Source organism: Zingiber officinale, chromosome 2A, assembly GCF_018446385.1.
Source record: "Zingiber officinale cultivar Zhangliang chromosome 2A, Zo_v1.1, whole genome shotgun sequence".
Classification (NCBI taxonomy): Eukaryota; Viridiplantae; Streptophyta; class Magnoliopsida; order Zingiberales; family Zingiberaceae; genus Zingiber; species Zingiber officinale.
Genome location: NC_055988.1, coordinates 12055236 through 12199414, shown reverse-complemented (window position 1 = coordinate 12199414; position 144179 = coordinate 12055236). Strand labels below are relative to the sequence as shown.

The window sequence follows — 144179 nt, the reverse complement described above, 5'->3', positions numbered from 1 at the left end:
TGAGATAGTTAACTAAATTATGCAATTTATCTATTTGAGAAGTTCTTACAGTGGGGTTAGGCCATTTGGAAACAAATATGGATCTGTAGCTTCTCTCAGATTCTATTTTCGACTCATTCTCGGTTTCAGATTCGTCGACTTATTCCCGGGCCATAAGCACGAGGAAGCTCGTCTGTTCAAGCTTTTCGTTAGAGTCTTCTGAAAAAGACTCATCCTATGTCGCCTATAGTGCTTTCTTCTTCCTTTGCTTCTTCGTTTCCTTTTGGTTGGGATAGTTGGCTTTGATGTGTCCCTTTTTGTTGCAATCATAGCAGGTTACTTCGGGCTTCACTTTTGGACTTAATTGCACCGTCTTGGACTGAATCACTTTCTTTATATCTTTCTTGGTGAATCCTTTCTTCTTTTTGTAGAGTTTTCGTACAAGGTTGACGAGTTCGGCTGTAATCTCGTCGTCGTCGTCTTCTAAGTCTGGTTCATCTTCGGACTTGGGTTCAATTCTACATTTTGCTTTTGTTTCCCTCATTCTGCTTGTTCCTGCAATCAACGCAATACTTTTCTCGACCCGAGTAGTATTAGTTTGTTTGTGAAGCTCGAATTCAGAAAATAATTCATCTAATTTTATTAAGGAAAGGTCCTTGGATACTTTGTAAGCATCTACCATGGATTGCCACAAAGTGTTCCTCGAAAATGCATTGAGTGCATACCTGATGACGTCGCGATTCTCTACCTTCTGTCCAATTGCATAAAGGTCGTTCAGAAGGTCCTGAATCCATGCGTGAAGTTGACTTGCCCATTCACCTTCTTGCATTTTTATGTTATATAGTTTATTTAATATTAAGTCACGTTTGCTTACCTTCGAGTCGGAAGTCCCTTCGTGCAGCTTGATTAGCTTTTCCCACAGATATTTAGCACTTGAGAACGGGATGATTCGGTTCATCTCTTCTATTATCAGGCCGCATTGTAGAGTCTGGGTAGCCTTCGCACTAGCCTCGATCCTTTTTCTTGTTAGAGCATCCCATTTGTCACATGGGACGAGGACTCCATCTTCAGTGGGATATGTGAATCCCGTCCGGATGATTATCCACATCTCGACTTGCGTTTTGAGGTGGTATTCCATTCGGCTCTTCCAGTAGCCGAAGTTTTCGCCGGTGAAGAGGGGAGGGTGTGCAGTGTTATATCCCTCTTGGTAGGTCATTAAAGAAATCTAGCACAAAAGAAAATGACAAAACTTGTTCCAAGACTTGGTTTTGGATTAGTAGTGTGGGATAAAGAAAATAGATGAACTCGAGTGGCGTTGCACTAGCTTCAAGGAAAAAGAGTTCTCAATTGCAATAAAACGATCGGAATAAGGCAACTGTACCAATTCCGATTGAATCCGAAAAGGAAAAAATTAATGCCACGACAAAATTGCTTGAATGGTGGTTTCACCGATTCGAAGCGACCCCACTCTGATACCAATTGTAGGATAGTAAAGCGTTAGAGGGGGGTGAATAGTGCTCATGGCTAATTCGTTCATTTTCAGTAAATACACAACGGAAAATAAAGATAAACAACACAAACACCAAAAATTTATTTGGTTCGGAGCCTGTGGCGACTCCTACTCCAAAACTCGCATGTGAGAGTGCTTTTGATTGGCAATCACTAATCAGTACGAAAGAGTGCAAATATAGTTTTATAAATAATTTGAAAATTAAAGAATACCGACAACTTTGTATAAGAAAATCTTCAGTAGAATCGTCGTCGGAGCTTTCGGGCGTCGTAAAAGCATTTTCTGAGTAGCTCGAAGGAGAGAAACTTGTTCGGAATGTTGTTATGAAGCTCCTAGTTGAAACATGCTTTTATAAGCTATTCCGAGCGCCTGGAACCCCTCCGGGAGCTTGGAACACATGGTTCAGCCAATTGACGCGCGCCATATCAGTTTGGAGATAACTTTTGAGTTCCAAGCGCCCGGACCGACTCCGAGCTCTCAGACCAGTTCCGGGTGCCTAGACCAGCTTTTTCCAGCCCCTTATTTTCTGTAAAATAAAGTTAGTCCAGGCATAAAATAATATATATACATATATGAGATTTGACAGTCTCTAACTGTCCAGTTCTGACTTTGAGTTTCGTCGAAACTCTTGGTCGAACCGTCGCCTACTGTTCCCTCTTCGGGGAACACGTCTTCACCTACTCCTCTCAAGAAAAGTTACCTATTACCAGACCGGTCCTCCAGACCGACTAGACTTTTGCTCAACGCCTGAGGCTTCTGGCCTTCATGTTGGATGTCCGCTCCACGACCCGTCCAGACTTCCACCCGGTTCACTACCACTAGGATTTCAACCTAGAGTCTCCGACTCTAGGATTTTGCCCGAAGCGCTCGACCCGCCAAGACTTTCCACCTAGGGTTACCTCCCCCTAGGACCTAGGGTTACCACCCCCTAGGGTTTTTCACCTGCCTAACCGTAGTTAGGACTTTTTATCACCTAGGGTTACCACCCTCTAAGACCTAGGGTTACCACCCCCTAAGACCTAGGGTTACCTTCCCCTAGGATTTTCCACCTGCCTAGAATCCACTAGGACTTTTGCCTAAGACAATTTAGGACTTTCCTACAAGCTCAATTAATCTTGTTAGATCACAAGACAACTTAACTTTGAACCCTTTAACATAATCAAAACTCAGGTTCGATCATCTGGTACTTCCCGCACCAACATCTAGTACCTTAGATAAGTTTCGATGTTGAGTTTCATTGAGTCATGTTTCCACTTGCTTCACATCATGATAGTTTAGTAGGATATATGTATGATATCAATTTGCATGTTTATGTTTAAGTTTATGATTATGCCATGTTTAAGTTGTTATGTATGCTCATGCTATGTTAATGCACAAGACTATGCCTAAGCTTATGATATAAATTTGCAAACTTATGTTTAGGTTTACAATTATCAAGTCTATGCTTAAGTTTATAATATGAATTTGCATGCTTATGTTTAGGTTTACGATTATGCCATGTTTAAGTTGCTATACTATGTTAATGCACAAGTCTATACTTAAGTTTATAGTATAAATATACATGCTTATGTTTAGGTTTACGATTATCAAGTCTATGCTTAAGTTTATGATATAAATTTGCATGCTTATGTTTATGTTTAGGATTACACCATGTTTAAGTTGCTATGCATGCTCATGCTATGTTAATGCACAAGTCTATACTTAAGCTTATGATATAAATTTACATGCTTATGTTTAGATTTATGATTATGCCATGTTTAAGTTGCTATACATAGTCATGGTATGTTGATGCACAAGTATATGCTTAAACTTATGTTATGATTTGGCATGTTTATGTTAAAATTTACGATTATGTCCATGTTTAAGCAGTGATCAAGTTTATGTTAAGTGCATGATTACGCTTATGTCCATGTTTATGTAATTATGTGGTCGAGTGTGACCGGTGTCCTTAGTTCGGGAGCTCACCAAATCTACGTGGTCGAGTGTGACCGATGATCTTAGCCCTGGAGCTCACCAAATCTACATGATCGAGTGTGATCGGTGTCCTTAGTTCAGGAGCTCACCAAATCTACGTGGTTGAGTGTGACCGATGACCTTAGCCCGAGAGCTCACCAAAGATATATGTTCGAGTGTGACCGGTGTCCTTAGTCCGGGAGTTCACCAAATCTACATGATAAAGTGTGACCGGTGTCCTTAACTCGGGAGCTCACCAAATCTACGCGGTCGAGTGTGACCAATGTCCTCAGTCCGGGAGCTCACCTAATCTACGTGGTCAAGTGTGACCGATGTCCTTACCTCGGGACCTCACCAAAACTATATGATTGAGTGTGATCGATGACCATAGCCCGGGAGTTCACCAAACCCTAGGTAGTTGAGTGTAATTGGTGACCTTAGCCCGAGAGCTCACTAACCCTATGTAGTCATGTTTATTTTCATACTTAGCTTAATTACACGACGCTGATACTCATGATTAAATCTATCCTTATGTGTATGTATATGTCATGCAAGTATGTTTATGCACATGCTTAAGTACATGCTCATGATTATGTCTGTTTCATGCTTAGTTTATTTATATGCCCATGTTTATGTTTATACTCATATGCTATGTCAACACCTTTGATTATGCTCACGATATGTTAGTAGGTAAATTCTAAGTTATCTAGCCCGGATATCCCTTAGCACACTAAATCATGGGCGCTAACTATTTGATAACACAGTTTTGAATATGCTAAGTCTCTAGACTCATAGATTACAACCTTTTTCTTTTTCAGGAAATAAAGCGAATGAGGTAGGAGACAATAACTAGTGAGCCAGCTCAGGGCATTGGTGGCACAACCTGAAGACCCTCTTTAGTTTACTTTTCTATATAGTCTAGTAGTTTATTATTTGCAAATAAATTCAAGAACTCATGTTAAAAATTCAGTATTTTATTAATGTTGATGATGTTAGTTTAAGATTATATATATATAAAACTAAGGATGTTTCAGTTATGTCGGAAGAACTTTGAGCTGTTTGAAATATTATTTGTTGTTGCTCGTATATCTAGAGTATTCTTTATTTATCCATATTCTCCACATCTTCCTTCAATTCATTTATTTAGAATTCACAAAGCATAGATCGATTTGGATTTTCAGCTATCAAATCTTCTCAAATATTTTCGTGATTGAAAGAAATAGAGAGTTGAGAAAATGATAAAAAAAAAGAAATATTGAAGTATATTTATAGAAAATTTTTTAAATAAAAAAATTAATTGTTGAATACACATTGTTCAACGATTCAATTTCAATGTTCACTAGACCTTTACTTTTTAAAATTTTTTACTTTTTTTAAGAAAAACTTTTAAAAAAATTTAACGTTCAATTGAAAGTTGAACCTTTACTGTCAACGTATTGTGTGTATTTTTTATAATAAATATTGAAAAAAAAATTAATTAAAAAAATTTATTAATGACGGAGTGGCTCTGCAAATGTGAAGTCGCTCCATCATTTGAGGGACGAACTTGCCTCCCATAGTGGGAGGGAGGTCCGTCCCTCACGCCACGTCACCAATGGGAGATGCTTTTAGATATCAAAGGAATCTCACCCGAATGAAACTCTTTAACACGTGTTATTCTCCACATGAATTACCATGTCACAAGAAAAAAAGGCAAAAAGAAGGCGTCATGTGGCAAAACAGAAGGTGTCATGCGCCCTCATCAACCCATCCCTACACTAATACAGAGAAAGTAAATCACAGGTAGCTGCTAGTTATTAGTGTAAATTATTATAGCAATCACTTATAATTAGACATGGTTATTATACTATTTATAATAACTAGCAGTCGTCATTAGCCCGGGAGCTAACCAAATGTACGTGGTCGAGTGTGATCGGTGTCCTTAGCCCGGGAGCTCACCAAATCTACATTGTCGAGTGTGACCGGTGTCCTTAGCTCGGGAGCTCGCTAAGCCCTATGTAGTTGAGTGTGACCGATAATCTTAGCCCGAGAGCTCACTAACCCTATGTAGTTATGTTTATTTTCATGCTTAGCTTAATTACACACTGATACTCATGTTTAAATTTATCCTTTTGTGTATGTATATACCATGCAAGTATGCTTTTGTCTATGCTTAAGTATATGCTTATGATTATGTCTGTTTCATACTTAGTTCATGTTTATGCTCATATGCTATGTTGATGCCTTTGATCATGCCCACGATATGTCAGTAAGTAAGTTCTAAGTTATCTAGCATGGATATCTCTTAGCACACTAAATCATGGGTGCTAACTATTTCATAACACAGTTTTGAATATGCTAAGTCTCTAGACTCACAGATTATGACCTGTTTCTTTTTCATGAAATGAAGCGAATGAGGGAGGAGGCAATGAGTCAGCTTAGGGCATTGGTGGCACAACCAGAAGACCCTCTTTAGTTTACTTTTCTACATAGTCTAGTAGTTTATTATTTGCAAATAAATTCAGGAACTTATGTTAAAGAATTTAGTATTTTCCTTCATATCGATGGTGTTGGTTTAAGATTATATATATATATAACTATGGATGTTTCAGTTCTGTCAAAGAACTTGAGCTCTTTGAAATACTATTTGTTGTTGCTCATATAGCCAGAGTATTATTTATTCATCTATATCTTTAGTATCTTCCTTCAATTTATTTATTCAGAATTCATGAATGATTTGAATTTTTAGCCATCAAATCTTTTCATATATTTTTGTGGTTAAAAGAAATAGAGAGTTGAGAAAATTATTAAAAAAAAAGAAATATTAAGAGTATATTTATATAAAAATTTTTAAATTAAAAAAATAACCATTGAATAGTATTTATTTGACGGTCTAATTTTAACGTTCACTAATCCTTTGTTGTTCAACGTTCACTAGCCCTTTGCTTTTGAATATTTTAATATTTTTACTTTTTTTAAGAAAAACTTTTAAAAAAAATTAACGTTCAATTGAATGTTGAACCTTTACTATCAACGTATTATGTGTGTATTTTTTTTGTTAATAAATATTGAAAAAAATTAATTAAAAAAATTTATTGATGACGGAGTGACTTCGTAAATGTGAAGCCGCTCCATCATTTGAGGGACGGAACTATCTCCCATAGTAAGAGAGAGGTCCATCCCTTACGCCACGTCACCGATGGAAGATGCTCTTCAACATCGAAGGAATCTCATCGGAATAAAATTCTTTAACACATGTTATTCTCCACATGAATTATCACGTCACAAGAAAAAAAAAACAAAAAGAAGACGTCATGTGGCAAAAAACACCCCTCATCAATTCGTCCCTAGATCAATAGAGAAAAAATAAATCACATGTAGCTATTACTTATTAGTATAAATTATTATAACAATCACTTAGGGGATGTTTGGTTGATGAGTTTAGACATAATTATTATAATATTTATAATAACTAGCAGCCGTTATTAAAGTAATTGTTATAATTATTATACTAGTCATTTTAAATAATTTTTAATATTTTTACGGTCATTTTAATATTTTTTTAAAAAATTTAATCGAAATTAAATAATATTAATCAAATTGATAAAAGAAAATTTGTTTTACGTATAGTATTTATGAATTTAATTAGATGTCTACGGTCTACCGCACTACATCCACCTCTGACAAACAATAAACTCAATCCATTTCGCCCCAAGTGCATCCACCTAAGGCGACTCTAACGAGCTTCAATCAATTCAATATTATAGTGAAAAATAATTACGTTAGCCATCATGGACTATTACTAAATTATAATAAATTATGGGATGAACTTATACTCATTAAATTAATTTTAATTTTTTTAATATAGATATCTAATTTTTCGAACTGACTAATCCTAAAGATGATCAATCTAATTTCATAAAAAATTTTCATCAGTCATCAATATAAATCAAGAAACGCTCTTGAAGACCTATTTTAATAGTCAATATTCTTAGACCCACTTGTCTCTAGAGGAAAAAAATCCCCAGCAATGCGATGCAACTACGACTCGAACTTTAAAGTATAACAATTGCACCATTACTCAGAGTTTCAATCAAATTAATATTGTTGGTACTTGTGACTGCAATAAATAATCCTCCCACTTTAAAGTATAACAATTGCACCATTACTCAGAGTTTCAATCAAATTAATATTGTTGGTACTTGTGACTGCAATAAATAATCCTCCCACTTGATCAACATTCAGTATGATTTACCTCCCTTCGTCTAACTATGGTACTGACGATAAATAGTGCTTGGCGCGAGCATCATCACTGTTTTTACATAGCCATTGCTTGAACTTGCAGATCTGTATGGTCAACTTAGAGAGAGTGGATAGATGTTATAACATGCCAGGACAAATTTATGGGATGATCATAACTGATCACAATCCAAACTTGTTCATAGCCGCCTTCAATGTTTTTCTTCTAGAGTGCATTTGGTGTCTGATGGCATATTTGCCACGGAAGTAAACATCCAAGAGAAAAGAAAGATACTTGCACCCATCGAAGATCAATCATTGTTTACACCATGAGCAATAAAATACACTCCGAAAAAAACCAAAAGATCTATCCGTCCCATGATAGAACTACATACAATGGCAAATCCTTTGTCTCTGCCTGGATGAAAACCTAAGATTAGCCTTATTCGCAAGCAAATTTTGTTCCGAAGCTAGTAAGACAGATAGCGAAGGCTTGGAAGGCTGACAGTGGCTGACGGAAATCCATGGTGAAGGTATCGTCCCCTACCTTCCCAAATTGTAGCAGCACGGTCTCTTGGTCTCCGATCCCAGAAGGCTGGCTAGCATCTTCGGTTGCCGCCAGCTGAAAGTTCTTCACGGAGGCGACTGTGACGCGGCCATGGAAATTCAAGCACCAGCATTGCAGGTGCTCGTGCCACCGAGGAGCTTTGTTCTTGAGAATGGTTGTCCCTGGGTTGTGTGCCTTGGACTTTGGAGAATCTCCCTCCCCTGTTGTGTCCTTTGCCGAAGGACATTGCAAAGTGCAGTGCATCCTCCTAGGCCCTCTTTTCAGAAGGTTAAATTTGTAAGAGACCTGCCCAATAACAAAGTTGCCGGCAGGGACCTGTGGACTGATTTGCTTGCTGGTAAACCGTCTACTTGTTCGGCTACTTGACACCTTTGCACCATTGTAAGGAGGCTGGCTGTCATAGATTTTAAACTTTGTACCCAAAATATTAGACCTGCAAGGAAAATTTGTGTTTGCAGCAAATATTTATCATGTGTGGTCTGCCAGCACATAACTGAGATGGTGAACATGAAACATGTATAATTTCTTCAATCGACCAATATGACCACAGAATATGCAAGGAATACTGGCAATGAGCTAATGTAATACTTCAAGGATCTCCAGATTGTGATCATTTCGCTGCCAAGATGGATGAGCTAATTAATGTATCCTCGCTCCTCACCCAGCACCAAAGAAGCTGGATTCTTCCTGTCCTACCTAAAGTTATTTCTTACTCCAGTCCCAACCTCACAGTCGTACAACCCACGTATTACTCACTGATCTTAATTTACTTTACAAATATTTTCACATTTGTGCCTAAGGCCCCAAGCTTCCTCTTGCTAACACACAAGCTACATGAACTAGAAATCTCTGTTATTACCTGTCCTCGATCAAAAGTGGAGAGAATAACCTAGCCCAATCAATAAGAACATAATGGATACCAAAAAAGCACAAGGACAAACCTAGTTATAACCTTGTAGTAACCAAGTAATTATCCTTCTACAAATCTTTCCCTTTTTAATTGGCTGCATTTTATTAACAACAACTGGAATATGTATATTATGTTAGCCCTAACCATATTGCCCCTTGTACTATAACACCTTATCGTGAATATACAACTCAGAACATTATATATTGGCAGTGTGCTCTAGAGGCGAGACAACTATCTATACTTGTATATAAGAATGAATCATCTTTACCAATGCCAACATTCCTAATCAATAAGATTCTTTTGAATTAAAGTAATACAATCATAAGTAGCCCTGAGTGTAGGCAAAATTGAAAGAAGAAAGGGAACCATTTTAGAAAATGAACTTGCTTTTTGACTATGTAAAGAGACTTTAAAGAATAAAGGAAACAAACCTCAATTTTCCCATGTATGCATTACTTCCTTGAGACAAATCATCAGCATCGAGAGAGATAATATACTCTGTGTGAGCCCCATGCTTAAATTGTCGTGCCGCCAAAAGGAACTTTCCCTTATCTGTAAAAGCTGTAATTTGACATAAATGTTAGTGTATCTTGGAGTAGAGTACTTAACATTTAGTAAATAGGAAATATTCTTCCCCTCACTCATCAAAGCATAATGCAGAAAATTATTATAAAGTTGACATAGTGAATCAATCCTTCTACTAGAAAATCATTCGAGACATGTAGAGAGATAACATCACTAGAAGGCTCCAGCACACGGCACAACTCCCTCTATTGCTTAACCCTATAGTTGTGTAAAATAGTGGACCCAACAACGCAAAACTAGATAATGTTCTTTTAGTTTTTTTATTAAAAAAAATAAAAGAGCGAACTAGAAATTAGGGGTAGGCATTAGCTTCTCCTTGGGTCTGCCAGTGGCTTGAGTTGTTCCGATAATCACGAAATGGGATGGTTTGGTCAAATCATATCTTGAGAGGGTTGTTTCAAAGGATGTAGCTCCCTTAGCACAAACATAATTCTCCCACATGATATTTGATGGTGGTCAAGTTTGAGCAATCCCTTTGCCTAGGAACACTTGCTGCACTGGCATTAGTCATTCAAGATTGAAATCTGGTGACGACTCCCGTGGCGAGAAATCTATCCAATGGGGCATAGTCATTCAAAGTTGATTGCATGCACATCAAATCTATTGTGGCAAAAGGTAATAACCCTCACCCAGGAGCCGACGGTCCCATGTGATCTAGAAGGGAGGTAAATCACAGGACAGTGGCCCTTTACATGGGGTCAGGTGACCCACGATACATTTCACACATGTTGGGAATCGACCTCATGACCTATTGCAGTAACACCACATGCAAGTACCAACTGTGCCATCCTATGACCTATTGCTCATTAAATCTAGATGATTGAAATAGTTGTCTAATCCTATTCGAGACCTCAATCATGTAACAGTTTATGTTGATGTGACGACACTATGACACATCCATCCTCATTTATAGCATCCATTCACATTAATCCTTTATCTCATCTCATATGTGATTGTGTAACCCATGGTTGCTCTTCCTCCGAGATATATATGAACAGTTTGGGAGAGCTCAGATAAGTTATTGCTACTCCACTTACATTGACTTCAATTTGGTTTGCCTTCTTGAGTTACCGAGGCATTAGTGCATGGCTTCTTCGAAACCATATTGGGTGCACTATTTCCCTGTTATAGTTTCAGACTCAAGCATTGTTTTTAAACTTGAATACATATTCAGAGACCCACTAATCCTCAATCTCTCAATAAATGAAAAATTACTTATAAATGCTATTGATGATGTGACAACTAAATGTAAAGCCACATTATTCAAATGCGATGCAAATCATTTCACCTTTTATAAATGTCTCGTACACTAATTACCAAGTATGTGCTTTTGCTACCTCCAGAAACTAGCCAAGATCAAAGATAAACCTACATCTCTGCCCATTATTACTAATCAGGTACCTAATACCTTAGGTAAACACTTACTTTGACAAATCAGTAAGCCTCCAACCAATCCTAAATCTATGTACTTAACAAGGTAACTAGAGTGCTAGCAATTATCAGAACAACCAGACTTTAGTCCAACCCCACAGGAAGTTAATAGAAAGTTGCAAAGCCTTTGATTCTCAGCCTTTTTGTTTAAATTAAAAAACATTTTTAAGTTCTTAGTCCTACATCCAACACAAGAATGTATTCATGTCCATCATCAAGTCACATCCAATTACAGAATATAGAAAACTGAAATGACTTTTTTTTTCATGCTGCGCTATGTTAAGTATCAACTACTGAAATTATGTGAAAAGGCCCACCAAATGCATTCAAAGTTTGACCTTGACATCTAAAAGAATGCCATCCAGAAGGAGCATAAAACAAAATGACAAAGAGGTAGTTAAAAAGCAGAACTATGCAAATGGATCGAACTAGAAGCTCTACCATTATGTCAATTTTCCCAAAGTGATATAATCTAGAGAAGGAAAAGCTTGATAAGTTTACGGAAACGTCAGCTTACATTCTGTAAGGCCGAGATAGAGACAGTATGTGGAGTTGCTCTTGTTCCTTCTGATCAAGCATTGTACTGGAGAGTCCCTCGGTCCAGGCTAGATTGCACCGCAAATAGATAACGAAACATGATTCAGATTGCAGATCAATACACAAAGAAAACGAATATATATAAGATTGTTTCGAAGTAATTAGAACAAAAATAAAATAAAATCACGAATGAAAAACACCAAATTTCATGAAAACCAGCTCCGTCTCAAATTCCTAAAAGGAACAAAAGAGGAGCAGGCAAAGGAAACTGGAGGAAAGTCATAGAAGAAAACGAAAGGCACCTCTTTGAGCGAAGATGGGAAGGTGATGTCGCCGTTCTCACGCAGCTGACGAACGATACCCCGCGCCGTGTCTCTCCACCTACGACAGACGCCGGCGTAGGCTACGATGTCCTTCCTCTGCGGCCACTGCTCCCCGCCGGCGTCCACCCGCCTCACGATCTCTCCCAGAAGCTCCGGCAGCATCCTTCCCCATCTCCCCTCCTCCTCCTCCGCCTGCCGTTTTCCTCCGCTCTCCTCTCTCTCTACCTCCTCCGGCGACTCAGATCGAGCCGCGGCCCACCGAACCATCTCCCTCTCTCTCTCTCTCCTTCTCTCCCTCTCGAATTGGACGAAGAGGAGACTAAATTAACAGTCGATGCTCGCCATTGATGCGAAGCTCCGGATTGAAGAGCTGGCAACCTCGATAAATAGAAAATTATTTTATTTTATTTTTATTTTATTAGAAACGTTTTCCTTCGGTTCTTCTCTATAGCCAGCTCAACAACAAAAAAATCCCTCTTTTTCTTGAAATTACAAATAATATAAAAATAACAGGGAAAAAATACTAGCAGCTTACGTTTGCGTCTACTTTTTAAAAATATCAAATGACAAGTACATTTTTGTTACTTTTACCGGCGCAACAATATTCACTTTAGCCCATATATTTACCAATTTTGCAGTAATTTGTCAAAAAGTAATTGTGGGTATAATTCAAGAGGGGACTGGCTTTGGGTTGGAATTTTGCTGCGGGCGTTGGGATTTTTCAAATCTATGCGCCTATTATTTCTTTTCTTTTTTGACTAAGGTCTTATTTTATATATTAAGCTTTTTAATCTTTGCTTAAGTTAATATAATAAGATTCGGTCAAGATTTGGTGGGAAAAACTAATAATGCGAATGCTTATTAGACGAGGGTTTTAACCACCCTATCGAATTAGGTTTAGGGTTTCTTAACCTAAAAGTTACTTATAATTATTTCTAGTTTCTCTTTAGATTTCAACTTGAAAAGGATTTAGGTGACCCTTAGGCATAGCACAAATAGTGGACATATAATATCTCTGGTGTAATGATCAGGGGTCGATTTTTAAGAGCTGATAATTTAGAGTTTATCCCACTATACGTATAACGTATGTATACCTACATTTTGTTAAATATGTGAATGGATAAGAGGTGGAAGAAGAGAGAAACTCCATTATGAATGAGACTTTAGTCCCACATTGGGAACTTCAAGGTTTGTTGGTTGATTTACATTGATTCACATGCATTGAGGATGTGAACAAATGCATGTGGAAAGATTCTTTCTCACACGTGGGTGCACAGGGGGTGTAAATTCAGGGTTCAGATTGCATTGAACCATGTTAACTTGTATGCGGGCACGATCTGTGTGCGTCGAATGTCGGACCGGTCGGGACAAAATTCACCCACATAGAACAATCAACATTTTGCCACATAAACTTTTTGTTGTTGTGTAACAGATGCATTAAATTTGAGATTAATGCAACGGTAGACGTTTCACTAAGGCTACGATCACAGGACACAAGCAGCGAAGCAAGCAGAAGCTCTCCACCTCATTCCCCTTCTCTGTCGTGCAATTCCTGCTCGGTAGAGTGCCCATGATAGCGATCGGGTGCCACTCAGTTCGTCGTGCCCACCAGTGCTTGGTGGGACTCACGGTCAAATCGTTATATCTTGGGAAACAGACGACCCGAGTAAGCCTTGAAGCACAACCGGAGGTGGGGGTGAATATGTTTCAAGGAAACTGCAACTCTCGCAGGCCTCGGTCAGCTCGTCTGGTCAATCTCTCTGCCCTCCGCTCGGTCGATCTATGTGCGCCGAATGCCGGATCGGCCGGGACAAAATTCACCCAAGTAGAACAATCAATGTTTTGCCACGTAAATATTTTGCTGTTGTGTAACGGATGCATTAAATTTGAGATTAATGTAACGGTAGATGTTTCACTAAGGCTGCGATCACTGGCAGAGGACACAAGCAGCGAAGCAAGAAGAAGCTCTCCACCTCATTCCCTTCCTCTGTCATGCAACTCCTGCTCAGTAGAGTGTCCGTGATAGCGATCGAGTGTCACTCAGTTCGTCGTGACCACTAGTGCTTGGTGGAACTCACAGTCAAACAGTTGTATCTTGGGAAACAGACGACCCGAGTAAGCCTCGAAGTACAGCCGGAGGTGGGGGTGAATCTGTTTCAAGGAAATTGCGACTCTCGCAGACCTCGGTCAGCTCGTCCGATCAATCTCTTTGCCCTCCACTCGGTCGATCCGCCCTCCGCTCGGCCGATCCACCCTTCGCTTGGCCGATCTACCCTCTGCTTGTCCGACCTGCTCGCTCGGCCGATCCGCCCTCCGCTCAGTCGATCCGCTCTCTGCTCGGCCGATCCGCCCTCTGCTCGACTGATCCACCCTCTACTTGGCTGATCTACCCTCCGCTCGGTCGATCCGCCCTCCTCTTGGTCGATCTGCCCTCTGCTTGGCCGATCTGTCCTCTCGGCCGATCCGCCCTATGCTTGGCCGACCTGCCCTCTTGGTCGATCCACCCGCTCGGTCGCACAGACTAGCGGCTCATCCGATCTTCTTGCTCGGTAATTCTTCGACTCGTAATAGAAACCAGCTCCTACTGGCAGTTTGAGATTATCTGCTCAGGTCATCTCGACTGTAAGTTGAATTTAATTCAGAGCAGTTTAAATTTAACTAATACCTTGCATATCTCCGATAATAGATTGTTTGTCTCCAACACATTTATCTTCCTCCATATCTATAGAGCCGATACTAAGGGTCGTTAAAATAACAGATCTATCTTTTTTTGAAAAAGATTTAGATGATCTTAATTGTACAATTCACATTAGAGCTAAATTTTGATCCTAGCCAACAGAAACAAAGATAATAAAACAAATAGAGATGCACGCGAAGGTTGATTCACTATAGTAATTCAAGATTAGGGGTGCAAATGAATCAAACTGACTTGTGAGCTTTTTGAATTAATTGGAATGATGTTTGATTTCTATTTGAAATTATTAATTTGAATGATGTTTGATTTGTATTTGAAATTATTGAATTCGAGCTGAATTCAAATATGTTCGATAATTTTCCGAGTGAAAATTAAATTTATAATATTTTGTTAGAGTGTTCCCAAGCCACTCGCTAACTTTTGTTTAATTTCATTATATATTTTTTATTTTTAAAATGCAGCATCACTATGGTGTTGATTTGGATAATTAAGTTTCAAATAATTCGAATCGAGTTCGAATTTAACCATTTCGAACTAAAGTTTAATTCTATTTGAATCAAAGTTCAAATAATTTGAATCGAATTTGAACTCAGATTTCATTTCAAATCTAGCTCAAACTAAAATAATTTATATTTTTAACCATTCATATTGAGAAAAGTCAAAGAGTGCATAAATGCTTTCTAAAACTCTCTCTGGATATTAGCTGAGAAAACTTATTGAAGACACTCAGAGAGGAAAAGGAGAAGATGAACCAACTAAACATAGTCAAGATAGCACAATCATGTGTTCCATCATAAAGAACACATAAGAAGTCCAAGTGGGAACCTTTTTCCCCTTAGCATGATTCTGGTGTCAAGCCTACCCCTTAAGAGAAATCGAAATGGACAACTTTACTTTGGGAAGGGAGAAAGTGTGTCCCTCTATGATAAGTAGTTGAAGCAACTTTATTTGAAACTTTTTAGACAAAATTAGAAGCATTAATTCGATAGTATACACCTTAACCTTTATTTTCCAAAGAATCATAATCATACAATCAGCCACACCACTTTGTTAAGGAGTCATCGCGATCTTGCGGTGTTATACAAATCATTCATTCTCCCACAAGCACAACTAAAACACCTTTTGGTCCTTTTCTTTATAGTCATGTTCGTACATTCAATATCGTCAAGAATGCATAAAGAAATGACTAGTCGAGTTCTTAGTTTTAGGTGCAAACTTATTTTGCTTCTACTCTACCGCTAACAATTAAACTTTCAACCTAACTCTCATCTTTTCTTATTATGGCTTTTACAATCAAGTCTTTAGAGAACAAAGTTTACTTTTGATCATGTATATAGGACAAAGTTCGCATCCATGTTATTTGATTGCAAGTATATTTCTAAAAACACCCCATACAACCGACTCTATAGTTATCTATAGAGAAGTAAATCAAAAAATCGAGCAAACCATCACTGTTGGTGCAATTGACTTTTTTTTATCAAAGTTGACCAACCTTGAATTGATTCGTGTTAGAGTTTTGATGTTTAATCAATATGCAGTGCAAGTCCTAATGAAAATAAACAGTAAAAGTCTTAAAGGAACTAGGTAAAGAGAAGTCCTTGTTAGAAATTAGACAATGAAAGTCCTAATAGGGCTAGACAGTGAAAGACCTAGTTGGAAACTAGGCAATGGAAGTCATAACGAGGCTAGGTAGTGAGAGATCTAGTTAAGAACTAAACAATGAAAGTCCTAGTAAAGAACTAAGTAATGGAAGACCTAGCGAGGTTAAATAGTGAAAGACCTAGTTCAGAACTAAGCAGTGAAATTCCTAACTATTGGTGTTTCTATGCGCGTTTAAAAAATTATTTTCATAAAACAAGCAGCAAAAATATAATAATTTCTTAAATTATTACAACACACATGACACACACAATCACAAGGATACACTTACATAGACATAATCATAAAATAAAATTGCATAAAGAAAGTATACCTTTGAGTTTGTAATCGAACGTTAAAGAGAGCATTTAGCTAGCTTACAATGCTAGCCTCTATTAATATCCACGCCAATATACCTTCAAGATGACTTCAAAAAGTCACAAGCTTCGTCTCTAATTCAGTACTAGCCAAAAGCAGGAGACGACATGATCCAAGAGAGGAACCCCGACTCGATTTTGTGTCCAGTAACAAAATTGTTGTCCAGTGGCTAGAAGGTTGATGTCGATGGCTAGGAAGTGTCGATGACAAAATCGATGGAAAGGGGCATTAGTGTCGAAATCGACGCCAAGGGGCATCAACGCTGAAATCAGCAGAATCGGAAAGGGAGAGGAAGAGAAAAAGAAAACCCCTAAAACAATTTTAGGTTAACCTTAATTCCCATCTTTTTTTCTATAAAGAAGTATTTATATACCTTGTCACAATAACTTGGGGAGCAAATTGTAACCCAAGCCCAAATCCAAAACCCTATAAGTCAATCCGATCCACTATCATTAAGTTTGATTCAAAACCAAACCAACTTGATTCAAAATCAAACCACTCTTGGTTCATTATTAAACCAACCAATTTTAGTTCATAACTAAACCAAAAGAGATCCAACCTTGCCTACAAGAGGCATGACCCACCATCGTTTCCATTTCAACAAATATCTTCCATATTTGACCCTTGTCTGGTATTACCTGACTTAATCTCTATTAATTTGAGAATCCTATTCTCAAACTAATCTTACACCTTTCATATATACTCGTAGTGCATGTGATCCAATAGGTTCCTGGTTATGTTAGTCGATAATTAACCATTAATTATAAATCCATCATGATTAAGACCTAGTAGTACATTATGACTCTAATTGACCTAAAAATCATAGTTGATCTCAGAACTAATTATGAACCCTTCAGCAACTATAGTTATCAGTGCGTCTATTCCTTTCACTCATCTTATAACCACTAGGTTCAAAACATGATCTATGTATAGTCCCTACTAGGCTGACTACATCATACCTAGACTTGGTAATAGTTTTTTGTCTCATGGATTCAAATTACTCAAACGCATGTCCAATAAGATCATCCTCTTGACATGTAATGCTTTGACCAAAGACTTACAAGTAATAATCCTAACAAGAGGCCTTAGGGTATATGCCTCCTTTGGTGAATCTTTTGTAGGCTATTTAAATACCTTTGGACATATTGACTTATACTCAGCCATCCTAAATCTACACCTCCTAGGAGATGTCCTATCAAAACATCAAAGTATAAGCCTCCATGACCAAGATGACTTGAATATCTCAAGTCTAAGGAAACTTGCACTCAAACTGCAATGAGTTTTTCATTGACATATAAAAAACTACATGAACTCTCATAGCATGTCACATCTAATGAACTAGTTACCCTTAACCAATATTCATATGTTAACTCTCAACATAGCAATATTTCTAGCCAATGAGGATCGACTGCTTGGATAAACTAAGGAGTATAATATATGATAGTCTTATAGAATTGATGATGTCTAATCTCATCAATTTATCGATTAGAAAATATTTCCATACATACATAATTACACATAAAGAGATACCCACTAATTGTGATCCAATCACATTTCTCTCATGCTATGTATTGTATTATGGATTTCATTAGTTGAGTTTAAGATCAAATTATATATATAGAAAATGTGCATCCAAAGAGCGAATTTATTTATCAAATAAATAATACAACTTCTAAAGTGATTGTCTTAGGATACCTCTCAAATATAACTTACTCTCCTTTGGTCTAATGTCAATCGCCTTGGTATCTAATACCAGAGTACTCGACATGACTCTTAAACCTACTTTATAATAGAGTCTTTGTCAAAGAATCTATTAGGTTCCTTTCAGTGGAAATTTTCTCAATTTGTATTTCTCTTATGCTTATGATCTCTTTGATCAAGTGGTAGTAGCGGAGCACATATTTAGATCATTGATGAGACTTGGGTTCCTTAGCCTGAGCAATGAACTCATTGTTGTTATAGTAAACTGGTATTGCTTCAACAATGCTCGGATGTCAAAACCACACCAAGTTCAATTATAAACTTTTTGATTCAAACTGCTACCTTTGCTACTTCAGAAGCTATAATGTATTATGTCTTAGTGGTAGAATCAACAATAGTTTTCTATTTGGAACTTTTCCAACTAATTATGCATCTATTCAAGGTAAATATATATTCAGACTATGACTTAGAGTCATCCTTATTTGTCTGAAAGTTGGCATCAATATATCCACGTATAACCATATCATCTCCTCCATATACCAAGAACAAATCCTTAATTCTTCTTGAGTACTTAAAAATTGCTTTAACAACCACCTAATGATTCATGTAGGACCGTTAGATTCGATAGAGGGGGGGGGGGGGTGAATATCGATTCGAAAACTTAGAGTATAAACGCAGCGGAAAAGTAAAATAGACACAAATATTTTTTACTTCGTTCGGAGCCTGTGACGACTCCTACTCGAAGGCCCGTGGTCCTTGACCACTTTCGTTGGGCAATCACTAACAAATCGAAATATGATTACAGAATGAATACAGGAAATGCTAGTGAAAATAAAGCAATACCGACAAGGAATTTAAATAAAAACTGAAGGAGCACTTTGTCGGAGCGTTGTTGGCGTCGCACTGAACGTCGAGCAGCAAGACCAGCAGTAGAAGAGTTCTCAGATGAAATTGTTGATGAAGCTCCTGCCTAGGGCTTCTTTTATATGCTGTTCCGGGCGCCTGGATCCCTTCCGGGCGCCTGGAATGCGACGTAGCTGCACAAACCGTGATGCTCCACGTGGCGACGACTCGGCTGGATATAATTTGCCTTCCGGGCGCCCGGACCTCCGGGCGCCCGGACCACCTTGTTCCAGAAATCTCCTTTTTCCTGCAAAACAAAGTTAGTCCGAGGCAATATATATCCTGCAAAACAGATTATTAGCACATTTATAATAGTATGAATTAGCATAAGTTAGTATGACTTAGATTCCGTCTTTCCGAGACCGGAATCTAGTCACGATCTCGACTTAGACATCCGAAATGGATCTAAGCCGGATCGACGCCTAATGTTCCCTTCCCGGGAACGCGTCCTCGCAGTCACTCCCCTCCAGTGACTTACCTCACTTACCTGCCAGACGTCCGGTCAGCCCTTCGACCCGTCTGGACTTCTTGCCAGCTATCCGGTCAGCCCGTCGACCTAACTAGACTTCTCGCTAGCTATCCGGTCAGCCCGTCGACCTAGCTAGACTTCTCGCCAAGCGTCCGGTCAGCCCGTCGACCCGCTTGGACTTCTCGCCAGCTATCCGGTCAGCCCGTCGACCTAGCTGGACTTATCCTGCACACTCGATCAGAGTGTTAGATAACGACGAACCTAACTTAACCTGATTTGTCATTCATCAAAACCTGAGTTAGACCGTTAGTGCTAACCGCACCAACAATCTCCCCCTTTTTGATGGAATGACAACCTGGTTAAGTTTGTGATAAATATATGCAAAAATCAAGCATGATTTTCGAGGTTTTTAAGTTAGTTTTTCAAGTTTGCATTTAGTTGCTCTAACTTAACCACCTAACCCTCCCCCTTTGACATTCATCAAAAAGAACAAGGATACACATAGTGTAGAGTTACTGTAAAACAGCTGATCTTGAAAAATATTTGAGTTTGGTTCAAAAATTCAAGAAAAAATCCAAGTAAAAAAAATTTTTAAATCAGGTTTTTCAACTTTTCAAAACAAAATTTTGGTTTAAGTAACATTTACTTTTACTTTTCACTTTTTCAAAACAAAGCAAAAATTAAGTGAGATTAAATTTTGCTAAAATAAATTTTTAAGGCTAATTTGATAAAAGCTAAATTTGTAAAGTTTAATAGTCAACTTTTTAAATCAGGTTTGAAAATTAGGTGGAATTAATCTTCCAAGTTTTTCAAACACTTAGTTAAGTTTAACTTTTTGTAAACATAAAACATTTTTCAAACACACAAATTTTAGTTAACTCTCCCCCTGAACTTGATACTTAAATTTAACCAGTTGTCTAACCAGTTAGGTACTAACTGACTATCAGAAGATAGTAGCTTTCACTTGGTTAGTCAGATTAAGTTGACTTGACTGATCAACTTAATCTGATTAATATCTGAGTTGTATTTAACGTCCAGACTTATGCTGATGCACTGAAATAAGCATCTTAAGTCCAGACAATTGGCCTATGCATCTCGCCTCTTTCTATGTTTGTCAAACACAAGCAAGGTAAACCTAAGGTGTTGGTGAGATGCTAAAAAACTAGACCTATGGGTACATACTTTCTAAGGATTCAAAACTAGTCTAAGACCAAAACTATTTTTGAAATCTAAAAATGGAAAGTTTTGAAAACAAACAAGTTTAACTTATAATTTGATAAAACCATTTTTGAAAGTATTTTTTGAAAAAAAATAGAACATAATCAATGTAAGTCTGAAATATCACTAGATAGATCCAAAATATTTTACAGGTGGTGTAGCTACAGAAGTGAGTCATAACTAGATCTACTAAAATGATGAAGGGGGTGGTCCAGATCCCAAGGATCGGAGAAGCACCATCAGCTCAGTGTGTCGGGTATCCCCGGCAGCTCGTAACTCGGCAACCTCTTGCCGAATGTCCCGATGAAAATTTGAGTTCTCCTGCTGGAGACTCGCCATAGCTCTCTCTAGTCCGGTCATACGGTCGGCTAGAGTGCGGGGAGCATGCCGTGGTGCTCGAGCTGGGGGCGGTAGTGGAGCCTGTGCAGCTTCCTCTGGAAATAGTGCGAGCATGAACTCATCCACCTGTGCGTCTGGATCGGGCTGGTGCTGTGCCCCCCTCCGCCAAGACATAGTCCCGTCATCCCTATCTATCTGGACACCAGCTAGGGAGAAGTTCCGAGCTGCTATAACATCGAACTCGGTCATATGTGCAATGTATCCTCTAGTGATATCAATGTACAACGAGGACATATAGGCTGTCAAAATGTGACAAAATGGCATGTGGACTCGTCTATCGGTCACGAATCCAGCCGAGTAGATAATGGTGGAGAAGATATGTAGGCTGATATCAATATCTAACCTATGACTCAGGGCATAGAGTAAGAATGAATGGAATGGGCGCATCACAGCGATGTCCCGAGTAGTCAGTGGTAAAATGCAAAGGACTAAAACTCTATAGAGAGCGTAGTCCTGGACCCGAAGCTCTACCGACCTAAACTGTGTCACAGTGGGATCTCGCTCTCCCCCAAAAAAATACGAATAAATCATATCGAGAGTAATATGTGAGTAGGGATCTCCGAATGGTAGATCCCTGGGAGGATAGCACAAAAAGGAACAGGTAGATGGACGCAACTCTAAAAACTCTCGGATAGTCGTAGGGGAAAATGTGATATCAGTGCCCGCTGCCCTAGTGGTATAGGTGAGATCGTCTACTTTCACTAGGTTATTGCAAAATTCGGCACACAGACTTATGTTTATTGGACTGGTACATTCTACAAGGTTCCTTAAGTTATAGTGGTCTATAACCTCTAAAACAGAGGGACATGAAACCAAAAAGAACGACCTATCTATGCAGGTAGTCCTAATGGCCCTATAAATAGTTGACTCAAACTTAATCCTAAGTTCGTCTGTGGGAAACCTAGGGTCTGTACTAGCATTGGAGGGTCCAGCACCAGTATTTGTTCGTTTCCTACTGTATATATATAATAAAATATTCTAAGAAAAAAATGAGAAGACAAATTCTAATAAAATTTTAGAGAGGGGAAGAATTTTTACCGAGGAGCCATCGACAAATATAGATCTGACGACCTCGGTTGAATCGCAACAGCGTCTTCACCGCAAGAAAATTTTGATTTAAAGTACTTTCGCACTGAGGTTCGGAGTGAACCTTGGCAAAAGTGAAAATTGGTGGGGCAAAGGTTGGGGGCGCCTGCTGCCCCTTATTTATAGGGGACTCCGGGCGCCCGGATCCCTTCCGGGCGCCCGGGGTTGATTTAGGGCGGGGCGCCCGGATCCCTTTCCGGGCGCCTGGGTGGGTAATACTTTTTTTTTTTTTTAGTTTAGAATTTTGAAATTAATTTTTTAAGTTTAAAATTAGAATTTTGAAATTAATTTTTTAAGTTTAAAATTAAAATTTTGAAATTAATTTTTAAGTTTAAAATTAATTTTGAAATTAATTTTTAAGTTTAAAATTAAAATTTTAACCTTATTCATCTCACCCGATCTATATTATCAATCAGGGAATCCTATGATTTCGTGAGATGAAATTGGATTTTTAATTATGGAGTTTTGGTTTAACGTGTGTTAGATTCAGATTTAGTTTTGGTTTCCACAAATAGGCATTCTTCGGATAAACTTCTAAGCTTGGTGAGTCACATGGACATCATTAGAAGTAACCAACCTTTCGAGGTTTTCCGAATAGTCCTATCCACGGAACTTAGTACTAAATCTTGGTCTAACTGGTTAGGATTCATTTAAGGGTAGCTTCGGTCAGTTCCACTTGGCCAAATGCACCAGATCGAAGCCATATCTTTCTAGACATGCGATGCCCAAGCTTCCCAAACGTACTATCATCCAAAAATTTCACCAGTACCATGATTCAAGTTAAACTTGGTCTCTTTTTAACTAATCCTAATTACCCTGCCGGGTTGGTAAATTTTGGGGTACCCTGTCGGGTAAGTTAGTTTTGGAGGTGCCAGCTATTCTGGAGCCTCCCCCTGAATTATTGGCCTTTAATAAATTTTGATTTTAGGCTTGTGTCGATTCTTTTTATAGTCATGGTTAATTTGGTGATAATTTTGTTGATTTTTAAACTGTTTAGATTTTGAATTTGATTTAGGTTTGTATTTTGGTTTGATTTATTTGATTTTATATAATGTATTTTTTCTTTAGGTATATAATATTGATTGAGTCCTACTTACGTGGTTAAGCACGCTTTCGGAACCCACGCTTGATTATTTGATTTGTATTGAGTTATTAACGACTTAAAAGTTTTATTTGAGTTTGACTTGTATCCGAGTCCGGTTTTATTATAACATGCTTTTTGATTGTTCAGGATTAAGTCAAGATTTTTTGATCTTGTTGTGAATTTTTCTAACATTCCTTTTAAACTGTTGATCTCATTTTTTAGTGATAAATTCTCCTCCTCAAGTGTTAGATCTTGAGTTGGATTTGAATTTTTGATTTGTTCCTTGAGGTTTTGATTTTCCTCAAGAAGTGATTTGTTTTCATTTTCTATTTTGGTTAATTTACTATTTAAACAGGAAATAATTCTAAAAATTTTTTTGTTTAAATTAAAATATACCTCATTCGGGCCTTCGGAAACGAGTATGGACTCGTGGCTTGTTTCGGGTTCAGACCCGTCTTCATCTTCTGACTCATCTTCTGTTTCGTCTTCGCGGGCCATCAGTGCGAGGTGGCTCTGATGTTTCTGCTCTTCTTCCTCTGATTCGTCCGAGGAGTCATCCCACGTTGCTTTGAGTGCCTTCTTTCTGGTTGGCTTTGGTTTGTTGAACTTCAGTTTTGGGCATTCGTTCTTGTAGTGTCCCTTTTTATTGCAGCCGTAGCAAGTCACGTTCTTTTGTTCTGAAGGAGAACTGATCTTTTGAAGATCCTTTTTGCTGAAGCTCCTCTTTCTCCTAGTGAACATTTTTCTTACCAAGTTCACCAGGTGTTCTTCGGGGTCTTGATCGGAGTCTTCTTCAAATTCAAGCTTGCTTTTCTTTTCTTTGGAGGAACCTGCAAATAAAGCTACACCTTTCTCGGCTCCAGCATTAGTTTGTTCGTGTAATTCTAATTCACAGAAAAGCTCATCTAATTTTAATTTAGAAAGATTCTTAGAAATTTTGTAGGCATCCACTATTGATGCCCACAAACTATTACGTGGAAATGCGTTTAATGCGTACCTTATTAAGTCTCTATTATCCATCTGGTGGCCTATCGCATGAAGCCCGTTGAGGATATCCTTGATCCTCGCGTGGAGCTGATTCGCCGTTTCACCTTCCTGCATTTTTATATTAAAAATTTTATTCAAGAGCAAGTCTCGTTTGGTTACCTTGGCGTCGCTCGTTCCCTCGTGCAGCTCGATCAATTTGTCCCACAGCTCTTTAGCGTTTTTGTGTGGACCGACTCTGTTTAGTTCTTCTCTTGTTAATCCGCACTGTAGAGTGTTGATTGCTTTATTTTCTGTTGATGCTTTCTTCTTCAAATCAGCTGTCCAGTCTTCAGGATCCAGTATAATCCCGGAAGTGTCTGCTGGAATTTTGTAGGGCCTCGTAACGCTCATCCACTGGTCGAAGTCTGTTTTGAGGTAGACCTTCATGCGCTTCTTCCAGTACGGAAAATCGTCCCCGTTGAAAAGTGGAGGTCGTACTGTGCTGAAGCCTTCTTGTTGGGACATCCTGTACACAGATAAATAACCAAAAAAAATCCCAAGACTTGGTCTTGGATTAGTAGTGCGGGACGAGAAAAAAATCTAGATTGGTGTTGCACCAATTTAGCAAAAATAATTATAGAAAATTATAAACCAGTTTGGAGTTTTGAGTGTAAAACTGAAGACCGGAAAAAGAAAGAATTTCACCCCCAGTCTGATTGGTGGTTGCACCAAATCAGAGCGGTACCTGCTCTGATACCACTTGTAGGACTGTTAGATTCGATAGAGGGGGGGGGGGGTGAATATCGATTCGAAAACTTAGAGTATAAATGCAGCGGAAAAGTAAAATAGACACAAATATTTTTTACTTCGTTCGGAGCCTGTGACGACTCCTACTCGAAGGCCCGTGGTCCTTGACCACTTTCGTTGGGCAATCACTAACAAATCGAAATATGATTACAGAATGAATGCAGGAAATGCTAGTGAAAATAAAGCAATACCGACAAGGAATTTAAATAAAAACTGAAGGAGCACTTTGTCGGAGCGTTGTTGGCGTCGCACTGAACGTCGAGCAGCAAGACCAGCAGTAGAAGAGTTCTCAGATGAAATTGTTGATGAAGCTCATGCCTGGGGCTTCTTTTATATGCTGTTCCGGGCGCCTGGATCCCTTCCAGGCACCTGGAATGCGACGTAGCTGCACAAACCGTGATGCTCCACGTGGCGATGACTCGGCTGGATATAATTTGCCTTCCGGGCGCCCGGACCTCCGGGCGCTCGGACCTCCGGGCGCCCGGATCCCATCCGGGCGCCCGGACCACCTTGTTCCAGAAATCTCCTTTTTCCTACAAAACAAAGTTAGTCTGAGGCAATATATATCCTGCAAAACTGATTATTAGCACATTTATAATAGTATGAATTAGCATAAGTTAGTATGACTTAGATTCCGTCTTTCCGAGACCGGAATCTAGTCACGATCTCGACTTAGACATCCGAAATGGATCTAAGCCGGATCGACGCCTAATGTTCCCTTCCCAGGAACGTGTCCTCGCAGTCACTCCCCTCCAGTGACTTACCTCACTTACCTGCCAGACGTCCGGTCAGCCCTTCGACCCGTCTGGACTTCTTGCTAGCTATCCGGTCAGCCCGTCGACCTAGCTGGACTTCTTGCTAACTATCCGGTCAGCCCGTCGACCTAGCTAGACTTCTCGCTAGCTATCCGGTCAGCCCATCGACCTAGCTAGACTTCTCGCCAAGCGTCCGGTCAGCCCGTCGACCCGCTTGGACTTCTCGCCAGCTATCCGGTCAGCCCGTCGACCTAGCTGGACTTATCCTGCACACTCGATCAGAGTGTTAGATAACGACGAACCTAACTTAACCTGATTTGTCATTCATCAAAACTTGAGTTAGACCGTTAGTGCTAACCGCACCAACAATTCATGCCTAGATCCGACTAATATCGGTTCATGAGACTTAGAGTGTACGATACATCAGGCCTAGTACATAACATAGCATATATGATCGATCTTATAACTGATGCATATGAGATCTAACTCATGGGCATCCTCTCGTCTTGTGTACTCGGATACATAGATTTCGAAAGGTGAATCTCATGTTTCATGGGAAGAAAAACTTTCTTGCATTTTTCCATGCTAAACTGTTTTAACACTTTATCTATATATGTAGACTATGAAAGATCAAACAACCTTCTTGATATATCTCTATAGATTTTAATCCCAAGGATATAGGTTGCTTGTCTCATGTCTTTCATGGAGAATATTTTGGATAACTAAAATTTAACTAAGAGCAAACACATCATTTTCTATAAGTAATATGTCATTTATATAACACTAGGAGCACAATCGTACTCTCACTAACCTTCATGTACACACAAGATTCAGTCCCCTCGGATGGGTCTAGTGGCTAGCGCATGAGGTGTTGCCACAATGAGGTCTGGGGTTCGAATATCGACAAAGCCGAGGTAAATACCTCCCTTATATGCTAGTCACTATTCCAAAGGCTAGTAGCCGCCCATGATTTACCTCCTCCGTGTTGACCCTGGGACGGGTTGGCGGGGGCCCTGGGGCGAGCGTATTCGCCTTCTACCACAATGTACACATAAGATTCATCTGAATTTTGTGAGAAAATAAATTCTTTGATTATTTCATCAAAATAGATATTTCAACTCCTAGATGCTTCCTTCAATCTATAAATAGACCATTGAATCTTGCATATTTAATTTTGTCAACCGATGTGAAACTCTCAGGTTGTATCATATACACATCTTTGAATACATTTCCATTAAGAAAAGTTATTTTCACATTCATTTGTCATGTTTTATAATCATAATAAGCTGCTATGGTTAGAGATATCTGAATGGATTTAAGTATAATTACTAGTGAAAAGGTTTTGTCATAGTCAATACCATATTTTTGACGATAATCTTTTGCCACCAATCTTGCTTTGTAAGTAATCAAATTACCATCCATGTTAGTTTTCTTCTTGAAAACTCACTTGCACCCAAATGCCGTTATGCCTTCGGGTGAGTCCACTAAGTTCCAAACTTGATTTTCATACATAGAATTCATTTCCGATTTCATGACTTCTAACCACAAGCTTCTTTCTAAACTATTCAGAACTTCTTGATAACTAGTAGGCTCCTCATATTCAATGACTAACATATCTTTCGATTTTCTTATGAGAAATTCATATTTCTCGGGAATTAGACATGTCCTACTAGATCTACAAAGAGGTGATGTAATAATAGGTTCAGTCATTACCTCATCCTCATGAGTAATCGACTATGATTCTTGATTAGGCATCTCTTCGATGTCTATTAGAGTCTCTTGAACTACCCTAAGTTCAATCTCACTCCCACTATTTTCCTGCAAGAGAAACTCTTTATCTAGGAATACATCATGCCTTAAAACCAACACCTTTTATTCCATAGGATAATAGAATTGGCAACCCCTTATTTCTTTAAGGTAACCAATAAATAGACATTTATTAGACTTAACATCCTGCTTATCTAATACACTCCTCTTCACATAAGCAGGACAACCTCATATGTTTAAATAAGACAGATGAGGTTTCTTATCAGTGTTAGACTTGAAATACATCATATATGAACTAAAGGATGTATTTATAACAGGATTTAGCTTCTATCAATCTCTAAAGCTCAATACAAATTAAAACAATAGCGCATAAATGGCTTACCTAAATCCATCGCAAAGGCTAATGCTTTTTACTTGTCACCGGAGTTCCTGTTATTATGGAAAATTCTTCTACTGGAGTGGGCGGCAGCAATCCTTAGCTTTCTCTTGATGAGGAAGATAAGAGGTTGAAGAGACTCTAGAACCTTGCCCTAATTTATGAGTCTCATCCTTTATATACCAAGCTCATCCTATAGGGACTATCCTCCTTAAAGCCCATCGATCATTAACAGCCCATCAATGTGAATGAACTAGGTTTTGGATCTACACATTGAATCCATATCCATTTAATCCAAATCCTCCTTATATGCAATGAAGCATTAGATCACTTAATCAGGTTTAGTCATTTTAATGGCAATTAGTTGTGTGTGTGTGTTAATCAAGTGTGAGCCCAACCTTATGGAGATTAAGTCCACCCATGTGGACTCAATTGGATCTAATTCACCCATGTGGACTTAATCCTACAATCAGTCTATATCTCATATAGAATAGTAGAGACTATCTTAGTCGAGACTCTATTTAGCAAGTAAACAATTGTCTTGAGTGTGTAAGCCAAAATATATTTGGGAAACTTGCATGATTCATCATCGACCAAATCATGTCCAACAAGATTTAGTTTCACCTCTCAGACACACCATTATGTCAGGGTCGAAAAGTAGCTAGGGGGGTGAATAGCTCGTCGTTCTCGTCGTGCTGTCATCGCTTGTTTCTTGGTGATGATGTGTAGCGGAAAATACAAGAAACAACACTAAAACGCTAACACTAGGGATTTACTTGGTATCCACCTCAAGAAGAGGTGACTAATCCAAGGATCCACACTTACACGCACCCTCCACTATGAAAACGCTCATCTACGGTAACTATCGAAGACGGAAAAGCCTGTACAGGACTCACACACAACAAGAGGAAAGGAAGAAGCAAATACAAGTAAATCTTACAAGATTTTACAGCATAAAACCCTAGCTTTCTTTTCCCTTCCTGTTTGGAACGCCTCTTGACCTTGGAAATGCAAGAACACCTTGCTCCAAGAAGCTTCAAGATCTGGCGGTCAGCTCTGGAAAAATCTCCGTGAAGAGCTGTGTAGAGGAATCGAAGCACTGCCGAAGGAATCGCATGACAACGGCTACAACCTGCGCCCAACGGTCGAATCCCAATCGATTGAATTACTCCCAATCGATTGGGAAAGCTTTAGATTGATCGGTCGATTGATCCAGAGCGCCTATGTGCTCTCTGGAAAGCGCCTGAATCGATTGCCCGATCAATTCAGCCTTTATCGCGTGATTTCCAGCTTCCCAATCGATCAGTTGATCGATTGGAGGTTTTCAATTGATCAACTGATCGATTCAGAAGCTTATTATTTGCTCAAAAACTCTCCCAATCGATTGGGTAAGTTTTGATCGATTACCCAATCGATCCAGACTATTTCTGTATAAAATTACGTCAACCAACCGATTGGATGATCGATTGAACCCCCCCAATCGATTGGCCAATCGATTAGCAAGCATAAAATTATGTAGAGCTTGAAATGAGCTTCATTTCACATCCAAAATCACCTCATTCCGATATCCGAGTCAAAAGTTATAGCCTTCGGAAGTTCACTATGTCCGAACTTCCTAGTTCCATGCCAACTCCCTATTAGACTTACGATCGCTAAGTGTTCGATCAACTTTTGACCCATCTGGACATTTTCTCCTCGCGCCAAGTGTCCGATCAACCTTGACCCACTTGGACTTACCATCTCATGCCAAGTGTCCAGTCCTCCATGACCCACTTGAACTTCCTTCCACCAGATGTCCGGTCATCCTTGACCCATCTGGATTTCCTCTTGCTAAGTATCTGGTCAATGCTTTGACCTACTTGGACTTCCAAACACTAGGTGTCCGGTCAACCTTAACCCGCCTAGATTTCCACATGTCTGGCTTCACTCACCAGGTCTTTCCATCTTCCTAGCTTCACTCACTAGGACTTCCCATCTGCCTGGCTTCACTCACCAGGAATTTCACCTAGCTTCACTCACTAGGATTTTCACCTGGCTTCACTCACCAAGATTTTTCCACTGCTCGACTTCACTCACCGGGACTTTCACCTGCCTGGCTTCACTCACCAGGACTTTCACCTAGCTTCACTCACTAGGATTTCCCTTCTGCCTAACTTCACTCACTAGGTCTCTCACCTGGCTTCACTCACCAGGAATTTCCTTTCTGCCTAGTTTCACTCACTAGAACTTCTCAGTCAAGTATCCGGTTAACCTTGACCTACCTGACTCTTCTTCATACTCAGACTAGTCAAACCCTAATCAGAGGGGAATTGCTCCAGCAATCTCCCCAATCGGATGATTACACCTGCAATCTCCACGTATTGTCTGTATTGTCAAACATCGAAACCCAAATATAAAGACTCAAGCTTGAGACAACTCAAGCTTAGTCAACCATGTCAACCTTGACCTAGGGAATATTGCACCAACAATCTTCCCTTTTTTGATGTTTGACAATACCTTTAAGTTAGGCTAATCTCATAGCCTCAACTTCCTTTCTTGCCAAAGTCTGAATGAGGGTTTCCTTCATTCTCCCCCTTTCCTAGAAGGTAAACTCCCTCTTTAGGTAATGAAGGTCTAACTTAAACCCTACATTCTCTCCCTATTGGCACACATAAAAAAAAAAGAACTCTCCCCCTGAAGAGTTACTCAACGTTGTTCACAACTTCACTCGTTCACAACACGATAATGAAAGTCACATACCTTTCATTTTCCTTAATGCTCATGTTATGTTCAACACGATTCAAATGAAGGTCCCATACCCTTCATTTTCATCGAATGCTCATCCTTAAGCATGAACAAACAAACAATGAAGATATTCACTTCTCATTGTGTTTAAAATGCTCAACCTTGAGCATTTACGCTAACGAAGGCTGACCACCTCCCAAGGTGTATGAAAAATAAATTTTCATGTCCTTAAAGAGTAACTCCCCCTAAAGACATGCACACAACTTCTGTCATTGCACCAACAATGACTTAAAATCTCTAAACATATAGGAAACCCAAAATTAGAAGTTTTGAGGTTCAAAAATTTAAAATTGAAACCAAACCTCAACCTAAACCTCTACTTAGTCTTCCTTAACTAATCCATCCTTGTTTTCATCATGAAAACTCCCCCTAAATTTTTATAAATATATTTCAAGGGGTTAGGAAAGGTTTTATAGACTAAAAATGGTTTAAAATACTGAAAACAAGCTTTTCTAGCCAAAACAGAACTTCAATCGATCAATGGATCGATTGAATCAATGTGAATCGATCGGTTGATCGATCCACTGAGCTTCTGTTTGCGAGAAACCCCTTCTCAATCGATTGCCCGATCGATTGAGGCACTTCAATCGATCGGGTGATCGATTGAATGCCTGAAATTCTGAAATACAATTTCAGTGAATTTCATAAACTCCCCAAAAATTCTATAAAATTCTAAAAATCATGAAAATTCATATAGACATGACTTAGGGTATACACTATCAAGGGAAAATAATTTTCTATAAAAATACTTCCTATTTTCAAAAATTGACACAAACTTGAAAACTTATAAAAACTTTAGTGTTTTCTTTAAGTTTGTGCCTAACTTTTCAATGATAATTACTATCAAAAGATAGTCTTCACTAAGGTTTTCCAAAAGTATTTTAAAATCATTTTTTAAACCAATATCTAACCATATTCTTTGGGTTCAATGCACATGACTTGTACATTAGCTTTCCCAATCATTGAAAAACACATAACTATGTGTTTTGATGAACCTAAAACTCAAAAGAATGCACTAAATCAATATCTTGAGTTTTGTTCATCATCTTAACATCTCACTTGTATATAGTATGCACTAAAATACATACAAGTCACCTTATAAGTTTTTGTGAGATGTAAAGTTTGGTTTTGCCCTAAACTAGGGATTATGCATTTCTATCTAGACATTTTGGGAATTTTGAACATCCACTAAGGATGTTACTGGTTAATAAATGCCATTAGTCATTAATTGCAAGGAATTTAAAGTGATGCATGATGTGTTATGGCATACATCAAAATAGAAAATTTTCAAAAGAAAATTCACTAGAACTACATGATGTATGAATGACATGACATGATATTTTTGTTTGTTTTTCATAATAAGCATGAATGCAAAAATGATGTCATGGCATGTGATGGGCAAACAAAGCATGACAATTTGCATAACTAAAATATACCTAGATTGTATATCTAAGTGTCCTTAAATCCTTAGCTAAACCTAAAAATAATCCTAGATTGCCCATATTCTTTTAAGAAAATGCTCATACCCAACTTGACATTTCTTTTACTCTTAATTTCTTGTGCCAATTAAAATTACATCCAATTTCTCAAATTATGGCACATTTTACTCTTCCAAAGAGTAAATGCATTTTCTATTTCATTTTCAAAGGTTAATAAAAACCTTGAAAATGTTCTTTGAGTGTCAACTTCATCAAGGTTAGATTAACTATCCTTCCAAATTGAGTTGACACTCTCTAACCCTCAGGGTGTAGAGAATATGCTCCGAGGAACCCAAAACCTATTAGTGCTCCTTGGATGTTCTAAGTACTCACTAGGGATAACTTCCCTAGATACCTTCCTAGTGACCTTATTTGGCTTCTTAGAAGCCTTGGTCACATTTTCTAAGTCAACTCTAGGGATAGCTTCCCTTGTGACCTTCTTAGTAACTTTCTTAGACTTCTTAGAAGTCTTAGTCACATTTAATATTGCAAAGATACTCCTAGGGATAACTTCCCTTGTGTCCTTGACTTGACCCTTAGACCTAGAGTTGGTTCCATAGCTATATGGAACCCTATGATAAGAAGGCACATCCTTCTTAGTTTTAGGTTTGTATCCCAAACCCCTATGATCATTGGATGACCCTTGTTGTTTTCCTAGATTTAGTTTATGCTCATTTTGCCCTTTTAGGATATTTTCCATCCTTTTTAGGGTCTTTTCCATTTTATTAAGCCTTAACCTCAAGACTTGATTTTCTTCTCATAAGTCCCTAGATTTTGATTTTTCTTTAAATTCTTGAGCATTTTTATTTCTAGGCTTATAATTAAAATTCTTAGAGTTCTTGCCCAAGTTTTTATCTACCTTCCTAAACCTAGGTGTGGTAGTCTTAGCATGTAGAGCCACATGATTTTCATTAATTTTATCATGCCTCCTATTTTTATGGTAAATAGTATTAAAATGATATAAATTTGAACTAGCATGCTTTTTACCATTAGTCAAAGGAATAGGTTCAATAAACGATACCTTGGGTTTTACCTTGGAAGCTCCCCCTTGACTTGTGCTTCCTCCTTTGACCTTGATCGCTTTCTTCCCCTTAGGACATTGACTTCGGTAATGTTCTTTTTGGTTGCACGAGAAGCACACAATGTGCTCCTTACTCTTCTTTATTGTGGGGATGGTCTCTTTGGACTTCTCCTTGCCCTTAGGTGCCACTTGACCTTTCTTCTTGGCCAATTTAAGACAATTGCTTTTGTAGTGCCCATGTTCCCTACACTCAAAACATATAATATGATTTTTATTTTTAATTGAAATATTTATACCTTCACATGTAGGGATGACACATGATCCTCCATTTGATGTTTCTTGATTTTTGGAGGATGCATCATCTTCTTCTCCACTTGACCCGGATGTAGAAACTTCTCCTTCTTCTTGATCCAGTGTCAAAGAAGGTTGCTCCCCCTCAATCCTAGAGGTGAAGGCTTATTCATCTTCCTCTTGTACATAGAACAAAGAGTATGCTCCCTCTTTGCCCTTTTCATTGTATTCCTTTGAAGATGAAGCTTCTTGGACCTCTTATTCGGAAGTTGAGCATCTCTCAACTTTGGAGTCATCTTCCTCCCGATCTTGATCCAATGAGTCACCCTCTTTGGATTCTTCTTGGTTTGGTATAGTGGAGGGGATTTCATGAACCTTTGCTAATTTGCTCCAAAGCTCCTTGTCATCCATGAATTCTACAACTTGAGCCAAAATATTGCTTGGCAACAAATTGACCAATAGCTTGGTCACTTTGTCATTTGCCTTACTCCTTTGAATTTGCTCTTGACTCCATTTTCTCTTCTTGAGAATTTTACCCTTTGAATTTGTTGGAGCTTCAAAGCCTTCCATTAGAGCAAACCTTTGCTCTATCTCCATCATAAGAAAATTTTTGATCCTTGATCTTCAAAGATCGAAGCTTGTGGATACATATGGTGGAGGCACCCTCGTGTCGAATCTGAATCCATCTCCGAATTCCATTTGAAGTTGAGCTTGATGAAATCTTTGACTTGAAGAATTTTGCTCCTACTTCTTCACCCTCTAGCCTTGTTGCCCCTTCCGACAATGATTCTGGTGAAGAGCGACCTTGCTCTGATACCACTTGTTAGGGTCGAAAAATAGCTACAGGGGGGTGAATAGCTCGTCGTGCTATCGTCGCTTGTTTCTTGGTGATGATGTGCAGCGAAAAATACAAGAAACAACACTACAACATTAACATTAGGGATTTACTTAATATCCACCTCAAGAAGAGGTGACTAATCTAAGGATCCACACACACACCCCCTCTACTATGAAAACACTCCTCTATGGTAACTACCGAAGGCGGAGAAGCCTGTACAAGACTCACACACAACAAGAGGAAAGGAAGAAGCAAATACAAGTAAATCTTACAAGATTTTACAGCATAAAACCCTAGCTTTCTTTTCACTTCTTGTTTGGAACGCCTCTTGACCTTGGAAATGCAAGAACACCTTGCTCCAAGAATCTTCAAGATTTGGCAGTCAGCTCTAGAAAAATCACGTGAAGAGCTGTGTAGAGGAATCGAAGCACTGCCGAAGGAATCGCACGCCAACGGCTAAAACGTGCATCAAACGGTCGAATCCCAATCGATTAGATTGCTCCCAATCGATTGGGGAGGCTTTGGATCAATTGGTCGATCGATCCAGAGTGCCTCTGTGCTCTCTGGAAAGCGCCTGAATCGATTGCCCAATCGATTCAGCCTTTATCGTGTGATTTCCAGCTTCCCAATCGATCAGCTGGTTCATTGAAAGTTTCAATCGATCAACTGATCGATTCAGAAGCTTACTGTTCGCTCAAAAACTCTCTCAATCAATTGACCAATCGATTGGGGAAGTTTTGATCGATTACCCAATCGATCCAAACCATTTCTGCACAAAATCATGTCAACCAATCGATTGGCTGATCGATTGAACCCCCCCCCAATTGATTGGCAAGCAGAAAATTGTGTAGAGCTTGAAATGAGCTTCGTCGTTTCGTATCTGAGAACACCTCATTCCGATATCCGAGTCAAAAGTTATGGCCTTCGGAAGTTCACTACATCCGAACTTCTTAGTTCCATGCCAACTCCCTATTGGACTTACGATCGTTAAGTGTTCAATCAACTTTTGACCCATCTGGACATTTTCTCCTCGCGCTAAGTGTCAGGTCAATCTTGACCCACTTGGACTTACCATCTCATGCTAAGTGTCCGGTCCTCCATGACCCACTTGAACTTCCTTCCACCAGATGTCCGGTCATCCTTGACCCATCTGGATTTCCTCTTGCCAAGTATCCGGTCAATCCTTTGACCTATTTGGACTTCCAAACACTAGGTGTCCAGTCAATCTTGATCTACCTAGATTTCCACATGTCTGGCTTCACTCACCAGGTCTTTCCATCTTCCTAGCTTCACTCACTAGGACTTCCCATCTGCCTGGCTTCACTCACCAGGACTTTCACCTAGCTTCACTCACTAGAATTTTCACCTGGCTTCACTCACCAGGATTTTTCCACTACTCGACTTCACTCACTGGGACTTTCACCTGCCTGGCTTCACTCACCAGTGTTGGGAGATCGGTGGTCGGCTTGAAGGGGGGTTGGATAGCTAGGTCACCCCCAAATTTATTTCTTCTCCACAAGAGGGTTAGTGCACAACGGAATATGCTAAAGCTAAAGCAATGAAAAACAAACAAGAATACAAACGCTAACATGCTCGATGTAACGTGGTTCGGAGATGATGCTCCTACTCCACGACGTGTTCTTGTGGTGGACGAGCCCTTGATCCTTCGGTGGATTAGCCCCCGACAATCTCCGGCTAAAGCTTTGCCTTCTCGGTGGAGCAAACATCTCACAAAATGATCTCTTCCTCTTTACAAGATGGAGTTTAGATTGGGAGGAAGAAAATTGAACTTGGAAGCTTTGGGCACAGAATAGGAGTTAATCTACAAGCATCAGTAACCTCCTTAATGCCCCAAAGCTTCCCTTAAATAAGAGGAGAGAGTTGAACACAAATCAACTCAAACCCCGACACCAGTCGACTGGTCCAAGCACCAGTCGACTGGTGTGCCGTTCGACCCAGCCAACGACTCTCTGCAGAAAGTCAAATTCTGCCAACGGCTATGTACCAGTTGACTGGTCCCAGTACTAGTCGACTGGTCCCTGTAGCCGACGAACACAGAACCATTTTGTGCATTCTGTGAATTTGGATCAGTCGACTGATCCCATGACCAGTCGACTGGTCCCAGTACATTCACTCCTCTCATCCTTTCCAGAGTCGCCTTTGAAGCCCTCTTCCTCGGCCTTCGCCCCTCAGATGCACCCGAGCCCACGGCTCCTCTCCGTGCCATCCTTCACGTTGTCTTGAAGTCCGCTTTCCTCGGCTCCACTCCATTGCTCCTCGTCCGGCGGTCCCTCGGATGTCTTCCACACCATCCTTCACGGACTCAACGATCCGAGCCCTTGGATGAGCTTCCCACACCTGGCCGCACCAAGTCCTGCAAGACTCAAACACATATCAAATACATATGAAAGCCTAACTTAAACTCTTTAACACACACATCAAAACCTTGGTCGATTGCTACAACAATCTCCCCCTTTTTGATGTGTGGCAAGATGTTTAAGTTAGGCATAAAAAAAACAACTTTGAAAATTAGAAGCAAGATGTAAACATGAAGCATAAACCCAAGCTCCCCCTTAACACATGCTCTCAACTTTAATTTTCAAAGATTAACCAAGTAGGTTTCTAACTTAAACCTTCTCTTTTCTCCCCCTTTGACACCATCAAAAATATTGTACCAGACACGTACACATACTATGGTATCAGTCTTAACCAAATGTGGACCAAAAAATTGATTTCAGAACCCCTCAGAGTGCTGAAAGGTTGGTACCAGTCGACTGGTACCTATCACAGTCGACTGGTACATGCTGAACCCAAATTTCAGCCTTCTGAGGCCAACTTCAGAAATGCATAAAAAATTCCAGAAAATTTAAAAAATCATGAAATTTTGACAACATATTTCTTGACATGTTCTTTAATAAGGAAAAAATATGTTTTCATGAAAAGTCAAAGTATTTTTGAAATTTTGACCAAATCTCAAAAATCTCAAAACCATGCAAGTTTGTATCAAGTTAAACCTTAGTTTTGCAATCATATGTTTCAACATAGCTATACCATAGTAAATAAAACATATAATTATTTTCAAAACATTTAAAATATCCAACTATGATCTATGGGCAATATGTCCATTAATTAAACATTTACTTTCCCCATAGTTGGTCTATGATTACTAACCATATGATACAATTCATAACTCATCAAAATGCCATAAGCATAAGTGAATTATTTGTATCATCCTAATATCTCACATGCATGGTTAGAAAATAATGTAAATCATTGTGAGATAAAGGTAACCTCTACTTAGCCCTCTTGATCATGAATCTCTATCAAGGTTAAGTCCTCCCCCTTGGTTCCAAGTCAACCATTTTTCAAAAATTTGAGTTATGATTTCATTGGTTGACTAAACCCAAAATCCTCTAACCCTTGAGGATTGATTTTGGCACCCAATAGAAATTCTTTCTAATTGGGTTAACCAAATATTCCTTGGGGATCCATTTTCTATCTATGGTCTTGGTTTTTGATTGCCCCCTAGCAAGTAAACAATGGTAGGTCTTTTCATTATTTGGTTCATTGTATCCTATCTCATTTTTCTTAAAACTTGCCCTTTGGATCCCAATGATCATATTTAGGATTTTAGAGCCAATTTCAAATTTCCTAAGGGCATTGGTAAGGTATTCTATCTTTTCCCTTAATTCCCTATTTTCTTCTTCTAAACATGATACATTTGAACTTGAAGAAGAAGAAGCATGCATATCATTGTCCTTAGAAGACATGGATTCTAATTTTTCTTCAAGACACATAATATCATGTTTCAAGGATTTATTTCTCCTTTTTGCCTTGAACAAATCATCATCTGTGCTTGAAATAATTTTAATTAAAATATGGGGAGGAAGATTATGTACCTCACTTACAGAGAAGTCCGAATCCGAAGTTTAACCTCCCCCTTCACTTGAGCTCCCTTCTTCGTCTTCACTTGAGCTTCTTCCTTCTTCTTGTTCGGATGAGGTAGAAGCTACATCATCAATTCCCATTAGAGCAAAATTTACTACATGGTGCTTTTCTTCCTCCGATGATGATGATGGATCATCCCATGTCGCCTTTAGATTTTTGACTTTCTTCCCCTTTTCTTTTGTCTTTTTCTTTTCTTCCTTCTTCTTCAATAGGGGGCATTCATCTCTTATGTGTCCCTCTCCTTGGCAATTGTAGCAAATGATCTTCCTTGTCCTACTTTTGCTTCTTGAGCTTTTCCTAGCATGGGATTTGTTAGATGAAAATTTTTTAAAAGCTCTTCTTATTTTTCTTACCATATACGCCTCTTGGTCGCTATCCATTGAGGCGCTTGATTCTTCAGAGTCGGAGGATGGTGGGGATAAAGACTTCTTCTTACCATTTCCCTTGTTTGCCACAAGGGCTAGTCCTCTTGATCTATTTTCTTCTCCTTCTAATCCTTCAACCCTTGTTTCGTGAAGCTCCATTGTTGAGAAGAATTCATCTAGAGAGCTCTTCTCTAGATCCTTTGAAATGTAGAATGAATCTACAATGGAGCTCCATGTCGAGTTTCTTGGGAAAGCATTGACGGCTTTCATTATGATGTCTCGGTTGGAGAGTTTCTCACCTACACTTGTTAGTCCACTTAAAATTTCTTTAATTTTAGCATGAAGTGTAGATACCATATCTCTCTTCTCAAGTTTTACATTGTTGAGTTGAGTTCGGAGAAGATCTCTTCTTGCCAATTTAGCCTCCGATGTGCTTTCATGAAGCTCCACTAGATTTTCCCATAACTCCTTGGCGCTTGAGTAGGTTCCCACCCTTGTTACTTCTTGTTGGGGAAGAACACTTAGTAGATGATGGATGGCTTTCGAATTCGCTAAATGTTCTTCTCTTTGCTTCTTGCTCCACCTTATTTTCTCAAGTATCTTATTGTCTTGATCCCTAGGCACTTCGAAACCATTTTCCATGATTAGCATAATATCAAAATCAGTTTTGAAGAATACCTCCATTCTCTTCTTCCACCAAGAGAAGTCCCCTTCGAATTTGGGTGGATGAATGTTTGAGTCGGCCATTTGATGATGTTGTTCTTCTTGGCGATTAGTCTGTTGAAGAGTGTCCTTGCTTTGATACCAATTGTTGGGAGATCGGTGGCCGGCTTGAAGGTGGGGTTGGATAGCAAGGTCACCCCCAAATCGATTTCTTCTCTACAAGAGGGTTAGTGCACAGCGGAATATGCTAAAGCTAAAGCAATGAAAAACAAACAAGAATGCAAACGCTAACACGCTCGATGTAACGTGGTTCGGAGATGATGCTCCTACTCCACGACGTGTCCTTGTGGTGGACGAGCCCTTGATCCATCGGTGGATCAGTCCCCGGCAATCTTCGGCTAAAGCTTCTCCTTCTTGGTGGAGCAAACCTCTCACAAAATGATCTCTTCCTCTTTACAAGATGGAGTTTAGATTGGGAGGAAGAAAATTGAACTTGGAAGCTTTGGGCACAGAATAGGAGTTAATCTGCAAGCATCAGTAACCTCCTTAATGCCCCAAAGCTCCCCTTAAATAAGAGGAGAGAATTGAACACAAATCAACTCAAACCCCGACACCAGTCGACTGGTCCAAGCACCAGTCGACTGGTGTGTCGTTGGACCTGTTGGAGTGTATACTAAAAACCTAGCTTTTGTATAAACATTTATAAGAATCACATTGATCAAGTGTCTACATTTATATATACCAAATGTAGATGTTCAATTAATTTATATTGTAGATAATATAGTGTGTGGTGTCACACACAGAAGATCGTGTTATCGGTTCTTTATAAATTATAAACAGTAGCTCACGACTAAGATGGAAAGGAACAAACCATTAGAATAGTCGTAGTGTAATTAGGTATTAGTTTATCTTGACTAATAGATTACACTAGTACACTCTAAGTGTATTGAGCAGGATCATTTAAGGTAAGTTCTTTTTATACTGATTTAATAAAAGAACTAGACCTTAGTTATTATGGAAGTGTGTGCTCTTAATCCTAATATAATAACAAGCACATATATTTAATATTTATTTCTTTGACTTATCAAAGGGTGAGATTTAGCTCGATAAATTAAAATGCCCGATAAGTTGGGAAATGATGTTACTTATCGTGTGACTTGTTGATTATAGAAGGAAATTGTGTCCTAGTAATCTAGGTTGATAATGTCCCCAAGAGGAGCTCAAAAAGATTGTCATGTTAAACCCTGCAGGTGGACTTAGTCCGACATGACGATAAGGTTGAGTGGTACTACTCTTGGACTAAGATATTAATTAAATGAGTTGTTAGTAACTCACTTAATTAGTGGGCATTTGACATCTTAAACACAGGGAGACTAACACACTCATAATAAGAAGGAGCCCAAAAATGTAATTTGGGATTGGTGCGGTAGTTCAATAATAATTCTTTAGTGGTATGAATTATTATTGATGAATTTAAGTTGTGTGTTCGAGGCGAACACGGGAAGCTTAATTTCATCGGGAGACCAAAACCAATTCCTCCTCTCGATCCCTATCGTAGCCTCTTGTATATAGAGATTTATACCCACCACATACCCACCTTCTTACCCATCCTAATGGGGCCGGCCAAGCTAGCTTGAAACCCAAGCTTACATGGCCGACCACTAGAAAATTAAAAGGAATTTTTATTAAAATTATTTCTTATGTGGATATCATGGTTTTAAAAGAGAGTTTAAAATTTAAATATTTCCTTTTATAGCTTTCTACAAAAGATTAAGAAAAGATTTGAAATCTTTCCTTATTTATAGATTGAAAGGAGATTTAAATTTTGAGAAAACTTTCCTTTTTAACCATGTTCATGATTTAACAGAAAGTTTAAAAAATTAAATATTCTCTTTTATTAGTTTCTACAAAAGATTAAGAAAAGATTTGATATCTTTCCTTATTTGTAGATTGAAAAGAGATTTTAATTTTTAGAGTTAACTTTCCTTTTTGGAAATTATCCACATGTTTAAAAGAAAGATTTTAATTTATAAAATTTCCTTTTTACTAACTAATCATGAAGGGATTAAAATTATTGGATAAAATTTTATAAATTTCCGGAAACAAATTAGGAAATTTAAATTTTTGTTTTAATTAAAACTCTCCTTGTTTTGGGGAAATAAGTGGTCAGCCATTGATATTAAGAAAAGAAAATTATTTTTAATTAAATAATTTTTTCTTTTTCATGGCAAAGGAATTAAGAAAGTTTTTATTAAAATTTCCTTATTTGCCAAGACCAAGGAATATAAAAGAGGGGGTAGAGGTGTCTTCATGGTGAACAACTCTATTCTTTTCTTCCTCTCTTTTTCTCCTTGGTGTGGTCGGCCCTTAGAGGTTCTCCCTCTCCTCTTCTCTTCTTCTCTAGTGGCCGGTTTTATCCCCTCTTGGAGCTGTTAATGGTGGCCGGTTCAAGATAGGAGAAGAAGGAGAGAAAGGAGGTTTTGTTTCTTGCATCCCTTGGAGCTTGGTGGTGGTGGCCGGACCTCTACTTCTCATGGAGAATTCTTGGTGGCCGAATCTAGCTTGGAGAAGAAGGAGCTTGGTGGTTCTCGTCTCGGAAGATCGTTGCCCACACAACGTCCGAGATAAGAAGAGGAATACGGTAGAAGATCAAGAGGTTATTTTGCTTACAAAGAAAGGTATAACTAGTAATTATTTTTCGCATCATACTAGTTTTCTTTGTATAGTTATTTATGGAAATACCAAACACAAGAGGCATATGATTCTAGAGTTTTCGAAATAGTTTTTTTTTTCTGAGTTTGTGTTTTCTTCTTTTTCAAATTTGTGATTCGATTGTTCTTTTTGGTTAACCTAGAGTTATTTAAGGAAATAAATATTAGCTTTCCTTAAAAGGCTTTGCCTAGGCGGTGGTGGTTGCTCCCATATCCAAGAAGGTCATGTACCTCGCCATGCAGTCCTGGAAGCCAATTTTGGAAATTAATATTTATGGAATTAATAACTTAGGTAGATTTGAATCAATAGTGTTAAGTTTCACTTGCGATTCAAATCTAAACCATTAAGAACAGATAAGTTAAATTTGGAATCAATGATGTTAAGTTCCGTCTGTGATTCCTAATCTAACTTCTAAAGAACACAATAGGTTATTTAAGGAAAGGTTCGACACTTGTACAAAAATTTTTGTACAATGGAACCGGTACGATTTTCTTAGGACTAACCAACAGGACCCAGCCAATGGCTCTCTGTAGAAAGTCAAATTCTGCCAACGGCTATGTACCAGTCGACTGGTCCCAGTACCAGTCGATTGGTCCCCTTAGCCGACGAGCACAAAACCATTCTGTGCATTCTGTGAATTTGGATCAGTCGACTGATCCCATGACCAGTCGACTGGTCCCAGTACATTCACTCCTCTCATCCTTTCCGGAGTCGCCTTTGAAGCCCTCTTCCTCGGCTTTCGTCCCTCAGATGCACCCGAGCCCACGGCTCCTCTTCGTGCCATCCATCACGTTGCCTTGAAGTCCACTTTCCTCGGCTCCACTCCATTGCTCCTCGTCCGGCGGTCCCTCGGATGTCTTCCACACCATCCTTCACCGACTCAACGATTCGAGCCCTTGGATGAGCTTCCCACACCTGGCCGCACCAAGTCCTGCAAGACTCAAACACATATTAAATACATATGAAAGCCCAACTTAAACTCTTTGACACACACATCAAAACCTTGGTCGATTGCTACAACAACCAGGACTTTCACCTAGCTTCACTCACTAGGATTTCCCTTCTGCCTAGCTTCACTCACTAGGTCTTTCACCTGGCTTCACTCACCAGAAATTTCCTTTCTGCCTAGTTTCACTCACTAGAACTTCTCAGTCAAGCATCTGGTTAACCTTGACCTACCTGACTCTTTTTCATACTCAGACTAGTCAAACTCTAACCAGAGGGGAATTGCTCCAGCAATCTCCCCAATCAGATGATTACACCTACAATCTCCACGTATTGTCTGTATTGTCAAACATTGAAACCCAAACATAAAGACTCAAGCTTGAGGCAACTCAAGCTTAGTCAACCAGGTCAACCTTGACCTAGGGAATATTGCACCAACAATAATATATCATTATATTTGAGATAAGTCTTAAACTCTTAGCTTAAGTATTCACCACTTCAATCTGATTGAAGTATTTTAATAAAATTTTCAAGTTGTTTCTCTACTCCATATCTGAATTCTTTGAACTTTCAAAGGCCTCAAACTTATATTTCAATATTTACACATATCCAAATCGTGAGTGATCATCAATTAAGGTAATGAAGTAACTATAACCTCCTCGTGCATGAGTTGACATAGATCCACATACATCGGTATGTATGAGAGCCAATACATCGTTCTTTCATTCACCTTTTTCCTTAAAAGGTAACTTAGTCATCTTGTCTTGTAAGTATAAAAAAAGATGTATCAAATAATTCCAATCCATATGATTCCAAAATTCCACACTTGTGCAATTCAGATATGTGTTTCTTACTTATATGTCCAAGGCGACAATGCCACATATAGAAAGTTAATTGATTATCGCGTTTAGTGCATTTGCTACTTGTTTCTATATTGAATGCATCATTAGATATATCTAATCTATAGATATCATTGTATAATATTCCAGTCCTATAAAAATACCATTCAAATTTATGTAATAATAATTATTACTAAAAGTTAAATAGAAACTCTTTCTATTTAAGCATGAAATAGAAATAATATTCTTTATTAATGAAGGAACATCATAGCAATTATCCAATTCTAAAACTAATCCACTAGGGAGTTTCAACAAATAAGTTCATATGACTATAGCCACAACTTTTGCTCCATTATCAACTCTTAAATTTGGTTTTCTCTTTACTAGTCTTCTACTATTTCTTAGCCCCTGTATGTCATTACATATGTGTAAAGTACATCGGTTATCCAATACCCAAGTATTTGAAGAAATAGTTTGACATTCAATAACAAAGATATCTTCTTGAGATGGGGCATCATATGCCCTCTTTTTATTCATGAACCCAAGATAAATCTTACAGTTTCTTCTCCAATATCTCATGTAGCCACAATAGTGGCATGGGCACTTTGGAGCTAGTTCTTCTTTCTTGGTCTTCTTTTTAACCTTGAGAACAATTCTTAGGTTTCAAAATCAATCCAAGAAGTTTAGCCTGGTCAATTTATTTGTTTCTAAAATTTAGTGCAAATTAATAGAAGACATTCTTATTCTATTAACCTAGAAATACAAAATTGATAATATAAGAGAGATGAATTAATTATGTAATGTGAATCATTCACATACATAATAGGAGATCCCACTTGGTTATCAAATTCAAGAGCTCTTTGAATTCGGGAGATGGTAGGTTGTCTTGAATTCGGGAGATGGTAGGTTGTCTTCAAGTGAGTTGATATCTACTATAGATAAAAATAACCTTGGAGTGAGTCCAACAAGTTATTCTTAGTTCTAATGGTATGTACCAAATATACCAATTACATATCACATATATATAACTATCTCATTATACTATCAATAATTGATATTTGCATAAACATCGGATTGTTAACTCATTAACATATATGCATCATATGCATATCACCCAATTTCACCTCTTTCCACATTAACCTTGGAGTGAGTTCAACAAATTAGTACTTTAAGTTAAAGTCAACCGATTAATCATGAGATCATGTCTGAACATGTCTAATTTTAAATTATGTTTGGAGAGAGTCCAACAATTCAAACATGAAATTATACTCTAGTCCTTACCATATTAACGAAAAATATAAACTTTAAAAATTTAAAAAGAAATTTACTTTTGATTTAAGTCTCATCAATCACATGCAAATAAGGTATACAATAAGTTGTAAACTATCTATATGAAATAATGGTACATAACATGACATAAATCATGGTACATAACATGACATAGTTGTCAAAAATTAATTAGGAAATAAATATGATAAACGAGTTGGTTCCATAAATTATAATCCCTTAATTAGATTATGAAACGATTTCCAAATCTAATTTCATAGTCTATTAGGAAATAATTTCTAAATTAAGAAATTCCTAATAAAATTAGGAAATAAATTTCTTAATTGAAATTTTCCTAACAAATTATAAAATAAGATCTAAGATTGAAATTTACTAATAAATTAAAAAAATAATTTCCAAGTTTAGAAATTCCTAATAAATTAGAAAATAATATCCAAGATTGAAATTCATAAATAAATTAGAAAATAATTTTTAAGATTAAAAGTTTTTAAAAAACTAGGAAATAATATCCAAGATTAAAATTTCCTAAAAAATTAGAGAATAATTTCAAAGAATGAAAATTCCTAATAAATTAAAAAATATATTTTTTCAAAATTGGATTTCCTAATAAATTAGGAAGCAATTTTCAGAATTAGAAATTCCTAACATATTAGGAGATAATTTCTAAAATTGGATTTACTAACTAATTAGAAAGTATATTCCAAAATTAGAAATTTTATATCGGATTAAGAAATAATTTCTATATTCGAAATTTTCTAAATTTTCAAATATAATTTTATGACAACCTACAATATGCTAAATAAATATTTACGATCTATGTGGAAACGCACAATGACTCTGATACCACTGTTGAGTGTTTCTATATGGCTTTAAAAAATTATTTTCATAAAACAAGTAACGAAAGTATAATAATTTCCTAAATTATTACAACATGCATCACACACACAACCATAAGGATACATTTGTGTAGACATAATCATAGAATAAAATTTTATAAAGAAATTATACTTTCGAGTTCGTAATCGAACGTTGAAGATGTAAGTACCCCGTGGTAGTTTTGATGTGATTAATCAAGTCCGAGTTAAATCCTGTTATCTTTTGATGCCTTGTGTTTAAGTGTGCAGGAACTTAGGAGCACAGGAAGTTAAGCGAAAGTCGCAGCTAGCGAGAAGGATGACATGAGAGAGACTCGACAGGCTCGGTATATCTAAGGGACAAGGCGCTGTGAAAGAGTACGCTGGCAGACGAGAAGGAAACGCATGGCGTTTCTGAAGAATGAGAAGATGGAGTGGAAGATTACTCGAGAAGGCTAGAAAATGAGTTCAGGTGAGCCCTATTCTAGATGGCCGAAATTATCCAAGTAAGCGGAGCCGGAGTAGAAGACCCAAATATAATGTCAACTTAGAGTTGACTGGAGTATGAGTGCCCAGAACTCTTTGGTCCAGTTGGGGTGCCTTGACGAGGCGCCCCGGGTCGAAGGCAGTCCAGGCGCCCTGACCTCTTTGGTCTAGCCGGGGCGCCTTGGTGAGACACCCCGGGTTGAAGGCGGTCCAAGCGCCCGGACCTAGTCCAAGCACCCAAACCAGGAAAACCATCTTGGCCAAGCCGTTGCGATGCTGATAAAACTTTATCCACACCCATGCACCAAGACCCCTTCCAGGTGCCCGGACTGTGCCACATTAGAAACGGTCAATTTCGACTAGTGGGCTATAAATAGAGCTTTGATTTCAGTAGTTCAAAACAACACAATCTAAATTCATTCCTGTTTTGAACTTCTGTGCTTAAACTGCTATAAGAGACTTCTCCGCCTTCATAAAAGGAGAACTTTCTATTGGAGCTTTAATTGCCTTGGATTAGCTACCTTCCCAGTTGCAAACCAAGTAAACTCGGAGTCTCCTCTTACTTATCATGTTATTATTCTTTAGTAACTAATGTGTGTTTGTCTTTGCCAAATAGAAAGCAAAAGATAGTGCTAATTTTCTTTGTAGGATAATTCACCTCCTCTTGTCAATCTCCAAGAGACCAAAAATTGATATCAGAGCTAGGACGCTTCAAAAGGACTAATCGCTGACCGAAGCACAAAAATGGTCGGAGCTGGCATCTACCCACCAATATTCAAGGGAGAATTCGCATTTTGGAGACGTCGAATGGAGGTATACTTTAAAACCAATTTCAATATTTTACTAACGATTAAGTACAATTTTGATATGCCTAAAATTGAAGAAAGAAAAGAACTTGAGGAGCAACGATGGACTGAGAAGCAGTGCAATGATTTTATGGCAAATGGTAAGGCTGAGTTGTTGGGACCTTTGTGCCCGCTAGAGGGGGGGTGAATAGTGGTTCATCGCGCGCTTACGTCGTTTGCTTCATCTTGATGGTTTGCAGCGGAATACAACTCGAAGACAAACTATACAATGTTAACAAGTAGGATTTACTTGGTATTCACCTCAAGAAGAGGTGACTAATCCAAGGATCCACACACTGACTCACTCCTCCACTATGAAATACTCCTTCTTGGTCACAGCCGGAGGCGGAGAAGCCTCGTACAAACCCAAACACACAAATACAACTCACACAAGAAGAGAAATACAAAAATACAAGTAAAAACATACTCTTCTTGCTTACTTGCTGTGTGTTGTTGTTGCCTCTTGAATCTTGGAGATGCACTCCAAGAACCCTCAAGAACTAGCAAGAAACTTGGAGGAAATCGCTGGTGAAGATCGTAGAAAACCGCTGGAAGAAATGGCAAAGATCTGCGGAGAAAACGCTCTGCCAAGGTTTTAAACAGTGCTCCCAATCGATCCAATCCATCCCCAATCGATTGCCACGTCAGCACCGCTCCATCGCAGTCGTCCATCACCTACATCCTGCCCAACGGTCGAATCCCAATTGATCGATCGATCGATTGGGAACATCTGAATCGATCGGTGGATCGATTCAAAAGCTTTCTGTGTTCTCACGATCGCGCGAGAACTCCCCTGCCCAATCGATCGGCAGCTCCCAATCGATCGCCTGATCAATTGGGAAGGCCTCTGTGCTCACGAATTATGGTCTCAATCGATTGGGTCATTCCTTCCTTCGCAGCACACTCCAATCGATCCACTGATCGATTCGACCCTGGTTTAATCGATCACCCGATCGATTGACCAGCCTGAACTTGACTCAAACTCAAGTCCAAAATCTCCAACCCAACTCCTGGTCAACCGTGACCTGTTGGGTCTCCATGCCTAGCATTTGGCCACACCCGACCAACCTCGAACTAGCCTTCTAGCCTCCTCCATCAGCCTTACGTCTCTCGGATATCTCCCCATCCTTCATGCCTTGCCTTCAACAGCTTCCTTCGCCCTCATCCTAGTTGTCGAGTTCTCCTTTCCAAGTCACACTAGGACTTACCTTGCCAACACCACATGCTTGGACTTACAACTTTTGCCAAGATCACACTTGGACTTTCCAATTGCCTGGCTCCTCACTAGGACTTTCTCCTTTGCCAAGATCACACTTGGACTTTCCAATTGCCTGGCTCCTCACCAGGACTTTCTCCTTTGCTAAGATCACACTTAGACTTTCCAATTGCTGGCTTCTCACCAGGACTTTCCAATTGCCTGGCTCCTCACCAGGACTTTCTCCTGCCTAGCTCCTCACTAGGACTTTCCCGTTGCCTAGCTCCTCGCCAGGACTTTCCCTTGCCTAGCTCCTCACTAGGACTTTACCACTACCTAACTTCCAATTAGGACTTCTAGACGCCTAACCTCCAGTTAGGACTTATCCAGTCAAGTCTCCTGTCATCCCTGACCTACTTGACTTGTTTTCTTATCAACCTGGTCAACCTTTGACCATCTCCATAACCGGACGATTGCTCCAGCAATTTCCTTATATTGTCAATCTCCTTATATTGTCAAACATCAAAACTCAAATCCCGACTCCAGCTTGACTCAACTCAAGCTTAGTCAAACTGGTCAAACTTTACCAAAGGAAATTACCCCAACAATCTCTCCCTTTTTGATGTTTGACAATAACTTTAAGTTAGGCTAAATCCCATAGCCTTAACCTCTTCTTTATACCAAGGCTAAATCCCATAGCCTTAACTTCTTCTTTATACCAAGGCTAAATCTCATAGTCTTAACATCTTCTTATCACAAGACTAAATCTCATAGCCTTACCTCTTCTTTACACCAAGGCTAAATCCAATAGCCTTAACCTCTTCTTTACACCAAGACTAAATCTCATAGCCTTAACCTCTTCTTTATCACAAGGCTAAATCCCATAGCCTTACCTCTTCTTTACACTAAGGCTAAATCCCATAGCCTTAACCTCTTCTTTTCTCCAAGGCTAAATCCCATAGTCTTACCTCCATGATAAAGCATGAATGAAGGTTTCCTTCATTCTCTCCCTTTCCTAGAAGGCAAACTCCCCCTGCTTAAGATGAAGGCCTAACTTAACCTCCAATTCTCCCCCTTTGTCACACATCAAAAACTGAAAACAAACTCTTCTCCATAAGAGTTAACTCTACGTTGTTTACAACCTCATATATTGTTAACAACCCCACAATGAAGATCTCAGATTCTTCATTGTCGCCAAAGCTCCCCCTTGAACTCTACTTCACTTCGCAATGCTCATCATAGAGTATGCATCAACTTCCCAATGAAACTCCCATTCATTGTATTCAATGCTCCCCCTTGAGTAGTAATCTTCTTCTCAATGCTCATCCAAGAGCATTTTTCACTTTACCAATGAAGGTCTGATCCCCTTCATTAACCCAATGCTCCCCCTTGAGCAGTAATCTACTCCACAATGCTCATCCGAGAGCATTTATCATCCTAGCAATGAAGATAATCAATCTTCCATTGCTCCCCAATACTCGACCCTGAGTATTAATTCATCACGAAGGGTTAACCCCTTCCAAGGTCTTTGAAAAGATTTTTATGTTTTCAAAGAGTAACTCCCCCTAAAAACATGGTCAAACTTCTATTATTGCACCAATAATGACTTGGGGTTCATAAATAATTAGGAAAACTAAAACTCGAAGTTTTGAAGTTCAAATTCAATAATGAAACTAAACCTCAACCTAAACTTCACCTAAGTCAACATTAACCAAACCATGCTTGTTTTCATCATGAAAACTCCCCCTAAGTGTATACAAAAATATTCCAAAGGTTAGGAATAGTTAATGACCCTTGAAAACTAAAACTTGAAGTTTTAAGGTTCCAAAATTCAGAATTGAAACTAAACCTTATCCTAAACTTCACTTTGGTTTCTCTTAACCAATCCATACTTGTTTTCATTATGAAAAACTCCCCCTAAATGTATTCCAAGGGGTTTGGAGTGGTTAACGGGACTCGAAGTGACTTGAAATGCTAAAATCAGGCTTTTAAGGCCAAAATCAGACTTCTCAATCGATTGAAGTTGAGACTCAATTGATTGAAATCACTTCAATCGATCCATTAATCGATTCCGCAAGCTACTGCTCGCAGAAATTCCCTCTGAATCGATCGACTGATTGGTCCAGCCTGGGTTAATCGATCGGCTGATCAATTCACTACCTTTCTATTCGCGGGAATTGGCTTCCCAATCGATCGGCTGATCGATTGAACCCAATCCAATCGATCGGCTGATCGATTGAGTTTCTAATTTCTCTGAAATCCAATTTCAGTGAAATTCAGAAACCCCCCCTCCCCCCCCCCCCAAAAAAAAAATTCTATAAAAATCTAAAAATCATGAAAACTCATGTACTCATTATTTAGGATATACTTTATCATGAAAAAATAGTTTTCTATGAAAATACTTCCTATTTTCAAAGATTGACACAACTTTGAAAACCCTTGAAAACTTCAATGTTTTCTCCTAGTTTGTGTCTAACTTTTCAATGATGATTACTATCAAAAGATAGTCTTTACCAAAATTTTCAAAAAGCATTTTAAAATCATTTTCAAAACCAATATTCAACCATGTTCTTTGGGCTCAATGCACATGACTTGTACATTAGCTTTCCACATTATTAGAAATCACATGACTATATGCTTTGATGAACCTAAAACTCAACAAAATGTACTAAATCAACATCTTGAGTTTTGTTCACCATCCTAATATCTCACTTGTATCTAACGTATATTAAAACACATTCAAGTCACCTTATAGTTCTTGTGAGATGTATATTTGGTTTTGCCCTAAACTAAGGGATCATGCATGTCTATCTAGGCATTATAAGATTTATGATCATTCACCTAGAATGTCATTTGGTATAATCCCACTAATTTGGGATATTTACCATTCATGATAAATGCCTTTTGTCCTTAATTACAAGAAAATTGACATAATGTATGATGATCAATGGCATACATCAAAATAAGCAATTTTCAAAAGAAAAAATATGCTATAGCTACATGATGTATGTATGACATGACATGGTATTTTTATATTTTTCATAATAAAATGAATGTAACACATGATGTCATGACATATAATATGCAATCAATCATGGAATTTTAGTATAAATAAAATATACTTAGATAATCTATCTAAGTATCCTTAAACCTTAGCTAAAACCCTAAAATTAAGCCTAGATTGCTTATCTCTTGAAGGAATGTCAAAACCCAACTTGGCATTTCTTTTACTCCTTTTCTATTTGTGCTAATTGAAATTAAGAATTCAATCCACAAAAATTTGTTTGGTACATATTACTCTCTTTAAGGATCAAATATTTAGATTGAGACTTAATTTTACTCTTAATCCCTTAAGAACATACTAATATCTCAACTAGACATTTTTTATCCTTTCTCCAAGTGTGCCAACTTACCTTTGATGTGATTCCTCAAGGTTTGGCACACCTTACTCTTCCAAAGAGTAATTAATTTGATTAAGATTTAAATTTTCCCTTAACCCCTCAATAGAATACCAAATTTCCAACTTGGTATTTCTTTTTGCATTTGTGTCAATTTAAATTTAAGTCCAATTCCTCAAGACTTGGCGCATTTTACTCCTCCAAATAGTAACACGTAGATTTCCCTTAAATCACTAAGAAGATACCAAAATCCCAACTTGGTATTTCTTATAGTTTCCTTAGGTGTACCAATTTTAGATTAATTTCAATTCCTCAAATTTTGGCACGTTTTGCTCTTCTCAAAGAGTAACACTTAATCCTTCTCATTTTCAAAGGTTAGTAAAACCTTGAAAATGCTCTCCAAGTGCCAACTTCATTAAGGTTGGGTTGACTACCCTTCTGATTAGAGTTGACACTCTCTAAACCCATCTAGGGTGTAGAGAATATGCTCCCAGGAACCCAATACTTATTGGTGCTCCTTGGATGCTCTAAGTACTCACTAGGGATAACTTCCCTAGATACCTTCCTAAGGGCCTTTCTTGGCTTCTTAGAAGCCTTGGTCACTTCCACTAGGTCACTTCTAGGGCTAACTTCCCTTATAACCTTCTTTGTGACTTTATTTGGCCTTTTTGGAGCCTTAGTCACCTTTACTAGGTCAACTCTAGGAATGACCTCCCTTGTGACCTTCTTTGTGACTTTGTTAGACTTCTTGGAAGTCTTAGTCACATTGGTCTTGCCAAAAGCACTTTTAGGGATTCCTTCCCTAGTATCTTTGACTTGACCTCTAAACATAGGGTTGGTCCCATAGCTATATGGAACTCTATGAAAGGAAGTCACATCCTTCTTGGCTTTAGGTTTGTATCCCAAACCTCTATAGCCATTGGATGGCTCTTGTCTAGTTCTCCCTAGGTATGCTCATTTTGACCCCTAAGCATATTTTCCATTCTTGCTAGGGTCATTTCTAAATTATTAAGTCTTGATCTCAAGACTTGGTTCTCCGTCATTAAATCCATAGATTTGGATTTTTCTTGACCCCTATAAGCATTTCTATACTTCGGCATATATCTATAATCCTTAGAGTTATTGCCTAAATAGTTATCTACCTTCCTAACCTTAGGTGTGGTAAATCTAGCATGAGGAGGGATATATTTGTCCTTACTTCTATCATTCCTCCTAATCTCATGGCAATTAGCATTTAAATGATGTACCTTATTTCTAACATGCTCTTTACCATTTCTAAAATGAATTACGTCATTAAAGGTTACCTTGGGTTTGCTCTTAAAGGCTCCCCCTAGATTTGTGCTTCCTCCTCTAACTTTGATTGGATTTTTCCCTTTAGGCCATTGACTCCGGTAATGGCCATTTTGATTGCATGAGAAGCACACAATGTGCTCCTTGCTCTTACGTTCCGTGGGACCAATCTCCTTGGGCTTCTCCTTGCCCTTGGGTACTACTTGGCCCTTCTTCTTGGCCAATTTGAGACACTTACTCTTGTAGTGCCCATGCTCCCTACACTCAAAGCAAATGATATGATTTTTATTATTCTCAATTGAAGTTTCTATACCTTTGTTTGTAGGGATGATGCTTGATTCTCCTTTTGATGTAGCTTGAATTGTGGAGGTTGCATCATCTTCTTCTTCTTCTCCTTTTGAGGATGTGGGTGCTTCCACCTCTCAAACCCTTGAGGATGTGGATGCTTCCACCTCTTCCTCTCTTGAAGATGTGGATGATCTCTCCTCATCTTCCTTCTCCTCCTCTTTCTTTTCTTTCTCGAATGTTGCCCTCATGTCAACATCGGATTGGTCCTTTTGAACCCTTCTCCTTAGGCTCATCCACTCCTTGAAATTGAGTGGGGTCTTCATGATAAGCAATAATCTTCTTCTAAAGATCACATGCACTTATGCATTCACCTACACTCACAATGATATTAGAAGGTAATAGATTTAACAAAATTTTTGTTACCTCCTTATCGGCCTCCGCTTGTTCCCGTTGTTCCTCGGTCCAATGTCGAGGTCAGAGGCGCTTACCCTTCTTGTCCGTTGGAGCTTCAAATGAGTCTTCCAAAACAATCCATTGGTTCCAATCCATTTGAAACCATGTCTCCAACCGATTCCTCTATGAACTAAAATCTTCTTTGTCGTACGGAGGTGGAATCTGGATGTCCCATCCGAGTGGTCCTTCCAAATCCATCTTCTTCTTCCTCTAGCTTCTTGCTCTCTTATCGATTAGTGTTGGACCGTTGTGGCCGGCTAGAAGAGGGGGGTTGAATAGCCTAAAAATACAAAAACAAAAACCCTTCTCGAACTCTTAAACTAACACTTGCAAAATAATACAACCAGAAAGTAAATTAGAAAAGTAAAAGGCACACTGGGATTTACTTGGTTACAACCGGGGAGGTTGTTAATCCAAGGAAAGCGTAGCACTAGTATCTCCTTCAGGCGAAGAAGCCTTTTACAATAATGAAGCGCACAACAGAAGCTAAACTACAGAGAAAGCATACAAGTGTTGAAAGAATTGCTTGAGTTCTGATTTGATGAAAAGCTTTTGGACCAAGGCTATATTTATAGCCTTGGTCGGGGCGCCCTAAGTGTTCCGAGCGTCCTGGGGGGATAAATTTTATCCCCCAATGTTCAAATCGAGTCAAAGCTTGATCCTGGGAAAAAGTCAACTTCGGGCGCCCTGGTACGTTTCGGGTGCCCCGGAACGGTCCGGGCGCCCCGGTCAGCTCCAGGCGCCCTCAGGCGAGAAAGTCAAGCCCGTTGACTTTTTTCAGCCCGGGTCTTCTACTCCGGTTCCGTTCGCCTCAGACCGAGTCTTTCGCTCGCTTGGGTGATCTCTGCCATCCGGAATAGGGCTCACTCGAACCCAACTTCCGGTGTTCTCGAGCAGGCTTCCGCACCGGCTTCTCGTCCCTCGGAATCGCTGCGTGGTTCCTTCTCGTCCGCCAGCGTACTCATCTGCAGTCTTCGTCCCTCAGTCGCACTCCGTGCCGACCTTCTCGCTAGCTGCGTCTCTTGCTCCTCGAGCAGTCTTCCACTCCGGCTTCTCGTCCCTCGGAACCACCGCACACTTCCTTCTCGTCCGTCGGTGTACTCTTCCGCAGCGCCTCGTCCCTCGGACGCACCACGTGCCGTCCTTCTTGCTAGCTGTGTCTTTCGTTCGACTACCTGTGCTCCTAAGCTCCCGCACACTTAGACATAAGGTTAGAAAAACACAGGACCTAACTTAACTTGTTGATCACACCAAAACAACCTTGGGGTTCCAACAATCTCCCCATTTTTGATGTGAGCAACCCAAGTTAAGGTAGGGTAAAATAGACATGAAAATAAACTAACTAAATTTTGCAATTAAGTGCAAAAAGATAAAAAAAAAATTAATTTTGTTTACCGCCCCCTAGACTTATACTTTTCTTCTCCCCCTTTGATCACATAAAAAATTGGGGTTCTAAAAAATCTAAGGGTTAAAAAATATCGAAATAAATTCTAAGTTAGAGAATTTGCAAAAAAAAAATTCTAACTTAAATTTTGAATTTTCCAAAAAAAAATTTACGCACAAAATTTTTTTTTTCTAAGTATAAAGATTTTTTTTAAAAAAAATTAAGTAAAAAATTTAAGTACGAAAATTTTCTAAAAGAAATTCTAAGTAAAAAATTTGAAAGAAAAATGTTTAAAAGACTTTTTAAAGCATTATTAAATTTCCACCTTAATGCTTTTATCATAAAGTTAATTAAACATTTTTATTTCAATATTTTAGCTTTCAGGTCGTGGCGAGACACTAGACATTCTTGGTTATTGGAGCAACAACCACTTCCTTAGACAAAGCCTCATAAAGAATTTCAATGTTTAATTTTCTCGCTGAAAGGCTCTAAGTCTAATCAATAGTTTAATTTAAACAGGACTTAGGAACCCAATATAGGTTCCAACCTACTGAATTGATTAAAAATTTCTTAGGGACATATTTTCTAGAGATATTCCTAATTTGTCCCTGGTGATATCTATAATACCAATTCAAATTTTTAAATTTTCTAAAATTAGATGAGCATGCATGGTTTTTTAAATTATCTACTTAAATTTTCATATCTTTATTTTCTGATTTCAATTTCTCATTTTCTAATTTTGATTTGTCTAATTCTTCTAAGGGACGGGACTTAGCTAGAATTACTTTTAAATTTTTATTTTCATTTTCTAATTTGCAGTAATCTTTTGTTAAAAGTTTAATGAACTTAAACATTTTGTAGGGAGGAAGAAATCGTACCTGACTTACCTTGTCGATCTCATTGTCTGATTCTCCCCCTGAACTGCTGCTTTCTTCTGACGTGACTCCCCCTTCATCGATGCTCTCGATGCTCATTTCGAAAGAGCTTGACTCGCAGTCGTCGTCTTGATGACTTGTCGTTAGAGCAAGTCCGAAGAATGCCTCGACTTCCGACTCCGATGACGTATCGTCCCACGTCGCCTTTAGGGCCTTTCGCTTTTGGATAGGTTTCTTACCCTTCTCCTTGTCCTTGTTCTTCAGCTTGTGGCAGTTGTCCTTGACGTGCCCTTCTTCGTCGCAGTGGTAGCAACGGATCGTCCTTTTCTTTTTCCCCTGTGGATGGTTAGTAGATCTAGATTTACAAAGTTTCTTGAATCTTCTTACCATCATTACCATTTCCTCATCGTCGAGAGAAGATTCCGACTCAGGTTTGTCTCTCGAAGCCTTGAGGGCGACATTATTCTTGGGCTCCTTCATTCCTGCACATCTTGACTTATGCACTTCAAATGTTGAAAAGAATTCTTCTAATGAAATTTTTTCTAATTCTTTTGAAATGTAAAAGGCATCTAATAGTGATGCCCATTTTGAATTTCTAGGAAAAGAATTCAGTGCGTACCTGAGCGAATCTCGGTTACTTACCTTTTCTCTGAGATTCGAAAGTCCGGTAATGGTTTCTTTTATTCTCGAGTGCAGATGCACGACTGTCTCGTCTTCCCCAAGTCGCAGGCTGGTGAGCTGATTGCGAAGCAAATGTTGTCTAGCGAGCTTGGCTTCGAAAGTTCCTTCATGTAGCTCGAGGAACTTCTCCCAAAGTTCCTTTGCGGAGTTGTAGTTGCCGATTCGATTGACTTCTTGTGGCGGAAGAACGCTTAACAAATGGTATTATACTTTTGTCGTTCGCCACGTATTTAGCCTACTTTTTTGTCCATTGATATTTTTCCTTACCCTCTGGAGCTACAAAACCAAGTTCCATTGTTAAAATTAATTCAAAATCTGTTGTGAAAAATACCTGCATCAGTTTTTTCCAGATAGCGAAATCCCCTTCGTATTTCGGCGACTGGATGCTTGGTCTGACCATTATCTTTGCTTCGATTGGCGGTTAGTCCTCCAGAAGCGCCTCGGCTCTGATACCACTTGTTGGACCGTTGCGGCCGGCTAGAAGGGGGGTTGAATAGCTTGAAAATACAAAAACAAAAACCCTTCTCGAACTCTTAAACTAACACTTGCAAAATAATATGACCAGAAAGTAAATCAGAAAAGTAAAAGGCACACCGGGATTTACTTAGTTACAGTGTTGAAAGAATTGCTTGAGTTCTTATTTGATGAAAAGCTTCTGGACCACGGCTATATTTATAGCCTTGGTCGGGGTGGCCTGAGAATTCCGGGTGCCCTTGGGGGGGATAAATTTTATCCCCCAACGTTCAGATCGAGTCAAAGCTCGGTCCTGAGAAAAAGTCAATTCCGGGCGCCTCGGTACGTTCCGGGTGCCCTGGTACGTTCTGAGTGCCCCGGTCAGCTCTAAGCGCCCCGGAATGGTCCGGGCGCCTCGATACGCTTCGAGCGCCCTGGGAGGGAAAGTCAACCCCGTTGACTTTTTTCAGCCCGGGTCTTCTGCTCCGGTTCCGTTCACCTCAGACTGATCTTTCACTCGCTTGGGTGATCTCTGCCATCCGGAATAGAGCTCACTCGAACCCAACTTCTGGTCTTCTCTAGCAGGCTTCCGGTCCGACTTCTCGTCCCTCGGAATCACTGCGTGGTTCCTTCTCGTCCGCCAGCGTACTATCCGCAGTCTTCGTCCCTCAGTCGCACTCCATGCCGACCTTCTCGCTAGCTGTGTTTCTTGCTCCTCGAGCAGTCTTCCGTTCCGGCTTCTCATCCCTCGGAACCACCGCTCACTTCCTTCTCGTCCGCCGGTGTACTCTTCCGCAGCGCCTCGTCCCTCGAACGCACCGTGTGGCGTCCTTCTCGCTAGCTGTGTCTTCCGCTCGACTACCTGTGCTCCTAAGCTCCTGCACACTTAGATACAAGGTTAGAAAAACACAGGACCTAACTTAACTTGTTGATCACACCAAAACAACCTTGGGGTTCCAACAATTAGTCCGTAGAAGAGCGGCCTCACTCTGATACCAATTGTTGGTACCTTTGTGCCTGCTAGAGGGAGGGTGAATAGCGGTTCATCGCGCGCTTGAGTCGTTTGCTTCATCTTGATGGTTTACAGCGGAATACAACTCGAAGATAAAATATGCAATGCTAACAAGTAGGATTTACTTGGTATCCACCTCAAGAAGAGGTGACTAATCCAAGAATCCACACACCGACTCACTCCTCCACTATGAAATACTCCTTCTCAGATGCAACCGGAGGCGGAGAAGCCTCGTACAAATCCAAACACACAAATACAACTCACACAAGAAGAGAAATACAAAAATATAAGTGAAAACACACTCTTCTTGCTTACTTGTTGTGTGTTGTTGTTGCCTCTTGAATCTTGGAGATGCACTCCAAGTACCCTCAAGAACTGGCAAGAAACTCGGAGGAAATCGCTGGTGAAGATCGCAGAAAATCGCTGGAAGAAATCGCAAAGATTTGCGGAGAAAATGCTCCGCCGAGGCTTTAAACAGTGCTCCCAATCGATCCAATCCATCCCCAATTGATTGTCACGTCATCACCGCTCCATCACAGCCATCCATCACCTGCATCCTGCCCAATGGTCGAATCCCAATCGATCGACCGATCGATTGGGAACATCTGAATCGATCGGTGGATTAATTCAGAAGCTTTCTGTGTTTTCGCGATCGAGCGAGAACTCCCCTGCCCAATCGATCGACTGATCGATTGACAGCTCCCAATCGATCGACCAATCGATTGGGCCATTCCTTCCTTCGCAGCACACTCCAATCGATCCACTAATCGATTGGACCCTAGTTCAATCGATCGCCCGATCGATTGACCAGCCTGAAGTTGACTCAAACTCAAGTCCAAAATCTCCAACCCAACTCCTGGTCAACCGTGACCTGTTGGGTCTCTATGCATAGCATTTGGCCACACCCGACCAACCTCGAACTAGCCTTCTAGCCTCCTCCATCAACCTTGCGTCCCTCGGATATCTCCCCATCCTTCACGCCTTGCCTTCAAGAGCTTCCTTCGGCCTCATCCTAGTTGTGGAGTTCTCCTTGCCAAGTCACACTAGGACTTACCTTGCCAAGATCACATGCTTGGACTTACAACCTTTGCCAAGATCACACTTGGACTTTCCAATTGCCTGGCTCCTCACCAGGACTTTCTCCTTTGCCAAGATCACACTTGGACTTTCCAACTGCCTAGCTCCTCACCAGGACTTTCTCCTTTGCCAAGATCACACTTGGACTTTCCAATTGCCTGGCTTCTCACCAGGACTTTCCAATTACCTGGCTCCTCACCAGGACTTTCTCCTGCCTAGCTCCTCACTAGGACTTTCCCATTGCATGGCTCCTCACCAGGACTTTCCCTTGCCTAGCTCCTCACTAGGACTTTACCACCACCTAACTTCTAGTTAGGACTTCTAGACGCCTAACCTCCAGTTAGGACTTACCCAGTCAAGTCTCCTGTCATCCCTGACCTACTTGACTTGTCTTCTTATCAACCTGGTCAACCCTTTGACCATCTCCATAACTGGACGATTGCTCCAGCAATCTCCTTATATTGTCAATCTCCTTATATTGTCAAACATCAAAACTCAAATCCCGACTCAAGCTTGACTCAACTCAAGATTAGTCAAACTGGTCAAACTTGACCAAAGGAAATTACCCCAACATGATTTCCACCTTGTGAGTATTCTGCTTGCTCAGGATCTCAATAGAATCGACAACTACAAGAGTGTAAAAGAACTTTGGGAAAAGTTCTTGAAGCTCTATGAAGAACCAAACGAAGCCGAATCCAACTCCTCAATGGACACCGAGTTGTCGTCAAAAGAATCCGAGATCGAGGAAATTACCGGAACAACTCTTATAGATGAATACCTACTTGAAGACAAAGAAAACTCGTTTGAGATGAGCATCGATGAAGGGGGAGAGTCTTTGAAAGAAAGCAATGATTAAGGGGGAGCATCTACCGACGAAAATGATATGGCAAGTCAGGTATGTAAACTTCCTTTAAATCAACTGTCTAAGTGCATTAAAATGATAAGTAGATCTTTGTATAAAACCATATCTAAATATGTAAAATCAAAGAAAGAATATGCATGTCTAAAAGAAGAAATTGAGAAATTAACAAATGAAAATACAAAATTGAAAGATAAAATTGAAATGCTAGAAAAAAATAATTCATGCTCAAATCTTTCATATGCTTCAGAAGGAAATTTCAAATATCATCGAATGCTTAACTGGTATTTTAGTTATCATAAGGATCAAATTACAAAAGTAGAAAGACAATCTATTCCAAGAAAATTTTTAATTAATTCGGTTAGAAGGAACCTATATTGGGTTCCAAAATCATACTTAAATTAAATTTTTATGCATATTATACTTTTAATTGATTTAACTTTTGTTGTTTACTTAGAATTATCTAAATAAATTGTTTCATATAATTTCTGTTGGAAATTAATGTCATCTTTAGTTTTTCTGAGAAAGAGGACTTCATCACTTATCTGTAAGAAAAAATTTTAAATTTTCTGACCGTTAATTTATTTTTATGAATTTTTTAACAAAAACTATATATTTTTAATTTAAAACTAATTCGTCAAGTAGTTTTTACAAACTTAAAGTAGCGACGTTAAAGGTAGCATTTGGATAAATAATTCATATAAGATGCAATAATAGTCAAAAAAAAAAAATTAATAATATTTTTTTGAATAGGGAATATAATAACTTTTCACAAAAAACTACTTGGAAAGTCCTACGAATGACTTGTAACGAGAAGGGCATCAACTGTAGCGACGTTGTCGAACCTAGCCTCTATTCATATTCACGCTGAGCTCCTCAAGACAACTCCTTGAGTACAAGTCTCTCCTTTAAAAGTTATTAGCCACGAGCGAACAAGTGGGATCAAGAGAAAGAGGAAGAGAAACACACAAGGAAGAGATTTCTTCCTTGTGGTGGTCACAGCAACAAGGGGAAAGGCTTCCCCTTGTTGGCAGCGACAAAGAGAGAGGGGAGAGGGAGAGGAGAAGAGAAATTAGGTTAAGGTTTTCCAAAAACCTTACAATCTAATTAATGATCTCATGTGTATAATATTCTCTCAACCATATCAATATATAGCCCTCATTAATGAGTTGGATTAGAAAGCCCAAATCCAACCCATTATCCCTTAACAAAAAATTAGCTGATTAACTCTTTAGTTTGGTTTACAATTAAACCAAGTTGGTTCATGACTAATTCATGATTAAACTAAATATAGTCCAACTCTTTCATAAGAGATGTGGCTCATCCGCGCTTCCATTGTGATAAATATTTTCATATTTGTCTTATGTATGGTCCAACTAAATATTTATCTCTTGATCTAAAAATCCTATTCTTTAACTTGTTTTATGTTTTTTAGAGACTTGTTAGTACGTGTGACCCAATAGGTTCCCGTTTTATCTTGACCGTCCATAATTAACTACTCAATTATAAAACGATCATGAGTGGCACCTAGTAGTACATCATGATCCCTGATTAGCCGAAAAATCATAGTTGATCTTAGAATTAATTCTAAATCCTTCAGCAGCTATAGTGAGTCATGCCTCGTTCCTTTCACTCGTCTTATACTCACTTAGTTTAGAACATGGTCTATGTATCTTATCCCCACTAGGCTGACTACGTCACACCTAGCCCAAGTAATACTTCATCGTTCTACAGATTCAAATTACTCGTACATATGTACAAGAATCTCTCACTCTTAACATGTGATGTTTTAGCCAAAGACTTTGAGTAATAATCCTAACAAATGGGCATAGGGTATATGTCTTCTTGCAAGGAGCGATGAATCCTCTGTGGGCTATCCAAACACCTTTGGGTACTTCAACTTATACCCAATCATCCCGGGTCCACACCTCAATTAGATGTTTGTTTAAGATGTCAATGTATAAGTCTCCATGACCAAGATGACTTATATACCTTAAGTCGAAGGAAACTTACGCTCGTGCTGTAATAAGAACTTCACAGACATAACTATATATATGTAGAGAACCATATGAAGTCTTACAGTGAGTCACTCCAATAAACTAGTTACCATAACCAACATCTATGTTTAACTCTCGACATCCCAATGCCTCCAGCTAGTGAGGAAATAACTGCTTGGCCAAACCAAAGAGTATAACCCGTGTTAGTCTTACAAAATTGATAATGTCTGAATGCATCAATTCTACGACTAGGAAAATTTCAATATATTCATAATTGCACATGTAGAGATAATCACTAGTTGCAATCCAATCATAAATTCTCTCATACTATGAATTATATTATGGATATTCAGTAGATGAGTTTAAGACAATCAAGCATATAATATGCACTCAAATAGTGAATCTATACTTATCAAATAAATAGAAAAAAAATCGTAAGTCGATTGCCTTAGGGCATCCCTAAAATTCTAACACTTTCTATTATAGCTTTAATTGCCTTGGATTAGCAACATTCCCGGTTGCAAACCAAGTAAACTCGGAGTCTTCTCTTACTTATCATGTTATTATTCTTTAGCAACTAATGTATGCTTGTCTTTGTCAAATAGAAAGCAAAAGATAGTGTTAATTTCCTTTGCAAGGCAATTCACCCCCTCTTGCCGGCCTCCAAGGGACCAACAAAAGAGAGCATTTAGCTAGCCTCATAAGGCTAGCCTCTATTAGTATCCACGCCGAGATACCTTCGAGATGACTTTACAAAGTCACAAGCTGTTGGTGCAATCGACCTCCAAGGTTTTAATGTTAGACAAATATGTTTAAGTATGGAGCTTGATCAAGGGAAGTCCTAGTTGTAGGCTAGGTAAGGGGAGAAATCTCGGTAGATCGTGGAAGCCAGGTGGATAGGTCTGGAGGACCTGATCCCTGGGTAGTCGAATACTGAGTCCTAGTTGTAGGCTAAGTAAGGGAAATCTTGGTATATCGTGGAAGCCAGGTGGATAGGCCTGGAGGACTTAATCCTTGGGTAGCCAAATATTGAGTCTTGGTGAGTGAAGCCAAGTGGAAAAAATCCTAGGGGGTGGTAACCTTAGGTTATGGTGAGTGAAGTCAGATGAAGTAAATCGTAGGGGGTGGTAACCTTAGGTAAAGAGAAGTCTGGGAGGAGTAAACTCTAAGCAAGGTTGTTCGGATGGTTTCCGGTCGATCGCGCGCGGTCGATCGGACGATTGACCGGACCAGAAGATCTCAATAAATCTAGGTTTAGGTTTACCATTGTGTTCTGTATTACTATTATTGTTGTTGGCTAATGTAGTATTGCAGGAAAAGTCTTAGTGGATCGAGCAATTAGACACTGAGCTGGCAAAATTCCAAACAGGTCTGGAGGACCAATGTTTGGCAGGTAAGTTGAGGTATGCAACTGGAGGAGCGACAGTGAGGTCGGGTTCATAAAGGGAACAACCTTAGGTGGTTGATCCAACTGAAGAAACCGGGAAGGTTTCCAAGTTGAGATCAAGACAGTTCTACTGTCTATATTACTCATGCATTATATTACTATGCTAACATTTGTTTTGCAGGAATACTATTTAACTCTGTTTTACAGATTCAGCCTGATCGGTCCACCGAACAGGAGGATCGGTCGACCGAACCAGCTTGACTCAGACCAGAGATCAGTTCAAACCAAAGCGAAGCACAGTCTGATCAAAACTTGATCGGTTGACCGAACCAGGGATCGGTCGACCGATCCAATCAGTATTAATGGAGCATTAAATGAAGATCTCAGCAGATTTTGACGAACAGGGAAGGAAGCTGTTCAGTCGACCGAAAAAGAGGTTCGGTCGACCGAACCCTTAATGACCAGTTAATGCAAAAGATCGAGCCAGCGTCAGACTTCAACCAGGAAGGAAGGGAGTGGGTTCGGTCGACCGAACCCAAGGATCGGTCGACCGAACGTTGACGATTCTTATAAAAGTGAAGCTCCAGGTCCATGGCTGGGTAACAAGTTCTGATATCATCTCTGTGAAAAAGTTGTTCGTGCTACTACTCTTCTACACATCCATCAAGCAAGTTGTTGTACCATCCAAGAAGTGTCGATCGAGCTACATCTTCTATCTAAGTAATTGGTATATTTGTTTAACTTGCATTGTACTTAATTCAAGTAAGATAGTAGGCTGTTATTATCTTACTCTACTCATTTGTACGATCTGCTTCTTTCCGAGGATCTCGGAAAGAAGGGTTATAGTGGATTGCCCATCGGTGCGATCAAGGATCGCGGGCCTTCGAGTAGGAGTCGAGCTAGGCTCCGAACGAAGTAAACACTTTTGTCTCTCTCCTTATTTTCCGCTGCTTAATTCTGATTTACGAAGTAAAAAAAAAAGTTTTAAAAGAAGCGATATTCCCCCCCCCCCCCCCCTCTATCACTCGCATCCGATCTATCACAAGTTTCATCTCCAATTCGGTACTAGCCAAATAGAGGAGATGACACAATCCAAGAGAGGAACTCTGACTCGATTTTGTGCCTAGCAGCGAGGGCAACCTAACGACACAAATCGAGAAGGGCAATAACCTTTCGGCTTACTGTCTGGCGTCACCAAAGCTGTTGTCTGGTGGCTAGACAGCGACTAGGAAGTGTCAGCATCAAAATTTGAGAAAAGGGGTGTCGACACCAAAATCGACTGCAAGGGGTATCAGTATCAAAATTGAAGGCAAGGGGTGTCAGTACCGAAATCAGTGGAACCGAAGAGGGAGAGGAGGAGAAAAGAAAAACCCTAAAACAATTTTAGGTTGTCCTTAATCCCCATCTCTTGTTCTATGAAGGGTTATTTATATACTTTTTCATAATGACTTGGAAAGCAAGTCATAACCCAAGCCGAAATCCAAAACCCTATAAGCCAACCTGATCCGCTTTCATTAAGCTTGGTTCAAATTAAACCAATTTGGTCAAAACTAAATCACTCTTGGTTTATTATTAAAGCAAACCAATTTTAGTTTATAATTAAACCAAAAGGGATCCAACCTTGCCTACAAAAGGTGTGACCCACTATCGCTTCTAGTTCAATAAATATCTTTCATATTCGGCTCTTGTTTGGTCTTATCAGACTTAATCTCTCTTAATATGAGAATTCTATTCTCAAACTTGTCTTACCTTTTTCGAATATACTCATAGTGAATGTAGGTCCCAGTTATGTTAGTCATTCATAATTAATCATTAATTATAAATTGATTATAAGTAGCACTTAGTAGTACATCATGACGTCCAATTAACTAAAAATTCACAGTTAATTCCAAAACTAATTCTGAACCCTTCAACGGTTATAGTTATTAGTGTGTTTATTTCTTTCACTCATTTTATACTCATTTGGTTCAAGAGATGGTATATGGTTAGTCCTCACTAGGTTGAGTATGTGTCACACCTAGCCCAAGTAATAGTTTCTTGCCTTGTGGATTCAAATTACTCAAACACATGTCTAAGAAGATAATTCTCTTGACATGTAATACTTTGGCTAAAGACTTACGAGTAATAATCCTGACAAGATGTCTTAGAGTATACATCTCCTTATAAAAGAGGTAGTGAATCATCTGTGGGTTATTCAAACATTTTCGGGTATATTAACTTATATGCAACCATACTAAATCTACAACTCTTAAGAGATGTCCTACCAAGATGTCAAAGTATAAGTCTCTATGACTAAGGTGACTTGAATACCTCAAGTCCAAGGAAATTGCACTCGAGCTACAATAAGATCTTCATTGGCATGTAAAGAACCACATGAAGTCTCATAACATGTCACATCCAATAAACTAGTTATCCTTAACTAGCATCCATATGTTAACTCTCAACATCATGTTTCTAGCCAGTGAGGACCAACCGCTTGAATAAACCAAGGAGTATAACATATGCTAGTCTTACAAAATTGATGATGTCCAATATTATCAATTCATCGATTAGAGAATATTTTCATACGTATATAATTATACATGGAAAGATACTTACAAATTGTGATCCAATCATAATTTCTCTCATGATATACATTATATTGTGGACTTCATTAGTTTAGTTTAAGATCAAATCATATACATAGCGAATGTACACCTAAATAGTAAATTTATTTATCAAATAAATGATATTGTCATGCCCCGGGAGAGTCCCTGCCGGTGAAATTTCAGCAACATCTCTCTTATATGGGTGACAATATAAAACTTGTCTACAAGCCCTCAAGGCCTCTCAATCCTCGGCCAACACAGCCGGAACATATACAATAATTAAATAAACAATCCATGCAGTTTATATAGTACAACCTCCGGCTGACAATCACAACCACGCAGTTCAATAAAAATTTACTCCACTACAACGAGGAAAACACAACCCACAACGTAAAAACTACCACAGCGGAAAACATGGGCATCATACCCGAATCACGATATAAAATCCATGAGTGTAAGACACACACATCACCAGTATGTATATACATAACAAGAAAACAAAGACTGAAAATAGAAAACTATCACAACACGGAGTGGGGACTAGCGACTGGAACCTCCTGACAGCTTCAACATAAAATAGGAAATAAGCAACGGGGTGAGTTCAAGAACTCAGCGGGTATCGAACTGACATGCATAATAAGATATAGCTATCAATAATAATCATGGAGTACAATCTCCTGATCAATAACAGGAAATGCAAAAAACTGAATAAATTAAGAAGTTGTACTCATCAGGATCTCCTATCCAGAGATAAGGATCGTCAGATCAAATACCTCATGTCTGTTGTATGCATGTCAATCATATGCAACCACAAAAATGTAGCATCTAATATGCAACAATCACAAACAATAAATGCAATCCATGCATATGATGCAAATGTCCTGGTCACCCCTGACGTCAGTCAGCTACCTCACACGCGATGGTGAGGTCGAGTGGGTAGAGTTGTGACAATTGTGCACTCTGTCATCACTACTCTTGAGTGACCGAGTGGACAGGATGTTGTCGGAGTACACTTATCCTCCTACCCCAAACATAGTGAGGGAGCCACAACTCTCATCTCCCTGTGTCATAGTCAAGAGAAGGGATCCCTACCCGCTACTACGCTACAGTCACCACTACCCATGAGCAGACCAGCGGAGCCCTGATAAAGCAAACTGCACACACACCTTGCCTGAAATACCACTAACCCATGAGTGGTTGTTGTTGGAATCCCAAGGTTGTTTTGGTGTGATCAACAAGTTAAGTTAGGTCCTGTGTGTTTCTAACCTTGTGTCTAAGTGTGCAGGAGCTTAGGAGCATAGGTAGTCGAGTGGAAGACGCAGTTAGTGAGAAGGACGGCACGAGGTGCGTCCGAGGGATGAGGCGCTGCGGAAGAGTACATCGACGGACGAGAAGGAAGCGTGCGGGGGTTCCAAGGGACGAAAGCCGGAGCGGAAGACTGCTCGAGGAGCAAGAGACGCAGCTAGCGAGAAGGACGACACGCGGTGCGTCCGAGGGACGAAGACTGCGGATGAGTACGTCGGCGGACAAGAAAGAAACACGCGGTGATTCCGAGGGATGAGAAGTCGGAGGGAAGCCCGCTCGAGAAAACCGGAAGCTGGGTTCGGGTGAGCCCCTTTCCGGATGGCAGAGATCACCCAAGCAAGCAGATCCGGAGTAGAAGAACCGGATCGAGGCGGGACTGAACCGGAAAAGAGGTTCCGGACGAAAAAGTCAACTTCTGTTGACTTTGGGCTCCGGGGCGCCCGGAATGATTCCGGGCGCCCGGAGCAGTCTGAGGCGCCCGGAATGCTTCCGGGCGCCCGGAGCAGTCCGGGGCGCCCGGAATGCTTCCGGGCGCTGGGACCTTGAATGTTGATTAGATCAAGATTTATCTCAATCTGAATGTTGGGGGATAAAACTTATCCCCCATAGGGCGCCCGGAACCCTTCCAGGCACCCCGACCAAGGCTATAAATATAGCCTTGGTCCAGAAGCTTTTCAATAAGTTTAGAAATTGTAACAACGCTTGTGCACCTCCACTGTTTAGATTAGCTTCTTTCTTTATGTGCCTACATTGCTGTAAAAGAGGCTTCTCCTCCTGAAGGAGATAGTAGTGCGATCATTTTCCTTAGATTAACAACCTCCCTGGTTGTAACCAAGTAAACATCTGGTGCCTCATTTTTTTCTATTTTGATTTATTGCTTTTCTATTTTAGATGCAAGTGTTAGTTTGAAAAGTCGGGAAGGGTTGTGTTTTATTTTTACAGAGTTATTCAACCCCCCTTCTAGCCGGCCGCAATGGTCCTACAAGTGATATCAGAGCTAAGACGCTTCAGGAGGACTAACCGTCGAACGAAGCAATGAGATGGCCGGACCAAGCATCCACCCGCCAAAATATGAAGGGGACTTTGCCACTTGGAAAAAATTGATGCAGGTATTTTTTACAACAGATTTTGAATTAGTTTTAACAATGGAATCTGGCTTTGTAGCTCCAGAAGGTAAGGAAAAATGTCAATGGACAAAAAAGGAGCAGGCTAAATACATGGCGAACGGCAAAGCATAATACCATCTGCTAAGCATTGTTCCACCTCAAGAAGTCAACAGGATCGGGCACTACGACTCGACAAAGGAACTTTGGGAGAAGTTCCTCAAGCTGCACGAAGGGACGTCCGAAGCCAAGCTCGCTAGAAGAGATCTACTTCGTATTCAGCTCACCAGCCTGCGACTTGGGGAAGACGAGATAGTCGCGCATCTACACCCGAGAATAAAAGAAATTATTACCGGACTTTCGAATCTCAGAGAAAAGGTAAGTAACCGAGATTCGCTCAGGTACACACTGAATTTCTTTCCTAGAAATACCAAATGGGCATCATTAGTAGATACCTTTTACATTTCTAAAGACTTAGAAAAGATTTCATTAGAAGAATTCTTTTCAACATTTGAAGTGCATGAGTCAAGATGTGCAGGAATGAAGGAGCCCAAGAACAACGTCGCCCTCAAACCTTCAAGAGACGAACCAGAGTCGGAATCCTCTCTCGACGACGAGGAAATGGTAATGATGGTAAGAAGATTCAAGAAACTTTGTAAATCCAGATCTACTAACCATCCACAGGGAAAGAAGAAAAAAACGATCCGCTGCTACCACTGCGACGAAGAAGGGCACGTCAAGGACAACTGCCCCAAGCTGAAGAACAAAGACAAGGAGAAGGGTAAGAAGCCTATCCAAAAGCGAAAGGCCCTAAAGGCAACGTGGGATGATACGTCGTCGGAGTCAGAAGTCGAGGCATTCTCCGGACTTGCTCTAATGGCAAGTCATCAAGACGACGACTGCAAGTCAAGCTCTTTCAAAATGAGCATCGAGAGCATCGATGAAGGGGGAACCATGTCGGAAGCAAGCAGCAGTTCAGGGGGAGAAACGGACAACAAGCTCGACAAGGTAAGTCAAGTACGTTCTCTTCCTCCCGACAAACTTTTTAAGTTTGTTAAGTTATTAACTAAAGACTGCTGTAAATTAGAAAAGGAAATCAAAAATTTAAAAATAATTTTAGCTAAATCCTGTCCTTTAGAAGAATTAGATAAATCAAAATCGGAAAATGAAAAATTACAATTAGAAAATCAAATTTTAAAAAATCAAATAGACAACTTGAAAAACTATGCATGCTTATCTAATTTTAGAAAATTTTAAAATTTGAATTAGTATTATAGATATCACCCAGGACAAATTAGGAACATTTCAAGAGAATATGTCCCTAAAAATTTTTAGTTAATCCAGTAGGCCGGAAATTTTATTGGGTTCCTAAAAAATCTTGCTTAGTCTAAATTTTAAAATTAAAATTAGCGCTTTTCAGTGAGAAAATTAAACAATGAATTTCTCTATGAGCCTTTGTCTAAGGAAGTGGTTGTTGCTCCAATAACCAAGAAGGTCTAGTGCCTCGCCACGACCTGGAAGCCAAAATATTGAAATAAATGTTTAATTAACTTTCTGTCAAAGCATTAAAATTAGAATTAATTAATGCTTTCAAAGTTTTTCGAACATTTTTTTTCAAAATATTTTTATACTTAAAAAAATACTTTTACGTGAAATTGACTTAGAAATTTAATTACTTAGAAAAATTTTCAAAGATTTAAGTTAGAATTTTTTTTCAAAATATATATATATATATATATATATATATATATATATATATATATATATATATATATATATATTCTAACTTAGAAAATTGTTTTTTTTTATTTATTTCTTTGCAAAACCGTCTAAGTTAGAATTCTTTCTTTTAATTTCACTTAGAAAATTTTATTACAATTTTACTTAAATTTTTTTCAGAGACTGTTTATGTAAAAATTATTGCATGTTTTTAAGGATCTCAAAATTTTCTAAGTCTTTAATCCTTAGAGTTTTTTTCTTGAAACCCCATTTTTTTGTGATCAAAAGGGGAGAAGGATTAGTATAAGTCTAGAAGGAGGTAGACCAAAATTATTTTATTTTTTTGCACTTAATTGCAAATTTAGTTAAGTTTATTTCATGTCTATTTTTACCCTAGCTTAACTTGGGTTGCTCACACCAAAAAGGGGGAGATTGTTGGAACTCCAAGGTTATTTTGGTGTGATCAACAAGTTAAATTAGGTACTATGTATTTCTAACCTTGTGTCTAAGTGTGCAGGAGCTTAAGAGCACAGATAGTAGGGTGGAAGACGCAACTAGCGAGAAGGATGGCACGAGGTGCGTCTGAGGGACGAGACGCTGCGGAAGAGTACACCGGCGAACGAGAAGGAAGCGTGCGGGGGTTCCGAGGGACGAAAGCCGGAGCGGAAGACTACTCGAGGAGCAAGAGACGCAGCTAGTGAGAAGGACGACACGCGGTGCGTCTGAGGGATGAAGACTGCGGATGAGTACACTGGCGGACGAGAAGGAAACACGCGGCGATTCCGAGGGACGAGAAGCCGGAGGGAAGCCCGCTCGAGAAGACCGGAAGCTGGGTTCGGGTGAGCCCCTTTCCGGATGGCAGAGATCACCCAAGCAAGCGGATCTGAAGTAGAAGAACCGGACCGAGGCGGGACAGAACCGGAGAAGAGGTTCCGGATGAAAAAGTCAACTTATGTTGACTTTGGGCTCCGGGGCGCCCGGAATGCTTCCGGACGCCCAGACCTTGAATGTTGACCAGATCGAGATTTATCTCGATCTGAATGTTGGAGGATAAAACTTATCCCCCCCTGGCGCCCGGAACCCTTCTAGGCGCCCCGACCAAGGCTATAAATATAATCTTGGTCCAGAAGCTTTTCAATAAGTTCAGAAATTGTAACACCGCATGTGTGCCTCCACTGTTTGGATTAGCTTCTTTCTTTCTGTGCCTACATTACTGTAAAAGAGGCTTCTCCGCCTGAAGGAGATAGTAGTGTGATCATTTTCCTTGGATTAACAACCTCCTCGGTTGTAACCAAGTAAACATCTGGTGCCTCATCTTTTTCTGTTTTGATTTATTGCTTTTCTATTTTATATGCAAGTGTTAGTTTGAAAAGTCGGGAAGGGTTGTGTTTTATTTTTACAAGGCTATTCAACCCCCCTTCTAGCCGGCTGCAACGGTCCTATAGTTGTGTGTGTGCAGGTCATGTAACTGGCGATGTGCTCAACAATAATGGAGCCGACAATCACACAGCCTGCAATCATGCAAAATGGTGCATGACACTAAGCATGTAAATCCTGAAAATACCAACCTCCTCATAATGTGTACCAAAAAGGAAACCAAGTCTATAACAATAATCTAGGTACACATGCCAGATGATAAACCTAGGTACACATGCCAAGTAATAAAACTGGGTACACAAGCCAAGTATATCTAGTAGCTAGACATGTATCCGGTAACATATTGTATGTCACTACATAAGTACACATGGTAAGAATCAAAAAGAACATACATAAATGCACAATAGATAACAAAATAGGTATACTACGGGTATCAAGTAGTGACATACCAAGCAGATATCAGCATAACTATTACTACTAGTTATAACTCACTAAGCATATCAGAATGACAATATCAAAAAGATAAGTCAAAGGTACCCGCATCAAAAGAAGATCGTATCCAGAAATCCTACATCGAGACGCCCGTGTCAAATCAAAGTCCTGCGATCACATAATTTATTTATGTAATAACATATATAGCAAACAGCTAAATAAAATCCTTCAAACCTATTTAGGGTAACTCCTAATCGAAGTACGATCATTAATTAACCACCCACTAGAGTTAGACTAGTTTAACCCTATTATCACAACAACCACTTGGATCAATCATTCCAAATTTTTTCCTATCTTCAATTCTAGGTATAAGCTATAGTAAGAATCGATTTCTCTACACTTTACCTCAACATAAAGCCACTTCTGTTGATCCATAGCCAGGTAGCACAGTTGTCAAAATTTGTTAACTGAAGGTGCCTGTTGTTGGAGATCAGTGGCCTGAGATACTACGAGGCTACTACCAGGAACAATCATTCCTAGTTAGCACAACTGAAATCAAAACCCAATCTCTACAAGCCTAACCCAGAACCGAAAATCCTTACCCAAATCAGATCTATAACTTCTCCTCTGATGATTTCTGAAAGTTTCTGTGGTGGAGAACCAGGGCAGCGGGGCGGTGATCAGCCGATGCTGGGTGGTACCAAGCGATTGAGCGTCGACGATATTGGGCGATCAAGCACCTGAGATGCTGGCGGTCGTGATCGGGCAACAAGACAATGACATCTGGAAAACTAGGGCTCGGGCGAAGAGGAACCCGATTGGTGTTGCAAGATGCGTGAAATCGACGGATTGGAGAAGAAGACGATCGTTCGGCCAATGGTGGTGAATCGGAAGAGAAGAAAGCGGCGTTGGCTGAGATACATAAGGGAGATAGGCTCGGGCTTCCTCGGCCTATGCGTTTTGTACGCATGGGAGAAGAGGAAGCGACGTCATCGAGTTGGGGAAGGCAAAGGGATCGGGGAAAAGGAAGGGGTCGGCGATGAGATGAAGAGAAGGAGATGGGGCGGTGAGGGTTTAGGGCACGGGTATAAAGAGAAGGGAAACTTTTATAACTTAGGTTCTTTAATTAAACCCTAGGTTAGTTTCTCAATCAACTCTCAATTTTGAGTATTTCCAAACAGGCTTTTCCCAAGCCTATAAATTTATCTCCTTAAACTCGTCAAACGAGCTCCGAAAAATTCTCTAAAATTCCTAAAAAATCCTGAAAATTTTCCTCATGGTTATTCGTCCTTTTTCGATATTTTACAGATACAACTTCAAAGGCGATTGTCTTAGGATATCTCTCAAATATAATACTAATGAGGCTAGGTAGTGGAAGACCTAGTTGGGAACTAGGCAAACCTTATTAGGAATTAGGTTAAATTCAAAGTGGGTAAGCTAAGAGTTGAACACTTGGCACGAGACAGAAAGTCCAAGTGGGTCACGATTTACTGGACACTTGGCAGTCGGAAGTCTAACATGAAGTTAACATGAGACGAGAAAGTCCTAATAAAATAAACTTCTGAATGTCATAATTTTTTACTCAGATATAAGAACGAAGTAATTTTCATCATGAAACGAAACCCGTTCAAAGATCTATGTTTGCCAAACTCAAGTATCAGTCAACTGATGGGTTTATCAATCAAATGATGGCTTTAGAAAACAAATAAATGCAAGCTGATTTGGTTGTTAGACTCAACTGATAGAACTTGTCGATTGATAAATTGCATCAATCGATTGATGACAATTATAAATGAACGGAAGCAAATCGATTTGATTGTTAGAGTCGACTGATGAATTTCATCAATCGACTGATAATATTTAAACAGACCGAGAAAGTGTCATCCTATAAATTTCAATGGTAAGATTCAACATATCAATCGATTGATGGGTAAGGTTAGTCGATTGATAGGTGCAACAGTCCTGACTTGAAGGCTATAAAAGAAGGTTCTTGAGGAGATTTTAAGAGTCAGTTCTTGAGGGTTTGGAGAGAAAGTGCGGCTACATTTTCTACCACCATGAGATAATCTCAAGTTAGAAAAGAGCCAACAAAACAAGGTTCTTCATTATAAAATCACTTTCGATTTTATTTATGTCTGTATTCTTATTTTCTTATTGTATTATTATGCTCAAATTTGTAAGAAAATTTTCTGTCTTTAGAAGGTTTCCAAGAAAAAAAAATTCTTAGTAGAAGTTGTGAGACAAGAGTTCACCCCCTCCCCCCTCCTGCTTGCTCACATGGATCCTAACAACCACATGGGAGGGGTTGCAAGGATATTAAATAATAAGTTGTTAGTAATAAAAAAATTAATATAGGGTTAGTTTAGGTAGATTCAATTAACTCGTATCAAGTCAACCATCCATCATCTTGACCTAGTTGTGAATTTTATCCAATTGAGTGAATATTCAAGATAACCTAAAAAAATGTTGACGAAAATATTTGCGGCGAGCATGGATCGAACACGCGACCTTCAGATCTTCAGTCTGACGCTCTCCCAACTGAGCTATCCCCGCTTTATATAAATTTAATAAGCTATATAATTATTCAATTTTATCCAATTGAGTGAATATTCAAGATAACCTAAAAAATGCCGACGAAAATATTTGCGGTGAGCGTGGATCGAACACGCGACCTTCAGATCTTCAGTCTGACACTCTCCCAACTGAGCTATCCCCGCTTTATATAAATCTAATAAGCTATATAATTATTCTATAAAGAGAATTTAAATTCGTGTTAGTCCAACTACTCTAATTTTTTAGTTTAATTGGATTTAAATGCATTGATTATAAAATAAATACAAATTAATCAAAATAAATGATTTTTTTATTCGAATCAATTTGGTGGTCATAGATGCTCACCCTTTAGTTAGTCAATTGGTTGAATCAGTCGTACAGTCAAGTCGAGTTGATTGGTCAATTCGAGAGAGCTAGATAATTTAGTTATTAACTCAAGACCTTACATAGTTCAAATAGATTAAGTGGATCAAACCAATCAAACGAGCCAAGTATGTTAAATAATTTGCACGAGACAAACAAAGTAATTGAGTTGATCCGATTTATGGAAACATGTATTCAGCTTTTACTAATTCTACCAATCCATCCCAATCGAAGTTATCCATTGACTATTAAAGTAAATCTAAAAGTATAAATCTAAAAGTATAAGTATTTTATCGTCCAACCGTCAACGTTCTAGATTTGTATCTCACGGGAAGAAATCACCCCTCAAATCGAAAGGTCCAAAGAGGTTGAATGGTGTAGGATGTTCTTCCAAACTACTTGAACAATTCAAACTACATTAACCATATCTAGTGGATCAGATGTATTAAATACATTATTGAGTAAGTATCATTATTAAAACATACATTATTAAAGATAAAATAATATGAAAAATATCTCTCTTTTTTTTAAAAAAAAATAACTTGTTATTTTTAATTTTTATAAATAATAAAGTTAAAAATCAACATGCTCCCCATTATTTTCCATAAATCTTGCAGCAATTCTAATAAAATAATATTGTATTGCTCAGTATTGATTATTTTTAATCCATGTATACACGCGGTCTTCTGATTAGGACTATAAACAAGTCGAGTCGAGCTGAGCTTTAAGGTGTTCAAATTTATTTGATAAGGTAGTCGAGCCGAGCCGAGCCGAGTCGAGCTGAGCTTAAAATGAACCGAGCTTTTGAAATGAGTATTCAAACTTGATTTGATTTATTTTTTATAAGGTTGAGCTTGTTTGAAGCTTGACCTAAGCTTGGTTTGTTTAAATGTTATCAAGCTCTCAATTAAAGCTTGGTTCAAGGTTGGTTTATTTAGATGTTATCAAGCTCTCAATTCAAGTTTATTTGATTGTTTGAAACTTTTAGTTGTTTGATTGGTTATTGAACTTGATAATTTAAATTTATTTATTTTATTTTATTTTATTGTTTATTTAGCATATTGAAAAGAGTTTTATTAATGAATATGATTCATGAACTTGTTCATGAATGTTGTTCATAAACATTATTCACGAACGTTAACGAGCTGAACACATATGTGTTCAAACTTGTTTGTTTAGCTTAATGAGCTGTTCAAAATTGTTTGTTTAATTAATCTTATGTATATTGAATGAACATAAAGAAGTTCTTACCAAGCCGAATATCAATCTTGTTCACAAACGCTTTGTTCATTTACAACCCTACTTCTGATCCCCTGATTTGTTGGGTAAATCTGGAAACGCGAGGAGCCCGATGGCCTAGAGGTCCAGTTATCTCAATAGTTCAAACTCGGTTGACACATTCCTAGTTAACCTTGAGATTCAAACTCTCGATATACGAGGAATTCATTAGGTGCCTTGGCGTGGCTTTTGAACTATAGAATCATAACTTTTCATGAATTTTTTTCCTTCAAAGTTTTTGATCTTATGATCTATATATCTTATTCTAATCGTTGACTCTAATACAATTTTCTCTTTGGTAGCAAAATATGATTACACTCATCCCAGACGTTCTTTACAATTCGTCTCTAGATTATATGAAAGAGGTAAATTACGGGATCAACTTATATCATACTGTCAAGTGACTAGAGGATAAAATGATGAACCAGATAACACTAAACTTGAGACAACCAATCCGATCCTATAAAAATTTTCCAGCCGCTGCTAAGATAAATATACAATTTTCTCTTAGGGGGTGTTTGGTTTGATGGAATGGGAGTGGGAAATGAGAAAAGATTAAAAATTGGTGTTTGGTTTGGGGGATTGATGGTGAGTTCCACGGATTCAATCCCCTAAATATGGAAATGGGTCATTACTAAGTAAAATTAGGGAAATGGGAAAAAATACTGTTCAGAGTGAAACCCCTCTATTCTTATTCTCCACCTCTATCAATCTCATTCTCATTTCTATTCTCTTATGCGAATCAAGCGCCCCCTTATTGACTATGAAAGTTGTCATAATCCATGTTTGCATATTTTCCTAGGGGTGTAAATGAGTCAAGCCGCTCGTGAGCTATTCGAAGCTCGATTCGATAAAAGTTCGTTTGAACTTATTTAATTAGGCTCGTTAAGATAAACAAACCAAGCTCAAGCTTCATCATATTCGGCTCATTAGCTCGTGAACATATTCGTTAAGCTCATGAATCAATTTTTAAATAAAAATAATAATAGTTTTGATATTGAATTTATAGATTTTACACTCTACTTATGAAAAACATAGATAAATATATTAAATTTATTTATTAGAATAAATTTATAAATTTTAACAAGAATATTATATATTTTTTAAATATATAATTTAGTTTTTAATGAATATTTAAATTTATAATTTATATTTATTAAACTCGTTTAGGTTCGATAAAAACTCGAATAAGCTCGCGAGCCATGAATATATTCATTAAATAAAGCTTGAGCTCGACTCGATTATAAATGAGTCAAACTCAAACATGCAAGAATTCAGCTCGGGTCAGCTCGATTACATCCTATTTTTTCCCAAGTGGTTGAAATCGACGTGAAAATATCTTAAAACTTATGGATGTTTGAATTCTTTACTAATATATAATTAAAAGAACAAATTGGTCCAAATTGCTTTAACCAAACCATGGGATACAATTTTCAAGTTCTTTTTAAAAAAATATATATATCTAGATATTTTTTTAATCTTTTAATTCAATTAATTGTGCCGAAAAGCATTTCTTAACTAGTGCAATCAACTTGTCATTTTGGAAAAAAAACAAAAAAAAAAGTGGGAACTAGTGCCATTAAAGTAGTCATCTCCATACTAACTAGTCAAACTCTAATTCAACTCACAATAACTTGACCTAATTAGGATTGACTCAATTAACTAAAAAAGTCAATATATAAATTATATGATTTTTACCTAATTAATGAATATTTTAGATCAACTTGAAAAATATTATTAAGATGAAACTATTGATTTTTTTTTAAATTTTGATTTAACTTACTCATTTATCTTATCAAATAATTTTAAAAAATAAAATACAAATTCGTTCTTATATAAAATAAATAAATAAAATGCAGTGAATGTAAATCGAACATGTGACTTTCAGTCTACCGTTCTCCCAACTGAGTTATCCCTGCTTCATATAAATTTAGTAAGATAATTTATTATTCAAAATAGATAAACAATATCCAGTGGATTAGACTTATTAAATAGATTATTATCCAAAACATGCTAAGTAGGGTCTATTAAGTTCTTTATTAAAACATACATTATTAAAGATAAATAATATGGAAAATATTTATTTATTAAATTTTTAACTTGTTATTTTATTTTTATAAACAATAAACTAAAAAATCAGGAACTCAACCATTCAGCATGCTCCACGTGTCACGTCTGACGTCGTCCCCATAATTGCATCTATTCCTTCTGTTATAAACCTTTTATATCTATGATATATAAATATAATGATGATGGCATCCAATGCCCACCGTACGTATAAAGGAACCGCATAATCCACGCCAAGTAACGAACCGCACCGATGCGCCAGTGCGACTCCATTACAATCGGGCCACGTGTGCTTTCCTAACCGCAATAACGTTACTCTTGTTATCGAAGTGCCCAATCGTCGAATTCCGGCTCGGACCACTCCTGTCTTATTTGGCCTTAATGACTATATTGCCATTACCTCATTTACATTATTACTCGCCGAACCGCCGCTAAGAGCCTCGAAATTAATAGATTCGTAAAATGTTTGGGAAGGGTAAAAGTGTAAAGTGAGAGAACCCGTCCCAAATAACCCTAGCCTTTAAAAAGGGAGGAAACTCGCAACGAGTAAACCGACGAGAGCCACTCGAAGCAGCGACGCCATCTCTTCTCTCCGTGGTCTCGATGAACTCTCAGATCCTCCGATCTGTCTCGAGGGCGGCGAGGAGTCTCCTTTCGTCCTCTCGGACCTCTTCTTCTCCCGGCCGTGAGTTCTCTAGTTTTTTTTTTCCTGCCTTTTCTGTTGAGGTTTCAGAGTAGCCTTTCTCTTGGACTTTGACTCTTTGAGATCGTGTTTTGTTATCTATTCGTATGAACAGGCGTGGAGCTTAATTGATTGTTTTTAGATCGTGTTTTCTGTAAAAATTTATTTCTACTACAAAAGATAAGTGCACTTTGTTATCTTTCGGAGTGTAGAATGCGACTCTTAATTATCTGGATCTCAAATCTCGCGTTTGGGTTGCGTCTGTTTGGAAAAATGTGAATTTTGTTGAATTGTTATGACCATACGTGCTTAAAATATTATGTTTTTTTTAAAAAAAAAAAAATGTTTCAAAACGAATTGGAAAAATGTAAACCTACAGAAACTGATTGGACGAATGCTTTTGTTCTGTTGGTCTGTTTCTTCATCATTAGTTAGAGATATTTCGTGAATAGTATCTTATTTCTCTGTTCCATTACGGACTCATTTATATTTCCAATCGAATTGGAAAAGGCTAGTTAATAGAAATTGATTGGACATATGCTTTTGGAACTTTGATTTGCTTTCTTCAAAAAAATAAACAGGCGTAGAGGATTTTTAATTTTTTTTATTTTTTGAATTGGAGAAGTACACAAATATGATCTAGATATGGAGCAATTAGATTCACTGGGCATACACTTGATGACAATGGCACAAGTACAACCTCAAATCACCTTGCACTTGCTCATACTACCGGGGTGATAAGTGGACCATCATGGTAGGATAACTGAGACAAGGGACTTGGCCATCCTGGCTTCTGAAATAAATAGAATGGGGAACACAATTATTGGTGTCTTACTTTTAAAAACTTCAATACCTTTATCTTGTTCCTCTTTCTGTGATCCCTCTAGAATTGGAGTTCACTTAAGTTTTATTAAAGTATACTACTCGCTTATTATGATATACTGTACAGAAAATTATTGGGCATAATCAACCTAGTAGCTTCCACTAATCACAGATTTATTAAATGCTCCATGTAGTTTGTTTGTACTTCATAGCTCTTCACTTTTGTTATAATATTTCTACAAAAAAGAAGTGTCTAGGTATTTTTGCCTTCATTCATTTGGAGGTGGCAGGTTCGGTCCTACAGGAGTTTTCCACCTGCCAGATAAATCTGGAAAGCACAAGTGGATCACCGGGGACGACCTAACACCACTAGTGATTCAAGTGCCGTAGATGTTTATTTGCATGAAAATTGAACTCTCGTTGCTTAAGAAACTCGTCTGCCTGTTTACCATCGCACCAAGCTCCTAAGCAACCATTTATTAACAGGGTGCAAAGCAAGGGAGCGTATGCCATAGTAAGCATGGAATTTAATCATTTATTTCGTACAACTAAACAGTAAAGGATAACAAAAATCTGGATCACTCATCTTAGCGCCATTCTTAGGTCTATTTTATTTATTTCATTCCTTTAAACTTCTCTATGGCTCGTCATCCCTCCTTGTTTTGGTGATCTCATGTCTGCCTTTGGATATGGTGGAGCTTGTTAAATATTTTTGATCAATAACAGTGCTGCCAAAAATAATTGTGTATGCAAGAGATTGCACTATACTAGTCCAGTTTCACTAGCCATTTGTGTATTGATTACAATTCATAGTCTGCAACATTTTGAGGAACAAGCATGATGAGAGTGATGTCAGTGTTTTTTGTTTGACTGCGAATTGCTCACATACCATACTCTAACTTTCAACTGACAAATTGATATATTCTCCAGAGTGGCGTGCAGTAGCTGCAGCAACCACAACCGTTGTCAGAGGATCAGCATGCTCTCTTTCTTATAAGGCTGGTGCCGGAAGCACATCAATAGGATGGTTATATGGTGCCCTGGCTGTTCCTGCTGGAGGTGAATATCCTATATTTGTGTTTTTATTACTTTATACATTAGATTTTTTGTGTAAAAGTCCATTTTTACATTCCTTGCATGTTGCTAAGTGCTAATGATCGTTCAATTGGAGGTGAAAACATTATAGGTTTTCCTTGTGTACTGCTTTTAGTTGGTGGCATGCTTATTTATTCTTTCTTTTTTCGTTTGGCTGGCAGTGTACATGCTTCAAGACCAACAGCTACATGCAGCAGAGGTAAATGTGCAGAAGATGGATTTATTGAGCTATGTATCTATGTTGTAATATTAATTTTTTTTTTTTCTAACAATGGTCTATATTTACTTAAGCTGGAGAGAACATTCATTGCAATCAAGCCTGACGGAGTGCAAAGAGGGCTGGTATGTTTTCATTTTAGATATTTCATATATAAGCAGAAGATAAACATTGACTGAGACCCTGGGCCAATGTTTCACTTATTTGAATATTGCTGTTATTTTTTACTATTGACATTTTTCGTTTCTACTTTTGTCTGCCTATCACCCTACTTTTGTATTTATATAACAAAAATGAAAATCCAAGATTTACTAGCATATAGAATTTCCTTAGAGGGCTGATTGCATAGTCAAACATGATTTTTTTTTTTTATTTTAACAAATATGCTGCAGACTTTTTTTAAAAAAAATAATTAAAAATGTTCATTTAATTTTCTTGTTAGATTTATTACACAATTGATAATATGTGATAATTGTTAAAACTTCAAAATTTATGATAAATTTAGTAACTAAAATCTCTAACTTCTAGGCTAACTTATTAACATGTTTCCACAAATGCTGAGACTATGTATAAAGAAAATAATAATTACAGATTGTAGTTGAGATATGAGATCAAGGCAACATGTTTACAACATCCATCAGTTATGATAACTATATGCTAGGTTAATTATCATAACTCCCTAATTATGTGATTTTTGATAATTTTAATTATCAATTTTATGATTTTATTTATAATCATAGATGAATTTAGCAATTTTACAAAAAAAATTTAATGTCTGTCCTACATAATTTCAGATCACATGTCTATCCTACATGCTAGTAAAATTATGTTTTTCAAATTTTTTATGGTTTGAAATCTTTTAGATGGTTAACAAACTATGTGAAGTCTAACAAATAATTAACCTTAGGATTGAGTTGTTATACATGCATAAAGATAGTATTCTTCCACTGAATATTCATGATAATTTTGAGCTACACATTGGCAATGCAACTTTGATTTCTCTTAACACCATGGCATGTGCTAGATTCCAAGATAGGCACTGATAGCCAAATTTTGCTTATATGGTTGAAGAAATTGTTTTCCGAACTTTGTTTTATTTCTCTCTTGAACAATATTTTTTCTTCACTTCTACTACACCTGATCATTCTTTATTCTTCAGATTGCAGAGATTATATCTCGTTTTGAACGAAAAGGGTTTAAGCTTGTGGCAATAAAGGTCGTGATTCCTACCAAAGATTTTGCCCAGAAACACTACCACGATCTTAAAGAAAGGCCTTTCTTTAATGGCCTTTGTGACTTTCTTAGCTCAGGCCCTGTGGTTGCAATGGTAAGATAACAGTTTTGTTACCTTCCATCAAAGATTATTGTGATATTGAAGTTAGATCTCATTTCCAACCCAATTCAATTCACAATTTGCTGTGTTTCCATTTATTGAAATTGATTCCATCAACAATTTAAATTGTAGGTTTGGGAAGGGGATCACAATTTACTGTTTTTCCATTTATTGACATTGATTCCATCAACAATTTAAATTGTAGGTTTGGGAAGGGGAAGGGGTCATAAAATATGGTCGAAAGTTAATTGGTGCTACTGATCCTCAAAAATCAGAACCTGGCACAATCAGAGGTGATCTTGCTGTTGTTGTTGGAAGGTATGCGCTGAGAAGTTTTTATTTTATCTTCTTCATCCAAGAGATCTCAAAAATATGGTTTTACACGGAAATATGAAAAATATATATATTGGAAAAGCAGGTAAATAGTACACTTCATTCCAGATATCCTATTTGGTTAGGTTATTTTTATCTTCCTCTTTAGGATATTATTTTGCATAAAGAATTTTAGTAGGTTTAGGTGATTTTTGCCACATAGACTCTGATCAACCAAAAGCTGTTCTGGATCAAACAAAAAACACTCAACTCGAGGAAGTTGATAAAAGGAAAATAAAGAACTCAACTCGAGGAAGTTTTATCAATTTTTTGAAGCCTTTTTCTTGAAATATACTACCATAATTGTTCCAAGACATTTCCATGTATATTTAAATGAGAAAGATACATGTATTTTTTGTTACTCCTTGAGGCTTATGAATATCGTGTGACTAATTGAAAATATTTAGTAATGCATATGCGCTCGTAGTGTGAAACTGAACTCCATTTACCTGTGGCTTATAAGCATGGATATTTTTTACCATTACGTTGTTTCTTGTTGTTCTATAGTGTTTTCCTTCTCATTGGAAAAAATAAATTAAATTAGATTTCATTGCAGAAATATCATCCATGGGAGCGATGGTCCTGAAACAGCCAAGGATGAAATTGAGCTGTGGTTCACTCCAAGCGAATTAGTTTCCTACACCAGCAATGCTGAGAAGTGGATCTACGGGGACAATTGATGAGATTCGTCTCTCTGGTTCTTCACATTCTTATAAAGTTTTCAGTCTATAGAGCAGGCCGTGTGCGGCGCAGCACGAAGAAATAATTAATGTTATTAATAAGTAACTCTATCCTGTGACAATTTCTAAAACCCACTGGAAAATAAAGGTGAAGCTTCACTTCCTTCTCCATTCTAATTGTTGCTTTAGACAATTAGCTGCGTTTGATTGGAACTTATCTTTTATAACTTTTGTCTATTTAATTTAATTAATCGATGATTTTCAAGTAATATTTCACGTCTAATACGTCAGCAAAAGGGATCTACGAATTTTTTTATCAAAAATATCTTCCGATAAAAGAAAAACATTAAAAAAAATTTTAAAAAATGTTAAAAAATAATAATAAAAAATAAAAAAAAACATTAAAAAATAAAAAAATTGTAAAAAAATAAAAAAACATAAAAAATAGGAAAAAAGGTTAAAAAATTGTAAAAAAAATATAAAACACGTTAAAAAATTTTTAAAAAAACATAAAAAATGTAATAAAAAAAAACTTTAAAACTAAAAAACGTAAAAATAAAAAAAAACATAAAAATAATAAAAAATAAAAAAATAAAAAATAGAAAAAACATTAAAAAATTAAAATATATAAAAAAATTTTAAAAAATAAAAATGTAAAAAATAATTAAAAAATGTAAAAAAAAAATGTAAACAATACATATAAAAATAAAGAAAAACGTGAAAAAAAAAAGGTAAAAAAACGTAGAGTTTAATAATACTAATAATATATATAATTGATTTTGTAACTAAGGGTAATACAGTAAAATATTAAAATAGGTTATTCATTAAAATCTTCAAAAAAATAAGTTTTTGTTGCATTATCTAAGTTGAACCAAACAACATTTGGTTATATTTTATTCTCCATAAACTTGATTATGTGATTACCTGATAATCATATAAGGTTATGCATGATAACATGGAGAGCAGATCTCCTGATCCATTTTTTTGTGGATCAGAGGATGAACTACTCATAATTGCGGTCGGATCGTGGTTGTGATCCGGTCGTAATTAGTTGCGATTCCTTCCTGGATTCACCGTCCCTTCCAGGTTATAGTTTAGTTTGGAGAGGGCGGCCAGAAACCACTCCTACTCGACATCCAGTAACCTGGCCACTTGTCCACCACCAGTGGCCTCCGAGCGGCTCCGGCCGCCCTCTCTGAACCAAACTATAATCTAGAGGGGGCGGTGAATCCAAAAAGGGATCGCAATCAATTGTGGACAGATCGTGGTCACAATCCGGCCACAATTATAAGTGATCCATCTCCTGATCTAAAAAAAAATGACTAGGAGATCTACTTTCGATAACTTGAACCAAACGCACTCTTAACTAGTTACGGTGTCAGCAAATGAGATAGTATTTATCTATGTCAGTCCCTTGGGACGAATAGTCTTGTTAGGCAATTGATTGTTCTTGATTTTCTTGGCAAATTTTCTCCATGCAACTTAGATGGATATAAGACTATTCAATTGATGGGTATGTTACAGAAATAATAGGAAAACCTTAGGTTCAACTTGCTATTTATATTATGAGGAATAATTTCTCTTATCATTTATGATTAGATCTAATCCTGAAAATAGATGATCTTTAACTTTAGTTTATCTATCAAGTAAATTCAGAATACAAATTATACATATCCCATTTGAGATTCCTCTACTGTTCCTCTTAATACTCAACCCTAAACTCTAAAATATTAAGAGATCTTCTAATATGTCAGAATGTCGAAATAGATTGAATCACCAAGTTAATTTCATGTCAATTTCTCGATCAATTCTCACACTTGCCATATAGGTTTCAAGTCAAAATGCTGCTCTCTAACTATCCTCTACCAAGAACTACAATTATCAAAGTGTATGATCATCAAGAAGCTTGACAACGTAAAAACGTCTCAAGATTATTTTTTTCTGAAACAAGCTTTACCATAATGCCAACAAAAATTGACCATTTGGTGTGTTTTACCGACCTAAATGGGAAGAACGTAACCGTGGCAACTAAGGTACCTAATACATCCCCAGCAAAGACTTTGGATGGGGTTTGTTCTAGAGCTCCTTGAGCTTTCTTTTGCTGATTGGATGTGCATCAAACAAGTCCTCAATGATCTTATTAAGTACCTGGACGACAAAAGGTCGAAACCTGTCAGAAACTAAAAGGTTGTTATCATGCAGAAAACAAGACTCTTGTCTCGGTGAAGCCTCAGCAATTCTAAATTATACCTTTGGAAAACAGTTGAAAAGCAAATTATTAGTATCTTACACAGTTAGATCTAAATATTGGTTACTGGGTGATGAAAAAGGGCTCCACTAAAGATAGTTAAAAGTAAGAAAGTGCGACTGATGTAGAGGTCAAAATTAAAATAGTCATCAAGTGAAGTTGGCCAAACGAGCCTCCAATGCTGGTCGGATATGATCGTCCGAGCGATCATCCTCTGAAAACTTACAACTAGGATTAAGAGACAAGTAAATCTCCCGGCTCACTATCCCTGCCGATCGGATGGCATGTCCGGTCAAATAAAAGGTAGTCTTCCGATAACAGGAAATTTGAATGAAGGACATACCGATAGCTCTGTTTACTACGATCGAATTGGGACGTCCCTGCCGAGTGGCCTCCGGTTGGCCTATAGTAGGACATATCTACATATCTTATCGTACTTTTTTGGAAGTTTTGCCACCGACAACAGAGCATGTCTAGAATACAAATCGTACTTTAGAAGCTTCTAGCCCGTCACATTAGAGATTTGTGTCAAAGGCGAAACTAGGATATTGGTTGAGTGTAGGCAATAATATAATATATTTAATAAAGTAAAACAAAATTAAAATTTTATAATTGTAAAATTATGAATGGAAAAATTCCAAGAAACACGTTTAAGATGTTACAGACATGTACTAAGACGATCAATAAATGCTCCAGTTAAATGATGTGAAACTATGATAAACATGCATATCAAACGAGAAAGAGGAAGACCAAAAAAGACTTGGCTAACAACAATAAAAAAATAATTTAAATATAGATAATGATATAGTAGGAGATAGAGTTCAATGGTATAAAAGGATCATGCAGCCGACCCCACCTAGTGGGAAAAGGCTTAGTTGTTGTTGTTGCTGTTGTTGTATAAAATCAAAGATCAACAAAGACTAACTAATATATATATTGAGTGTACCTCATTGGAAAAAGTCAGAGAAATGAATAGATAATCATGTTTCAATATATAATAGAACAGAATATGATGCATAGAAGTTGACATAATAATTAAACCCCCAATGGCAAAATGAAAGCTAACCCGAAGAGCTTGTCCAAACGGATTGCCTCCCTAATATCACAAAAACTATCTATTTCATCATCTTCTTCAAAAAGATTCTTGGCTAGGAGATACACTCAAAAGTTCTTCATAATTTTCAAACATCAAGCCAACATCATCCACATTGAAATCTGCATAGAAATAGACGCAAATGAATTAGACAAATTGGCACTTGCTATCAAAATTCAAAATGTGAAGCTAAAACTTATGCTTATGAGTGATAACATGACATATTCAGCATTAGCAGAACTGCATAATTTTTTAAAGAATAAATTAATTTCAAAGGAGAGTTGTAAAGATTTTAAGTAAGCTAATTCTTTTATTAACAAAGCATACAACATGAAATCAAACACCACAACATAATTATCTTACAATTATTCTTTTCGAGTCTTCATATTTTGAAACTTTTGTATAATTGCTTCGTATCAACTGTTAGAAATATATCTTTCTCTATATAGACAATAAAATTATCATTCATCCAATTATCACTCATTTGATTATGCAATCTGTCTTTTATAATTCTCATGGAAAAAAACACTATCGCTACCGTCGCACTCACAACTGGTAAAATTAATGCCAATGTTAAAAGCTTAAAAAACAATGGATAGACCATACTTTTCTTTGACATAACTAACTTCTCTGAAAGATCACCGAGGCCTTTCAATCCTTGAAATACTTTGTTAGAACACATATCACATATAAGTTTCAAGTTGATCATCAAGTACGAGAAGATCAAATCTTGAGGAATCTTATGGATAAAACTCACCCAGTTGCAACAATTTTTTCTTGTCAAAAGTCAAAAAAGAGTTTTGTGGACACAAACAAGTTGCACAAAAAAGTAACTATGTACTTGCCTCTGAGAAACGATCATTTAATTCTTGAAGTTGCATATCAATAACACCATAGAATAAATCAAGTCGATAGTGATGTAAATTTGTCACGTTTGGTGGATTACAATGGGGATGACCACGTGGTGTCTAACGTGTGAACATATCATCCATTTTGAGACAATCAATGTAATGTTGTTGACAAAAATAATGAACCTTTTCTAAAAATGAATCCCAACCATCTTCTCTCATATTTTGGAGTCAGTGTTTGCATACTTGTCCCAAATTCATTGCATTTACAATATCCTGATCTTTCTTTTGTAATGCCAACGACAATTCATTCGAAATTCCCAAGACATGTTTCATCAAATGTAGATTGAATGCAAATCAAATGAAAGTATTACTCCAATAAATTAAATGCTTCAGTTTTTTTTCAGGAAAACTAGAATCATCTTCTGAAATCATTTTAAGCACTGTTGGTTGCTACTCGGAAAACCTAATGGTTCCACTGTACAAAAATTTTGTACGTGATCTGAACCTTTCCTAGCTACCATGTGTTCTTTTAAGTTAAATTTGTATCTCCTGCGGAACTTAACATGTTTGATTCCAAGTTTAACTTATATGTTCTTTTAGGTTTAGATTTGGATCTCCTGCGAAACTTAACACGTTTGATCCAAATCACCTAGGTTATAAATTCAATTAAATATTAGTTTCCAAAATTGGTTTCCAGTGCTACATGGCGAGGCACTTGACCTTCTTGGATATAGGAGCAACCACCACCGACTAGACAAAGCCTTTTAAGGAAAGATAATATTTAATTTTCTTATATAACTCTAGGTTAACCAAAAGGAACAATCAAATCACAAGGAAAAAAGAAAAAGAACACAACATCGAAATTAAATTCGAAAAACAAGAATCAAATGTCTCTTGTATTTGGTATTTATACAAAGAAAAATTAACTAGTATGATGCGGAAATTAAATACTAGTTATACCTCTTCCTTGTATACTAAAAACCTCGAGATCTTCTGCCGTATCCCTCGCCTCCTCTTAGACGTCGTGTGGGCGACGATCCTCCAAGACGAACACCACCCAGAAAGCTTCTCCTCCTTCTCTAGAATTCGGCAACCACCACCACAAAGGAGCAAAAGAGAGCAAAGGGAAGAGAGGGAGAGAGGTCGGCCACTTGATGATCTCCAACAACACAATATCAATTGTTATATTTTTCAAGGCCTCTCCTTCCCGCCTTTTTATATTAATTTCCCAACGGAAAATTATGGAAAAAGTTTTATAAATTAGACTCATTCCTATTTCCTTTTAATTTTTTCTTTTTCTTTCCTTTTAATTAATCAATCCTAGATTGATTTATTAATTAAACAACTATTTGTTGATGTTTAATTATTTGACCGGCCCCTTACTTGGGCACCAAGCAAGGTGGCCGACCACTTATTAAAAGGGAAAGAAAGAAAATTTTTTTATAAAATTTAAAAGAAGAAAACTTCTAATAAAATTTTACAAACTCTCTTTTTTTTCTAATGTGGATATTAAAAGGAAAGTTTTAAAATTTAAAACCAAGTTTTAAAATTTAAAACATCTCTAATAATATTTCTTTTTAAAAGAAAGTTTTATAAATTTTACAACTCTCTTTTAAAACCTTGTGGCCTAATTTAAATTAGGAAAATTTTATAAATTTTTAAAATCTCTCTTTTTACAAATTGTAAATATATGAGGAAATTTAAAAATTCAAAAACAACCTTCCTAATTTAAATATTGCGGCCGGCCCCCTTGCCCAAGGCAAGGGCCGGCCACTTCTAGAGAATATGTGGCTGGCCATTGCTTGGTCACCAAGCAATGAACCGGCCCCTTCTTGGACACCAAGATAGACTTTTCTTTGGATGGACTTGAGGCTTTATTGATGCTACAACAGGGACCTAGAGGAGAAATTGGTTTTGGCCTTCCGATGAGCTTGAGTATCCCGTGCTCGCCCCGAACACACAACTCAAGTTCATCGATAATAACTCATTCCACTAGAGAGTTATTACCGCACTACCGCACCAATCCCAAATTACATTATGGGCTCCTTCTTATCATGAGTGTGTTAGTCTCCCTGTGTTTAAGATTACGAATGTCCACTAATTAAGTGAGTTACTGACAACTCATTTAATTAATATCTAGCTCCAAGAGTAGTATCACTCAACTTTATTGTCATGTTGGACTAGGTTCACCTGCAGGATTTAACATGGCAATCCTTATGAGCTCCTCTTGGGGACATTCTCAATCTAGATAACTAGGACACAGATTCCTTCTATAATCAACAACACATACTATAAGTAATATCATTTCCCAACTTATCAGGCATATTGATTTATCGAGCTAAACCTCACCCTTTGATAAGTCAAAGAAATAAATATTAAATATACATGCTTATTATTATATTAGGATTAAGAGCACACACTTCCATAATAACTAAGGTCTAGTTCTTTTACTAAGTCAGTACAAAAAGAACTTACCTAAATGATCCTACTCAATACACTTAAAGTGTATCAGTGTAATTTATTAGTCAAGATAAACTAATACTTAATTACACTATGTCTATTCTGATGGTTTCTTCCTTTCCATCTTAGTCGTGAGCAACTGTTTATAATTTATAGAGAACCGACAACATGATCTTCTAAGTGTGACTCCACACTCCATGCTATCTACTATATAAATTAATTGAACAATTACATTTAACAAATAAATGTAAACATTTGACCAATGTGATTCTTTATTTCAAAATAAATGTGTACAAAAGCTAAACTTTTAAGTATACTCTCCCTCACGGGAGTCCCCTCAGTCATGGTGGTTGTCATCAGTTTTCTCATTGCCTCTTGCCTAGCAGCCCGATTCTGATGTCCGAAGAGTTCCTTGAGATTGTTCATTATATCATAGGCTGTTGGTAAGTCCTGATGCTAATGTTGCAATACATTTGACATTGAAGCCAAGATGTAACACCGCGCCATCTCATCAGCTTTTACCCATTTACTATGATGTTGAATCTCCTCTGGGGTAGAATCATTGCTAGGTGTTTCTGGGCATTCCTCTGACAGTACAAACTTATAGCCCTCAGCAGTTAAAACAATGTCCAGGTTTCTTTTCCAATCTATATAGTTGGGACCAGTAAGTCTGTTTTCTTTTAGAATAATGGCAGTGGGTTGAAAGTCATCCTAAGAATTACAAAATAAATTTTGGTCAGAACTCTAAATTTAGAATAATATTGATTCCTCAAATAATATTATTTTAAATTAACCAACACCTTAAAACACCGTGAATTTTGTATGCCACGATAGTGTGGACGTATACAAATTCAACATTTGTAAAAGGAGGATATATCTCATTAATTTTATTATCTTGTCAACCTAACTTTTTGACAAATAAATTAATAGTTGGTTTCCTTCGGTCACACAAATAATAGCAGTGACTCCGATGGGGAGGATACTATTAGACGTGCCTAAGTGTACACCATTACTTGACACTAAGTCCATTAATAAGATTGTGCCCCTTCCGATGGGGAAGATCACACGCTCTTAATTAATTTCCTATAGTCATCCGAAATGGAAGTTTGATCTAGTGATCTGCAAACAAACTCATCCGATATGGAGGAAGGCACTCAGAGCCAACGCGCAAGTTTGTTTGCATCACTTACAAACCAGTAATGGAGACCGTGGAATTCACTAAAATAAATTCCTCTCCCACTTAGTTATTTAAAGTGAGGAATTTTGATGATGCTAGTCTACTAAACATGTACACTAACATTCACACACAACACAATACAAAAGCAATAAATAGAAAAACTAATTTTCAACTATTATGGATTTTATCTATTGTTGTCCTCCGTGTGTCGTCATCCCTAGCTGCTGCCATCTTTGGCCACCACCACCGGGTCTAGTTGTCGCATCCATCTTGCTCCTTGTTCCGCTGCGCCACTCTGATCCTCAAAAGGTTCCACGCCTTGCAAGATTTGATTCGCGACATAAATATAGTTTTATATTTTTCGATCCTATATTCCTCGAATGAATGTACATGTAAACTAGATCGAACATAAAATAAAATTTACATCCATCGATCCTATATTCCATAAAAGGAATGTACATGTATCTAGATCAAAAAATAAAATCCTAATGAAACTAAATACAGCTCCTGCTGTATTTTATAATACAATCATGCACACATAATAAATGCCCTTGACATGTCCAAGCAAGGGGTCGGTCAAATAATTAAACATCAACAAATAGTTGTTTAATTAATAAATCAATCTAGGATTGATTAATTAAAAGGAAAGAAAAAGAAAAAATTAAAAGGAAATAGGAATGAGTCTAATTTTTTATAAAACTCTTTCCATAATTTTCCGTTGGGAAACTAATATAAAAAAGGGGGAAGGAGAGGCCTTGAAAAAACATAACAATTGATATTGTGTTGTTGGAGATCATCAAGTGGCCGGCCCCTCTCCCTCTCTTCCCTTTGCTCTCTTTTGCTCCTTTGTGGTGGTGGTGGCCGAATTCTAGAGAAGGAGGAGAAGCTTTCCGGGTGGTGTTCGTCTTGGAGGATCGTCGCCCACACGACGTCTAAGAGGAGGTGAGGGATACGGCAGAAGATCTCGAGGTTTTTAGCATACAAGAAAGAGGTATAACTAGTATTTAATTTCCGCATCATACTAGTTAATTTTTCTTTGTATAAATACCAAATACAAGAGGCATTCAATTCTTGTTTTTCGAATTTAATTTCGATGTTGTGTTCTTTTTCTTTTTCCTTGTGATTTGATTGTTTCTTTTGGTTAACCTAGAGTTATATAAGGAAACTAAATATTAACTTTCCTTAAAAGGCTTTGTCTAGTCGGTGGTAGTTGCTCCTATATCCAAGAAGGTTAAGTGCCTCACCATGCAGCACTGGAAGACAATAGAGAACATAAGAATCAAACTGATCAAAAAATTGTAATGTGACCCCCAATGTATATTCGCAGCACGTTGAAGGGTAGTTTCTTGATTATGTCCTCGACCACTTGAAATTTCACCCCTCTCTAGTGTCTCAACAATAAAATCTGAATGTTTCTCCTTAAGAAGATCAGAACATTTGCAGGATGATCCAACAACATTTACCACATCACCAATAATACAAAAGAAATTAGAAATTAGAAGATTTTTCTTGGCCACAATTATAAGAGCTAGTTGAAGCTGATGGGCAAAACAATGTATGTAAAATGTGTAAGGGGATCGGTGGCCAGCTTGAAGGGGGGTTGGATAGATGGCGCCCCCAAATCGTTCGCTTCCTATGTTGTTAGCTTGCGCAGCGGAATAATACAAAAATAAACAAGCTAAACAAAATACAAGACAAGAAATGCAAACCAATCTACACGATCATTTAACGTGGTTCGGAGATTGCTTGCTCCTACTCCACGGCGTGGCCTTTAGGTGGGCGATCCCTATCCGTCGGTGGATTAGCCCCCGGCAAACTCCAGCTATCTCAAGTCGCTCCTTGTGGGTAGAGAAACCTCACCACAACACCAACCAAGACTCTTGAGACTAGTAGACTACTAATAGAGATTAACCACCTCTATTTCGTCAGGGATAACCAAGCTTCTAAGCCTTGGTTATATAGGCCGCGGGTTGAAAACCCCGCCTACCAGTCGACTGCCAAAACATGCAGTCGACTGCCCTCTGTGGAAATTTGACCGTTACATCCCAACGGCTCGATATCAGTCGATTGCTAAAACTAGCAGTCAACTGCTCCACACTGACCGAGCGAATAGAAGCATTCTGTTCGCTGCCAGTCGACTGAACCAGTCGACTACTAAAACATGCAGTCGACTGCTACAGTAACGCTACAGTAAAACCCTAAAACTAAGATTTTACTCCGAGTACAATCTCTCGTGCACTCGTACCCTCACCCTTATGACTCACTTGATGCTTCTTTGCAGCCTTGACCTCTTACTTTCAAGCTTACTTTCTTTGGCTCTCGTTCCTCGGATGTATACAAGCCCGCGGCTCGTTCCCAATGTCATTCTTCGCATATGCCTCGAAGTCGCTTCCCTCGGCCCTTGTCCTCGCTGCCTTGTCCACGGTCCCTCGGATGTTCCATCCTTCACCGGACCCGAAGCCATCAACCTGAGTCACATGTGTATCCTGCATACCTTCACACTCACATTCACATATCAAATAACAAGGGTGAACCTAACTTAAACCCTTTGTCCAAACACCAAAACACATAGTCCCACGGATCATTGGGATTGCTCCAACAATTTTCCCCTTTTTGATGTTTGACAATACGTTTAAGTTAAGGAAAACATAATAGCAAATAAACATGCTAAAGCCAATGGACTTACGATGCTAAGGCTACACACTTAGAGTTACACCGCCGAATGGACTTACGATGCCAAGGCTACACACTTGGACTTACAACGCCGAATTAAAAACAATGCAACATGCATTTGAACTTATCCCAAGGCTCCCCTTACACCTATGTTCCCCAATGAGCTAGGAATTTCTAACAGGGATATTTAAGAACCTATCACATGGCTCCCCTTACGCAAAGACACTAAGGTTTTCCCAACTAAACCTTACTTCTCCCCCTTTGCCTAACATCCAAAAAGCTTTTGAACAATATCCCAATTTTTGAAAACTTATCATCCAATTGACCCTAAACTCGTGTATTTATCCCCCATGGATCTCATACATCTATACGAGCTGACCCGGTCAAAATCTAGTGTTGAAAACACTTTCAGACTGGTATCAGTCAACTGCCCTTATCGAAATGAGCTTACAGAGACATTCTGTGCTCAAAAATACTGTTACCACTCGACTACTAACGGTAGCAGTCGACTGTTACACTATTTTTGAAAAAATCAACATTTTCTGACCAACTTCAGAAATGCACCAGAAATTCCACATATCTCCAAAAATCATCAAATTTTGTGGAGAGGTCTATTATATCAATGTCTACTTGGGAAAAATATATATAAAAATATATCTATCACCAATACTAATATTGGCACAAAATCCAAAACTAGCTAAATGGTTCAATTGAACCTTGACCTAAAGTCCTAGTTTTGGCTTCCTCTTGATATATTTGCCCATACTAACCCACAATGCATCAATAGCATTGGTTTATATGGCATCTATGCATTCAAAACTAATTATCATGCTATATGACCCCAATGTCATATGTCTAACTATGAAACACAAACCAATTGTGTCAAATCCCTATGTTTGAGACTCAAGTCCGTCTCCAAACCACTTGGCACATTCCATGGCTCGTCTAGACTCCCAAGTAAAGCCCACCTAAGATCCATTGGCAATGGGTCCCAACTTGACTCTTTGAGCTCTCCCTAGAGCTCTTAACCTTAGCCACCTCCCTAGGTGACTCATCCACAATTGATAGGCCACATCGGTGCACCTCCGGTGACACTTGGCCTACAAACCTAACCTTCTTAACCTTAGACACCTTGTCCTTGGTTAATTTCTCCTTACCTTTAAATGACTTTCTCTTGTCATTTATTGGCTTCTCCTTGCTATAGTCATATGCAACCCAAGCATACGACTTTCCCTAAGCCTTGGAGACATTAGATCGGTATCCCAAACCCGATCTATCATTGTTGGATTTTTCGCTACCCAACACCATACCTAAACCCTTAGATCCAACATTAAATCTTTCTAGGGTTTTCTCCAACTTATCAGGCTTTGTCTTCAAAGCTTGATTTTCCCTTTCTAGGTTCCTAAACCTAGAATCAACATGTCCACCATGGACATTCCTAGACCTACCCATTTTTCTAGGCATATATCTCCCCTTCTTGGGATTAATGCCTTGGGTCTCCTTAGGTCTACCATTACTAATTTTTATCATGAGTAGGTTTCCTAAGGTTATGATCCACATTTACCCTACTTCTATCATGATATCTAAATTCGAAATTTTTCATTGCTACATAATGATAATCATTATTTTTCCTAGCATGCATGGGAGTATAAGAATTTGAATTACGATTCAAGTTAGGGTATACCTCCCTTACCCTTGAATCTCCCCCTTGATTTGAGCTTCATTTCTTCTTCTCCCATTTCTTCAAATGCGCTAGCTTCTTGATTTCCCTTTTCTTGGGGCATTTGGTGTGGTAGTGTCACGCCCCAAGAAAGTCACTGTCTAAAGAAATTTCGGCAGCACCTCCTCTGTACGGGTGACAATCTGAAGCATTTCTACAGGCATAATATACATCAGCCACAGGCGGCTGGAATATACACACAACAACGCAGTTATATATATATATCATCAGCCCACACGGCTGGAACAAAACCAACACAACGGAAATACATAAAAACAAGCTCATACAAAACAAAACAACACACTGCTAGCCGGCTAGGCTTACACCACACAACGACACAATACTCTGAAAACAAAATCGGCACACACCAAGCCAAAAACACACATATCACATACCAAGATAAAATAAACAAGAAGGCGGAGACATGTCTTCTGATGTGACGTGGGGACCAGCAGGCAGGATACTCCAAGCGACTCCATAAATAATCTGGTACCTGAAAAATATAGAGTCCACGGGGGTGAGTTCAACAACTCAGCGAATACCTAGTTGACATGTATAGTAAACTATAACAATTAATAATAACTATGGAGTACAGTCTCCTGAACAAAAGAAGGTAATGCATAATAGAAAAGGTTGAAGAGTACTGTACTCACCAGGGCCACCTATCCGAATAATCAAGTCGTCAGACCGGAAGTGTCATAAATCCTGTATGCATGTCAAACATATGCATCCATCCAAATGCAGCATATAAGTGCAGCAAAAACAAGCAGTAAATGCATAAATGCGTATGATGCCAATGATGCGTCCTGGTCACCCCTGACGCCAGTCAGTCATCTCACACACAATGATGAGATCGATTGGGTAGGGCTGTGACAACCGTGCACTCTGACATCACTGCTCCTGATGAGTGACCGAGTTGACGGGATGCTGTCGGAGTACTCCTGTCCTCTGACCCCAAATCATAAATGGGGGAGCTCAATGCTCTCATCTCCCGGTACACGATGACAGAGAGGTATCTCTGCCGGCTACCACGTTGAGTCACCTGACCAACGGAGTCAAACAGAGTCCACCGTCTGCCGGCTACCACGCTGCTACACTAAATGCCAGCGGAGCCAAACAGAGCAGAACTGTCTGCCGGCTACCACGCTAAGTCCTCAGACCAACGGAGCCAAACAGCAGAACCGCCACACACCTGCCTGATATACCACTAATCCATGAGTGGTGGTGTGTGCAGTACATGTAACTGGCGATGTGCTCAACCATAGTGGAGCTGACAATCACGCAGCATGCAATCATGATGTATGACACTAAGCATAGCAGTAAACTGATCAGCATAACCATATCCATATATATATAAAATGAGTACCGTAATATCAATGGTCACATACCAAGATCTAAAGTACACAGGTCAAATAGGATATCAAAAACCTAGGTTCTGAACATAACAAGCATGGTATGTCACTACCTCACTGAGCATATATATAATCATATGGGTACTAGCATAAAATGCATAACAGGTGAGCAAACAAGCATGTAACGAGTATCCGGTAGTGACGTACCGAAACAAGGACGAACATAATTATTACTAAAGGTTATAATCTACTAGACATATCAACAAGACATATCAAAAAGATAAGTCAAGGTACCCGCCTCCAATCGATAAGGTCCAATCCGATCCAAATCCGACGTCGAGATGCTCGTCTCGTGTCAAAGTCCTGTGATCACATAATATATTTAGCTAATTATATAGATAACAAATAGCCAGATAAACTCCCCAATTTAATTAGGGAAAACTCTAATCGATCCATCATTAATTAGGATTAATTAATGAATTAACTTATATTAATCCCCTTAATCAATTATCCAATCATATCTAACATTATTCAATAACCCCAATAATCCTTAATCTACACAATCATTCCCTTTCGTTGATCAACTTACGATTAGCAATATGATCATCTCTAATAATCCAAGGATTAAATCTAATCCAACATGAATCAACTGTAGTTAATTCATCTCAATAAAAATTTTCTAAGCTTAATCCATAAACCATCACAACTACAATAGATTAAGCATTCCATAATCACATTAGGTTAGGTTAAACATGAATCCATCATAACTCACCCAAATCTCATATGCTCTCATGTTGATTCACCACTGAAAAATATGTTCGCTGCCAAGGATTGTGGTCGGAACAAGATAGAGTTGTTTATTTCTAATTCAAATGCCCTATACAACAATCATCATAACCACATCCAAGCATTAAACCCAATTCAGCACCCTAATATAGGATCAAGCTTAAACTGAACTATAACAGGTATACCTCATCAACCGCAACTGATTCGTGGAGCCAAAGCTCGACCTGGTTGCGATGGCTAGACACAAGAGGAAGCTGCAACAAAGTGTCAGAGGAGAATCAACAATTAGGGCTTGGTGGTGACTGTTGGCGTCGGGAGGGGGTGTCGGCTGAGGCTAGGGCAGAGGGAGACAGCGGTGGTGGCGTCGGCTAGGGCAAAGTGGCGGCAGTCGACGCTAGGGCAGAGATGTCGTGGACCAAATCCAGGGCAAAACTGAAGAGATAGTGGCCGACACTGCTCCGATAGACCTCAGATGGTGATGACGCCTGGTGCGGCTCGGGAAGGAGGAGGAGAGGTCGGCGCTAGGGCTGATGCCGGCAGATCAGGGGTTGGGGTCGGCATCGCATCGACCAGATGAGAGGAATCGGCTCTCGTCGCTGGCAGCAGAGGGTGCGGGCGTGCGCACGAGGGAGAAGAGAAGAGGATCGGGGCTTGTACTCGGGGATGAGGAGGGACCTTGGCGGCGGCGGCGGTTTGGGGAAGAGCAGTTAGGGCATGGCGTCGGGGGAACTCGAGAGAGAAGAAAGCGCGGGGAGGAAGAAACCGAGAAAAGAGAAATAAGAATAAAAGAAAAAAAGAAAATAAAAAGGAAAAGAAAAAAAATAACTTTTCCTCACTTAAATGGGTAGCCTAAGCAGGCTTTCCCTGACCTCGTTTTTTATCCCCGTAAACTTGTCCATACGGTCTTTGAAAAATTCCGGAAAAATTTCTAAAAATTTCGGAAAATTCCCTTATCATTATTTGCCATTTTTTCGGTATTTTACAGGTAGTGACCCTTCTTTTCACACGTGAAGCATAGGATGCGCAACCTTTTTCCTTGGGTTTCTTCATTCCTACAACCCTTGTTAGATTCTAAAGAAACTGAATTGAGATTAGGAGATACCTCTTTCTTACTCGATGGACATCTACTCTTGTAGTGTCCCTTTTCATTGCACCCAAAGCATACAATGTGGTCCTTTGACTTTGCTTCGGTAGAGGTCCTTGCTAGGTTGACCACTTCCAAGACCTCTTCTTCATCCTCTTCACTTGTCTTGGATTCTTCAACCATTGAGGATGTAGATGCTACATCATCTTCCTTTTCCTCCTCTGATGTTGAGCGTGACTCAACTTCCGTTTGCTCCTCCTCAACTTGAGCAATTAAACCCATCTCCTTGGGTTCTTCTTCTTCTTGTGTAGGTTTAGATTCTTCCCCTAGAACCATCTTCACTTTGCTCCACAAATTGTGGACATTCTCGTATTTACCTACATGGCTCATCACGTCATTAGGCAAAATATCAATTAACGTAGGTATTACCTCATCATTCGTCTTTGATCGTGAGGTTTGCTCCTCTGTCCAATGACGTGGTCGGAGTCTCTTCCCTTTCTTGTCTCTTGGGACTTCGAACGGGTCCTTGATCACCATCATGGTATCCCAATCCGTGTCGAAGAAAACTTCCATCTTCATCATCCAAAATGTGATGTCCCCAAGGCTTCCTCCTTAAAACTTTGGAGGTTCAATCAAGCCGGTCATCTTCTTGTAGTTGCTCTTCTCAGCGGTTAATCCAGTGAAGTGCGAACCTCACTCTGATACCACTTGTAAGGGGATCGGTGGTCGGCTTGAAGGGAGGTTGGATAGACGGCGCCCCCAAATCAAACATCACAACATAATTATCTTACAATTATTCTTTTCGAGTCTTCATATTTTGAAACTTTTGTATAATTGCTTCATATCAACTGTTAGAAATATATCTTTCTCTACATAGACAATAAAATTATCATTCAGCCAATTATCACTCATTCGATTATGCAATCTGTCTTTTATAATTCTCATGGCAAAAAAACACTATCGCTACCGTCACACTCGCAACTGGTAAAATTAATGCCAATGTTAAAAGCCTAAAAACCAATTGATAGATCATACTTTTCTTTGACATAACTAACTTCTCTGAAAGACCACCGAGGCCTTTCAATCCTTGAAATGTTTTGTTAGAACACATATCACATATATAAGTTTCAAGTTGATCATCAAGTACGAGAAGATCAAATCTTGAGGAATCTTATGGATAAAACTTACCCAGTTGCAACAATTTTTCCTTCTCAAAAGCCAAAAAAGAGTTTTGTGGACACAAACAAGCTGCACAAAAAAGTAACTATGTACTTGCCTCTGAGAAACGATCATTTAATTCTTGAAGTTGCATATCAATAACACCATTGAATAAATCAAGTCGATAGTGATGTAAATTTGTCACGTTTGGTGGATTACAATGGGGATGACCATGTGGTGTCTAACGTGTGAACATATCATCCATTTTGAGGCAATCAATGTAATGTTGTTGACAAAAATAATGAACCTTTCTAAAAATGAATCCCAACCATCTTCTATGATATTTTGGAGTCAGTGGTTGCATACTTGTACCAAATTTATTGCATTTACAATATCTTGATCTTTCTTTTGTAATGCCATCGACAATTCATTCGAAATTCCCAAGACATGTTTCATCAAATGTAGATTGAATGCAAATCAAATGAAAGTATTACTCCAATAAATTAAATGCTTCAATTTTTTTTTCAGGAGAACTGGAATCATCTTCTGAAATCATTTCAAGCACATCACTGACAACAGAGAACATAAGAATCAAACTGATCAAAAAATTATAATGTGACCCCCAATATATATTCGCAGCACGTTGAAGGGTAGTTTCTTGATTATGTCCTCGACCACTTGAAATTTCACCCTTCTCCAGTGTCTCAACAATAAAATCTGAACGTTTCTCCTTAAGAAGATCAGAACATTTGCAGGATGATCCAATAACATTTACCACATCACCAATAATATGAAAGAAATTAGAAATCAAAAGATTTTTCTTGCCCACAGTTATAAGAGCTAGTTGAAGCTGATGGGCAAAACAATGTATGTAAAATGTGTAAGGGGATCGGTGGTCGGCTTAAAGGGGGGTTGGATAGACGGCGCCCTCAAATCGTTCGCTTCCTACGTTGTTAGCTTACGCGGTGGAATAATACAAAAATAAACAAGCTAAACAAAATACAAGACAAGAAATGTAAACCAATCTACACAATCATTTAACGTGGTTCGGAGATTGTTTGCTTCTACTCCACGGCGTAGCCTTTAGGTGGGCGATCCCTATCCGTCGGTGGATTAGCCCCCGGCAAACTCCGGCTATCTCAAGTCGCTCCTTGTGAGTGGAGAAACCTCACCACAACACTAACCAAGACTCTTGAGACTAGTAAACTACTAATAGAGATTAACTACCTCTATTTCGTCAGGGATAACCAAGCTTCTAAGCCTTGGTTATATAGGTCGCGGGTTGAAAACCCCGCCTACCAGTCGACTGCCAAAACATGCAGTCGACTGCCCTCTGTGGAAATTCGACTGTTACATCCCAACGACTCGATATCAGTCGACTGCTAAAACTAGCAGTCGACTGCTCCACACTGACCGAGCGAACAAAAACATTCTGTTCACTGTCAGTCGACTGAACCAGTCAACTGCACCAGTCGACTGCTGAAACATACAGTCGACTGCTACAATAACACTACAGTACTATTACAGTAACGCTGCAGTAAAATCCTAAAACTAGGATTTTACTCCGAGTACAATCTCTCGTGCACTCGTACCCTCATCCTTATGTCTCACTTGACGCTTCTTTATAGCTTTGACCTCTTGCTTTCAAGCCTACTTCCTTTGGCTCTCATTCCTCGGATGCATACAAGCCCGCGGCTCGTCCCCAATGTCATCCTTCGTGTATGCCTCGAAGTCGCTTCCCTCGGCCCTTGTCCTCGCTGCCTTGTCCACGGTCCCTCGGATGTTCCATCCTTCACCGGACCCAAAGCCATCAACCTGAGTCACATGTGTATCCTACATACCTGCACACTCACATACACATATCAAATAACAAGGGTGAACCTAACTTAAACTCTTTGCCCAAACACTAAAACACATGGTCCCACGGACCATTGGAATTGCTCCAACAAAATGCATATGAATTCTCCTTTAAAATGAGTGATTTTAGATCATTAACTTTACCTTGCATATTATTTGCTCTATCAAAGCCTTGTCCTCTCATATCAGATATGCTCAAATTATATTTAGAGAATATCTTATCAATAGCAACTTTAAGTGAGAGTACTATAATACTAGTAGCATGTTCAATTCCAATAAAACGCTCATTTACATGCCCACTACTATTCATATAGCGCAAAACAATTGACATTTGCTCCTTCGTTGACACGTCATGAGATTCATCAACTAAAATAGAGAATAATGAATTACTAATATCTTTGATAAAAGCATTAATTGTTTTAGTTGCACAAACCCTTATTATATCCTTCTAAATATTTGATGATGTTAACTTGCAATTTTTAGGAGCATTTTGCAATATCATATCATTAATCTCTTTATTATGAGCACCTAAAAACTCCAGTTAAATAAGAAAGTTACCCGGATTAAGAAAACCTTTGGTCTCATCATGACCTCGAAATGAATTCCCTTGTCTCAATAAAACTCTGATACAATCAATCGAAGTATTGAAATGGATACGATAATCATTTCACATTTCCTTTAACTGTTTGTGCAAAATTGATTGAATGTGCTCATCTTGATTCATCAAAACTTCACGATTCATTCGAGCTTTATGATATTCACTATCAGGTTGGCCAACATGAATATGTAATCTATCTTTTACCCTTCCAATTTATGAATCCTTCGCTAACAAAAGTCTCTCCTCTTACTTGTGTTTCCCTTAGTTATCTTAAAGAGATAATAATACAAACAATATGTTGCATCTTTTTCTATACTATATTCCAATTAATCACCAAATTCCTTAAACCAAGAAGGATTAAATAGTCTAAATTAGCTTACTCCAAATTTTTGTTTTGGGAATTCATAACATCAAGGTTGACATGGGTCTTTTTGCAAATATATCCTTCAAACTTGATCTCTAATGTTAGCATTATAAGACCAAATTGGAATTCTTAGTCCAGGATCTGTTGATAATTGTGAAAAATCAAATTCTCCAACTGTAACATCTCCAATATTTTGTTCTTCTGGTTCTGAAGCTTTTCTTTTAAAAAATCTATGCATTGCAGACATAGTAATTTCCTAATATAAATAAATAAAAAATGAATTAACAATCCAAACTTAAACAAAATCCTAAAACCACCTAATATCAAAGATAAGACTCATGCTTATTGCTTAATTGTATAATAGAAGTGTAAGTAACTAAGCAAACAAAATTAAGTAAACATCAATGTATAAAAATGAATTTAAAATGGATTAATTAAGTAAACATCAATATATAAAAATGAATAAAAAAATTGATTTATGCCGAGCAGTGACGCAGTCAAACCAAGACAACGATGGTCGTTGAGTGCATGACCGAATTGGTTGCACTCATACCCTACCACACGCAAGCATTGCAATCTTTGAACTATTTTATTCTACCCTTTGTTCTCGATCATTTAATGACTAATGAGGATGCCATTGATTCAAAGTAAGGATGCAGTACTTGACTTCTTCAGCATATCATATATTCATATTTTTTTTACCCGTGTATTGTATATGAATAATTATTGCAAAAAAAAAATAATTTTCTCTCACAGTTAACTATCACATTAGTAGTTCTTAATTTTGTAAGCATATGGTAGAAAACAAAATAATATACATATAACTTTTTGTTGAAAATTGTTTAATATTAGCTGTGGAAACAAAACTTAGAATTTAGAAGTGTCTCGCCGACTTTTTTTTCGGAACAGAAAAAAACATTTAGGGTTAATGGTTACCTTGAGCTTCCTAGCTTGCTATAGAGTGCAGTGGTAGGGGAGGAAGATGAAGTCGAAGAGGAGGCGGCGAGGGAGGACTGACTACTGAGGATGGGTATTTCGGTCGTTCAACATGAGCTACGAGCCTACAACGACTTGCGCCGGAGGCGTTTGTGAGGTTGTTGTAGGTGTGTAGCCGATGACGTGGTCGCACACGATGCTTTTCTCCCAACCCGTATTCCTCTGGCTCTGGCCTCTGTAGGTTTGGCGTGGATGCGTGGTCGTTCGTCGCGAGGTTATTGCAGAGAGGGGAAGAGAGTGATTAGTTTAGTTAGGGTTGACTTAGGGCAAAAAAAAATGTTAATAATAACTTTTTGGGGTTCGAGCCCAATGTGTGCCCACACTAGGACTGTGTAAGGTACTCCCCTGATTTACGTGTCCACTTAAGAAAAGATGTTATAAACACTTTTTGACTTGTCTTTTTCTTGACGCTTTAGAAAACGTGTATACGCTTTGAAATGTGTGCACAGACATTACAGTGACACTATAAAAGGAGGTTTCCATCCACAGATAGAGGTATGTTATACTTTGTTATCTACATGCTCTTAATTACTGTTGACTTCTACTATTCTCCACTGAGTCGAGGACTGACTTGAGCGTCGAAGGACTAATGCCGGGAACCCCTTCTCGGTCTGGTATTAACGCTTTTGGTTTTATAAGACAGCAAGGAGTATTCATCCAGTCAACTACAGAGCTGCATTCTCAGCTTATCATTTTCTCAACTTTCAGGCAGGATCGGTTATCATGCACATCACTGATCTTGCACATCATATCTTCTATGTGTGCATCTCAGATACTAGGAACCTCTCATTTCCCCTTTCCCTCGTAACATTCCGCCCAAGTAAACTATCTTTGTTCATAATTTATTGAGTAATTAAGCAGAATCGCGAGACTTAAAAAATCTGTAAACCAGCTCCCTTGCTTGAGTACTGAGATAGCTCGTACAAAGTTACAAATTACCAAACTGGTAGGGCGTTTAGGATTTTGTTTGCCAAGTCTAGACGCCACATTTGACTGGAATTAACGAAATGTTAATAAAAGTAAAGCTGGTTACAAATTCATTTTGGTGGTAAACATCCACTTTGATCCACTAACACTTGGTCTAAAGATTCATTCCTATAATATAATCCCACTTGGAAGCACTAACATCAGACTAAGTTTAAATAAAATCAACAATCAAACTTAACTACATCTACACTGCCTAAGGAAAATATAATATGGCACCTTATAATGGATCAAAATGCCACATTGGTTCAACGATCAACATCTTTCAATTACTTAAAACCTCAAAATTCTGCATTAGGTTCATCCAAACTCTCCCTAGAAAAAAATGCCATTATGACAAGCATCATGTTGCCGCTAAATATATAGCAGATTTTAGGTCACATTCTTGTTATATCCCTACACCCTATATAATTCACCTCTCATTCACTTATCTCTTTAGTTATCATGATTTATCTCTTTTATGTTAGTCCGGGGATAAATTGATAGGAATGCTAGGATGAGAATTTCACCTTTTACCACCTGAATAGCCGCGACCAAAACATGTTCACAAACCAATCACTGCAAGTCCATTCCTCACTGCAATGTTATAACTGCCATTAGAAATATATTAATCATGAATATAATATATAATGGTAGTTAATTATGAAATTTTAACTATAAAGTTTTAATGAAAATAAACGTTATATGTTTTTTTTATATTTTTTTTAAAAATATAAAATTAGATCATACCTTTATTTTTTGTACTTGCAGAATTATAAACTAAAAAAAATTAAGACAGTTTAACAGATTAGCAATAATCCAATAACTAATTTGCATTCGCTAAAGAATAAATTGATAAAAAAATTAGAATTCTCCATTAAAGTAGTAAAGGAGTAAAAGATAGGGTTAGTTCGCTACGGTGTATCGAATCTTAAATTCATATATTGTAAAATTTTGATATAAAAAAATTTACAACAACCTATCGAAATTTTAATGTATTTAATTTTTAATATGATATAAATTTTATATTATTTATATTAAAATTTTTATATCTATATGATATATGTAGTATAATTATACTAAATTTCATAATACCCATATTAAAAACTTTGGTACGGTATATAATAACGTATTAAAATTTTTGGTATAGTGATTAACTGATATAATATATCCAATTTCTGGTATTTTCTCTCACCTAGTGAAAGATAATTAAAAAATATAATATGTTAAAGAGAAAACTTGTACATGTTATAATTTTTGAAAAATATCAAATAAAAAATAACTTGATATAGAAGTCGTATATTCATAATTATATACACACATGTATGTGATTTGGCAATCTAATCTTTATTGACGATGAACTCCTTGCTTTGGAGTGTTAAACTTGTTTAATTAGCTGACTAGATCTTGTGTCATAAAAATATTAAATAATGTAATGAAACTAGACGCAAATACGTCTACATTCATCCAAAAGAGAACAATATTCTCCCGGTTTCACATATTATAGCTCTAATATAGACGCTAAGTTATTTATCAAATATGTGCCAGCAAAATGTCTGTGAAAATTAAAATTATATTAACTCTCGAATTATTTATTCTATTGTAAAAAAATTCTATCTTTTCTAAACATTAATTAATAACACAATTTATTATTCCAACCAAATTTTATTAATAAAACTAAATACATGTATCTAAAAAATTAAACTGAAATTTTAAAGAATAATAAAAGATTGTATTTTTTTTATCTATTTTAAAATATAATAAAATTATTAAATATTTTAGTGGGTTTTTAGTTTATACGTTCGGATTTGGATTTTTAACAAATACATCAAAGTTTTTTACTTAAAAGAATGTTTCTTTATTTACATAAAAGAGCACATTAATTTTCAAATGATAAAAAAATATTAAAATTAGTATTATTCTTTTTCTATCCCTTCTGTCAATTTCTTCACCCTTTTCCAATTTATTCTTTCTCTGCAGGATTAAAAAAAAACATGATATATTCCTATATCAATTTCATCATGGCTTAATATGATCCCATATCAGATTCATCATGAATTTGATATTTTTTCATATCAAGTCTACTCTGGACTAGACCTAGCCCAAATATCAAATTTATACTAAGCCTAATATTTTTTTTATATTATACATGTGGGATTTGATATGGAAAATAACATATCCAAATTTGATTGGATCATATCAAACCCAGCATAGATGATATTTTTTAATATCAAGTTTATATATTGAAAATAACATGAGATTTAGTCATTTAGGAGGTTAACGAAAGGATAGAAAGAAAATAATATTATTTTTAATATGTTTGTTTTTGGTAGTTTCAAAATTAAGGTGTTTTTTTAGTAAATAAGGAAATTGGGTAAAAACCCGAATACACAACCGCTTAACAAAATACACAACAACCTCCACCTCTTTCTTTATGAGCCAACAACAGTTGAGCGAGCGATCGATGGCGGCGGCGAGTCAGGAGATCGCTGATCCAACGACGGAAGCTACGGAAGACGCTTATGCGAACGCATCGATGCAGACGTTCCTACCGCCGGAGTCGGAGTCGGAGTCGGAGGCGGAGGACGGTTGGGTCTGGTTGCAGATAAAGGCGGAAACGCGGCGAGTGGCGGAAGAGGAGCCGGCGCTGGCAAGCTTCCTCTATGCCACCGTCCTCTCGCATTCCTCCCTCGTTCGTTGCCTCTCCTTCCACCTCGCCAACCTCCTTGGCTCCCCGACCCTCCTCTCCGCGCTTCTCTACGACCTCTTCGTCTGGGCCTTCTCCTCCGCGCCGCCGCTTCTCTCTGCCGTCGTCGACGACCTCCTCGCCGCCCGACGCCGAGACCCCGCCTGCCGCTCCTTCTCCCACTGCCTCCTCTACTACAAGGGATTCCTCGCCCTGCAGGCCCACCGCGCCGCCCACCTCCTCTGGGCCGTCGGCCGCCGCCCGCTCGCGCTCGTCCTCCAGTCCCGCGTCGCCGACGTCTTCGGCGTCGACATCCACCCCGCGGCCCGCGTCGGCCGCGGCGTCCTGCTCGACCACGCCACCGGGATCGTCGTCTCCGAGACGGCCGTCATCGGGAACCACGCGTCGATACTCCACCACGTGACCCTCGGCGGCACCGGGAAGGCGGCCTGCGACCGGTGCCCTAAGGTCGGCGACGGCGTGCTCATCGGCGCTGGGGCGACCGTACTGGGGAACGTGACGGTCGGGGAGGGGGCCAAGGTCGGGGCCAGCGCGGTGGTGCTCATGGACGTGCCTGCGAGGGCCACCGCGGTAGGGAACCCGGCGAGGCTGATCAACGGCGATGACAGTCCGCCGGCGCACGAAGGTCACCAGATGCTGGACTATGACCACAATATATGGTCAGACTACGTCATCTAATCCACCTCTAAATCTAATTGCATGCTTAATCACATCATTTGAATCTTAATTAAATGTATCTTCAAACAATTTGTGTGATTCAATTTGGTTCTTAAACTCTTCCAAATAAGTTCATTCAAGCGAATATGTATTTGTTTAGGTTTCTTGTTCATTAATTAGTTTATCATATTTAGAAATAATAAAATAATTTGATGAAAAGATAAGTTCAATTATGATACATGTACTAGGATTGAACTCTGGGTGAAGTTGAGATTAATCGGATTGTAAGATCTAGATACCTGATATATAAAAAATAAAGTTGTTTCTTTCATTAAGTGTGCAACCTAGAAAAAAGGCCGATGCATTGCTACAAAGCTTTAAGCTTATTATGGCAAAGTGAATTGTGTTGAGCTTAATTTACCCCAAGTGCTAATGGTTCAATTGAATACAAGGTGAGCTATGGAGCTTGTGCATGACCAATTGGTAGGTCTAGGGTTGGCGGGTGTTTGCGGGGTTGGTGAGCTAAGGAGAAAGAGAGGTCTCTAGTGCCTCAATGGTTAACGACTCGAGTCCTCAAGAACGCCTTGTCTTGCATCGGACAATCTCTAAAGAGTCGAGTTGGTCCCTACTTCTACTCTTTTGTTTGGACTTATGCAAACTTCCAATTGGTCTAGCCATTTTAGTACTAGATCATTTGCTATCGTTGTTTGAGCTTTTGTAAGTAAGTTCAAGCCACCATCTATAGAGCTACTTTAGGTCTTGCCTTATGTAAGTTAGTTGGATGTGTATTCGATGTTAGTGCATGAATCCGTAAACAAATTGTTTGAGATTGAGGCAATGTTACAAATATGTAGATTTGAGATTAAGCGCAGAGGATGAGGACCAAAGGCATCTTAAGCTATACGATAGGAACGACATTTTTGAACAATGTTAAATTAGATTTTTACAAGGTCGGAGCACCTAAACTCCTCTTCTTTTATTCAAATTATAATTGAATGGAATCGTAAAGCTACAAGTCGATTGTTTAGGGATGGATTTCTACTTCCACATTGTTTCAATTAAAGGTTACAACAAACAATCTTTATTTCACCTTAAAATATTAATTTACTCTTCTCTTACGTGTCTGATGCTGTGGTGTAGTGGTTATCACGTTAGTCTTACACACTAAAGGTCCCCAGTTCGATCCTGGGCAGCATCATTTTTTAACAGCGTTAAAATAGTATTATTCTTTCATGATAATATTTTTTAAAAGTTCCAGGGGGCATTTTGCATTTTTCCTCCTAAAGAGGATCACTAATTCACTCTCCTACTGTGTGTCTGATGCTGTGGTGTAGTGGTTATCACGTTAGTCTTACACACTAAAGGTCCCCAGTTCGATCCTGGGCAGCATCATTTTTCAACGTAACACTTTTTGAAAGTTCCAGGGGGCATTTTGCATTTTTTTCCTCCTACAAAGTAAAATGATGTCGCCGGATCAAACCGCTCCGCTCGATGTGATTTCTCCATCGTCTCGCCGCCCTCGCAGTCGGATCTTCGGATGGTACGTTCCCTTCCTCCATCTGATCGCTTGTCTTTCATTCTCGTCGATTCCGGCATTGTTCTTTCACCTATTAAGGTTTGTATATGCGTTCCGACGATGACCTAGTTCTCATGTCTCTTCAGTATTAATGCGGTTGATCGTCTTGTGTGGAGTAGAACTCGATGAGCCTTCTTCCTTGAGGAGCCAGGAAGAGGCTAAAAGATCTGGAGATTGCATATCTTTAAATGATATAACTTTTTTTTTTTAATTAAACGAGGGGGAAATTTAGGTGGTGATTTACTGTGGATTATGGAATTTATGGGTTTAGGGAAACTAGATTTTGGAACTGCTTCCGGTTGGGAGTTTATGGCGATGCTTGTTTAATCATTCCATGAGGCTGCTGTCTCATGTCTTCTTCTTCCTCTTCGTCTAACAATTTAGACTGCTAAATTTTATTCACCAGGAGCATGCTGATAGTTAGTAACCGGGATGCACTTCTAGAAGAAGTTATGAAAATTATGCCTAATATTCTTTAAATATAATTTGATTATTCTCTAGTATGAAAATAGATGAGCTCATTCTTCTTACTCTGTTGTTGTTTAAAGCGATAATGGTTCCTTGCAGTTTACTTGGATTCAGAATGAAATAGATTAGGCTGTTGATTTATTTGTCAAGTAGTTATTTCATGCTTGAATCCTTTACTACAGTTAGTATGAGAAATGATGACTCTGTGCTAATGCCCTGTAGTAGGCAAAGTGGTGAGTCCTTAGTTTTGTAGTAACAACTATTCTTAACTATCTAATTGTCTATGAAGTTGCATTTGCTTTCATTCTTCAAATTTGACTGAACAGTTGCTTTCCTTGTAAAAGACGTATTAGTGTACTTTTTGTTGTATATATTTTTCTAGTCAAAGAAAAGAGGACTTTCTTTGGAGGAGAAGCGTGAGCAGATTCTCCAAATCTTTTATGAGTCCCAAGACTTCTTCCTTGTAAGCTTTCTAGTTCATAAGTCAAAATTAATCCTAGATCTCAATCATTGTTTTGTTTGATGCATTACTTTTTGGTACAGTATTGATAAATTTGGTCCATGGTGGAAGCTCATGTACTAAATGAATATTTATCTACTAGTTTTTAAGCAAACAATCAGTTCTACTTTTCATTCAGATAGTGTTATTTCTATTATTTGAGTAGTTACACCAGTTATTACGTTGTTTTTACTAATAGTGTTGTTAGAGGTAGCATTGATGCACTAAAACTTATGGATATTAAATATTCTGTTAAATGTCATTTGTAAATCTATGCAATCCTTCTTACAAGTTACAACTAATATGAATAATAATGATACACTCACGAGTGAAATATGAAAGAAATCAGATTATCAAATAAACAACAGGTAATGAAATTAATACTGAGAGAGAGTCAAAGGCTCTAAAGAAAGATCTTCATTGAGGCCAATAGTGATTATCTTGAAACTCAAATTCCATTTAAGAATTTTTCTCGAGTAATGGATGAGGACAAGACAATCAACTAGTTGGTATGATTTTAGTGTTGAAGTCATTGATTGTGTAGAGGAGGCAGGATATACTGTGTGTAAGAAATAAGTACAAGATGACTGATACATAGGGAGGGCAAGAATAAAGGCTCATACCATTGGTGATCCATGAATTCACTTGTGCAGCTTTCATATCTCATGAGATAATATCCAAAGGTATCCCAAATTGCTAACTGGAACAATGACCAGTGACCTTATTTGGTTGAAAAAGGTGTTCTACAGTAGAGAACTATTAGTGGAAGAATTTTCTTATGGATAGTCCTTATGGGACCATTTTAGGCTAATATTCCAGAAGTACCATCCAATAATTTATCCTATCTTATCCAAAATCGCTGTTACATCATTTAAAGTTCTGCACCAATTAGCTACTGTTGTTAGTCTTTGTTGTTTATATGCTCCTGTTTAAACACTATCGCAGAATTACTTATTTCAATGATCATTAGAAACAATTATTAGTGACCATACTATCTTATGTTTTAATTTTTTTAGCTTAAAGAGCTTGAGAAGTTGGGCCCAAAGAAAGGTGTCATAAGTCAGTCAGTGAAGGATGTTTTGCAAAGCTTAGTGGATGATGATCTGGTTATGAAGGACAAAATAGGCACTTCCGTGAGTTCATTTCCCATAATTTAATGAAAATTAGTTTTATTTTTTGTTTATGCATGTATTATAGTAGACCCCACCTAGTGAGATAAGGTTTGGTTGTTGGTTGTTGTTTATGCATGTATTATATGAAACAAATGCATATTGCACTCAATAAGTAGCCAACTATTTGAATCAATGATTTCCTGATAATTAAAATTCAAATACATGATTGACTTTGTACAAGTTATTACAGGTGAATTACCTTTCTTGAGCTATAGGGACTGTCTTTCTCCTAGGAGAGGCTCAGATGTGATTAGTAGCTATTTATGCTTCAAAATAGCCTAGCCAAAGTTCCTCACATTCTTATCCTGGTTGATATCTAGGTGAGAGCTAATTCTAAAAAAAACTTGAGTGGGGGAGACTTTACCCATTTATTCTTGCAAGATAAATTGTACATGAAGATGCTGAGTAATATAATTTTCTAACATGTGCTTGGAAGGTATAAGTTTCAACATGAGCCCCTCGATATTATCCTCGTTTTTTTATTGTCTAAGAGTACTAAGTATTAACACAGATGTTATGGTGGCAAACAGACTCCAATCATCAAGTGTTTTGCATATTTTCTCCCCATGTCATTGGCACTAAACTAAAGACTACACTGAAGTGTGTGATGCATGTATCCTTTCACACTAGGTGGCCCAATGTAAGTAGCTGGAATTTTAAAGGATGTCAGCATGAGCAATCTTGGGATCCACTCTCACAATTCATTGCTAACTAATCACATGGTGCCTATCAAGTCGGGGTTGGAGGAAAGTTGTGGCCTCTAATACAAAACCTCGAACATTTTTGATGACTGCCTCCATTAAGGAGGTTTTACTTCGACCAACTACTCATTGTGAGCCGGCTGTCCCAAAAAGGATCTGCTAGTACACAAGCATATTTGCCTGATAGACTGCCATGATATGATGCTGGAAGAAAGTTCCTGAAAATGCAACATATGTTTTGAGGAAGATCATTGGCAAAATGCCTACCACATAGGGTGGGCCATTGATGATGTAGGAGTAGGAGACTTCACGACTTGGTCTTTTCAATGCCCTAAGTATCAAAAGAAACTAGTGCATGGAGAATATGAAAGGTCTTTATGAAGTGAGCATAGTTCCTTGACCGAAGAGATAAATGGTCCACACAAACTTCGTGGCTCCTTTCTTGTAGGAAAACTCCTTAGCAGATCTCAAGCTCACGAATGCAAATTTTTCAGAAAGAGATAAATGGTGGGGGTGATTGGGTGTAAGCACAACTGTAGGATTTTGCAGTGTTAGTCCTTGACTAATCTTGAATGTCTTTCCAAAGTCATTTAAATATGAGCCTTCTGTTTTTTTTGTGCTTCAGTTCAGGGACAGACCCTTTCTCACTTCACACTTCTATACACATCTTCTTACCTCACCATGTAACTATTATTGTTTTGCTATAATTTTATTAATACATATGGGCAAGCCTTTCTTTGGCAAAAAAAGAAAATTGATATTACAGTGTTCACCTAAAATGGTCATGTTTATTTGTTTTAATGCAATTAAATAACAAATAGTTGGTTTTAAGAAACAGAAACATGCTAGACAATCATTGTAAAATTAGATTTCTGGGTAAACATGGAAGGAATCCTTCCCTCGAAAAGAGCTTGCAACACAAAAGAAGTTGATCATCGACATCTGTTGTCGCTTGTTGCTTCTTTTAAGCTTTTCTTCTTGAATAGTAATGGTTATGATTTTCTTATGGTCTTTCCAGGTATACTTTTGGAGTCTGCCTAGTTGTGCTGGTAATCAGGTATCAACTGCTGGCCTTTAGAAATGTTACCGACCAATGATACTGATTATCCAAACACTTATCCACTAAGGAGATTTGAAACAGTTGATAAACACACGAACCAAACTAGAATCTGAGCTTGGAAACTGTAGAAAGCGCTTGTCTGAAGTTACTGGACAGAGGGACAACTTAAAAAAAGGCAGGGAGGAGTCTGTGAGTTGATTACAGGGTTCTGATCTTCTGTTATCCTGTTATATCCATAAATAGCTTTGACAGAACTTGTTCATTTTTCATTTGGCATCACTCATATGTAGGATGAGAGAGAGGCAGCATTAGAAGAGCTCAAGGCTGTTGAGTTACAGCATAAGAAGCTAAAGGTAACTACCATAGTTTTTACTGCGTTTTGATGACCATTTTCCTTGGCTCTTGAGTTGGTATTTTCATCGCAGGAAGAATTAGCCTGCTATGCAGATAATGATCCAGCTGCGTTGCAAAAAATGAGTAAGAATTTTTGTCTTGCTTTGTATTAAAAAGTCCTTTCTTCTTCTTTGCAGCCTTTCTTTATGCATATAGTTCGACAACAAAACTTTATCATCAGTTTTCCTATGTTTTTTTTGGTGACATAACAGAAGATGCAACTGAGGTTGCACATGCAGCAGCTAATAGATGGACAGGTATGCCCCTAGCCATCAAATTTCTGTTCAGAAGAGCACGAATTCTTTATGAAACTGATAATTTTTGTCTCATACTTAATCAGACAACATATTTACCTTACAACAATGGTGTTCAACCAACTTCCCACAAGCAAAAGAACAGCTTGAACACATGTACAAGGAGGTATATTATAAGAATTCTTTCATGAAGTAACACGGGCTATTGGTCATTGCTAAATATCATGCACATTTTTGTCAATTGCATTCACTGTCTTGTTGGTGAAAGATCTCTGTTGTCTAGTCACGCTCACATTGCATTCAATTTGAGACCTTTAAGCAAGTTCTCCTTGTCATCTTGATTCTCTCAACCACCAGGCCGAAAGTGTGCCCAAGAGTGTGGTCCTAAATCATGACTCCTCTTCATATAAGGTATGTGCAAGTCCGAAGAGGTCTACTTGATGACTTAGACATCAATCATTTTACGCTGTAGAATAACAATTTTTGTAGTGGGATAGAAAACCCTCCTCTACTTTATAGTGCATTTGACTTAACATGATAAAAATTAACACAAGACTTATTCACAAACAAGCCAATATCTGTTTTCATTTAACATGCTTTCTAAAGGTGTCATCTTTTCCGACATTGATATGTAACATTATCCTCTGCAATGTTTGCTTCTAGGGACGACTTATTTTGGATTCTGAGTGTTTGGCTCAAAATTGCAGGTTGGGATAACTGATGACTTTGAATACCTACAGTGATTTTCTGAGACCCTCCTTGCTCTATACTTCAAGAGCCAATACCTTCTATAGCGAGGTTACTTGACATGGTTAAATTTTGAAACAATGGCACTACTAGTGTCCCTTTCCCTTCCAAAAGATCAAACTTGGTGAACATTTACTTCTATTTTGGATGCCAGTTGTCATCGTACTCATGTCTGCTGTGCTGTGCAGTTTTACGTTTTTTGTTAGAATCATTATTAGCCTCCAATACTTCGTCAAGAGACTCATGTTGGTCATGTTTTGTATCACATTTCGGTCAATGCAGGTAGTTTTACAACTTGATTTTGTTGGGTCAGCCATTGACTCAAATGGTGAGGATGAGAATAAACGATTGATGGTGAGATACGGAGGACAGGATTGAATTAATTCACTATAAGAGATAATGGGGTAAATTTTCACCGAGCAATGATATGTTCAAGAAAAAAAATTTAAGAAAAAATTCAAAGATAGACACATAAATTTATGATCCACTATTTTATTTTTTGTGGATCCCATCATTTTATATGTTTATCTTTGAATTTTTTTTCTTGAACATATCATTTTTCATTTTCACCTCTTGATCAAAGGAATTTTACTCAAAACAACCCTTTCTTTCTAAGAACGTAAAAGAAAGCTTACAGCATCTCCAATGTAGCTTTTTTAACAAGTTTGTAAAGTTGAAAAAGTTCAACAAAAAAGCTTTAATGAGTGGAGACATAAGTTTTGAGGTTTTTATTTTAAGAGCAGGTTTGATATTTCAAACCTGTTTTTCTCTTGAAGATGGAGCCATTAATCATTGAAAAATTAATATTACATGTTTGATTTTTTTAAAATCATTAAATATTTTATTTAATAGTTAAATTATACACTTTTCTTTTGAAAATAAATATATTTGGTAAGTTAAAAAAAAATACAAATGACTATAATTAAATTAAAATTCATAAGTTAATTAAATATTAAATAAAAATTACAAATTAAATTAAAAATCATAAGTTTATTAATTTATTAATTAAAAATTACAAATAAATTAATTTAAAGATGAGAATTAAATAAAATATTAAGTAAAAATTATATAGAGATATTAAATGAAAAAATAAAAATAAAGATGTATGATTTGTAATGTAGGACCCACAAATTAAGTAACTTACGCTGATGACGAGAATCTCCGATGTAAATTTTGTGAAAGATTTGTAAAATTGAAAAATCTAATTAAAAAGAGATTTTATGATTGTGTAAGTGAAGTTTGGGATTTTTAATTTAAAAATATATTTGAGTTTTTAAATCTATTTTTTTCACTTGAAAGTGATTATATCTAAATAATTAAAAATAAATGATTTGGTGTAATATTTAATTATAATATTTTATTTCATAAATAGTTAATAATAATTAAATAATTTTTTTCTTTTAAAAATAACTATATTTGAGATAAGTTAAAAATATAGAAATGATTATAATTAAACTAAAATCATAAATTTATTAATGATAAATTATAAATAAATAAAATTAAAATCATAAATTAATTAAAATATTAAATGAAAAATATATAGATATATTAAATAAAAAATTAATAAATAACAATATATGATTTATAATATAGGACACAAAAAATATTGTATGAAAGTTTTTCATTGTGGAGATATAATAGATATTTATATTTGTGATGTGACATATTAAAAATTATAAAAAACTCATTGAAATATTTAACCATTGGAAATATTTTAAAAGATTTTTATACTTGTGATGTGACATTGATATGAAATATTGAAAACTACAAAAAAAAAAAAAAAAAAAACTTATTGAAAGGTTTAACCATTGAAAATGCTCTTATAGAAGTTACCCTTTTTGAATTAAAACCTTCAACCCTTATCCAAATTTTTACTCTTTTGAAGCATATAAAAAAAAATTAGAAATATTACTGGCAACGCATTAAATTTAACCAACCAAAAAACACTCACCGAATACGTTCGCCAACAAACTGTATAAGTTATTACGATAGTGATCATTCAAAATGCAGTGTAGCTACCAGATTATCCTTGTCCCTTGGTTAAATAATTTGGTCCGGTTACTTGTCCCATATCATATTTGATTTATTAGGGAAGAAAGATGATGCTGCCTCATCCTCCACATTATATCGCATTTTCAATAGGAGAACCATTTCCCAAGCTTTTTGTCTCGTCCACTGTCAGTTTCTGTAAGTCGTCGGCCGAATCTGCTTCCTCGACGTCTTTTGAACTCAGAAAACTTGGTTGATTGGTTGAAGAAAGCAGCCTTGCCCACATTCTGTCAGTAATGATCACCTTATTTCCTTGTTCTGTCACCCTCTGCGTTAAACAAAGATTTGTACATCAGCTAGTAAATAGTAGCATCTCAGATATCAGTATAAGATGTTTAAACAATTAAACCACCCTGATTCAATCATGTATTAGGGGTATTCATATCATAATGTAATTTGATAATTGAAGTAAACGTTCATAAAGGTTCCGGTGAATTCTAGCTTGTTAAGACAACTAGAGTTGACCATCGTGTCAAATGATAATATAACTAACCTTATAATTTTGTCAACACAATAAAGGAAAATGTCTGTGAGAACTGATATATAATGAAACTTCAACTACACAATCGAGTCAATAGGAAATTTAATCAAAGACAGTTCCAGCTAATAAGTTGTTTTCATGTTATTGTATGTTGGCTCAATGTTTAGCACTGTTCGCTTAAAAAAACATATAAAGAACTTACCTCAAATGGTATGTAAGTGTGCCTGCCATTGACTAGCCCAACAGTGAAACCTGTGTACCCAGCCATTGCCCCATGTACTGCACTTTGTGCTAGAAGTGTGCAGTAAACATTGTCAGAAGCATTGCTTGGAATTGCCCGAATCATGTATGTTGGATCTGCATCCCCAAAGGAAATCTTTTACACCTCCAGTTAACAAAATTAGATGCATGATTGAATGAAATTTGGTCAAATACCTATATATTTAAGATTTATCACCATCCTTTGTCTTCTCGCAAAGTAATCCTGCATCATGCAGCAGCAAAATGTGAACAATTGCTTTAAGCCCAGTGGATATTTTGATCTTCATCAAGATTGATTAGAAGTTTATCAGTAGCACATACGAAGATACGAGTACATCATGGACAATTCGAAACCTACTAAGACATTTTTAAAATGTTGATAGATATGCATATCAAGCACATGATGAACATAGAAAGGGCATGCCTCCAGACAGAACATACAGGTAGATAGGAAGTGTTCGTGATTTGAATTTGTAACGCACCTTTATCCTCTGAGATAACCATAGACCAACATCGAGAAGCAGTTTGTTCCCAGAGGCATCTTCATGCTCCATTGACTTCATGCTTTCAGCAATAAGATCTTGTCCAGCTCCCTCGGCAACAACTATGACCATATGTCCATTTTCTTTAAGGGTCTTCTCTATATATTCAAAAAGACCACCTTTTCCTTCCAGATAAAAGGGGGATTCCGGGATCAAGCAACAATCCTAAGTGGGAGGAGAAAAAGAACAAAACAACAATATTGATCCACAGAGAAGAATACCATTTTTCAGTCATTCATTTGGTAAATTACTAAACCAAATGTCTCAGCCAGTTGGTACAAGGATCTATTTATTACATGCAAATCAAGGAATAACAATATCACTAACCACATCTCGGCTTGCAAGTGTCGCATACATAGCTATGAACCCTGCACCATTAGAGGTTCTTAGCTTAGAAGGTCGAAATTACATAATCTTACTCCAAAATTGCTCTGCATATCTATATCTTAAGAACTTCAAATGCATAATATTGAATTAGATCAAGTATTTATTTTTCATACCCGAAAAAATTTGCTAGCATCGAGACAGTGAAAAATCATATCCCATCTGACTTTACATGATTTATTATAATTCATACAGTTTGTGGACATGCAATGATGTTGGTCAGATATCAAAACACTAATAAACGTCCAAGTATATTATTAAATACTTAAAACAAAAATATCCACAATGTTTATTTTTTGGTTAGTCGCCTGATTTTGGAGTACACAGTTTGAGAAAGAGATATCACTGATCACCATGAGACAGTATTTATGGAGATGATGGAGTTTTACCACTATAACGACCCATTAGTTTCACAACTCCGATGCCATTCTCACCACTCTCAGCCTCTACATGTGCAGCATTAATCGCACGCTGGGCCTCTTCGACGGCAGTATCAAAACCAAAGGACTTGTCAATAATCTGAATCAAAGTTACAACACAACATGTAATGATGAACTGGATAATAGTTTTTAGGCATAGTAAAATATCAAAGAATAGGTGGAAAGAAAGAGAAAACGAGAAAAACTGATACCGCTATGTCATTATCTATTGTCTTGGGGATTCCAACAACAGAAACTTTGAGACATCGTCTCCGAATTTCCTGCAATTAATAATCATTGAGAAATTTATCGATCAGTTCATCCTATTCTAATATTATAAAACTAGAAACTACAATCCCCTAATACATAATTGAGAGAGAAAAAAAAATAATATTGGAAGTCAAATGTATTAGTTGTCACTCACCTAAAGAAGATTACAAAGGGAAAATAAAGTTCATCATCAAAATGATGTCAACAACAACACAAACACATAAAATAAATTCTTCATGATATGATAAATGGAAAATTTTCTATGGCAGATGTTTTTTAAGAAAAATATTGACATTGTAAAATTGGAATTATGGCATATCTACACATGAATTTAAGATAGAACAATCTATATATAACAGTTTGATTACTTGATTACCTCAAAAATAGCAGCTGCTCCTTTCTGAGTTCCATCTCCTCCTATGATATAGACCTGAATAATGAATATTTGTTAGTGAATCAATCTCAATATCTATCATGTTATAACCCAGCATCAAATAAACAAAAACCAAATGAAGAGTTTAAATTCTACTTGATTTATTCCACGATCTTGAATGTTATCAACTATCTTTGAGGTATCATGACCTCCTCGTGATGTACCTAGGATTGTACCACCACGTTTATGGATATCATTCACACTCTTTGGTGACAATTGTATGGTATTACGAGCATAGAATCCTCTGTATCCACCCTGTAATGTCAATAAAATTTAACACAAAAAGTTACAAATACTCTAGAAACTAAATCCTCGAGAGAAAATATTATATGGATCCATGCCACTCAATTATTAACATTTCGAACTCCATGCTAATTTGGAACTAGATATTGTAGTACTGCCTAGTTAACTTTATCCATGGATTCTTGACTAAACCAAAGCAACATCTAATAAATCAACACAACTACCTAGAATTAGATATGTGATCTTACACTATTTGAACACACACTTACATAAGCCTCTTTAGAATTAAGTATATCAGCCTACACTGAACAGAAATCAAGTGTGCGAAGTTACAGCTAACTTATTACTTTTCTAACAATGTCTAGTTAAAAGGTTCATATCCCAAAACATACATTTTTTTAACACATGATAATTCATATTTATACACTGAACATAACATGTGCATTAGAACACCCATACAGATACCCTGATTTGTGAGGCTCAGAAATTTTGTCCCATGACATTAAGGGTAAAAATTGTAGGTAAAACAGTATACTATAATGTAGATTGGACATAAATCTCCCACTGCAGAAACAATATTTTAGACTACATCTAAAGGTTGTCTGAGTAATTTATTAAGTTCCATAATAGACCAAGGGAACCAGCTCAAGTAGATAAGGGTATGACAGGCATAGTGGATGAGGAATAGGAAAAAACAAAGTTCTAGGCAAGAAACAAAAGTAGGTTGATTTTGAGGCTTAAAGTTTAAGGTTTACAATGGATAAATACTATGTTAGCAAAACACCAGAATGATCAAACAATTATAGATCCAGCTCTCTTGGACCTAGATCTACAATCTGTCGCATCTGCAGATTTTTTTTTTTTTTTAACAAAGCATCCTACAACTCAATGAATCAAACTAATGTGGGTAAGTACATCATAATTATGAAATAAATAGAGAATTATGCAAATACCCAAGGAAGAAAGCACTTTGTAATACAACAATTAGTCCTGACCTCAATACCAAGAATATGGTTAACGCCATACATATAGGACAATCCACACACTATTTCCCGAATCACTGTGTTAAGTCCTGGGCAGAGACCACCACATGTTACAATGCATGCAAGCACATCATCCGACTCAAAGTAAACCTGAATAAATCTCGAAGATTACATATAAGTTAGAATGATCATATAAATATGATTAATGTATTCAGCAACATGTACTGCACAACATACCCTTTGACGTGGCCCAGCACGTCGAAAGTGGATTCCCCTTGGGCTCTCTTTTTGAACAACAACCTACAGGCTCAAATTTTAATTTATCATATCCCATATAAACAATCAAAGACATATGAGACAACAAAGACATCTTTGCGGCTAAAAATTTAAAACAGACTCCAAAGTATGTCATAACAATAAACTTCTTACCTTCTTGGGAACAGTATCATCATGATCAACAAAGTACTGCCTGTGAAGGAAATATTTAGAATTAATGTATAGAGTAGTAGTATGCTATAAATGAAAAATCATTGTTTGCCAATAACACATCAAATGTATTCCGAGATTGGGTGTAAGAACATACTTGACAACTGAGTAAGCTGGGTTGTCTTGGAGTGGATTAGAGTATGTCTGCATCAGAAGAGTGATCACAGCACTTCAAATTTATTTCAAAGACGCACAGTGCACAAGCAGTGATTATCTAAGTTGTCTTTGAAAAGTCAAATACAAGTGTTCGTAGATCCAGAGGACTAAAAATGGAATAATACTACTAGTAACATAAACCCAAAAGGAGTACAAGTGTTCAAAACAAAGTGCTCTGAATGCTTCTGAAAAACAAAATAAATGAAACATTTAACTGTGTCACATCAATTAAAATAACACATGAATTAGTTTCAGTGGACGAAGTTGGGCTACAACTCCACTAGTGACGAATCAGTCATGGCCAATCCCAAGCCAGGATAAAGGGGAGGGTTGCATTAGGTTGTCGGCCAGTGCTAAAACTATGTCAAATATTCAATGAATAGATCCATTAAACTATTGTGCTAATACTAGGTTGTTTCTCGGAAGGAACGCGTTGCAGGGTTTGACTGTAACGTCTTAGCAAGGACCGCTACATCTCTAGAACTTGGGTGTAGTGCTAAATATGCAAAGTTCACATTGCGGGATCTGACTGTAATGTATCGGCAATGACCGCTACATTTCCATGAGAACTTGGGTGTAGTGTTAAATAGACAAGAATTTTCACACCATAAATTGGATAAAAATAAATATATAGGAAAACTAATAATTTAAGATTTAGAACATAGAACATATAAATCCTCACTGTAAATCAATAGAGGTAGTGGATATGATGATTAGGAGAACAAATTAGTATTTTATGTGTACAAGAGATAAAATAGATAAGCGAGAAGGCAAAACTGATAAAGAACTCGAGTTTTAGTTATGGCACACGGGAAAGAGTAAAGTAAAAAATGGAGTGAGTATTATTGTAGATAGTTCGTTAAAAAGTAGTTAGAAAAGGAGATAGAATTATAGTCCTTAAGATAATAGTGGCAAAAGAAACTATGAACATAATTAGCGTATATACACTGCAAGTAGGATTAGATGAAGCTACCAAATCAAAATTTTGGGACGACTTAGATGAAATATTACAAAGCATTCTGTCAAATGAAATGATTTTAATATGAGGTGATATAAATGAGCATGTCAGAGTGAAAAATGAGAAATATAAGAGGATACATGAAGGTTATGAGTTTGGAACAAGAAATGAGGAAGGGAAAACTATATTAGATTTTGCGATAGCATATAATCTTATATTAGCTAATACGTTTTTTAAGAAAAGCAAAGAACAATTAGTCACATTTAAAAGTGAAAATAATAAATTGCAAATTGACTTTCTTATGGTTAGAAAAAAAGATAGAAAAATTTGTAAAGATTGCAAGGTCATCGCGGGATAAAACTTAATTATCCAACATAGGTTAGTACTGTTGGATATACACCTAAAATATAGTATCAATAGAAAGAAAATATATACGACTCCTAGAATTAAGTAGTAGAAGTTAAAGGATGGAAAACAAAATATATTTTTGAAGAAGGTAGAAGTACAAGGATTAGATGAAAGACTCTAATACAACATGAGATAAGATAATATCAAAGTTGAAAATAATAACTAAGAGTGTACTCGGTGAGTCAAATTGATATGCACCACTAGCTATTTTTGAAGAAGGTAGAAGTACAAGTATTAGATGAAAGACTCTAATACAACATGAGATAAGATGGTATCAAAATTAAAAATAGTAGCTAAGAGTGTACTCGGTGAGTCAAAGAGATATACATCACTAAGTAAGGAATCTTGATGGTGGAATGAGAAAATACAAGAGCAAGTGAAGGAAAAACAAATAGCTTATAAGGAATTATATATTTGTAAGAACGAGGAAAACTTTAAAAAATATACAATAGCTAAGAAAGAAGCTAAGAGAGTAGTGAATGAACCAAAGAATAAAATTTTTGAATGATTATATAAAAAATTGGATACAAAAGAAGGGGAAAGAGATATTTATAGAATAGCTAAAGTGAGAGAAAAGAAGACAAGAGATTTTATCTAAATAAAATGTATTAAAAATGAATGTAATAAGGTACTAACGATGGAGAAATAAAAGAGCGGTGGAAGATGTATTTTCAACAACTTTTTAATAAAGGTTTTGATAATCAATTTAACTTAGGTAATTTAAGTAGGTCAAATGAGTATAGAAATTTAAATTTTTATTGTAGAATTCAAACTTTAGAAGTAGAAAAGCTGTAAATGGGATGCATAATGAAAAAATCGTTGGACCAAATGATATTTCAATAAAGGTATGAAAGTGTCTAGGGAAATAAGGTATTGAATGACTTATAAAATTATTTAACATGATATTAAAAACGGAAAAAAATGTTTGATCAATGAAAGATAAGTATTCTAGTTCCCTTATATAAGAACAAGGCAGACGTACAAAATTATATAAACTATAGGGATATTAAACTAATGAGTCATACTATGAAACTTTTGGAAAAAGTAATAGAAAAAAATTAAGGAGACCACAGTGATCAAAACTCAATTTGGATCATGCCTGGAAGGTCGATAATAGAAGTTATATATCTTCTTAAACAATTAATTGAAAACAAGATCTACACATGGTATTCATTGACTTAGAAAAAATTTATGATAAAATCCTAAGAAAAATTATATGGAGAATTTTAGAAAAGAGAGGTATTAGCGTAATAGATTGAACCAATTAATGATATGCATGAAAATATAACGACTAGAGTAAAGACAGAGTAACTGAAATATTTCCAATAAATATAAGGTTACATCAAGGATCAGCTCTAAGTTCCTATTTTTTTACACTAATTATGGATGAACTCACTACACACATTCAAGACACAATACTATGGTGTATAGATGATATTGTTTTGGTAAATGAAACACGTGAATGAGTAAATGTTAAACTAGAATCTTAATAGGAAAAACTAGAAGAAAAAAGTTTTAGACTTAGTATAATAAAGGCAGAATATATAAGATTTAAATTTAGCAATATTAGACATAATTAAACGATTGTTAAGATAGAATATGACAAGTTACCCGGAACCGAGAGTTTTAGATATTTAGAATTATTTTTGTAAAATGATGGAGGGATTGAGAGATGTCTTACATAAAATACAAGTAGAATGGTTGAAATGGAGGAGAGCGTCGGGTATTTTATGTGACCGTAAAATACCTCTAAAACTTAAAGAAAAATTCTACAAAACTGCAGTTAGATCTGCTATGTTATATAGAGCTGAATGTTGGGGTATGACTCGAGCATATAAGTAGAATATGAGAGTTGCAGAGATGAAGATGTTAAGGTGGATGTGTGAACATACGAGAATGAACAGAATAAAAAATGAGAATATTAGAGAGAAAGTTAAAGTTACATCTATCGAGGAAAAACTTTGAGAGATATGTTTAAGATGATACGAGCATGTACTTAGATGACTAATAAATGCTTCAGTTAGACGATGTCAAACTATGACAAACACATATATCAAATGAGTTAAAGGAAGACCAAAAAAGAATTGGTTAGCAATAATAAAACAAGATCAAATTTATTTAAGTATAGATGATAATATAGTAGAAGATAGAGCTCAATTACGTAAAAGGAGTCATATAGCGGACCCCCCACCTAGTGTAATAAGCTTATTGTTGTTGTTGGACGAAGTTGGGCACAAGTGAGTATCAAGATTTTTTCTTGCATACATAAACATTCAAAACTGCGATGTTGCTATGATCCCAAAACATTTTCTTCTTCTTCCCTTCCACACGATTTGTCCAGTATTAAAAATGATGAGCCAAGTTAATTCAAGCAAAAACTCTCATTTAGAGCATCCACATTAGCTTCCCTATCTAAAATGCATAATTTAGGATAAAAACATTACTTTATTAAATTTGGATATCCACTTTTCCCTAAATTTGGAGAAGTACTATTCATAATGCAAAGATTTTTTTAGTTACCCTATCCAAGATTTAAGGTAAAATCTTTCTTAGTATACTACCCTGTCTCAATAGATCTTCATGCACGAATCTGGAACTAAGATCTCAGACAGATCAAGCTATAACACGCTTAACTTGTAACGATCCCGGACTCCTATTTGTTCTCTCATCACATTCAGTTTCCTCATGCAATCCGACAAAAGCTAGCATCGACAAATCCGCTAGGTTAAAAAATAAAAAATAAAAAAGTTGACTCACAGGGAGATCGGGGAGGTAATCGGTGAGGTGCGGCACGTCCTCGAGGACGTACCCGAACTCTCCTTTCACGATCTTGAGCGTGCACTCAGGTTTGATCCCCGCCATCGTGGGGCGACGCAGCGGCAGTTAACGAGGGCAAGGAGGAGCGAACGCGAGGGAGGAAGTTACGAACCTCCAAGCCGAGGATCTGGCTGCCGGTGGACGAATGGGGCTTAGAATCACAGCGATCGGGCTTCATCGCGGCACCTGCAGGAAGGAACGTCGGCGGAGCGAGCAAGATCGAAGAAAATGGAGGAAGCCATCGTCGATCGGGAGGTCGCCTGATGCAATGAATCGCCGGCTCGTACCAGATTCTTCTCGACGGCGACCTGCGATGCTTTATCCGGGAGGCGGTCACGGAGCGCAACGAGTTCCGAAAAGGACAGTGAGCGAAGTCGGTTGCAGGTTAAAGATCCGGCGGAGTTGGCTCGAAGTTAGCCCCTGAAAGTTGCATTAAATATCCGATCTGCCACTCCGCGTCCAGCGAGACTTCTCGCGCAAGCTGATTTCTCAATGCGTCCGGGGACACACAGAGGGCCCCACGGCTGATGTAAGGCACCTGTGTGGCCCACTGTAAACCCAGTTCGTGCTCTGCCTTCACCACTATGCGATAGCTTTGCCGATTCAATGATTGTCTCGATTGTAAAAAACAAACGGGAAAAAAAAAAGGCAAACATGTTTTTCATCGACAAAAGAACCAACTGTCCACGCAAATTTTTAAATTTGCATATTTAACTTTCGTAATATCAAAATCAATCATCGCATTCCTATTATACCCCTCTTTCTTTTCAGCATTAAATTTTTTTCTACTCATTCAAAAATTAATTATTTTTCATGTACATTTGTTGAATTTAGATTTGAATACATAATACATTTAAAGAATTTGACAAGTATATTGATTTTAAAAAGTTTTGATTTAAAGTGATTTGAATAGACTTAGATAAATATAAATTATTTTAAATCAAAATCAATGTATTTTTATAAGTTTATTTATGTATTTATGCTCTTAAATTTGAATTCAACAACGTTGATACGATGATTAAAATAGATCCTCCTAAAGCGGGTCAAAGTTCAGGAGTCGATTGACATGGCGCGCAGAGTTAAAGGGTGGTCAACATTTAGAGCCCAAGTTTATCATTATCTGGACCAAGAAGCTCGCCTGATCGGAGCTTCTAGCTAGTCGAGCCTTAAGAGCCAACCCACTTTGTGTATGGACAAAGCTTGAAGCTATAACTTCGTCAGACTGGATTCTCGGGCCGATCGGGTCTCAAATCTCGATCTCCTAATAATGATGAAGCGTAGGGCCAAGTATCAATTAGCCCGATCGAGTATTCTAGTCGAGCAGATGCATGGTCCAATCAGATATAGTGGATGCTTGGTTGTTCTCTGTTCAAGTAAAAAGGTCGAGTGAGGGCCGAGTCGCTAACTACATTCATAAAAATCAATCGAGTGCCTCTTGTGAGTAATGGTTGGTCAGACTATATCAATGACTCGTTCGGTTGGTCAAAGTAATCTATTATGGACCCTATAATAACGGAGGATAGAAAATATTCTGCATACAAACTATACTTTCGTCCAGCCTATCAAATCACAAAGATTATTGATCTTGTCCGAAAGTCAAAGAGACAGAAAGCTGAGGATGCGACGCTCACGCTGACATCCTGTGGACTCCGTGTGGACTTGCAACACAGACTACGTCAGTGCCGAGCCAGGGAAGGGGTCCCCGGCGTTGGCCCTTCGACGCTCAAGTCAGTCACCGACGATGAGTGGAAAGCGAAGCAACATGAAGACTACTATAGCATAAGTGTATTGCGTACCTCCGCCGATGCTTGGACCCCTCTTTATATAGAGCTCCGGTAGTGCACGTGCATGCTTCCCAAGGTAAGCACACTTCTCAAAGCTTTCTCTGAAAAGACTTATCAGTAAAGTGTCACTGACACAGTACCTTAACGGGCCAAGCATATCTTTGAAGTAACAATAGAAGCTTCCGCACGTACGATCTTCTAGCAGCCCATGCCCGGTGTTGGCGACACCAACTCCCAAAAGGATGTTGAGGGATATCAACGTACTGTACCACTAGGCCGAGCGGGTTGGTCGCTCGGTCGTCTATCCGTCGCTCTGGTGCCCTGTCCGGTCGGCCGAATCTCGATACCCCTTGTATGCTTGAACAAAGCTCCACTCTGCCACTGTCGAGTCTACTGTCAAGTCAAGCGGGGTAGCTGCTCGACCGAAGTTGAACTCCATCGATGTCAGGCCTCGCTGTCTGGCTGAGCGAGGTAACCGCTCGGCTCAGCTTATGCTCGTCGTTATCCTTTGAGCGTTGATTGTTTGAATACTCCCCGTGTTAAAGTCGACGATGGGTCTGAGCCCTCTCCCCGGTCGGGGCATGTTTTGCCCGACCGGTCGAGGCCTTCTACGTGTTGACCGTCTTGACTTTGACCTTCTTTGACATCCACCGTGGCAACGGGGTGGGGCCTTTCATTATCACCGCATCACAAGTCTCCCCCTCAAGTTTAGTCGAAGGAGGCTGTAGTCCGACTGATTGGACAATTGTCCAAGTAGGTTTCCTCCCAATCGGCCTTCGACATTATGTGGTTTTCGATCAGGATAAGACTGATCCTCATCGATCGACCTATTGAAGCTTGTCATTCGGGCATAGGTATGTTCCCTCGATCCGATCGGCATGACGAAGGTTTGCACTTGTGAAATCTTTCCTTGGGCTATCTTGGACGAGCGCGAGCCATGCTAACGTCACCCAGATTTCTGGGAAATCCTGCAAATCTCTGTGCATTAAGGTTGAGCGTGCTTCCATGCCGTCCTTAAATGTCGACCTATGGCAAGGCGCCACGTGTCACGTCCGATGCCGTCGCACGCCTGACGTGATAGGCGTGATGTGACGTTTGGCCGTTCAAATTCGACGGTAAGATCTTGGCCTGGGTTTCCGCGACCTAGATTGGACGGTTCCGGTCGGCCAACCCCAAGGCTTATAAGCTTGCAGTTCGCCTTCCTCCTGTACACTTTATCTTCGAGCATTTCTGTCGATGTTCTCCTTTGCTCCATGCGATCCATATTCTCCAGCGATCCTATGTGCTTCTCTCCAGTGACCTCTTTACAGTAAGCTTTCTTCCAATCGTACTCGTCTTGAAGCTTTTCGGCCTTTCTTCTTGTATTCCGATGATACTCCAGTAGCTTTTCCCCTCTTCGATCACATTTCTTCCCCTCAACCTCCTTTTCGTTTTTGTTTTTGCGATGGCAAGTTCCTTGCAGCCGTCTGCTTCCGTCCCTGGGCTCTGGTACACATCCATGGAGTCTAGGTTTGATGGAGGTGACACTGAGATCTTGAGAGATGCTTTCGAGATTCCTCCTGATCATCAAATTGTTCTTCCCTCTCCTTTCGATCGGTCAAATTCTCCACTGACCGACTGTATCTATTTCTTTAAGGATCAGTTTACCGCCGGTTTGCAATTTCAGATCCACCCCTTCATTCCAACTGTTTGTAAGTATTTTCGTATTTTTCTTCCTCAACAAGTGTCGAACTCTTTTCGGTTGTTGTGCGGAGTCATTGTCCTATTTTGTCTGCACGACCTTCCTCTTACCTCCCGGATCTTTCATTATTTTTATTACCCTAAATTGTCCAATCCAGGGACTTTCCTCTTCCGGTCTTGAGATGATTTAGTTTTCTTTGACAAGATGTCGACCTTCAACAAGCACTGGAAAGAATATTTTTTCTTCATGCGCCTTCCTGAGCGGCCAGACTTTCCGACCAGCTGGCAGCTCGAAGTGGCACCTCAGCCTCCTCTGAAACGATACAAGAGCCGATCGGACTACCTGAACGCTGCCTCGATGTTGGCCAGTCAGAAGTATGACATCCACAAGTTGCTGCTTGAGGGTGTTCTATACATCTTCGGCTTAAGTCTGATCTGCACCCGACTACCGACCAGCCTAGGTATGAAGTTTCTTCACTTCTTCCTTTGCTGCCAACTGATTTCTCTTCCTCTTTTGCAACCAAAGTCATGTTGCGCGCGCGTTTGTCCGACAAGGCAAAGCTCAAGGATGTTGCGATCAATGCGACTACTGTTGAAGAACTGGTGAGCCGCGGACTGCAGCCAGTCGGCTCACACGAAGAGCCTCAGGATGAGAGCGATGCAACACCCATCTTGGGGAGCGGAGGTGAGGCCAGCCATGCGCCGAGCGGAGGAGCGGCCGCGGGATCACAGAATACATCCAAGCAGCGTCCGATCATCCCGGTTGAGGAGCAATCGGGCTTAGCCTCCTCTGATGTACCACTGAACAGGCGCAAGAGGCGTCGAGCAGAGCCTTCATTGCTCTTTACTACTTTGGGTGCGTGGTCTGTCGAGCGGGTTGAAACTTCGACCCCGACTCCACTTTAAACAGTGGCCTTTGTGTCGTCTGATCGGACACCCTCCTTGGCTGATTTGTCGTAGGAGACTTTTGTCGTGCCGCCAGTGGCCTTCATGCCACCCTTCAAAGCCCTCGAAGGTAAAAAAGTCAGGCATCCGTCTGACATCCTCCTTCCGACCATCTGGCCGAGCAATCTTGGCTCAATTGGCCTCGAGCAGCCAACACCACATAACGATGATCCTACATCGGTCCATCGAAGACTACAGTGAGCCGAGCACCGGGTCTCGAGCCCCCGAGCACCAGATCATCATCCAAGGGCAGCTCGCTGACGCACGAGCTTGTGTAGCGATGATGCCTTCGAGTGCGCTCGTGAACAGCACACCCAGATGTCTACTGGGGTAAGCGTTCCCTTTATTGTACTTTCTTACATTACCTCCGATCGGCGCTGACCTTTTCTTGCTTGCCCGCAGTACTAGGTGGAGAGTCTGACCATATGCCACAGGCTTGCATTTTTGGAGGAGAAAGTAAAGCAACTGAAGGCGTCGAGTGGCCAATCCTCCGCCGCTCAAGAAAAAACAGACGCTGAGGTGGCCAAGCTACGGGCCGCTCTGGAGAAGAGCGATAAATTGCTTAAGGCCGAATGGGGTAAGAGCGCCAAGCAGGCCACGATGCTGGAGCGGCTCAATAAACAGGTCGCCACTTTTGATAATAAAATCGAGTCGGCCAACGCGCGGAAGAACCGGGCCATCACCAACCTCGATGAAAAGAATAAAGAGGCTCGGGCCCTCGCCCAAAAGCTCAAGGAAGCCGAGGACTTCCTGATCGCCGAGTGGAACAGTCGCTCGGTCGAAAAAATGGCCCTTCACGGCTAACTTGTCTCTAAGGATGCTGCGCTGGCCGCCACCAAGGATGAGCTGGAGGCCTCCCAAGCGGCCCTGCAGACCTATCAAGAAGTCGAGTCTAGCCGTTTTGAGGCTAGGAAGAAGAGTTATCTTAGCTCGAATGCTTTCAATGATAAGGTCGCCGATCAGGCTCTGCGCCTCTTCGATCTAGCCATCATGGGATGATCGATCAACTCCGGGAGGGAGGCCATCTACTGGCAGCTCTGACAAGAAACATCTCTAGCCAGGATAAGCTCACTGTCGCTCTGCCTGATGATGTCCTAGACTATATTGAGTGAGGTCAAACGTTCCTGTAAGATGTAAAATTTTTGAAGTTTAAATGCATGCTCATTCGTTCAGACGAGCTTTACCTCCTTGTATATTTTTTAACTCCTTTCGATTATTTGCAAGAGTTCGTGGCCTCGTTCATAATTATTCTATCAGCCGACTGACCCCTTTGGTATTCATAGTCTATGATTCCGTGATCTCTTGCTCGACCCTGGGAGTATTTTAAAGAATAGCACTGAACGGTCGCTATATTATGAAGACTTCGAGCTTTTGAGTAGCTTGGGTTCATGGTCGGCTATTCATCGACGCATGCCCGCTCACCGAGCTTTCGAAGACTACTCGACCCTGAACAGGGGAGACAAGGAATCTCGTATGCTGGTCCGAGACCAGGGAAGACCACTCGAATTATAGAGCTCGTGGCTCCAATATAACCCAAAACCCGGCTGATCGTCTTGGGAGTCTCTGACTCAAGAGTTTATAGTCGCCGCTCAACTGTTGTTGAAGAATATGCGAAGACTCCAGTTTAAGGTCATTGCTCGACTGCTGATGGAGACACGCGTTTAAGGTCGCCGCTCGACCGTTGATGGAGGCACGCGTTTAAGGTCGTCGCTCGACCGTTGACATGATCTTGGGTTTAAGGTCGCCGCTCGACTGTTGATAATAACTCGCGTTTAAGGTCGTCGCTCAACCATTGAGAAAGATATACTTCAAGAGGCCTTTGCTTTTTTATTCAAATTTTTCCCTGCGCTTCAGAGATATACAAGAAATACAGTACATAGTATTCACTCGCGCACCTCTTATTCAGCCCTGTAGGGTTGAAGATGGTTCGCGCTCCATGGCCTCTCGAGCTGCCTTCCCTCTTTGTCCTCCAGATAGTAGGCGCTCGAATGGAGCTTCTGCACGACCTTGAACGGTTCTGCCCATGGGGCCTCGAGCTTGGCGATGTTGTCGACCGACTTCACTTTCTTCTAGACGAGATCGCCGATCTGGAAGTGTTGGATCCTCGAGGTTGTTTTTGGTGTGATCAACTAAGTTAGGTTTGATCCTATTTTAATTTAATCCCTGTATCTAAGTATGCGGGAACTTAGGAGCATAGGAAATCGAGCAGAAGACACGGCTAGCGAGAAGGATGACACAGGAGAGAGCCAACGAGCTTGGTGCGTCTAAGGGACGAGGTGCTGCGGAAGAGTACACCGGTGGATGAGAAGAACGTATGCGGCGTTCGAGGGACGAGAAGCCGGAGTGGAAGCCTGCTCGAGGAGAAAGCTGGAAATTGGGTTCGGGTGAGCTCTATTTCGGTTGACCGTAATCATCCAAGTGAACGGAGCAGCGGAAGATCCAAAGGAAAGCTGGAGCTATTTGTACGCTGCAAATAGAGGGTGCCCTCTACATCATGAGGGTGCCCTCTATGGAGGGCGCCCTCTATAGAGGGCACCCTCCATAGCATTGAGGGCGCCCTCGACCTGGCCAAAGTGGTCGTTCATAGCGGATAAAGTTTTATTTGTACCACCTCGCTGGAGGCACCCTCCATACCCTTGGGAGGCGCCCTTAAGGTATAGATAGAATTTTCAAGAGCTATAAAAAGGCTCCTGGAGCTAGGAAATAATCAATCAACTCTTGTATCAACTTCCTAGCAATAGTCTGAGTGTTCAAAAATTGTAAGAGGCTTCTCCACCTACACGAAGGAATTTTTTTAGTGTTGTCATTGTCTTGGATTAACAACCATCCTGGTTGTAACTAAGTAAAATTCTGAGTCTCTTCTTTCAGTTCTTTTATTGTTTATTTTTATTATACTATTGCTGCTAAACCGAGTCCAAAGTTCGAGAAAGGTCTTGAGTTATTTTTTAGGCTATTCAACCCCCCTTCTAGCCGGCTTACCCGGACCTTCAATTGGTATCAGAGCTAAGTTCGCTTTAGGAGGACTAACCATCAAACGAAGCACATGAGATGGTCGGATCAAGCATTCACCCACCAAAGTTTGAAGGGGACTTCGCCAACTGGAAAAAGAAGATGGAGGTATTTTTTCAAGACTAATTTTGATTTATTTTTTATAATGGAAGTTGGTTTTTCAGCACCTGAAGGTAAAGATAAATTCCATTGGACAAAGAAGGAACAAGCCGATTTCATGGCAAATGGCAAAGCAGAATTTCATCTGCTGAGCATCCTACCACCACAAGAAGTCAACCGGATCGGATCTTACAAGTCCGCCAAGGAGCTCTGGGAAAAATTCATGAAACTTCACGAAGAAACCTCGGAGGTAAAACTTGCGAAACGAGACTTACTTCGCAACCAGATCAACAACCTCCAATTAGAAGAAGACGAGACTGTAGCACATCTTGACTCAAGGATCAAGGAACTAATCACCGATCTTTAGAATCTCGGAGAAAAGGTAAGTAACCAAGATTCGTTAAGGTACGCACTTAATACTTTCCCTAGAAATAAAGCATGGGCATCATTAGTGGATGCCTATTATATCTCTAAGGACCTTGAATCTGTTACTTTAGATGAATTATTCTCTACTTTTGAAGTTCATGAAACAAAATGTGCAGATTCAAAAAGGAGCCAAAACATAATATTACTCTTAAAGCAAAAATGGACGAACAAGAGTCAGAATCCTCCTTCGATGATGATGAAACAGTGCTGATGGTAAGTAAATTTAAAAAATTATTTAAATCTAAACAATTTAACCAAGTGCAGGGTAGAAGAAGGAAAATAAAATACTACCACTGCGATGAAAAAGGGCATGTAAAAGATAGCTGCCCTAAATTGAAGAAGAAGGACAAAGGCAAAGAGAAGAAGCTCATCCAAACAAACAAACACAAGACCCCTAAAGGCGACGTGAGATGAAACATCGTCCGAATCAAAGGTCGAAGCTTTCTCCGGACTTGCGTTGATGGCAAGTTACCAAGAAGACGAACACGAAGCAAGCTCGTCCGAAATGAGCATCGAAAGAATCGATGAAGGGGGAGCACCAACAGAAGAAATCAACAGTTCAGGGGGAGCTACGAACAATGAGATTGATAAGGTAAGTAAGTTACGATCTCTCCCACCCGGTAAATTGTTTAAATTTGTGAAGTTATTAACTAAAGAATGTTGCAAGTTAGAAAAAGAAAACATAAATATGAAAATACAATTGTCCAAAGCATGTCCACTAGATTTATATGATAATCTGCAATAGAAAATGATAAATTAAAAATAGAGATAGAAAATCTGAAAAATCATGCATGTTCATACACTGAAAATATTAGAAAATATAGAAATCTGAACTGGTAGCTTAGATTTCATAAAAGTCAAATTAGGAAAATTTTGAAAAGTTATGTTCCTCGTAAATTTCTAATTAACTCAGTAGGAAGGAACCTATATATATTGGTTTCCTAAAGAATTTTTGAATTAAAATTTTCGTTAGGCTTTCAGATAGTAGATTAAATGTTTAAATTTATTAAGCGACTTTGTCTAGAAGTGGTTGATGATCCAATAACCAAGGAGACTTAGTGTCTCACCACAACTTGGAAGCCAATTTTTGAATTGAATATTTAATTGACAAACTGATAAGCATAAAATTATTAATTAAATACTTTAAATTATTGTCAATGGTTTAACATTTAAAATATTTTTTACTTAACTTGCAAACTTCACTTAGAAATTTTTTCAAATTTTCACTTAGATTTTTTTTATTGTAATTTTTTTTCTGTTAAAACTTGTTTACCCTTAGATTTTTATTGAGTACTCCAATTTTTTGCGTGATCAAAGGGGGAGAAGGGAAGATTAAGTCTAGGGGGAGGTAGTTCAAAATTTAAATTTTGATAAATTTTAAAAATCTTTATCTTTGCACCTTATTGCATAATTGCAACTTTATTTATTTTTGCAATTTTATCTTTACCTTATGATTGTTTTACTCTAACTTAACTTGAGTTGCTCACATTAAAAAAAGGGGGGATTGTTGGATCCCTGAGGTTGTTTTTGGTGTGATCAACTAAGTTAGCTTAGGTGTTGTTTTGGTTTAATCCCTATGTTTAAGTGTGCAGGAACTTAGGAGCACAAGAAGTCGAGCAGAATACGCGGCTAGCGAGAAGGACGACACGGGAGAGAGCCAACGGGCTCGGTGCGTCTGAGGGACGAGGTGTCGTGGAAGAGTACACCGATGGACGAGAAGAACGTATGCGACGTTCGAGGGACGAGAAACAGGAGCGGAAGCCTGCTCTAGAAGAAAGTCAGAAATTGGGTTCGAGTGAGCCCTATTTCGGTTACCTGCAATCACCCAAGTGAACGGAGCAGCGGAAGATCCAAAGGAAAGCTAGAGCTATTTATACTCTGCAAGTAGAGGGCACCCTCTATGATTGAGGGCGTCCTCCATAGAGGGCACCCTCCATGATGTAGAGGGCGCCCTATGATATAGAGGGCGTCCTCGACTTGGCCAAAGTGGTTGTTCGTAGCGGATAAAATTTTATCCGTACTGCCTCGTTGGAGGCGCCCTCCATACCCTTGAGATGCACCCTCAAGCTATAGATAGAATTTTCAGGAGCTATAAAAAGGCCCATGGAGCTAGGAAATAATCGATCAACTCTTGTATCAACTTCCTAGCAATAGTCTGAGCGTTCAAAGATTGTAAGAGGCTTCTCCACCTACACGAAGGAGTTTTTCTAGTGCTGTCATTGTCTTGGATTAATAATCATTCCGGTTGTAATTAAGTAAAATTCTGAGTCTCTTCTTTCAGTTTTTTTATTGTTTATTTTTATTATACTATTGCTGCTAAACTGAGTCCAAAGTTTGAGAAAGGTCTTGATTTATTTTTCAGGCTATTCAACCCTTCTTCTAGCCGGCCTACCCGGATCTTCAGGAAGGACCTCGGGATCACTCGCTGGTTGTAGTTCTGTTTCATTTATTGTCGGTACGCCATTAGCCGAACTGCTGCTTTTGCCCGCGTTTCGTCCACCAAGTCGAGCTCCGTAAGCCTCCGTTTTGCGTTTCCTTCGTCGTAGTGTTGCACCCTATCGGATTCTACTCCGACCTCCACGGGGACAACTACTTCGCCGCCGTACACCAGATGGAAGGGGGTTACGTCGGTCGCCTCCTTTGGGGTCGTGCAGAGAGCCCACAGCATACTAGAGATCTCGTCGACCCAGCTACCCCTAACGTGGTCAAGCCGAGCGCATAAGACCCTAAGGATCTCTCGATTGGCGACCTCAGCTTGCCCGTTGCCCTAAGAGTAGGCCACTGAGATGAAGGCTTGTTGGATGACATAGCCTTCACACCATTCTCGGAGTCTCTGAACGACAAACTGTCTTCCATTGTCAGATACGAGTCAGTGTGGGATGCCAAACCATCAAATGATGTTCTACCAAACAAATTTGACAACCATCTGCTCAATGATCCTTGCAAGCGGTTCGGCTTCCATCCACTTTGAGAAGTAGTCTACCGCAACGAGTAAAAATTTTCGCTGCCCGGTCGCCATGGGGAAAGGCCCAATGATATCCATGACACATTGGTCGAACGAGCATGATACCGTGGACACTTTCATTTCCTCGGTCGGTCGGTGCGACATGTTGTGATACTTCTGGCAAGACAAGTAGGTGTCCACTGTTCGAACGACATCCTCTTGGAGGGTCAGCCAAAAATATCCAGTCAGGAGTATCTTTTGGGCTAATGCAAAACCGCCCGGATGACCTCCACAAGAGCCCTGGTGCACCTCCTTCAAGATGTACTTGATGTCTTCTGATCCGACGAACTTGAGGAGGGGTCTGAAGAAGACTCTCTTGTAAAGCTAGTCCCCGATCAAGGTGAACCGCCCGACCCTCTTCTTTAATAAATGGGCTTCTTCCGGATCATAAGGTGTAGCTCCCGAATGTAGAAACTCCGTCAGAGTTGTCCTCCAGTCGTTCGGGAAAGTTATTCCTTCCATTCGGTTGATATGCGCCACAAGCGAGAATTGTTCGATCGACTGACCTATGACGATCGACGTCAAAGAACTGGCTGTTGGTGCGGGTAGCACTAACGGTCTAACTCAGGTTTTGATGAATGACAAATCAGGTTAAGTTAGTTTGTTGTTGTCTAACACTTTGATCGAGTGTGCAGGAGAAGTCTAGACAGGTCGACGGGCTGACCAGATGTTTGGCACGAAGCCCAGCTAGGTCGACGGGCTGACCGGATAACTGGCACGAAGTCCAAGCGGGTCGACGGGCTGACCGGACGCTTAGGCACGAAGTCCAGCTAGGTCGACGGACTGACCGGATAGCTGGCACGAAGTCCAGACGGGTCGACGGACTGACCGGACGTCTGGCAAGTAAGTGAGGTAAGTCACTGGAGGAGAGTGACTGCGAGGACGCGTTCCCAGGAAGGGAACATTAGGCGTCGATCCAGCTTAGATCCATTTCGGATATCTAAGTCGAGATCGTGACTAGATTCTGGTCTCGGAAAGATGGAATCTAAGTCATACTCTTTTCTATTAAATCATATTACTTTGTTGAACTTTAATTGTGCTAATAATCTGTTTTACAGGATATATATATTTGCCTCGGACTAACTTTTTTTGCAGGAGAAGGAGTTTCTGGAAATAGGAGGTCCGGGCGCTCGGAAGGGATCCGGGCACCCGGAGGTCCAGGCGCCCGGAAGCAAATATTATCCATGCCGAGTCGTCACCACGTGGAGTTCACTGATTAGACTTGCCACGTCGCACCAGGGCGCCCGGAAGGGATCCAGGTGCCTGGAGCAGCATATAAAAGAAGCCCCAGGGGTGGAGCTTCTATATCAATTCAGAACTCTTAGATTGCTTGCTCTGCGCTCCAACGAAGCTCTGACAACGCGCTCTTGTCCTTGTAGTTTTCCTTCTGTCGATATAGCTTTGTTTTACTTTTTATTAACATCTCTTGTACTGTCTTTGTAATTATTATTTCGAATTGCTAGTAAATTGCCCAACGAAAGTACTCACGGAGTACGGGCCTTTGAGTAGGAGTCGTCACAGGCTCCGAACGAAGTAAAAACACCGTGTTCATTTGTCTATTATTTTTAATTCCGCCGCGCTTACACTCGTTATTTTTCGAATCAATATTCACCCCCCTCTATCGAATTCTCACGATCCAACAAGTAGTATCAGAGCAGGTACCGCTCTGATTTGGTGCAACCACCAATCAGACAGGTGGTGAAATATTAACTTTTATTTTTCGATTTTCAGTTTTACGCTTAATTCCAATCTGGTATTATTACCTGTTTTGGAAATTTTTTTCATTGCAATTAAATCTAAATTGGTGCAACACCAATTTAGATATTTCTATTATTTTTTTCCCGCACTGCTAATCCAAGACCAAGTCTTGGGATATTTTTTTGTCGTTGTTTACTTGTGTGCAGGATGTCTCAACTAGAAGGCTTCAGCACAGTACATCCTCCCCTATTCAACGGGGATGACTTCTCGTACTGGAAGAAAAGAATGGAGGTGTACCTAAAGACGGACTACGATCAATGGTTCAGCATCATAAAGGCCTACCGAGCTCCAGTCGACAACTCTGGAAATCCACTAGACCCGAAACAGTGGACTCCGGACATGAGGAAAAAGGCGTCGACGAAAAACAAAGCAATCAACATGCTACACTGCGGTCTAACATGAGAAGAGCTGAACCGGGTCGGACCGCATCAGAACGCTAAAGAATTATAGGACAAACTGATCGAGCTGCACGAAGGAACGAGCGACGCAAAGGTAACAAAAAGAGACTTACTTTTAAATAAAATATTTAATATAAAAATGCAGAAAAGTCAACTGCACGCGAGGATCAAGGACATCCTCAACGGACTCCACGCGATAGGCCACCAGATGGAAAACAGAGACTTAATAAGGTACGCACTAAATGCTTTTCCACGTAATAGTTTGTGGGCATCGATCGTAGATGCCTACAAAATTTCCAAAAATTTATCTAAATTAAAGTTAGACGAGCTTTTTTGTGAGTTAGAACTGCATGAACAAACTAATGCTAGAGCCGAAAAAGGTGTTGCTTTATTTGTAGGCTCCTCCAAAGAAAAGAAGAGCAAGTCTGAATCTGAAGAAGATTCCGATCAAGATTCCGAAGACGAAGAATACCTGGTGAACTTGGTAAGAAAAATGTTCACCAGGAGAAAAAGGAGCTTCAGCAAGAAAGACCTTCAAAAGATCAGTTCTCCCGCGGAACAAAAGAACGTGACTTGCTTCGGATGCAACAAAAAGGGGCACTACAAGAACGAATGCCCAAGACTGAAGCTCGACAAACCGAAGCCGACCAAAAAGAAGGCCCTCAAAGCAACGTGGGACTCCTCCTCCTTGGACAAATCGGAGGTAGAAGAGCAGATGTGAGATCTCGAAAAATTTAATTAATAGGGTTATTTGGGAAATAGCCTTATAAAATTTTTTCGGAATTTTTAGAAATTTTCTGGGAATTTTTCCGAACTCGTACGGAGGGTTTTGAGTGGATCGGTCGGCGGGTTCGGATAAAGCTTGTTTGGGATACCTGTTTAAGTGAGGAAATGTTTATTATATAAATTCCTTTTCTTTTAATTCTTTTTCCCAAATAAGAAACGCCGATCCCCCTGCGATTTCCCGATCTCTTCTCCCCTTCTTCTATTCTCTCTTGCGGACGAAGCAAAGCCGACGGTTCCGGCGACTGTCGACCTCCACGGAGACCAGTGGAATCACCGGAGCTTGCTGGAGCACGACAGGACTGGTGGAGTACAGATCTTCTTCGGTCGAGGGGTTGCGGTCCGGTGGATTCAACGACCGATCGTCGGCGATACGGCAGCTAGGGCACGGCGGGGGGCTTGATTCATGTCGTCTCCTAGCCAATCGACCTTCCCTTTCCTCTCCTCACGTTGCTCACAGTGCGATCCACCCCTTCATTGGCCGAATTTGGATCGAGAGACGCCACCGAGGAGTGATCTTAGAGGTAAGGCATCGCCGGATCTATGTGATTAGTTAGATTAGGGTTCTTCCTTGTCTGACCCTCTCTCTCTCTCTCTCTCTGATCTGTGCTCTAGAACCATCGTCGGAGAGGGATCTTGGCTGCCGGCTACAGACTCTTTGCCGAGATCACCAAGAGCTCACTGGGAGCAAAGCCGAGCATCTAGTTCCAATTCTATGGTGTTGAATTCTTGATCCGAATTGTAGAGTGGATCCAACAAGGTGCTGTTCTGTGGAATGTCTGGCTCCAGCAACAGCTACCCTTCCTGGCAGCGCCACTTCTTTGTGTGGATCAACAGATCAGAGCTAGGAATTTAGGTAAGATGAGTAGATTGTTTTCTTGAATTAGGTTGTTGCTGGGAAACTTGGTTGAAGCTGTGATCTCCTTTTTCTTGATTCAAACAGTGGAGTGCATCAGTGAGGATATGTTTTGTGAAGGTGATTTTGGTTCTGGCAGCACTCCTTCCAGTAGCTGAGATTAAGGTAAGGAACAGGGAATTGATTACATGAGCATGTTGTGGATGAATTATACTAGTTGTTGTTTGTGTGTAGTTTTGAATTAGAATTATGTGTAGGTTGGAACATGTTATAGATCATGTTTCGAATTTGAATATTAGTTTGATGATCTTGTTCTAGATGGATTAGGTTAAGTGTGATTGATTAGTTATTTATGTGTAGGTTTGATTGGAGGTTATAATTGGTTAGTTGATTGTGATTAGATATAATTGTTTGAATTAATCTAATGGGGTAATTAGGGTTAGGGTAATTAACCCTAATTAACTGTTAGATTTAAATTGGGAAGGTTGAGATGATATTGATTAGGGTTTTGCCCTAATTTGTTATTAGGGATTTTATTTAGCTATTCTTTTGGATTTAGCTAAATAAAATATATATATTGTTTGACACAGGACTCTGATTCGAGACAGGCGTCTCGACGTTGGATTTGGCGTGATACTACCTGCTATTTGAGGCGGGTACCCTTTGACTTATCTTTTGATACTATCTTATGATATGTGCACTTTATATATAATTACTAGTGATTGGTAGATTTATCACTTCCTTGGTTATAGTTTATTCGATACCTGTAGGCGGGTACCCTTTGACTTATCTTTTGATACTGTCTTATGATATGTGCACTTTATATATAATTACTAGTGATTGGTAGATTTATCACTTCCTTGGTTATAGTTTATTCGATACCTGTATGCGGGTACCCTTTGACTTATCTTTTTGATAATGTCTTGTGATATGTATAGTTTATATATAATTACTAGTGGTAGATGGTAGATTTATCTCTTCCCTAGTCGTAGCTTAGTTGATACCTATCACATGCTTCTTCTGTTAGTTGCTTTACTTTAGAACTGGATGCTTTTATCTTTTGCCATGTGTATATATGTTCATAGAGATGGATATTTATGATGCTTATCTACACTTGATTAGTTGCTGGAGATACTTGTTATATGTTGTTGGATTTGCATTGCTTATATCATTGTTATACATATGCGTTTGTTTTATTGGCACCTACGCATATGGAGGAGGATATGTTCAGGTATGACATACTGTAGCCGCACGCACCATATCGCATGATTGCATGCTGGGTGATTGACGACTCCATTGTTGTTGAGCTCGTCGGCTGGCTACATGGACCTCTACACACGTGACCACTGCATGGGTAGTGGCACAACACTTAGGGTGTGTATGGTAGGTTGCTCGGTGGTGCACCGCCGGGGTGCTCATGGGTAGCACGATACAGCGGGGTTGCAGCCGAGGTCTCTCCCCGTCATTGTGTACCGGGAGATGAGAGCATTGCGCTCCCTCACTATGTCTGAGGTAGGAGGATAGGTGTACTCCGACAGCATCCCGTCCACTCGGTAACTCATCAGGGGTAGTGACGGCAGAGTGCACGGTATCATAGCCCTACCCACTCGGTCTCACCATTGTGTGTGAGATGGCTGACTGGCTGACAGGGGTGACCATGTCATATTGCATCATATGCACATATTGCATTTATTGTGATTGTTGCATATTGGATGATGCACTTGGGTGACTGCATATGATTGACATGCATACAGGATACATGCTTATTTGCTCTGACTATCTTTGTCTGCGTATGTCCACAGTCATTTGCCCAAGCCTCGCAGGTGAGTACAGTTTATTTCAGTTATGCATTTTCTTATTATTCCTGCTATAGACTGTACTTTATGCCTCTTGCTGGTTATTACAGTTTATTTCAGCTATGCATATCTGTTATACTGTTAGGAGATTGTACCGTAGATTGTACTGTTAGGAAACTGTACTATAGATCCTATGGTTTAGGAGACTGTACCTTAGGATATTGTTAGTAGTTATATGTTGCTGTACATATCTATTGGATTACCTGCTGAGTTCTTTGAACTCACCCCATTATTACTATTTTTCAGGTTGAGGCCGTCAGGAGAGATTCCAGTCACTAGTCCCTTTATCGCGAGGCTTTCCTGTTGTCGGGATCTGTTTTGCTTTTGCATCTTATATACTTGTGATGTGGGTTTTGTATTGTGGACTTTATATCGAACACTTGGGTTTACTACTTTTGGTTTTCCGCTGCGGATATATTTTCATTACTTCGTGGATTTTGTCTTTCTTCGTTGTAGTGGAGTAGGATGTTTACATATATCTTCGAGGATTCTATATCGTTCTTTCTTTATATCACTGCGTGAATTGTTCATATTATATCTGTGTGGAAATGTTGAATATAACTGCGTGGATTGTTTACTATTTGTGTGTATTGTTCCGGCCGTGTGTGGCCGAGGTATAGATATATGTATTCTGGATTCATATTGTCACCCGTACAGGAGAGATGCTATCGAAATTTCTTCTGGTAGGGACTACCTGGGGCGTGACAATTTATTTGGTATCAGAGCATGGGTTACGCGGCTCTGTATTTTCTTTTTATCTGATACCAATTTATTTGGTATCAGAGCAAGTTACAATACTTGCTAGGTATTCTGGATTTTAGGGATTTTATCTGATACCAATTTATTTGGTATCAGAGCGGATTTCTGATACTTGTTTCTTGTGTTCTGGAGTTTACGAGTTTATCTGGGTATTTTCGGATTGTACGGATTTCCGTCGATTTTATCGTTTCAGAATTTTCGAGGTATTTTGACGAGGTTTTATTGGTTCTATTTGGGGCTAAGCAGCGACAGGACATCTCCAGACGGCAAATAGGTAAATGAGGTAATTTTATAGTTTTTATTCCTGTAGTGATATCTGGGTAACATTTTGTTACAGATATGGTACATACACGTGTTCCGATACTGAGACG

At 38.5% G+C, this 144179-nt stretch overlaps 5 protein-coding genes and 4 non-coding genes across 10 annotated transcripts; 5 read left to right on the top strand and 4 right to left on the bottom strand.

The window, feature by feature from the left end:
- Positions 1–7941: 7941 nt before the first annotated feature.
- LOC122040731 (tubby-like F-box protein 1) lies at positions 7942–12384 on the bottom strand. The gene is made up of 4 exons (XM_042600156.1): positions 11994–12384; positions 11672–11759; positions 9570–9699; positions 7942–8661 (listed from the first exon to the last, which is right to left on the bottom strand). The coding sequence occupies exons 1-4, from the start codon at positions 12279–12281 to the stop codon at positions 8103–8105; spliced, it is 1065 nt and encodes a 354-aa protein (XP_042456090.1). The 5' UTR covers positions 12282–12384; the 3' UTR covers positions 7942–8102.
- A 62581-nt stretch (positions 12385–74965) lies between these two features.
- On the bottom strand, positions 74966–75038 carry TRNAF-GAA. Its single transcript has one exon. It is a non-coding gene; the product is annotated as a tRNA-Phe (tRNA).
- Positions 75039–75129: 91 nt separating this feature from the next.
- TRNAF-GAA lies at positions 75130–75202 on the bottom strand. Its single transcript has one exon. It is a non-coding gene; the product is annotated as a tRNA-Phe (tRNA).
- A 4089-nt stretch (positions 75203–79291) lies between these two features.
- On the top strand, positions 79292–84118 carry LOC122040729 (nucleoside diphosphate kinase 3-like). Its single transcript, XM_042600155.1, has 7 exons — positions 79292–79431; positions 81181–81309; positions 81507–81544; positions 81637–81687; positions 82722–82889; positions 83101–83213; positions 83824–84118. Exons 1-7 carry the CDS (start codon positions 79350–79352, stop codon positions 83945–83947), a joined length of 705 nt encoding a protein of 234 aa, XP_042456089.1. The 5' UTR covers positions 79292–79349; the 3' UTR covers positions 83948–84118.
- Positions 84119–107776: 23658 nt separating this feature from the next.
- LOC122044406 (probable serine acetyltransferase 1) lies at positions 107777–108739 on the top strand. The gene has a single exon (XM_042604892.1). The coding sequence runs from the start codon at positions 107792–107794 to the stop codon at positions 108710–108712; it is 921 nt and encodes a 306-aa protein (XP_042460826.1). The 5' UTR covers positions 107777–107791; the 3' UTR covers positions 108713–108739.
- A 1077-nt stretch (positions 108740–109816) lies between these two features.
- On the top strand, positions 109817–109889 carry TRNAV-UAC. Its single transcript has one exon. It is a non-coding gene; the product is annotated as a tRNA-Val (tRNA).
- Positions 109890–110010: 121 nt separating this feature from the next.
- On the top strand, positions 110011–110083 carry TRNAV-UAC. The gene has a single exon. It is a non-coding gene; the product is annotated as a tRNA-Val (tRNA).
- Positions 110084–110124: 41 nt separating this feature from the next.
- LOC122040728 (meiotic nuclear division protein 1 homolog) lies at positions 110125–115855 on the top strand. Of its 2 annotated transcripts, XM_042600153.1 has the most exons (10): positions 110125–110231; positions 111118–111198; positions 112251–112367; positions 114126–114164; positions 114249–114356; positions 114458–114520; positions 114593–114644; positions 114773–114817; positions 114901–114980; positions 115522–115855. In XM_042600153.1, the coding sequence occupies exons 1-10, from the start codon at positions 110229–110231 to the stop codon at positions 115555–115557; spliced, it is 624 nt and encodes a 207-aa protein (XP_042456087.1). In that variant the 5' UTR covers positions 110125–110228; the 3' UTR covers positions 115558–115855. The 2 variants fall into 2 exon arrangements, with proteins under 2 accessions (XP_042456087.1, XP_042456088.1); XM_042600154.1 differs by lacking the exons at positions 114901–114980; positions 115522–115855 and having other exon boundaries at positions 110160–110231; positions 114742–114817.
- Positions 115856–117516: 1661 nt separating this feature from the next.
- LOC122040727 (ATP-dependent 6-phosphofructokinase 6-like) lies at positions 117517–126828 on the bottom strand. Its single transcript, XM_042600152.1, has 14 exons — positions 126392–126828; positions 122210–122256; positions 122056–122095; positions 121864–121926; positions 121639–121776; positions 120497–120655; positions 120344–120397; positions 119910–119978; positions 119668–119797; positions 119222–119262; positions 118835–119059; positions 118527–118575; positions 118294–118448; positions 117517–117878 (listed from the first exon to the last, which is right to left on the bottom strand). The coding sequence occupies exons 1-14, from the start codon at positions 126494–126496 to the stop codon at positions 117684–117686; spliced, it is 1470 nt and encodes a 489-aa protein (XP_042456086.1). The 5' UTR covers positions 126497–126828; the 3' UTR covers positions 117517–117683.
- Between the last annotated feature and the right edge of the window lie 17351 nt (positions 126829–144179).

What these genes read in the sequence shown, in the direction of transcription:
- LOC122044406 (XM_042604892.1), top strand. Translation starts at nt 107,792, where the DNA reads ATGGCGGCGGCGAGTCAGGAGATCGCTGATCCAACGACGGAAGCTACG.
- LOC122040731 (XM_042600156.1), bottom strand. Translation starts at nt 12,281, where the DNA reads ATGGTTCGGTGGGCCGCGGCTCGATCTGAGTCGCCGGAGGAGGTAGAG. An exon ending in TCCCATCTTCGCTCAAAGAG is followed by an intron (nt 11,760 to 11,993) that starts GTGCCTTTCGTT and finishes GGTGCAATCTAG; the next exon opens with CCTGGACCGAGGGACTCTCC. An exon ending in GCATACATGGGAAAATTGAG is followed by an intron (nt 8,662 to 9,569) that starts GTTTGTTTCCTT and finishes TTTTCCTTGCAG; the next exon opens with GTCTAATATTTTGGGTACAA.
- LOC122040728 (XM_042600153.1), top strand. An exon ending in AGTCCCAAGACTTCTTCCTT is followed by an intron (nt 111,199 to 112,250) that starts GTAAGCTTTCTA and finishes TAATTTTTTTAG; the next exon opens with CTTAAAGAGCTTGAGAAGTT. An exon ending in TACAGCATAAGAAGCTAAAG is followed by an intron (nt 114,521 to 114,592) that starts GTAACTACCATA and finishes TTTTCATCGCAG; the next exon opens with GAAGAATTAGCCTGCTATGC.
- LOC122040727 (XM_042600152.1), bottom strand. Translation starts at nt 126,496, where the DNA reads ATGGCGGGGATCAAACCTGAGTGCACGCTCAAGATCGTGAAAGGAGAG. An exon ending in CAATAGATAATGACATAGCG is followed by an intron (nt 119,798 to 119,909) that starts GTATCAGTTTTT and finishes ACTTTGATTCAG; the next exon opens with ATTATTGACAAGTCCTTTGG. An exon ending in CACTTGCAAGCCGAGATGTG is followed by an intron (nt 119,060 to 119,221) that starts GTTAGTGATATT and finishes CCTCCCACTTAG; the next exon opens with GATTGTTGCTTGATCCCGGA.
- LOC122040729 (XM_042600155.1), top strand. Translation starts at nt 79,350, where the DNA reads ATGAACTCTCAGATCCTCCGATCTGTCTCGAGGGCGGCGAGGAGTCTC. An exon ending in GACCTCTTCTTCTCCCGGCC is followed by an intron (nt 79,432 to 81,180) that starts GTGAGTTCTCTA and finishes TATATTCTCCAG; the next exon opens with AGTGGCGTGCAGTAGCTGCA. An exon ending in CCTGGCTGTTCCTGCTGGAG is followed by an intron (nt 81,310 to 81,506) that starts GTGAATATCCTA and finishes TTTGGCTGGCAG; the next exon opens with TGTACATGCTTCAAGACCAA.